General features: G+C 42.9%; 3 protein-coding genes across 4 annotated transcripts in view; 2 read left to right on the plus strand and 1 right to left on the minus strand.

The window, feature by feature from the left end:
- The window catches only part of LOC144508878 (sodium-dependent phosphate transport protein 2B-like), a 14190-nt gene extending 12432 nt beyond the window's left edge, over window positions 1-1758 (plus strand). The window contains exon 12 of the mRNA XM_078237127.1: window positions 1189-1758. Coding sequence (XP_078093253.1) covers window positions 1189-1758 — 570 coding nt within the window. The remainder of the gene's footprint in view (window positions 1-1188) is intronic.
- A 25646-nt stretch (window positions 1759-27404) lies between these two features.
- On the minus strand, window positions 27405-111119 carry LOC144495534 (protein sel-1 homolog 3-like). Of its 2 annotated transcripts, XM_078215607.1 has the most exons (25): window positions 111024-111119; window positions 110760-110891; window positions 99235-99799; window positions 93830-93956; window positions 91173-91294; window positions 88268-88383; window positions 87993-88051; window positions 86243-86375; window positions 85276-85411; window positions 82263-82421; window positions 77321-77541; window positions 68986-69165; window positions 66740-66859; window positions 62777-62917; window positions 62074-62136; window positions 58951-59127; window positions 56392-56519; window positions 56211-56294; window positions 54706-54796; window positions 54547-54625; window positions 54344-54453; window positions 54114-54241; window positions 50269-50371; window positions 49563-49635; window positions 27405-30161 (listed from the first exon to the last, which is right to left on the minus strand). In XM_078215607.1, the coding sequence occupies exons 2-25, from the start codon at window positions 110856-110858 to the stop codon at window positions 30007-30009; spliced, it is 3369 nt and encodes a 1122-aa protein (XP_078071733.1). In that variant the 5' UTR covers window positions 110859-110891; window positions 111024-111119; the 3' UTR covers window positions 27405-30006. The 2 variants fall into 2 exon arrangements, with proteins under 2 accessions (XP_078071733.1, XP_078071744.1); XM_078215618.1 differs by lacking the exon at window positions 111024-111119 and having other exon boundaries at window positions 27405-30158; window positions 110760-110992.
- An 8340-nt stretch (window positions 111120-119459) lies between these two features.
- On the plus strand, window positions 119460-129179 carry smim20 (small integral membrane protein 20). Its single transcript, XM_078215628.1, has 3 exons — window positions 119460-119619; window positions 124382-124438; window positions 127860-129179. The coding sequence occupies exons 1-3, from the start codon at window positions 119511-119513 to the stop codon at window positions 127895-127897; spliced, it is 204 nt and encodes a 67-aa protein (XP_078071754.1). The 5' UTR covers window positions 119460-119510; the 3' UTR covers window positions 127898-129179.
- Window positions 129180-144179: the final 15000 nt, after the last annotated feature.

Raw genomic sequence — 144179 nt, forward strand, 5'->3', positions numbered from 1 at the left:
GCAATTTTAGGCCCTACCCCTCTCTGCACCAGTTTTCTCACCCAAAATTACACTTAATAATTTTGTGGGAAAATCCATCCCATGGTATCAGCAAAGTTGACTGAATGAAGCTATCCAAACTCTGTAAGAAAGAAAACATGCTTTCATCACCTGGACTGACCTCGAGATGTGATTCGAGTGAGATACTCTTAACTGCTTTGTGAAGTGGAAGCTACGGAGCTGTTCAAGAGGGCAATCCAGCACCATAGTCTCAGAGCAACAAGGAGTCTCAGAGCAACAATGGCCTGAGAATAAATGCTAGTCTACCTTCTGAGAATGAATTTAAAAGGTCATCAGTCAAATCAAGCCTCTACTCGTTTTTCACATTTTGCTATTTTTTAAAAATATTTTTTCATCTCCAATTTTCTCCCTTATACTTCCTTTTCCAAATCTGCTAACTAATAGTGAGGAACAGCTGTGGTGTTTCATTCAAGTGTTCACTCTTTCATTTGACAATTTTGTCACAGGGACAATCAGGGCTCTTCCCATCCTCCAGGATTACTGACGTCACCTGTAGCAGCCTCAGTTGTCATTCCTCTGAGACCAGCTAACTAGGTTCAAAAGCAATGAAGGGTCTAGATAGAGGGAATAAGAATTAACTGTCTATACACACGGGTCAGCCCGAGATGGTGGTCGAAGCTGATTCAGTAATAACTTCCAAAAGAGAATTGGTTAAATCCATGAAAATGAGAAATGCGTAGGGCTATGTTCGAAGAGCAGGGAAGTGGGCCTAATTAGATAGCTCTTTCAAATAGTCAATACAGGGAGGTTAAGCAAAATGGCTTCCCTCTGTGCCATATAATTCTATGATTCTATATAAGCAAGTAATAAAACCAAGCATCTTTCAATTCCACAAACACTGTAACACACTGACCATCCCAATAAATAGTTTAAAAACCCAAGAAAAGGTTTGCAGCTACAAAAACAAATTTCAAATATACTTGATATAAATATTACAAGCCACTTTTAAATCAAAGGAAATGAGGAATAAAATAATTTCACTTTGGTTTTGAATGCATTTGTAGCTGTATCTTTTTTATGGATTATCAATCCAAAAGCACAGAATCACTCACGTATACAAGTATATTTTAAATGTTTTACATTTAAGGTTCAGAATAGTACATTAACTTTTTTTTTGTATCTTTGCAGATTGCTTTGTGCCATTTCTTTTTCAATATTTCTGGAATCATCATTTGGTACCCCATACCATTCATGCGGATTCCGATTCGTCTGGCTAAAGCACTGGGAACTCACACTTCCAAGTATAGGTGGTTTGCAGTCGCCTACCTGATTTTGTGCTTTGTCATGCTCCCTCTAATTATATTTGGGCTATCAGTTGCTGGTTGGCAGGTTCTGGTTGGAGTAGGTGTACCTATCTTGATTGTTATAGTCATCGTAATTGTTGTCAACCTTATGCAAATAAAGTGTCCAAGGTTCTTGCCAAAGGTACTACGAACCTGGAATTTCCTTCCCTTTTGGATGCATTCCCTGACCCCCTGGGACAGAATGGTACGGAATGTTACACGATGTTGTTCCACTCAATGCTTTGGAAAGTGTAAGTGTTGCAAGACTGATGATGAAAATAGTGACAGAGTGGGAAAACAAACCAAGTCCCTTGAGGTTTATGAAAATCCAATAATCCTAGAGAATGAAAAACAAGATGTTAGGATATTTCCCATTGTAGAAAACGAATCCAAATTTAATTCAACCATTATGTAGAAGCAGGACTATTGGGAGAACACATAAAATAGGCCTTTTCAAAGTAGTGCAGTATTTTTTTAAGAGTTAACCTGCATCAGTTTCTATCATTTCTGGTATTCTGAATGGTTAGTGTTGTTAATAAAATATCTGCCAGAAGTGATCCCTTCACCAGTTTATATTGTGTGGCATTCATGAAATTTGTATTCAATCGTTGTCCCCAAGTGCAAGCCTGTGTGATAATATGAGCAAAAGTGTAAATTGGCATTAGCACTATTTTAAAATGCGGCACATTTTTACAAATTTAAAATGCAGCATGTTTTTTAAATTAGCACAATAATGTCTATCTTTATCCTGTGCACTCTTAAAAGTGGTCTTAACAGACAATGATGTCAAAAGTCAATCTCTCTGGTGCTTCTTTGTTTATTGTACTTAGTAGGGACTCATTTCATTGTGTGAAATGTTGACAGTATCATGAAAATGAATAGTTCATTGCAGGGAATTGCATCTTAATGGGAGAAAACAACCGAACCATATTAAGAATGGACCTGCAATAAATAGAAACACTAAACTGTGAAGTGGGGGTGGTGAGCAGGTGAACAGAAGATCTTCAATACTTTGTGGACTAATTGGAAGGAAGAATGTCCTGAGTGGAGACCTTGTGGATAGTTCTTTCAAATGTGAAAGATGATTTGTTAAGCAATGTCACCCATCTAGTCTCCAGTTTGTACATGATACTGGATAAAAAATGCTGAGCTGTTCAGTAACAAGTTCAGGGTTTGATATGTGAATTATCTCAGGTCAAGATCCAACAATGTTTATGAGTGCATCAGCTCTGTTGGATGGTGCTAAAGTAATAACCCTGACTTGCAGGCTTCACAATGTGTTGTTTTATTCACTTGCAAGTGTTTCAGAACCTGGGTTGCTGCAGTGATGAACCTTCCTGAAACTGTTCCACCACTGCTCCAGCCAGTGCTTAAGCCTTTGGAAATGATCAATAAAGAGTTGAACATTTATTTGTCATGTGCCATTTTCAGTTGATATTTGTAAAAATACGATGAAGAAAGCTAGAGTGTGAAGTTTTGAGGCAAAGTTATACAAGACCTTGTAGCTTTAATGCCAGAACAGTGGATACTTGAACTTAAAAGAGTTTCAAGTTTGTCCTCCCAGCATTGACCTGACTCGGAACACTCTTGTTGCCACTGTGTGAGTTACAGCAGTTCTTAACTGAATTACCCTCTGGGGCAGAGACATAACCAGCAGGACCAGTCCTGTCCGGCAGAAGGTCAGGCCATAAAGAATAGCCATACATAAACAACCTTGCCAGCCTTGGAGAGATTGGTGGTTCAGATTAACTTTTTATCCCTGAAAACATGAAGTTGGAACAATAGACCCAGGAAAGGCAGCAAGTGTACAAACAAGTACAATGAAAATAAAACTGTAAATTTGTTAGGAAATTAAAGAGACTGTAAAAAAATCCAGTCCTTGTATATTAAATATACATATTTTTTTACAGATATATAATTTATGGATTGAATGAATAGTTGCCTAAATATGTACTGTCATGTGAATTTGAATAATGGACTTTTGTCTATATTTTGTGTTACTTATTTTTCTATTGTTTTGTAAATATTTTAACTGCATTTAACGTGTGATTTAAAAATATACCTTAAGGACATTACAAAACATATTTTGTGGTTTATTTTACTAGCTTTGTGAAATTATACATACTATATACTTTGGTACATAGAAAATAGGAGCAAGAGTAGTCCATTCGGCCCATTGAGTCTGCTCTGTCATTCAGTGTGATCATGGCTGGTTCTCCATCTCACCTCCATACTCCTGCTCTCTCCCCATACCCCATAATATTTTTAGTGCTTAGAAATCTATATTTCTTTTTTAAATGCATTCACTGGCTTGACTTCCACAACCTTATGTGATAAACAATTCCACAGGTTCAACCCCATTTGAGTGAAATAATTTCTCCTCATTTCAGTCCTTACTGGCTTACCATGTATCCTGAGACTGCGACCTCTTGTTCTAAATGCCTCCAGCTTGGGGAAACATCATCCCTGCATCCAGTCCATCCAGCCCTGTCAGAACATTGTATCTTTCAAAGATATCTCCTCTCATTCTTTATAACGCCAGTGAATACGGGCCTAGGCGACCCAATCTCTCCTCATACAAAATCCTGCCATCCCAGCAATCAGTCTGGTGAACATTCACTGCACTCTCTCCATGGCAAGTACATATTTTTTTAGGGAAGGAGACCAAAACTGCACATAGTACTCCAGTGTAGCCCTATAAAGCTGCAATAAGACATTGTTGCTCCTGTACTCAAATCTTCTTGCAATGAAGGCCGACTTACCATTTGCCTTCCTAACTGCTTGCCACACCTACATGCTTGATCTCAATGACTGGTGTACAAGGGCACCCAGGTCCTTTTATACATCAACATTTCCCACCCTATCACCATTTAAACGATATACTGCTATTCGGTTTTTCCTACCAAATTGGATAACTTTACATTTATTCACATACCATGTATTTGCCCACTCACTCAACTTGTCTGAATCATCTTGAAGACTCTTTACTTCTTCCTCAACACTCACAATTCCACCTAGTTTTGTGTTGTCAGCAATCTTGGAAATATTACATTTGATTCCCTCATCCAAATCATTGATATATATTGTGAATAGCTGGGGCTCAAGTATTGATCCCCGCGGTACCCCTCTAGTCAACACCTTCCACTCTGAAAAAGATCCATTTATTCTTACTCTGTTTCCTGTCTGCTAACCAATTCTCAATCCATGTCAGTATATTACCCACAATCCCATGCACTTAAATTTGCATACTAACCTCTTCTGTGGGACTTTATCAAAGTTTTTCTGAAAATCTAAAAATACTACATCCACTGGTGCTCCCTTATCTATTCTACTAGTAATGTCCTCAAAAAACTCCCTTTCATAAATCCATGTTGACTGTTGTGGGAAAATTGCCATTTCGGAGTCAGATTTGAAAGTTTCAACAATACAGTTTTATTTAACGAAGCTTCATGGAGAAAAGGCACTGACACTCCGCAGTACTTTAAGCAGCTACCTTCTCTCAATGATACAATAGGAGTGGTTCATTTTTATACTTTTCAGACAATGGATAGTCCGGACATTAGCCATTTAACACATTGTTACGAAGAACAAAGAACAAAGAACAATACAGCACAGGAACAGGCCCTTCGGCCCTCCAAGCCCGTGCCGCTCCCTGGTCCAAACTAGACCATTCTTTTGTATCCCTCCATTCCCACTCCGTTCATATGGCTATCTAGATAAGTCTTAAACGTTCCCAGTGTGTCCGCCTCCACCACCTTGCCTGGCAACGCATTCCAGGCCCCCACCACCCTCTGTGTAAAATATGTCCTTCTGATATCTGCGTTAAACCTCCCCCCCTTCACCTTGAACCTATGACCCCTCGTGAACGTCACCACCGACCTGGGGGAAAGCTTCCCACCGTTCACCCTATCTATGCCTTTCATAATTTTATACACCTCTATTAAGTCTCCCCTCATCCTCCGTCTTTCCAGGGAGAACAACCCCAGTTTACCCAATCTCTCCTCATAACTAAGCCCCTCCATACCAGGCAACATCCTGGTAAACCTCCTCTGTACTCTCTCCAAAGCCTCCACGTCCTTCTGGTAGTGTGGCGACCAGAACTGGACGCAGTATTCCAAATGCGGCCGAACCAACGTTCTATACATCTGCAACATCAGACCCCAACTTTTATACTCTATGCCCCGTCCTATAAAGGCAAGCATGCCATATGCCTTCTTCACCACCTTCTCCACCTTTGACGTCATCTTCAAGGATCTGTGGACTTGCACACCCAGGTCCCTCTGCGTATCTACGCCCTTTATGGTTCTGCCATTTATCGTATAGCTCCTCCCTACATTATTTCTACCAAAATGCATCACTTCGCATTTATCAGGATTGAACTCCATCTGCCATTTCTTTGCCCAAATTTCCAGTCTATCTATATCCTTCTGTAGCTTCTGACAATGCTCCTCACTATCTGCAAGTCCTGCCAATTTTGTGTCGTCCGCAAACTTACTGATCACCCCAGTTACACCTTCTTCCAGATCGTTTATATAAATCACAAACAGCAGAGGTCCCAATACAGAGCCCTGCGGAACACCACTAGTCACAGGCCTCCAGTTACAGTTGAGTCGGATCGATAGTTAACACATCGGGCCTGATTTTACCATTTTGAGTCGAAGTGCCGAACCCGGGCGTCAAATAGATCCGTGCCTGGAATCCTCTTTCCAGCGCTCCCTTACGCGTTTGGCTGGCTCCAGTCCGATCTGCGCTGTGGGCGGGGCTTAGCGCTGGCGGACCGATCGGAGCTCTGAACTGTGCATGCACAGTTCAAAGAAAATCTGACAGAGCATGCCCGGGCGCGAAAGAAAGAAGCAGAAAGCGGAGAGAGCGGCTCTCTGACGATCATCCTCTGGTCGGGGGGCGGGGAGGTGGGACCCAGATCATCCTCTGGTCGGGGGGCAGGGAGGTGGGACCCAGATCATCCTCTGGTCGGGGGAGGTGTCCGCTGCCAGTCTGCGGCCGATCGGTGGGGAGGGAGGGGGCAGGGGGGTCCGCCGCCACTCTGCGGGCAGATCCCTCCTCCCCACCGGAAGAACGAATCCCTCCTGCCGGAGTGGACGTGCGGCCATGTCATCCCATAAAACCTTCAGGATGAAGCGATTCCTCGTGAAGAAGATGAAGCAGAACCGGCCGATTCCACAGTGGATCCGCATGAAAACAGGCTACAAGATCAGTACAAGTCCAAGAGGAGACACTGGAGAAGGACCAAGCTGGGCCTGTAAAGGAATACACCATCACTGGTACACTGCCAGCCACAGATTACTCTTCCCTGCAGGGGCAAGAGACCGGAAGAGATGGCTTTTACATTTACCCATCTTTTTGTTTTTCTCCACTTCACTCCCCACTTTTGGTCCGGATTATGACTTTAATAATCCCCAGACCAACAGTTATACATTCACATATATAAGTCAATCTTCTTCTTTCCTCCTTCATTTCTTCTGATGTCTTCGGGGATCTTCATCATGGGTTCTTCCTCGATGGATACACTGGCTCCTGGCACAATTCTTGTTACCATAACCTTGCAGCAGACTTTGTGCCCGGGGCTTCCCAATCAGTGCAGAATTCTTTGCTGATAGCCCGAGTTACTATTCTCCTCTGAAAATGCCCCGTCTGAGGGCATGGAACAGTCAGTGGTCCTATTGTCCCTACTGCAAAATGGTTTGGGAGGTTTGGTGTTACTGTCTTGTAAGTACCATTGAAGAGGAACACATATCCCTTCTTAGCCCGGTAACATTTAGTGTCAGGCACTACCTTGTCCTCTTGTCGGTCAGCACAAGCAACAGTTACTTATCACTATCAGCAGTTAGTACTTATCACTATATCATATACAACAATACTTATTACTACAAATACCCCTTAAGTTTAACCTCTTTCAAACTGTATTCTTGACCTTGTCTGACTCCCACAGATTCAGTGATCTCTACCCCGGCTTTCCGATCGTGGCCAATCAATCGGAGCTTACCAGCTTACCAGTAATAGGATCCTAGCCGACTACGCCAATTGACTCCTAAGCAAGCCAATTCACTCCTAAGCAGGATTGACTACGGAGTCAATCCTGCTTAGGAGTGAAAGTAATAGGGCAATTGTTATGGGGGATTTTAACTTGACTAATATTGACTGGAATTGTTATAGCTCTAGCTCGTTAGAGGGGTCAGTTTTTGTTCAAAGCGTGCAGGAAGGTTTTTTGACTCAGTATGTAGACAGGCCAACTAGAGGTGAGGCTATATTGGATCTGGTGCTGGGAAATGAGCCAGACCAGGTGCTAGACTTGGAAGTTGGTGTGCATTTTGGTGATAGTGACCACAATTCGGTTACGTTCACCTTAGTGATGGAAAGGGATAGGCATGAACCTCGGGCCAGTGGTTTTAGCTGGGGGAAGGGTAATTATGAGGCTATTAGGAGAGAATTAGGAAACATAGGTTGGACTAGGAGATTACAGGGACTGGGAACGTCCGACATGTGGAGTTTTTTCAAGGAGCAGCTACTGCGAGTCTGTGATAGGTATGTCCCTGTCAGGCAAGGAGGAATTGGTAGGGCTAGGGAACCGTGGTGCACCAAAAAAGTTTCTTTGTTGGTTAAAAAGAAAAAGGAGGCTTATGTTCGGATGAGACGCGAGCACTCGGGTAGTGCACTAGAAAGCTTTAGATTGGCTAAGAGGGAGTTGAAGAGCGAGCTTAGAAGGGCTAAAAGGGGACATGAGAAGACTTTGGCGGATAGGGTTAAAGAGAATCCTAAGGCGTTCTATAGGTATGTCAAGAACAGAAGGTTGGTTAGGGCAAGTTTAGGGCCAGTTATAGATGGCAGAGGGAAGTTATGTGTGGAACCGGAGGAGATTGGTGAAGCATTGAACCAATATTTCTCTTCGGTGTTCACGCAAGGGGACATGAATATAGCTGAGGAGGACACTGGGTTGCAAGGGAGTAGAATAGACAGTATTACAGTTGATAAGGAGGATGTGCAGGATATTCTGGAGGGTCTGAAAATAGATAAATCCCCTGGTCCGGATGGGATTTATCCAAGGATTCTCTGGGAGGCAAGAGAAGTGATTGCAGAGCCTCTGGCTCTGATCTTCAGGTCGTCGTTGGCCTCTGGTATAGTACCAGAAGATTGGAGGTTAGCGAATGTTGTCCCATTGTTTAAGAAGGGGAACAGAGACTTCCCCGGGAATTATAGACCGGTGAGTCTCACTTCTGTTGTCGGCAAGATGTTGGAAAAAATTATAAGGGATAGGATTTATAGTTATTTGGAGAGTAATGAATTGATAGGTGATAGTCAGCATGGTTTTGTGGCAGGTAGGTCGTGCCTTACTAACCTTATTGAGTTTTTTGAGAAAGTGACCAAGGAGGTGGATGGGGGCAAGGCAGTGGACGTGGTATATATGGATTTTAGTAAGGCGTTTGATAAGGTTCACCATGGTAGGCTTCTGCAGAAAATGCAGATGTATGGGATTGGGGGTGATCTAGGAAATTGGATCAGGAATTGGCTAGCGGATAGGAAACAGAGGGTGGTGGTTGATAGTAAATATTCATCATGGAGTGCGGTTACAAGTGGTGTACCTCAGGGATCTGTTTTGGGGCCACTGCTGTTTGTAATATTTATTAATGATCTGGATGAGGGTATAGTTGGGTGGATTAGCAAATTTGCTGATGACACCAAAGTCGGTGGTGTGGTAGACAGTGAGGAAGGGTGTCGTAGTTTGCAGGAAGACTTAGACAGGTTGCAAAGTTGGGCCGAGAGGTGGCGGATGGAGTTTAATGCGGAGAAGTGTGAGGTAATTCACTTTGGTAGGAATAACAGATGTGTTGAGTATAGGGCTAACGGGAGGACTTTGAATAGTGTGGAGGAGCAGAGGGATCTAGGTGTATGTGTGCATAGATCCCTGAAAGTTGGGAATCAAGTAGATAAGGTTGTTAAGAAGGCATATGGTGTCTTGGCGTTTATTGGTAGGGGGATTGAATTTAGGAGTCGTAGCGTTATGTTGCAACTGTACACAACTCTGGTGCGGCCGCACTTGGAGTACTGTGTGCAGTTCTGGTCCCCACATTACAGGAAGGATGTGGAGGCTTTGGAGAGGGTGCAGAGGAGGTTTACCAGGATGTTGCCTGGTATGGAGGGGAGATCCTATGAGGAGAGGCTGAGGGATTTGGGATTGTTTTCGCTGGAAAGGCGGCGGCTAAGAGGGGATCTTATTGAAACATATAAGATGATTAGAGGTTTAGATAGGGTGGATAGTGATAGCCTTTTTCCTCTGATGGAGAAATCCAGCACGAGGGGGCATGGCTTTAAATTGAGGGGGGGTAGTTATAGAACCGATGTCAGGGGTAGGTTCTTTACCCAGAGGGTGGTGAGGGATTGGAATGCCCTGCCAGCATCAGTAGTAAATGCGCCTAGTTTGGGGGCGTTTAAGAGATCCGTAGATAGGTTCATGGACGAAAAGAAATTGGTTTAGGTTGGAGGGTCACAGTTTTTTTTTAACTGGTCGGTGCAACATCGTGGGCCGAAGGGCCTGTTCTGCGCTGTAATGTTCTATGTTCTATGTTCTATGTTCTAATTGTTGTGGGAAAATTGCCACTTCGGAGTCAGACTTGTAGGTTTCAACAATACAGTTTTATTTAACGAAGCTTTGTGGAGAAAAGGCACTGGCACTCCGCAGTACTTTAAGCAGCTACCTTCCCTCAATGATACAATAGGAGTGGTTCATTTTTATACTTTTCAGACAATGGATAGTCCGGACATTAGCCATTTAACATATCGTTAAGTAGGATCGATAGTTAACACATCATTACAGCCAGACATATACAGACATTAGCTCTTGACATCGCATTGTTTCATAGAATAGGTACATTTTCCCTATCAATGACTTAGTTTCGGTCTATACATACAGTAATTGGTTTTCCTGCATTTATGTATTCCCGTTCCCGTTTGTGGCTAACCTCTTTATCAGTCCTTATGGTCCTAGATCTGTCCTTATCTTAAAAGTGCCTCAAGCCCTGGCTGTTTCCTGTAGTATTTGTTCCCTGCATGTTTAACTTTAAATAACTGTCTGTCCTGTATGTTTCAATTTCAAATAGCTGTCTGCACTAAAAGTCAGTGCCTGCTTAATGTCTCTCTCCCAGGTAACCTTTTTATGTGCCAGGCAGCCATTTTATGTGTTATGTCCCATCTTTGTGTTTTTCCCCACTTCATTGATATTGTCTAATCCCGTTGATATTTTCTAAGTGTCCTGTTATCATATCCTTTATAATAAACCGTAACATTTTCCTTACTACCGATGTTAGGCTCACCAGTCTGTAATCCACTGTTTTTTCCTTCCTCCTTTTTTAAATAGTGGGGTTACATTTATCACGTGCCAATCTGCTGGGACTGTTCCAGAACTTTGGAACAAGACAACCATTTCCATGGCCACCTGCTTTAGTACCCTGGATGTAGATGATCAGGCCCTGGGTGTTTAATTTCTCTGACACTTTTCTTATTAATACTAACGTCCTTCACTTCCTCCTTCTCACTAGACCCTTGCTTCCCTAGCATTTCTGGGAAGTTATTAGTGTTGTTTTCTGTGAAGATAGAACCAAAGTATTTGTTTAATTGCTCCACTATTTCCTTATTCTCCATTATTAATTCTCCCCTTTCCGACTGTATATTTTTCATCACTAGTTTTTTTTTCTTTTTACTCACATAGAAGCTTTTACTATCCACTTTTATGTTCCTTGCAAGTTTACTCTCATTCTGGGTGGGATTCTCCAATCTACTTTGCTCCCCATCACTGCCAGCAAGAATGGAATATTGGGCACTCAGGGACACTGGAAAATCCCGGCTGCGGACGAGGCCGGAGGTTTCGGATGACTCTATTTTTCCTATTTAATCAATCCCTTGGTCTTCCTTTGCCAAATTCTAAACTTTTCCCAATCCTCAGGCTTACAAATTTTTCAAGTAACTTTATATGACTCCTATTTGTATGTAATAATAGCCTTAATTTCTTTTGTTAGCCATGGTTGGGCCACTTTGTTGTGTTTTTGTGCCAGAAAGGAATGTTTAACTATTGCAATGCATGCACTTATCCCATAAGTATTAGCCATTGCCTATCCACTGTCATGCTTTTTAATAAAGTTGCCCAATCCATCGCAGCCAACTCACCCTTCATACCATTGTAGTTTTCTTTGTTTAGATTTGGGACCTTGGTTTTGGATTGGACTACTTCACTCTTTACCCCAAGGAAGAATTCCATCATGTTATGGTCACGCTTCCCTAAAGGACCCTGCACAACAAGATTATTAATTAACCACCTCTCATTGCTCAATACTAAATCTAGGATAGCCTGCTCTGAAGTTGGTTCCTTAACATACTGGTCCAAAAAAACCTTCCTGTACAGACTCCAGGAATTCATCTGCGACACTGTTATTGTTGATTTGATTAGCCCAATCTATATGTAGTTTAAAGTTACCCATGGTTATTGTAACACCCTTGTTATATGCATGTCTAATTTCCTATTTAACACCATCCCCTACCTTACTACAGCTTGGAGGCCTATAGATAACTCCTACTAATGTTTTCCACCCCTTGTTGCTTCTTAGCTCCACCCAGACTGATTCTACATCTAGATATTCTGAGTCAATATTCTGTCTCAATATTGCACTGATTTCATTTTTTTTATCAATAATGCCATCCCACCTTCTTTTCCTATTTTCCTGTCCTTTCTAAATATTGACTATCCTTGGATATTTAGTCCCCAGCCTTCGTCACCCTACAGTCATGTTTCCATTATCACTATTGTATCATACCTGTTTACTACCTGCACTTTTAATTCATTAACTTATTGCAAATGCTCCATGCATTCAGGTACACTACATTTAGATTTGTCTTTTTAACCTTTTAATAGATCTTATCTTATACTATGGTCCTGTTTGCTACTCACCCTTGTTTCCTCTGCCTTCCACTTTTTACTTTCTACTTTTCTACTTTCTACTTACGCTTCTACTTTCTCAGAAGACTAAGAAAATTTGGCATGTCAGCTACGACTCTCACCAACTTTTACAGATGCACCATAGAAAGCATTCCTATTGGTTGTATCACACTTGATATGGCTCCTGCTCTGCCCAAGATCACAAGAAACTACAAAAGGTCATGAATGTAGCCCAATCCATCACGCAAACCAGCCTCCCATCCATTGACTTTGTCTACACTTCCCGCTGCCTCGGCAAAGCAGCCAGCATAATTAAGGACCCCACACACCCCGGACATTCATGAATGTAGCCCAGTCCATCACTCAAACCAGCCTCCCATCCATTGACTCTGTCGACATTTCCCGCTGCCTCAGCATTGCAGCCAGCATAATTAAGGATCCCACACACCCTGGACATTCTCTCTTCCACCTTCTTCTATCGGGAAAAAGATATAAAAGTCTGAGATCAGTACCAACCAACTCAAGAACAGCTTCTTCCCTGCTGCTGTCAGACTTTTGAATGGACCTACCTTGCATTAAGTTGATCTTTCTCGACACCCTAGCTATGACTGTAACATTACATTCTGCACTCTCGCGTTTCTTTCTCTAGAACGGTATGCTTTGTCTGCATAGCATGCAAGAAATAATACTTTTCACTGTATGTTAATACATGTGACAATAATAAACCAAATCAAACTTTTCTATCTTTCATTTTGTAATGACTCAGGAGGCTTGGAAAGGAATGGTATTTATTGTTAAACACAAAACAAAGCCACTACTCCATGGCACACATACATAAGTCCCAACTGGGACAATACTTCCGCAGACCCTCCCTGGTGTCTATCTTATAAAGGGCTCAGATAATGAGTTCCACCCGGGCAGGCCATTGCTTGTTATCAAGAGAACTCATATTCAACGAGCCCCACAGGGAGATCCATTAGAGATTCCTTATGGAACTCATGGGGGTTATCAGATCCCTCACCACCAACGCCCCCACCTACCCACCACTGCCCTAGTTCCAGGGTTCCCCTCACTCCTGTAGTGATGGGGCCATTTTTGTCATTTGGCTTGTGGCCTTGTTTCTGTTGTTTGTACAGTCTGGTCTGGGGGTGAATATTGAGTGGGTAAATGTCACTTCCTTGTGGAACGTTGAAGGGCCACTGCAGGGGGCTCGTCCTCGTCCAGGTGACGATTTCTGACTGCGACCTCACTGCCGTTTCTCCATTTCTGAGGCTGAATCCTCTTAGACGTCTCTTGGACTGTGAGTGGAATTTCCCATCTGCAGGGCAGCGTGTAAGGTGCCAATGGTGGTGTGTCTGGTGCAGCAGTTACCCCTGTGGAGGGTTCCCGATGGTGGAGGTGATCGACTTTTTTTTTGTAGTCTTATCCCCAGTCTTTACCATGTAAGACACTGGTCCTGTTTTTGAGGGGACTTCATAGAATCCCTACAGCGCAGAAGGAGGCCATTCAGCTCATCAAGCCTGTACCGACCACAATCTCATCCAGGTCCTATTCCCATAACCCCACATATTTACCCTGCTAATCCCCTGACAGTAGGGTCAATTTGCCATGACCAATCAACCTAACCCACACACCTTTAGACTGTGGGAGGAAACTGGAGCACCCAGAGGAAACACACTCTGACACGAGGTGAATGTGCAACCCCACACAGACAGTGACCCGAGCTGGGAATCGAACCCGGGTCCCTGGTGCTGTGAGGCAGCAATGCCACTCTGTCATCTGTGCTGCCCCAACAACTCCTGGGATCCACAGGGAGCTATCTCAGAAGTTCCATATGTGGACAGTGTCTCCCGGTTTGAAGGTCCTGTTAGGCTAATATCCATCTTGTTTTTCTTTGATTTTGCCCGCCCAGATTCAGGAAAGTGAGGCTAAGCCTGGTCGGAAGGTGTCAGCCCATCAACAACTCCGCCTGGGCAACTCCCATTGTCATGTGCAGTGTTGTCCTATCATTGAAAAGGAAACGTGCAAGCTTCGTTTCCAAAGAGCAGATCGTTTGTTTTTTCAGATTGTTTTTGAATGCTGCTTGCTCGGCAAGGCTGTTTGAAGATGGGTGATAGGGTGCCGTTCAGATGTGCCTCACTCCATTTATTTTCATGAAAGTTTGAAACTTACTGCTGGGAAATGGTGTCCTGTTGTTCGTAACATAGAACATAGAACATTACAGCGCAGTACAGGCCCTTCGGCCCTCGATGTTGCGCCGACCAGTGAAACCAATCTAAAGCCCATCCAACCTACACTATTCCAATATCATCCATATGTTTATCCAATGACCATTTAAATGCCCTTAATGTTGGCGAGTCCACTATTGCTGCAGGCAGGGCATTCCACGCCCTTACTACTCTCTGAGTGAAGAACCTACCCCTAACATCTGTCCTATATCTATCACCCCTCAATTTAAAGCTATGTCCCCTCGTGCTAGCTATCACCATCCGAGGAAAAAGGCTCTCACTATCCACCCTATCCAATCCTCTGATCATCTTGTATGCCTCTATTAAGTCACCTCTTAACCTTCTTCTAACGAAAACAACCTCAAGTCCCTCAGCCTTTCCTCATAAGACCTTTCCACCATACCAGGCAGCATCCTAGTAAATCTCCTCTGCACCCTTTCCAATGCTTCCACATCCTTCCTATAATGCGGTGACCAGAACTTTACACAATACTCCAAGTGCGGCCGCACCAGAGTTTTGTACAGCTGCAACATGACCTCATGACTCCGAAACTCAATCCCCCTACCAATAAAAGCTAACACTCCGTACGCCTTCTTAACCTGGGTGCCAACTTTCAGGGATCTATGCACATGGACACCGAGATCTCTCTGTTCATCCACACTACCAAATATCTTACCATTAGCCCAGTACTCTGTAACTCCTTCCAAAGTGAATCACCTCACACTTTTCCACATTGAACTCCATTTGCCACCTCTCAGCCCAGCACTGCAGCTTATCTATGTCCCTCTGTAACCTGCAACAACCTTCCACACTGTCCACAACTCCACCGACCTTAGTGTCATCCGCAAATTTACTAACCCATCCTTCTGCACCCTCATCCAGGTCATTTATAAAAATGACAAACAGCAGTGGCCCCAAAACAGATCCTTGCTGTACACCACTAGTAACTGAACTCCAGGGTGAACATTTCCCATCAACCACCACCCTCTGTCTTCTTACAGCTAGCCAATTCCTGATCCAATCCGCTATATCACACTCAATCCCATGCCTCTGTATCTTCTGCAACGGCTTACCATGGGGAACCTTATCAAACACTTTAGTGAAATCCATATACACCACATCAACTGCTTTACCCTCATCCACCTCTTTGGTCACCTTCCCAAATAACTCAATAAGGTTTGTGAGGCACAACCTACCCTTCACAAAACCATGTTGACTATCCCTAATCAAATTATTCCTTTCTAGATGATTATAAATCCTATCTCTTATAATCCTTTCCAAAACTTTGCCTACAACAGAAGTAAGGCTCACTGGTCTATAATTACCAGGGTTGTCTCTACTCCCCTTCGAGGACCTCAGGTTTACTATGTGTGCAGAAAGATTGCTGGAATGTTTCTATGGTGTTGTAAGATGTAGTAGAGGCCATCTGATGCACATTGATCCATTTTGAATGGGCAGTAATCAGAATTAAGAACATAGGGCCCATAAATGGCCTCTGTGAAGCCTGCACATACTCGCACCCAGGGTCTCCCTGGCCATTTCTGGTGGTGCAACCAGGCTCCTGGTGGGACCTTCTGGTTTGCCTGGCAAGCTTTGTACCACTTGACCAGGCTTTCAATGTCCTTGTCTATACCAGGCCACCAGACTTAGCTTCTTGCAAACATCTTCATTTTAGAAATCCTTAGATGGCCATTACGCAATTCGTGGAGCACTGGTCGCTGACCTGGATGCAGGACAATCTCCTGGTCTCCCCACAAGATGATACCATCCTCAATGCTCAGCTCTTGATATTTGGAAGTATAAGGTTTTAGATCCTCTGTAGGATGCCCTTGGGTCCAAGCCTGAATTTGCTTGGCGGATACTGGCGGAGTGTCCACGAAGTTCAATGTCATGATGACTTTATCCATCTTTAGAGGTGAGGGTAAGCTGGTTGGTAGCGGCTCAAGGCATTTGGATTAGCGATCTGTCTCCCTAGATGATGTTCTAGGTTGTATTCACCAAGCGTCTAACAGCAGTGCCCAGCATTGAATCCGAGCTGATTCTATGGGAGGAATCGCCTTGCTGTCTGCAAGGAGGTTTGTGGTCCGTCACCATGGTGAAATGTTGACCATAGACGAATTGGTAGAATTTATTCACCACGGATTATTGAAATGATATGAAAAGTGCTCATAAAGATAAAGAGCAAACACAGCTTGGCATAAATCCAACAAGTGAACCAGTATTATTTTATAGCAAGACATGATCATTTAACTCACCCATCCATGGCATATTATAGGAGTTAGAAAAAGATGAGAATTTTAGGTGATTATCAATATGTGGAGAGAGGATTAGGTTGACAGAATCATTATTGTAAAGTGTTCAATGAGGCAAAAACTGGAAGTGGAAAGCTATTCTGGCCCAATTTAGTCACTCTTGTACAGCCCAAGATCAGAGTGATCTAGGAGTTGCACTGATTAAAATAAATAGACAAATTCACAAAGTATTTTGGATGTTCTGTGGACAATCCTTTCAGGAGGAAAGTGCTATACCAGTACCCATCATCAGCAACCACCTCTTCCAAAAGGCAGACTCTTTCTCAGGATGGGCAGGCATCCCACCTCCTCAAATGACCCTCCACTTTCCTTTAACAAGTAGCAGACATCCACACTGTCTAAGGTGCAAAATGTTACAGAAGGATTTTGAAATTTAAATCATGAGAAATGAAAGGACGGTCAAAGTAGATTTTAAGTCTGGTGAAACTCTTGTCCTAGGGTTTCTGAAGTACTATTGTGTTTCCTCAGTGAACTGTAACATCCGAATCCTTCAGCATTTGGGAGGAACCATTCCCCTGCCTTTTCTCCGTACCCTTGCACATTATTTGAATAGAAACAATCATCTAATGCCCGTCTGAATGCCTTGTTTGAATCTGCCTCCACCACATTTACAGGCAGTGCATTCCAGATTCAAAGCACTCGTTGTGTGAAAAACTTTTTTCTCACATTACATTTGTTTTTTATGCCAATCACTTTAAATTTGTGCCCTCTTGTTCTTGATCCTTTTACAAGCAGGAACAGTTTCTCCCTATATATTCTGTCCAGCCCCCTCATGACTTTGAACACCTCTATCAAATCTCCCCACAGCCGACTCTCCAAGGAGAACAGTCGCAACTGCTCCACTAAGTTTCTCATCTCTGGAACCATTTTTGTAAACCTCTTTTGCACCGTCTCCAATGCATGCACATCATTCCTATAATGTGGCTCCCAGAACTGTACAGGTCTAACTAGTGTCTTCGTCAAGTTCAGCATAACCTCCTTGCTCTTGTACTCAAAGCCCCTATTTGTAAAGCCCAGGATACTATATACTTTATTAACTGCTCTCCCCAACTGTCCTGCCACCTTCAATGATCTATGCCCAAATACCCTCTGCGTCTGCACCCCTTTAAGAATTGTACCTTTCTTTATATTGTCTCTTCATGTTCTTCCAACCAAAATGTATCACCTAACACTTCCCACATTGAACTTCACCTGTCACCTAGTTTAGTTTATTTATTGGTGTCACAAGTAGGCTTACACTGCAATGAAGTTACTTGAAAATCCCCTAGTCGCCACACTCCGGTGCCTGTTCGGGTACACTGAGGGAGAATTTAGATTGGCCGATGCACCGAACCAGCACATCTTTTGGACTGTGGGAAGAAACCAGAGCACTCAGAGGAAAGCCATGCAGGCAGAGGGAGAACGTTCACACACTCCACACAGACAGTGACCCAAGCCGGGAATCGAACCCAGGTCCTTGGCGCTGTGTGGCAGCAGTGCTAACCACTGTGCCACCATGTGATCTGCCACTCCACCAACCTACCTATGTCCTTTTGAAGTTCCAGAATCCTTACAGTGCATTTGGCCCAAGTGTGCACCAACTCTCTGACAGAATATCTTTTCCAGGCCCTCTCCTCTGCCCTATCCCCACAACTCCACACATTTACCATGGCTAATACATCTAACCTACATATCCTGGGACACTAAGGGGCAATTTTACTATGGTCAATTCACCTAACCTGCACATTTTTGGACTGTGGGAGGAACCCAGAGCACCCAGGGAAAACCCACACAGACACGGGGAGAATGTGCAAATGAAGACAGTCAACCAAGGGCTCTCCTCTTCACAGTTCATGATGCTTCTGAGTTTTGTGTCATCCGCAAACTTTGAAATTGTTCCCTGCACACCAAGATCTAGATCATTAATATACATCAGGGAAAGCAAGGGTCCCAATACAGACCCCTGGGGAACACCACTACTAACGTTCCACCAGCCCAAAAAATATCCATTGACCATTACTCTCTGCTTTGTATTTTTCAGCCAATTTTGTATCCACGTTGCTTTTTTAAAATTTGTTCGTGGGATGCATTTGTTGCCCATCCCTAATTGTCCAGAACTGAGTGACTCACGAGGCTATTTCAGAGGGCATTTAAGAATTAACCACATTGCTGTGACTCTGGAGACACATGTAAGCCAGACCAGGTAAGGACAACAGATTTCCTTTCGTAAAGACATTCATGAACAAGATGGGTTTTTATGACAATGGCTTCATGGTCATCCTTAGACTTTTAATTCCAGATTTGTATTGAATTCAAGTTTCAACATTTGCCATGGTGGATCCAAACCTGGGTCCCCAGAGCATTATCCTGAGTCTCTGGATTATTAGTCCAGTGATAATATCACTGTTTTCATTGCTTTCCCTACTGTCTCTTTGATTTCATGATCAATAACTTTTCTCAGGAGTCTGTGTGTGGCATCCTATCGAATGCCTTCTGAAGGTCCATGTACATCAGCAGCATTATCCTCACCGACCCTTTCTGTTCTCTCCTCAAAAAATTCCAGCAAGTTCGTTAAGCATGATTTCCCCTTCAGAAATCTATGCTGCCTCTTCCTAATCACCCCATATCTTTACATGCGACTACTAGTTCTATCCTGAATAATTGTTTCTAAAGGTGTGCCCACCACTGATGTTAAATTGACTGTATTGTAATTGCTGGGACTATCTTTACAACCTTTTTTAAACAAGGATGCAATATTTGCAATTCTTCTGTCCTCTGCACCTTTTCTGAGTCTAGAGAAGACTGGAAGATTACGGCCAGTGTCTTTGCAATTTCCACTCTCATTTCCTTTAATATTCTTGGATGTATCTCTTTATGTACCTTGTTAACCTTCAGTACCAACTATCTATTCAACACTTCCTCCTTTCCTTGTCTGTCACCGTGTCCTGGGTAACATCCATCTTCTTGGTAAAGATGGATGCAAAGTACTCATTTAATATTTCAGCTATGTCCCCAGCCTTCATGTGTAAATTGCCTTTTAGATCCCTAATTGGCCCTACTCCTCCTTTTGCCACCCTTTTATTATGTATATGCCTATAGAATACTTGGAATTATCCTTTATGTTGGTTGCTAGTCTTTTCTCATCATCCCTCATCACTGTTCTAAGGTGTTTTTTCATCTTCCCTGTGAACCTTCTGTATTCCTTTTGGATCTCAACTGTATTTGCTATTTGACATCCAGGGAGCTCTGGATTTGTTTCCATTTTAAGGGAATATACCTTGATTGTGTCCGGACCATTTTTGTTTTGAAGATAGTCCATTGTTCAGACACTGTTACCCTGCCAGGCTTCTGTTCCAGTCTAGCCGGCCCAGCTCCATTCTTGCCTATTGAAGTCAGTTCTACACCAGTTATTTAGTCTTTCTCTGGATTACTTATTTACCTTTTCCATCATCATACTAAACCTTCCAATACAATGATCACTGCCTGTTAAATGTTTCCCCACTAACACGATCTACTTGGCCAATCTCATTTCCAAGAACCAGGTCCAACGGTTCATCCTTTCTTATTGGACTGGACATATACTGATGTGAAAAATTCTCCTGAGCACAATCTAGGAACGTTTGTCCCTCTCCATCCTTTTCACTACCACTGTTCCAGTCTACATTCAGGTAGTTAGTCCCCCATTAAAACTACTCTCTAATGTTTACATCTCATTGTAATTTCCCTGCAGATTTGATCTTCTACATCCAACTCACTAATTGGTCGAATACAGACTATACTGAGTAATTTAATTGCATCCTTTTTGTTTCTTAGCTCTAGCTAAATTGATTCTGTTTTTGAACCCTCTGGGCCTTTCCTTCTTTAGCACTGCAACAATCTCCTTAACCAATGCCATCATCCATCCTTCTTTTTTATCTTTTCAGAATATTTTATACCCAGGAATATTTAACATCTAGCACTGCGCTTCCTTGAGCTAGTTCATTGTTATCACCACAACGTCTTATTTCCACATGGCAATCTGCACTTGTAACTCCCCAATCTTATTTATTATACTTCAAGTATTCACATACATGCACGGTAACCCTGACTTAGACATCGTCATTTTCTCCCCTACTCCAACTTCACTTATTAACTTATTATTCTTCACACCAGTGCTTTCTGTCCCTCCCGGTATTTTGTGTATCCTGGTATTCCTAATATTTCCTCTTGGTTCCCACACCCCTGCCGAGTTAGTTTAAAGCACTCCAGACAGCACGAGCAAAATGCCGTGAAGGAACTCTGTCCTAGCTTTGTTCAGGTACAACCCGTCCAGCTTGTACAGGTGCCACCACCGCCAGAACCAGTCCCAGTGTCCCTGGAATCTAAAGCCCTCCCTCCTGCATCATCTTTCCAGCCACACATTCACCTACCTTATCCTCCTATTTCTGTACCCACTTTCACGTGGCACTGGGAATAATCTGGAGAGATTTTCTTTGAGGTCCTGTTTGCTAGTTTTCTACCTAGTTCCCTAAATTCTGATTGCAGGATCCCATCCCCCTTCCTACCAAAGTCATTGGTACCACCATGGACCACAACCTCAGGCTGTTCATCCTCCCCCAAAAGGTCTTGCAACCACTCTGTGACATCCTTGACCCTGGCATGAGGGAGGCAACATATCATCCTGGAGTCATATTTACAGCCACAGAAATGCCTGTCTGTTTCCCTAACTAATGAATCCCCGATCACCATTGCCCTCCCGTTCTTCTTGGTCTCCTGTACAGCTGAGCTGCTCATGATGTCACAAACTTGGCTCTGACTGCACCCCTCAGAGGAACCAGCGCCCTCACCAGCTTCCAGAAATACAAAACGATTTCTGAGCGGTACCCCAGGGGACTCCTGCACTATCTGCCATGTTCTCTTTGACTGCCTGGTGATCACCCATTTCCTGTCTGCCTCCAGGCCCTCAAGCTGCCATGTGACTACCTCTTTGAATGTGCTGCCTATGTAGCTTTCAGCCTCCCAGATGCGCCACAGTGACTCCAGCTGTTTCTCAAGCTCTGAAACTCAGTGCTCAAGTTTCTGTATCAGGCAGAACTTCCTGGTCTTCTAGGACACTGGTAGTGTTCATGACTTTGCACATGTTACAGGACACACATTCCATTCAGCTGAGCTGCCCTGCCGTAACTTCTTGTGTTAACTCTATTCTATTTTGGATTGCTTGTATTACCTTACTATATAGGCCCTAACTTTCCCTCATTTCAGTTTCTAGTTTTTCACACACCGCTCCTGACACTAAGCACTTACGGCCAATCAACTTACCAGTTTCCTGCAACGTGATGGTTATCTTCTTTTCCCACTGCTGCCTCACAGCAGCTGAAATACTCACCAAAGAACAAGGCCACTCTCTGAAAGCTAGAAAACAAAAAAGCAAAAGCTGCACCTCTTTCCCTATTCACCACAATAGTGAACCAGATGTTTTGTTTTTACTGCAATTGATGATAGTTTCATGGTCACCACTAGATTTACATTTCAGATTTATTAATTGAACACAAATTTCACCAGTTGATGTGGTGGGATTTGAACCCAGTCCCTATGGACATGAGCCTGGACCTCTGGATTATTAAGCCAGTAAGAGTTTTAACAACACCAGGTTAAAGTCCAACAGGTTTATTTGGTAGCAAATGCCATTAGCCTTCATAGCCCTGCTCCTTCGTCAGATGGAGTGGACATTTGCTCCCAAACAAGGCACACAGAGACACAAAATCAATTTACAGAATACTGATTAGAATGCGAATCTTTACAGCTAATCAAGTCTTAAAGATACAGACAATGTGAGTGGAGGGAGCATTAGGCACAGGTTAAAGAAATGTGTATTGTCTCCAGACAGGACAGCCAGTGAGATTCTGCAAGTCCAGGAGGCAAGCTGTGGAGGTTATCGATAACGTGACATGAACCCAAGATCCCGGTTTAGGCCCTCCTCATGTGTGCGGAACTTGGCTATCAGTTTCTGCTCAGCGACTCTGCGCTGTCGTGTGTTGTGAAGGCCGCCTTGGAGAACGCTTACCCGAAGATCAGAGACTGAATGCCCGTGACCGCTGAAGTGCTCCCCCACAGGAAGAGAACAGTCTTGCCTGGTGATTGTCGAGCGGTGTTCATTCATCCGTTGTCATAGCGTCTGCATGGTTTCCCCAATGTTCCATGCCTCAGGACATCCTTTTCTGCAGCGTATCAGGTGGACAACGTTGGCCGAGTTGCAAGAATAGGTACCGTGTATCTGGTAGATGGTGTTCTCACGTGAGATGATGGCATCCGTGTCGATGATCCGGCATGTCTTGCAGAGGTTGCTGTGGCAGGGTTGTGTGGTGCCGTGGTCACTGTTCTCCTGAAGGCTGGGTAGTTTGCTGCGGACAATGGTCTGTTTGAGGTTGTGTGGTTGTTTGAAGGCAAGAAGTTGGGGTGTGGGGATGGCCTTGGCGAGATGTTCGTCTTCACCAATGTCATGTTGAAGGCTCCGGAGGAGATGCCGTAGCTTCTCCGTTCCGGGGAAGTACTGGACGGCGAAGGGTACTCTGTCCACCGTGTACGGTGGACAGAGTACCCGTCGTCGTCCAGTATGTGTACGGTGGACAGAGTACCCTTCGTCGTCCAGTACGTCCCCGGAGCGGAGAAGCTATGGCATCTCCTCCGGAGCCTTCAACATGTCATTGATGAAGACGAACACCTCGCCAAGGCCATCCCCACACCCCAACTTCTTGCCTTCAAACAACCACACAACCTCAAACAGACCATTGTCCGCAGCAAACTACCCAGCCTTCAGGAGAACAGTGACCACGGCACCACACAACTCCGCCACAGCAACCTCTGCAAGACGTGCCGGATCATCGACACGGATGCCATCATCTCACGTGAGAACACCATCTACCAGGTACACGGTACCTACTCTTGCAACTCGGCCAACGTTGTCTACCTGATACGCTGCAGGAAAGGATGTCCCGAGGCATGGTACATTGGGGAAACCATGCAGACGCTACGACAACGGATGAATGAACACCGCTCGACAATCACCAGGCAAGACTGTTCTCTTCCTGTGGGGGAGCACTTCAGCGATCACGGGCATTCAGTCTCTGATCTTCGGGTAAGCGTTCTCCAAGGCGGCCTTCACAACACACAACAGTGCAGAGTCACTGAACAGAAACTGATAGCCAAGTTCCGCACACATGAGGACAGCCTAAACCGGGATCGTGGGTTCATGTCACACTATCGGTAACCCCTACAGCTTGCCTCCTGGACTTGCAGAATCTCACTGGCTGTCCTGTCTGGAGACAATACACATTTCTTTAACCTGTGCCTAATGCTCCCTCCACACGCATTGTCTGTATCTTTAAGACTTGATTAGCTGTAAAGATTCGCATTCTAATCAGTATTCTGTAAATTGATTTTGTGTGTGTGTGTGCCTTGTTTGGGAGGGAGCAGGGCTCCGAAAGCTAATGGCATTTGCTACCAAATAAACCTGTTGGACTTTAACCTGGTGTTGTTAAAACTCTTACTGTGTTTACTCCAGTCCAACGCCAGCATCTCCACATCATTACTAAGCCAGTGACATTACCACTATGCCACCATTGAAAGAAGGGCTCAAAATTTAACACCACGTGAATGTTGACCGAGTGAGGAGGTTTCGCCTTTTCAACATAGATGCAGTGCAGCGCTAAGTCCCAAATGCAGTTACAGTGCTTGTAAGCAATAAAATAATAAGATGAAGTGTATTAGGAGATTGTTCATTGAAGTCCTTAAAATATACATTCATCAGGTTACAGTCATACCATCACTAATGGGTTAAGTTATGGGGTTCAGAAAGAGGAGAAAATCTAGTTTTCTCTGCAAGAGAGCAATCACTTAGTTTAATGCACCATTTTCAGTTAAATGCATTACACAATTAATGTCAACACAATCACTAGATTCTTTGGTCAGTTTCTCTCAACTTACTTGGGTGTAATATTATTTATTTTAAAGTTTCTCACATTTTTAATAAGGAATTATGTAACATATTAGCAATGATAAATCAAAACATTACATAAAATTAGATCTTACATACCCTTCTGAAATACAGTTCCTTTAAAGAAAAATGCTTTAATTCCAGTGGAATGTAGGCAAATTATACATTCACATTCTGCCGGTGAGCGCATGGATTCAGTTCTTAAATTCACTGATGCAAAATCAACTATCAGTATTTAAAAACAATCTTTTTCAAATGGAAGGTCTTTGACTGATAGGATTGTTCGCTTCCCTTTATATACAAGTAGACAGCTCTGATGGTTTATAAGTAAATGCAACAATTGTTACGTTACTGACTTATACAGAGTAGAAATATCCTAAGGTTGACTCCAGGGATTTTCCAGCCGTTCATGCTGGTGGGAATTTTTGGTCCCACTGCAGTGGACGGAGATTGGGCTGAGCGCCAAATTCCCCATCCTTGCTTGCAGCGTCAGTGGGGTGTGAACTGCCGGTAAGATCATGTGCTGATTATCTGACCTCCATCAGGATACTGGAATTTCCCTGAATATCTTGGACCAGGAGAAAATAAACTTTTTAAAATTCATTCATGGGACATGGACGTCACTGGCTGGCCAGCATTTATTGCCCATCCATAGTTGCCCAAGGGCAGTTGAGAATCAACCACATTGCTGTGGCTCTGGAGTCACACGGAGGCCAGGCCAGGTAGAGACAGCAGATTTCCTTCTCTAAAGGACTTTAGTGAACCAGACGGGTTTTTCCGACAATCGACAATGGCTTCATGGTCATTAGTAGATACATAATTCCACATTTTTTAAATCGAATTCAAATTGCACCATGGCAGGATTTGAACCTGGGTCCCCAGAACATTAGCTGAATGTCTGGATTAATACTCTAACGATAATACCACTAGGCCAACACCTCCCCATAAACTAAACTAACATCCTTTCTCATGATCACAATTCAGTTACCAGGCTACTGCAAAGTAAAGGACTGTTATTAATGCCGCCACCCCTCCCACCTCCCCATCAGTCCGCTGACTGGTTGAGAGGGGGTCAGGTTGGGAGGTTTAAATTGTTAAATCTAGTGAACACGTCCCCCCAAAATGTGGATTTAGCGGATATAGGAATCCAAGTGACCCTCTATAGTGATGCATGACACTTCATGAACATAACTAAATGAGGTTGCCTTAGTGTAATTGGGAGCTCAATTTAAATTTGACAATTGCTGCACCCCACCCCCCGCCCAACAGCACCAATTGGGGTCTCTCCACCCCTTCCTAACTGTGGCCTCTTTCTCCATCCCTCTCAATCTCACCAGACTTCTCCATTCCCGTTGCGATTGCTGTCCTATCTTTTCCTTCTCAATTGGGGCTTCTCTCCTCCTATCCTGATCACACCAGCCTTTGGCCCTCCTGCTTCTCTCCTTCCTCCCAATTGACAGGGACTGTCCCAAGAGCCCCCGACTACAGCCTCCTACTACAGGTGATTTGACCGGGTGCCTGGTAGGAAGCGGGGCTACATGTGAATGGCTGCATGGTACATGGGGGATACACTGGATTGTAGTTGGCACTGTGTCCCTGCTTGAGTCATCTCAAAAGAGAAGGGGAGAAAATGAAGAACAGAACAAATTAATTTGTCATAAATGTATACTTTTTGGAATGACAGTGATAGGACAATGATCTTGTGTTACATCTGGAAAATATTGTAAAGAATTTACCACTGATTAAGTTTCTACATGAGTCACATACTAGAAAAAAATAATTAAAAGCAATTACTGCAATTTCTTATGAAAACAGTATTTGGTAGAAACTTTATTTCTGAAATTTGAGGAACTTGAGGAAATGTTTTAAATTAATAATGCCAGAAAAAACAAAATATCTCAGCCTGCAGAATAATCAGCAACAAACAGAATAAAATTACAAATGTAACATTTTCATAAATAGGTTTTGATTGGATCATTTGATGAACTACCCTTTAATTTGTTGTGTACAAAATAAATACAAAAAATTTATAATATTCAACTACCTTGATTTCAAAGTCATTAGATTCTTGATTCTGAATTTCAAAATTCAGGGCTGGGTTTTCGCCGAGTTGCCACGACTTGGAAGTCCCTTAAAATGTCGGGTAGGTCCCGATTTCGATATTCCCGACCACATTACCAGGGTTTCCAACTTTCAGGAGTGCTTTTTAAGGTGTGGGATGGTACAGGTTGTGAGCCTGCACCTTGTATTGCTGATCTGGCAGGCTCCATTGCGGGGATAGACATGTCCTGGTTCATGGAGTTGGGCCAGCATTTTAAAGAGTTGTGATTCATGGCACATCAGAGGTGTCATGAACTATATTCTGCACAGTACCGAGATGGGCCTTTTAAACAAATCACCTCCACACCCAGCAGCTCCAGTGACTGGCTCTGAACCTTTCCCTGGTCAGCTGCCATAGCTATAGCCTGCACTCTCCCCCCTACAACAGAAGATGCCCTTCATGCAAAGACATGACACTTTCATGCCAATACAACCATGATACGCTAAATAGAAGTAATTAACCCTATAGTGACCTATTGTAGGATATGCACAAAAACATGAAAAAAGTGATTCATTGATAATTTTCTTAAATAAACTTTTTATTACAGCCCAAATAAAGTGTCAAATCATCCAGACCCTTTAGAGTATCAATAGTTGAAATTGTAAGCACTTGAAGCCTCTTTATCTTGTGAAAATAAACATTGTGAAATTGATAGATCAAAGAGCCAGAAGTATTAATCAAGCATTGTTTTCCTGGCCCAGCTCCTTCAAAAGGCCAATGGATTTCTAGGCTCTCTGCCAAGCCTCATTATGTACTCTTAGCCGAGAGCCCAAAATACCTTGGAAATGAGTGGGGGCATGAGGTGGCATGGATAGAACATGGGTACATGTGGGGTGAGGATATGTGAGGGGCTTTCTGTTTTTACTGTAACTGGGACAAAGTCCCACAGCACTGAGGCAGCCCTTTCAAACATCCCACCTCTGCAACTGGCAGTCCCGTGACTGTGGCTGAACTTTTTCTCGAGTCAGCTAACTTGACTGCAGCCTGCACCCCCCCATCTCCTCACCACCCCTACTCTTCCTTTCTCCTAAGGTGGGTGGTCCATGCCAGAAATTTTCCCGACTCCCATTATTTGCCTCCAGGATGAAAATTCAGCCCTAGTGCTCTGGAACTAATTTTCGGGAGTTTAAGGCCAGAGTCAAAGAATCAAGAGAACAGTGTGCCGAAATGTGCATCACATCCGAAATAAAGCAATAGCCTTATAGAAATGATCGTCTCACTACTTACTAAACAGTTGAGTGACATCTGATGACAAAACAGGGATCCTGCACCAACATTTTTAATACGCATAAATTAATGATCTTAAAATCCAGAGATATCACTGTGTTATATCCCTATTTCCACGTAGCTCTCTGTATGAGAAAAGGTGAATTCCACATGCAGAAATGCACGCATATGCAGATATTTCCTCAGAAACCTCGAAAAACTCATTGAAGTTTTAATATCATGAAAAAGCTAACAAAACAGTTGGTTTTTTTGCCCTATTAACAAGGTTAAAAAGTGCAAGAAGTGTGCTTCACACTGCCTTCTGATGAGAGCCTTGAAATGGGATCTCAAAAAATCCAGAATTTAACTCCAGTGACTTTACTTGAAATATATTATACAGAATAACTTGTGTCAATGTGAGGCCTAGATCACCCCATAGCAAAATATAATGTGCAGTCTATAACAGAATGCACTCTATCAAGTCATTTATTGAAAATGTTATTTAATTTCTCTTGTGCCCAAATGTTTAACCAAGCCAATCTCACACCATCTACATTATTGTGCAAAATCTCACAGTAACAGGAAATTCTCAAAAATAGATTTAGGTTCAAATCCTGCACACGAGAGAATCAGGATGATAAAAAGAAAATTGAAGCAGAAGTAGGCCATTCGGCCCTTTGAGCTTGCTCCACCACTTACTTTGATCATGGCTGATCATTGAATTCAATATTCTGATCCCGCTTTCCCCCCATATTCCTTGAACCCTTTAGCCCCAACAGCTATTTCTAATTTTTTTCTTGAAATCAGACAGCATTTTGGCCTGAACTACTTTATCTGGTAGTGAATTCAATACCATTTCAGCCACCTGTGGAGAATTGTTTAAGTTTGTGACAGCAGTATAATCAATATAATTTTTAATGAATGAAACTATCATGGAAAAATTAGTATAGAATCATTTTTTTCTTTAATGGGCAACATTGGATTTCTTAAAATGATTCAAGAGGAATTAATTACGACTGATCTTTGATTTAGATTACAGCTACCATGTGCCCCACTCAGGCTCAAACTATTTTGATTTCTTTTGCATTTACATGCGTAAACTCCAGCTACAGATGTTTGCAGGATAAGTATCTATAATATTAAAAAGTTATATCCATAAACAATCTCTTTTCATATAAGAATCTAAACGGAACAAAAAGAATCCAGAAGCACAAATTCACAATCATCTAAAGTAGCTTTGGAGGTTAAATAACTCCATTTAAAAAAGCAGAAAACTACTTGGATAAGCATCTGCAGGAATAGAATTGAAAGGCCAAGAAGTTCTGTTAAACTTGTACAGAAACTTGGCTGGACCACACTTGGAATACTGTGCATAATTCTGGTCTCCACATTAAAAAAAGGATACCGCTATATTGCACATCATTTTTCCATCTGCTGCTACAGATGACACCAGAATTGAGAGGTTGTAACTTTCAGGAAACTGGGGCTCTTAAGGCTAAGGAGTGACCTGATAGAGGTATTTAAAGTAATGAAGGGGCAGATGTAGAGAATGTTTCCTTCAGCAGAGGAGTTCAAAACTTAGAATCATAAATATAAGATCGTCACCAATGCTTTCAAGAAGGAATTTGAATGAAACTTCTTTCCCCAGAGAGTTGTTTGAATGTGGAAGATGGGATAATTGAGGCTAATTGCAGAGATGTTTTTAAGAGGAAACTGGGTAAGCAACTGAGGGAAAAATTAAGTTGGATGAAGAGGGATGGGGAATGTGAAGCATAAACATTTGCATAGACCTGCTAGGCTGAATGGCCTGTGTCTGTGCTGTAGATCTATGTGATTCTACAAAATAGATAGAAATATTCCTAATAAGGAACAATGTAAGTGATTACACTTCAACATGGTCAGATCAATCTGGTTACAACGCTGTCACTCCACAGCCCTCGTCTCACTCGACTCCAGATATTCTGGTGCAGCTGAAGATAGTGGTGTTTCTTCTGTTATTGTCTCATCCGACTGAATGTTTTCACTAGAAGAATTCACAGTTGCATTATGTTCATTCGTTCTTGTGGTGGAAACAACTGCTAAAATTACAGGAAACAGCATAGTTAATTCATATCTTGTCACCCATTCACCTATCCAACAACCCACCTTACTCATTTACCTACTCACTACCCAGCTCACCCTCCTATTCACCTACTTACTCATCCACCTATTCATCTACTAACCCATTCATTAACATATGAATTAGGAGTAGAAGTAAGCCACTTGGCCTATTAATCCTGCTCTGTCATTAAATAAGATCATGGCTGATCTAATTGTAACCTCCCTCCTACCACTGATAACCTTTCACCTTCTTGTTAATCACGAATCTATCCACCACTGCCTAAAATTATTCAAAGACTCTGCTCCCACTGCCTTTTGAGGAAGGGAGTTCAAAAGATTCATGGCGCTCAGAGAAAAGGTTTCTCCCCATCACTGTCTCAAAGTGTGACCACCTTATTTTTAAACAGTGACCCGCAAGTTTGAAATCCCTCACTAGAGGAAACATCATTTCCACATCGACCCTGTCAAGACCCCTCAGGATCTTAAATGTTTCAATCAAGTTGCCTCTTACTCTTCTAAACTCCAGCGGATACAAGCCTAACCAATCTAACCTTTCCTCACAAGACAACTCACTCAATCTTGGGATTAGTATAGCAAACCTTCTCTAAAATGCTTACAACACATTTACATCCTTCTTTAAATAAGGAGGTCAATACTGCACAGTGCTCCAAATGTGGTCTCAACAGTGTCCTGTACAACTGAAGTATAAGCTCCCTACTTGTTCAATTCACTCGCAATAAGCAGTAACATTCTGTTAGCTTTCCTGATTACTTGCTGTACTTATATACTAGTCTTTTGTGATTCTGTATCTCTCACCATTTAGATAATGTGCCTCTTTTTTATCCTTCCTGCCAGGATGGACAATTTCACATTTCCTAGCTTCCTTATTGATGCACTATCAATCGAGCCGAGACTAGTTGAGAGCAAGACAAACAGGCTTTTATTGGCAAGAACTTGGAGCCATCCCTGTCGGTGATCTGATCTGAACTGAGAGCAAGGGAGGTGGAGCCACCGCCTTTATACCCAGACCAGGGGGAGGAGACTTGGGCGGAACCGACAGGGATGTGCCACATATACAGGTACTGAGAAATACTAACTACAGTGGTTAACCACCACAGATAACAGTGGTTTACCACACTTATGTCCTCTTCACAACTTACTTTTCTAACTATCTTTATGCAATCCACACTATATTATGAAAAGACTGGACCTTTAAATACAAATCAGAATATGGCAATTAGTACTGTAAAAGTGGGTGTGTCCTCTTGTTCCACCAACTCTATTTCGTCCAGTGGTTTGGTGGATTTGCCACGTTAAATGCACAGGGATAGGGCGGAGGGGTGGGCTTGGGTAAGATGCTCTTTCGGTGCTGACCTGATAGGCCGAATGGCCTCTTTCTGCACTGTACAAATTATATTAGCTGTCTCTGGTCAAGAGATACAGCCCGTGGCAATTTAAAAATTCTGAAAATGTTTGTCCTGGCGAGGTCAGGAAAAGAAATCACGGAGTGGGCCTTATTGCTGAAAATCAGTTTGGGAATTCAGGAATTCACAGGAGGCTAAGTGAGAGGAGTGTCAATAGTCATGGGACATTACAACTCTGCAAAATCGGGAGAAGTGAACCCATTTGTAGCTGGGTTGATGGTGGACTGTTTCTTATGAAGACTAATCTGGTGGAGAGTGTGATGAAGAGTATGGGGTTAGCAGCCATGTTAAGACATTAATAACTACATTGCTGTAGTTTAGAGAATTTGTTGCCCTTTAAGTAATGTTTAGTTGATGTTACTTGAAGTTTGTTTGTTACAATAAAAGTCTTAAAACTTGAAATATTGTTGTACAATTTCTTTAAGCTGGTCACTGGGGAGTTCAAATATCTTTTTAAAAGACATCGGTTTTGATGGCGTTCGTAACAACACCATCAATGAAGTCAATATTCAGGTTATACAAGTGCCAGGCAATAAGTATCTCCAACAAGAGAAATATTGCCCTTGAAATGCAATGGTATTACCATCACTGAATTTCCCATCATTGACATTCTGGGAGTAATTATTGACCAAAATCTAACACATAAATACAATGGTTATAGGATCAGAGAAACGAACATAACGAACCTGGACATACTAACCCCTCTCCTTGAATAACCCCTTAGGAACACCACATAGACCCGAAACAACTCTTCAAACCCACAGAAAAGGTCTCCCACCCAAAAGAAAAATCCCTCAAACCCTCTAGCCACCCATCAACACCCCTGTCAGGAACCCCCAGGTACTCTCCCCCTCACCTAGCCTTCTCCCCAACAATCTACCTACTACTTCCCAGCAAAAGCCCCCACAATCCAGAAACTTTCTCGACAACATGCACACAAAACCCCCCACCAGCTCGAAAAAAACAAAAAAAAAGGAACCCCTTTCCACAGAACCACTCTCCAACAAACAGATCATCCTGACATCCATCCCAACCTCCAGGAACACAACAAAAGTCCCCAACCTGACAGTCCCCTCCTCCTAACACACACCACCTCAGCAAACACCCCTCAACGACCTAAAACTCAGCAGAACCCACGCACCCACTACCCTCTTCTCTCAGGGACACCCAACACCCCCCTTCCCCCCCCTTTCCCCTCAAGCCACCATCTCTCCCACATGTACAACAACCCTCCCCCCACCCCCGCACATACCTGGTGTAGCCCTAGTCCATCACCCTCTACTCCCTGCAACTAAACCAAGTCATAATCCACCGGACCAAATGTCCAGACACTTAGGTAACATGCGCCCCCTGAAAAAAAAAATCACACAGAGGAAACGGGAACAGGAGCTGGGCGGAAACCCACAGGGAAGTAGCCAACCACAACACCTCCATCTAACCACCTGGAGTCATAGATTGGAGGCAAGGCTATTTGGCCCACTGAACTTTCCCCAACAACAACTACCACTAAAGATTTTCCTTCACAGTTTCCAGAACAGGGAATATTAAGAGATCTCAAAGGTCCACCCAAATATAACCTGGTAAGACTTTAGGCCTCATTTACCTCCCCAAGCAATGCATCCCACATAGCCACCACCCTCTGAATAAAATAGGCCTTTTCTCAAATCTCTTCTGAATCTACTGACCTTTATCCTAAAACTATGGCCTCCTGAGACAGAGCCCCCAATGAAGGGAAACAACTGCTCCCTACTCACCCTATCCGGGACCCCCACAGTCTTACACACCTGAATCATATCCCAGAGGGAAACCTAAAAGAGACGTACTCACTCATCATCTCATATACCCGGCACTCTCTCACACACGGACAACCCCCCAAAGGGACTGAGTTAACCACTACCATTCTAGGCATTTACAGAATATTTTGGGCTTCAACCAATGCAGTACACAAGCCCCCCCTCCCTGAGGCTCCCCCTTTACCTCCTCAGGTTTCACCTCCCCCCCCCCCATGTACTCCACCGTACCCCATGAACAAAAGAACCCCCCTTTTCCTTTTTTCCCCACCACACAAGTACACCCTTGTCCACCATTCCGCATAAAAATAGACAACATGAATAAAAAATACAAACCGGGGACAAGACGACAACAAGCCAGAATGTAAGGACAAGGCATCACAAGGGGCTACAAGGGTTGGACATGAGCCCAATGAAAAGTGGGAGCAAAAAGAAAAGGAGACATGTCCTCTCTCCATCCGACCCCAAAAACATAAATACAATGCTTATAGGAGCAGTCAGAGGTTGGGAATTCTGCAGAGAGTAACTCACCTCCTAACTCCCCAAAGGCATTCCACAAGGCTCAAGCTTCTATTGTAGTGGAATATAGCCCATTTTCCAGGATGATTGCAGCTTCAACACTTGACACCACCCAGGGCAAGAGCTGCTCACTTGATTGACACCCCATCTAGTACCCAAAACATTCATTCCTCCGCCACCAGTGCACAGTGGCTGCAGTGTGTAACATCTACAAGATCAAAGCAGCAACTCATCAAGGATCTTTCTGCACAGGAACACCATGACCTTCAAGTTTCCTTTCATGTTACATGCCATTTTGACTTGGAAATATATTGCCATTCCTTCATTATTGCTGGGTCAAAATCCTGGAACATTATAACAAACATCACCAGGATGTACCTGCACCACATGAGCTGCAGCTCAATGCCTGCTTCAAGGGCAATTAGAGATGGGCAATAGAATCATAGACTCATAGAATCCTACAGTGCAGAAGGAACCATTTGGTCCATCGAGTCTGCACCGACCACAATCCCCAGGTTCTAGCCCCATGTATTTACCCTAGCTAGTCCCCTGACACTAAAGGGCAATTTAGCATGGCCAATCCACCTAACCCGCACATCGTTGGACTGCAAAAGACACCCAGATTCCATAAACAAATAATGAAAAATCTTCTTCGACACGAATGCTGAGAGAGTAATTATTTAACAAATCTGCAGTTCAAAGAAGTCTGGGAATCCTTATTTTCATTTCCAATATTATTCACATATGTTTGAACAGGGCCTACATTAATCGAGTGCTCTTTTCCTTCTAATTCAAAGAGAAGAACCTTTGTGTTAATCTTGATATCCCATGAAGATTTCTTTTTTGTAGCTCTATCAATTTTCATAATTCTCCCTTGCAATTTTTGTATGCTCTTTCCTTTAATTTTATATTATCTCACTTATTTCACTGACATGGCTGTTTTGCTAAGTAGAACTCTGTAGGGATTCTATGATTTTTGCCTCTTAATGGTATATACCACTCAAGTTTGAAGTTCATTTCTTTTTGAACACTTTGTACTCTTCACCGTAGTTTAACTCATCATTAGTTTTGGGAAATAGCAAACGTGACTCCTCTAATCAGGAAAAGAGGGAGACAGAAAGCAGGGAATTACAGGCCAGTTAGCCTAACTTCTGTCATGAGCAAGTTGCTGGAATCTATTATTAAGGAGATTATAGCAGGGGGGCTTAGAAAATCTCAATCTAATCAGGCAGAGCGAACATGGTTTAGTGAAAGGGAAGTCATGTTTGACTAATTTATTTGAGTTCTTTGAGGAAATAACAAACAACATGGATGAAAGGGAACCAGAGAATGTGCTGTACTTAATTTCCAGAAGATATTTGACAAGGTGTCACATCAAATGTTACTATGCAAAATAAGAGCTCTTGGCGTAGTGGGTAACAAATTAGCACAGATAGAGGGTTGGTTAGCAAACAGGAGACAGAGAGAAGGCATAAATAGATCATTTTTGTGTTGGCAAGATGTAACGATTGGGTTGCCACAGGGAACATTGCTTGGGTCTCAACTGTTTACAACGTATATCAATGACTTGGATGAAGGGACCAACTGTATGGCTGCAAATTTGCCAATGACATAAAAACAAGTAGGAAAGTAACTTGTGAAGAGGACATCTTGGTGCAAATTTTACTGTCCCACCCACCACGGGAATCGGAGCGGGTGAGGAGTGAACCACGGAAAGGTCCATTAACCTCGGGCGGGATTTTCTGGTAACAGGGGCCGGAAATCCCACCCCAAGAATCTGCAAGGGACACAGGTAGGTTAACTGAATGGATCAAAATTTGACAGATGGGGCGGAATTTTATTGCCGCTTTACGCCCATTTTGCCCAGAAATGGGTGAGAGGTTGATTAATTTATTGCAATTTATTCTAATGTTTATTTCCATCGGTTTAGTGAGCCCAGCGCTCAATTGTCTGGGCTCAGTTGCCTTTTTGGCCTCGCCGGGAGAGGTTCTCTCCGGCGAGGAAAACACCGCTCCCCATGAACGAGGAACAGTCGTGTTGGCTTCGCCAGTAGAACTGGAGGCCATTGAGACCCCCTGGGGAGGCCGAGTGTAAGACGGGGGTGCCCCATCGGCAGTGCCAGCCTGGCATCTGGGCAAGGCCCACTTGGCACACTATGCAGTGCCAGGGGCGGGGCCTGCGGGGGGGAGGGGGTCCGTTGCCACTCTGCTTGTGATTGGTGGGGGAGAGAGTCCACGATCGGTGGGGCTCCACAATCAATCTGGGCGGTGGGGGGTGGTGGGGCCTGCATCTTGGGCTATGGGCCCCCATGATTGCAGTGGGGTGGAGCTAGTTGAGGCTGCCTGCGGAAGCAGAGGCTTGACAGCTCTCTCTCTGTCTGTCTGGGCCTTGCTACTGTTAATGCACATGTGCAGCATCAGAGGTCTGCACAAACCCCATACCGCCCTCTACAGGCTGTCGAGTTAAGCCCCATCCACAGCCTCTCTGGCCAGAAACAGACTAGTCCAAAATTTCAGAGACAGAGGGGGGGATTTTATGACCTTGTTCGGGGCGAGGCTCGTAAAATGACGCTCGAGGCCAACGGAGGATTCCGTTCTACGAGCCTCGCCCGCCCTGATTCTGAGGTGGGCGAGACGGTAAAATTGCTGCCAGAGGTGCATAAGATTGGGCGTAAAAACTCGGCCAAAAAACGGATTTGGAACTCTCTCACTTTCAGACTAGTTGGACATTTAGAAAAAATGTCTCGTAAAATTCCGCCCATGGAATATAATGTGGGAAAATGTGAACTTGTTCACTTTGGTCGAAAGAATGGGGTTGGATCAGGTCAGTGGGTGAGAATCGGGCTTGCCAGGCAGGAGTACTGTGCGTGTGTGGGGGAATCCCATGGGGGAGGTGGCGGAGGGGGGGGGGGGGGTTAATTCTTCTAACTGTATCTGGCTCCCTGTAACCCAGTCAGAACCATCCAAAGTTGGTGAGTTAAGTAGTATTTTCGAATGGTTCACAGTGTAGAGCAGGGCTGCCCTCTCTGCTCTGTCCTGCTTGTGTTTTGTATAGAACCTTTTGCCAAGTCCATCAGGAAGGATCCTGGCATTAATGGAGTGATGATCCCAGGCAGCGGGGGCACGCAGGACATAGTCTCCCTGTACATGGATGACATTGCTCGCCTCTGCTCAGATCCGATGCCAGTGTGCAGGCGCCTGAACATTTGTGACCAGTTTGTACTGGCCTTGGGAGCCCAGGTAAACCGTGGCGAGAGCTCAACCATGTTCTTTGGGAACTGGGCTGACTGATCCTTTGTCCCCTTCACTGTCAGGACAGATTACCTGAAGATGCTGGGGATATGGTTCGGAGCGGCTGGGGCATGTGCCAAAAACTGGGACGAGCAGTTAAAGCAGAAACTGGGCATATGGGAGCAACAATCTGCCTCCATTGAGGGCAAAAACCTGCTCATCAGGTGCGAGCTACTCTCAGGGTTGGTGTATGTGGTACAGGTCTGGCCCATACATAAGAATATAAGAACATAAGAAATAGGAGCAGGAGTAGGCCATCTAGCCCCTCGAGCCTGCCCCGCCATTCAATAAGATCATGGCTGATCTGACGTGGATCAGTATCACTTACCCGCCTGATCCCCATAACCCTTAATTCCCTTACCGATCAGGAATCCATCCATCCGCGCTTTAAACATATTCAGCGAGGTAGCCTCCACCACCTCAGTGGGCAGAGAATTCCAGAGATTCACCACCCTCTGGGAGAAGAAGTTCCTCCTCAACTCTGTCTTAAACCGACCCCCCTTTATTTTGAGGCTGTGTCCTCTAGTTTTAACTTCCTTACTAAGTGGAAAGAATCTCTCCGCCTCCACCCTATCCAGCCCCCGCATTATCTTATAAGTCTCCATAAGATCCCCCCTCATCCTTCTAAACTCCAACGAGTACAAACCCAATCTCCTCAGCCTCTCCTCATAATCCAAACCCCTCATCTCCGGTATCAACCTGGTGAACCTTCTCTGCACTCCCTCCAATGCCAATATATCCTTCCTCATATAAGGGGACCAATACTGCACACAGTATTCCAGCTGCGGCCTCACCAATGCCCTGTACAGGTGCATCAAGACATCCCTGCTTTTATATTCTATCCCCTTCGCAATATAGGCCAACATCCCATTTGCCTTCTTGATCACCTGTTGTACCTGCAGACTGGGCTTTTGCGTCTCATGCACAAGGACCCCCAGGTCCCTTTGCACGGTAGCATGTTTTAATTTGTTTCCATTGAGATAGTAATCCCATTTGTTATTATTTCCTCCAAAGTGTATAACCTCGCATTTCTCAACGTTATACTCCATTTGCCATATCCTCGCCCACTCACTCAGCCTGTCCAAATCTCTCTGCAGATCTTCTCCGTCCTCCACACGATTCACTTTTCCACTTATCTTTGTGTCGTCTGCAAACTTCGTTACCCTACACTCCGTCCCCTCCTCCAGATCATCTATATAAATGGTAAACAGTTGCGGCCCGAGTACCGATCCCTGCGGCACGCCACTAGTTACCTTCCTCCAACCGGAAAAACACCCATTTATTCCGACTCTTTGCTTCCTGTCGGATAGCCAGTCCCCAATCCACTTTAACACACTACCCCCAACTCCGTGTGCCCTAATCTTCTTCAGCAGCCTTTTATGGGGCACCTTATCAAACGCCTTTTGGAAATCCAAAAACACCGCATCCACCGGTTCTCCTCCATCAACCGCCCTAGTCACATCTTCATAAAAATCCAACATGTTCGTCAAGCACGACTTTCCCCTCATGAATCCATGCTGCGTCTGATTGATCGAACCATTTCTATCCAGATGCCCTGCTATCTCCTCTTTAATAATGGATTCCAGCATTTTCCCTACTACAGACGTTAAGCTGACCGGCCTATAGTTACCCGCCTTTTGTCTCCTTCCTTTTTTAAACAGCGGCGTAACATTAGCCGTTTTCCAATCAACCGGCACTACCCCAGAATGCAACGAGTTTTGATAAATAATCACTAACGCATCCACTATTACCTCTGACATTTCTTTCAATACCCTGGGATGCATTCCATCCGGACCCGGGGACTTGTCCACCTTCAGTCCCATTAGTCTACCCAGCACTGCCTCTCTGGTAACATTAATTGTATTAAGTATTTCTCCTGCTGCCAACCTTCTATCGTTAATATTTGGCAAACTATTTGTGTCCTCCACCGTGAAGACCGACACAAAAAACTTATTTAAAGACTCAGCCATATCCTCATTTCCCACTATTAACTCCCCCCTCTCGTCCTCCAAGGGTCCAACATTCACTCTAGCCACTCTATTCCTTTTTACATATTTATAAAAACTTTTACTATCATTTTTTATATTAATTGCTAGCCTAGCTTCATAGTCTATCCTTCCTTTCTTTATCGCTTTCTTAGTCTCTCTTTGTTGTTTCTTAAATTTTTCCCAATCACTTGTTTCTCCACTATTTTTGGCCACTCTGTACGCAGCTGTTTTTATTTTAATACTCTCCTTTATTTCCTTCGTTATCCACGGCTGGTTCTCCCTTTTCTTACAATCCTTGTTTTTTGCTGGAATATATTTTTGCTGAGAACTGAAAAGGATCTCCTTAAAAATCCTCCACTGTTCCTCAGCTATCCTACCTGCCAGCCTGCTCTCCCAGTCTACCTTAGCCAATTCATCCCTCATCCTATCATATTTCTCTCTGTTCAAACAGAGGACACTGATTTGGGACCAAACTTTCTCCTCTTCCATCTGAATCAGAAATTCGACCATATTATGGTCACTAGACCCAAGAGGGTCCTTCACAATAAGATCCTTAATTCTACCTACCTCGTTACACAATACCAGATCCAAAATAGCTCGTTCCCTCGTCGGTTCCGTAACATGCTGTTCAAGGAAACTATCCCGACAGCATTCTAAGAACTCTTCCTCCATTCCACCCTTACCGACTTGAGTCTGCCAGTCAATGTGCATGTTGAAGTCCCCCATGATTATTGCCGTTCCGTTTTTACACGCATCCCTTATCTGCTTGTTTATAGCCCTCCCTACCTCAACATTATTATTTGGGGGCCTATATACCACACCTACTAGTGTCTTTCTCCCTCTACTATTCCTCATCTCTACCCATAATGATTCCACGTTTTGTTCCTCAGAGCCTATGTCATCCCTCAGTACTACCCTGATATTATCTCTTATTAATAGCGCGACCCCACCACCTTTTCCTTCCTGTCTATTCTTCCTAAACGCCTGATACCCCTGGATATTCATCTCCCAGTCCTGATCACCTTTCAGCCACGTTTCTGTAATGGCCACTAGATCGTACCCACTTGTGCTGATTTGCACCATCAACTCATTTACCTTGTTCCGAATGCTTCGTGCATTCAGGCAAAGTGTCCTTATTCCAGCTTTTATCTGGACCCGCTTTGATGAGTCGCGAACACCCTCTCCCTCTACTCCCTTATCTAAATTACCGCCTTCATTCACCTGCACCCTCTCCTCTACCATTAATTTTGTAATTCCCCTTACCCCTGCATCCTCCCCCCCATCAATTAGTTCCTTGATCCTAGTCAACTCTTCTAGCTCCCCTCCCCCCAACCTATCTAGTTTAAATTCTCCCCAGTAGCCTTAGCCAACCTACCGGCCAGGATATTGGTCCCCGTGTGATTCAAGTTCCACCCGTTTTTTGTATACAGATCACCCCTGCCCCTAAAGAGGTCCCAATGGCCCAGGAACCTGAATCCCTGCCCCCTGCACCAGTCCCTCAGCCACACATTCATCCTCCACCTCACTCCATTCCTGCCCTCACCTTCCCGTGGCACAGGCAGTAATCCTGAGATTACTACCTTTGCTTTCCTCTTTCTCAGCTGTCTCCCTAATTCCCTGTACTCCCTTTTCATGACCCCTTCTCCCTTCCTACACACATCAGCGGTACCAATATGTACCGCTACCTCAGGCTCCTCTCCCTCCCACCTCAGGATTTCCTGATCTTGCACCGTAGCAGTCATCTTCAAGCTCATCTGGAGATCCAAGATGGTATGTCCAATGGGACACCATGCACAAATCACTGGATAAGGGAGGAAATATGTACCCAACGCCACTCTCATCCTGATAGCCACCTTTGTGTGCAGCTGCATCAAGCTAGATCCTTGGTACACAAACACCAGGTGTCACCAAGATTTTACCTGTTCCTGGTGTCGCGAAGGATGGGTTTGGCCACATTGCCGAGGAACGCTCCATGTAGTTGGATCGTGCCGTTTCACCTGTCCCTCATGGAAAAATTTGTTAAGAGAAACATTTTTGACCACAAGGCGATCAAGCAGTGGTCGGCATGTAATCTCCTCAAGGCCCTGTGGGAAAAGGAGATGGTGGATCCTGACAGACAGTTCCCTGAGCAGACTGTCAGAGTCATTGGGCAGAATGCCTCATCACCTTTCAAACAAGCACCAAAAGCTAGCTTGGCTGGTGGTGAGGACATTCCTCGACAGATCCTTTATGCATGCCCGAGGTATCTGTGCCACCGCACGCTGCCCTCAAAATAGCTGGGGGGGGGGAAGAGACGGTCACACACCTCCTTGTGGAATGTGCCTTTGCAAAGAAGTCTGGAGAGAGATGCAGTAGTATTTGTTGAGGTTCATCCCGTGCAGCTCTGTCGCAGGACTCTGTGCTCTACGGGCTGTTCCCAGGGACGCACACCAAGATAAATACCAACTGCTGCCCAGGGTCATCAACTCAGTAAAAGATATTCTTTGGTCTGCCCAAAATTTGGTTGATCGTCCAGGGAATAGAATTGACCTCGACCAAGCGTTGCAGATTGGCACATTCCGTGATTCACTACATGCAGTTGGATGCAGTCAAGCTTGGGGCAGCCATCTCCAAAGGCTATGGGGAAAGGCCATTGTGTAAGGCCTTTCAGCCAATGTACACCAAGCGGCTGATAACCAGTTAAACCCCGCAGACTATGGGTGGGACTATGGGCGAGATCGGAAATTCCTGTCTGAGGTCAACTGAGATTTCCATTGTCGGACCTTCTCTCGTGCCAATTCCGTGGCGGACGAGGTGGTAGAGTTCTGGCCTGTATGTCATTGAATTGAAGCACCGCAGAGTGCAACATGACCAACGTATATAGTTAGTAAAGAACTTTCCTCTCTATAATGAAAATATTGAAATGTTTGTAATGTTCTCATTACTAAACTGAAGCACCTCAGAGGGCATCTTGATCTCTAGAGAAAATGTGAATATCATTATTAATCGGAAATATTTTGTAAAGTGTTTTTCAGATTTTATATGAACAAAGTATATTTTTGCAAAAAAAAATTAAGAGCAAGTGAGTAGCAATGTGACCATTCACAGCGAGAGAGGAGCAGGGGGGCCATTCACAGTGAGAGAGGAGCAGGGGGGCCATTCACATTGAGAGAGGAGCAGGGGGGCCATTCACAGTGAGAGGAGCACAGGGGTCATTCACCGTGAGAGAGGAGCAGGGGGGCCATTTACAGTGAGAGAGGAGCAGGGGGGCCATTCATAGTGAGAGGAGCAGGGGGGGCCATTTACAGTGAGAGAGGAGCAGGGGGGCCATTCACAGTGAGAGAGGAGCAGGGGGGCCATTCACATTGAGAGAGGAGCAAGGGGGCCATTCACAGCGAGAGAGGAGCAGGGGGGCCATTCACATTGAGAGAGGAGCAGGGGGGCCATTCACAGTGAGAGAGGAGCAGGGGGGCCATTCACAGCGAGAGAGGAGCAGGGGGGCCATTCACATTGAGGAGCAGGGGGGCCATTCACAGTGAGAGAGGAGCAGGGGGGCCATTCACAGCGAGAGAGGAGCAGGGGGGCCATTCACAGCGAGAGAGGAGCAGGGGGGCCATTCACATTGAGGAGCAGGGGGGCCATTCAGTGAGAGAGGAGCAGGGGGGCCATTCACAGTGAGAGAGGAGCAGGGGGGCCATTCACATTGGCCAAAATTTGTTTTCCCCTTTTGGTGGTTCCCTCACCGCCTGCCACAGGCCCAGTCTGGCAGATAATTCACTAACTCAGCCAACTTGGTGCTACAAGCCACTCCAGAGTATATTTTGTGTCCTTATCATTCTCTGTGTTCCTCCCTCTGATGTTCCATATGGAGGATAACTGATTCATCAGCTGAGGGAGGAAAGTAGGTGGTAATCAGCAGGAGGTTTCCTTGCCCCTGTTTAGACTTGATGCTAGGAGACTTACTGGGGTCCGGATTCTACGTAAAAAAGATTGTTTTGCTTAGAGCAGAGAAGGCGGGATCCTTTTCAAGGTGTACAAAGTTATAGGGATATAGATAGTGTAGATAGGAGAACCTTTCCCCCTTAGTAGAGCAGTCAATAACCAGAGGGCAAGGATTTAAGGTAAGGAGCAGGAGATTCAGGGGAAAAACATTTTCACCCAGAGGGTGTTGGGAATCTGGACTCATTTGTTGAAAAGGTCAGAGCAGAGAAACAGGCCCTTCGGCCCACCATGTCTATGCTGACCATCAAATACCAAACTATACTAATCCCATTACCTGCAATTGGTCTATAGTCTACTATTCCTTGGTGATTTAAGTGCTCATCCAGATGCTTCAGAAATGTTGAGAGTATCTGCCTCCACCACCCCCTCAGGTAGCATGTTCCATATTTCCACCAACCTCTGGGTGAAAGAATTTTTCCTCCGATCCCCTCTAAACCACTTACTGCTCAGCTTAAACCTATGCCTTCTGGTTTTAGACATAGGGAAAATATTCTTATGATCTACCCTATCCATGCCTTTCATATTTTTTATACCTCAATCAGATACTCCCTCAGCCTCCTCTGCTCCGGGGAAAGCAAAACCAGTCTATCCAGTCTCTCCACATAACTGAAACTTTCTATCCCAGGCAATATCCTAGTGAATCTCCTCTGCACCCTCTCAGTACAATCACGTCCTTCCAATAGTGCAGTGACCAGAACTGCACAGAATATTCCATCTGTGGCCTAACAATATTTTATGAAGTTGTACCAAAACCTCCCTGCTCCTATATTCACTGCCCCAAAAAATGAAGGCAAGCATTCCGTATGACTTCTTCACCATCTATTTACCTGTGCTGCCACCCTCAGGGATCTATGTACTTGTACACCAAGGTCCTTTGTTCCACAATACTCCCTAGGGACCTATCGTTCATTGTGCATATCCTAGCCTTATTTAATCTCCAGAAATGTATCACCTCACACTTATCAGGATTGAATTCCATCTGCCATGGCTCTGTCCAATTTACCAGCTGATCAATATCAGTCTGTAGCCTCAGGCTATCCTCTTCACCAATGTTCCTGTTATCTGCAAACTCATTAAGTAAGTGGTTTATTAATTATTCCTTCTACATTCACATCCAAGTCATTAATGTATATAACAAACAGCAAGGGTCCCAGCACCTATCCCCATGGTACACCACTGGCCACAGGCTTCCAATCACAAAAGCAACCATCCACCATCACCATCAAATACTACTGCCTCATGTTAATGAGCCCATTTTGGATCCAATTTGCCAACTTGCCTTGGATCCTATGGACTCTAACCTTTTGGACCAGCCTGCCATGTGGGACCTTGCCAAAGGCTTTACTGAAGTCCATGTAAACCACATCAACTGTGCTACCCTCATAATATACTGAGCTACCTTTTCAAAAAACTCAACTACATTAGTTAGACAGGATCTCCCACCAACAAATTCATGCTGACTATTCCTGATCCCTTTCCAAGTGTTGATTAATCTTATCCCTCAGAACGTTTTCCAACATGCAGTGGCAATTTCAGTGGCCTGGGACTCTAGCCATTCAGACTAACACCCTGGGGACATGAGTTTAAATCCTACCATGGCAGCTGGTGGAATTTAAATTTGGCGGCACGTTGGCACAGTGGTTAGCACCGCTGCCTCACAGCACCAGCAACCCAGGTTCAATTCCAGCTTTGGTGACTGTCATGTGGAGTTTGCACATTCTCTCGGTGTCTGCGTGGGTTTCCTCTGGATATTGAACCCATTCCAGTACAGGTACAACCCGTCCAGCTTGTACAGGTCCCACCTACATCAGAAACTGTTCCAATGATCCATAAATCTAAAGCCCTCCCTTCTACACCATCCCTTTAGTCAAGCATTCATCCGACCTAAATTACTTTTGCTTTATTCACGTGGCACTGAAGCAATCCAGAGACCACAACCCTAGAATTCTTGCTCTTTACTACCTAGCTCCCCTAAATTCCTGTTGCAGGACCTCATTCCTTTTCTTACCCATGTCGTTAGTCCGACATGAATCACAACCACTGGCTGTTCACCCTTCTTCTTCAGATAGCCCTGCAGCCTCTAACATCCCTGACACTGGCACCAGTGAGGCAACATACCATTCAAGAGTCTCGCTCACGGCCATAGAAATGCCTGTCGGCTCCCTATTATTAAAACTCTCCCCTCCTTTTTCCTCCCCATCTATGCAGCAGAGTCAACTGTGATGCCACAAACTTGTCTGTTGTTGCTGTCCCCCGAGTGGCCAACCCCCACAACAGTATCTAACATGATGTATCTGTTTGAGAGGGGGATGACCACAGAAGAGTCCTGTACTACCTGCCATTCGCCTACTAATCTTCCTCATGGTCACCCAACACTTTTTCGCCTACGGGTGGTAGAGGTGGGAACTCTCACAACATTTGTGATGCATTCAGAGGAGCACTTTAAATGCTACAGCATACAAGGCTACAGACCAAGTGCTGGCATATAGGATGAGAATAGATAGGTGTTTGACGGCCGGCGCAGGCACAATAGTCCTCTTTATGTGCTGTAAAACTTTGCGACTTCAGATCAGTTTTACTTCACACCCCAAAGTCCCCCATTTCCTTCTATGCCTCAAGAATTCAGATGGCATGGTGGCACAGTGTTAGCACTGCTGCCTCACAGCGCCAGGGACCTGGGTTTGATTCCCAGCTTGGGTCACTGTCTGTGCAGAGTCTGCACATTCTCCCCGTGCTCTGGTTTCCTCCCACAGTGCGAAAGATGGTTAGGTACATTGGCCATGCTAAATTCTCCCTCCGTGTACCCGAAAAGGGGCTGGAATGTGGCGACTAGGGGATTTTCACAGTAAATTAATTGCAGTGTTATGTAAGCCGACTTGTGACAATAATAAATAAACTTAAAAATAACTTTTCTTCATATCGATAGGAGTTGAATTCAAGCCATATGTTGGCTAGGGAAATAATAAAATGCCAGCTAGAGCTCACACTGACGTCACTGCTGCTGAGAATTGCTAACATATAGGTAGGTTAGAACAGGATCGCTCCAGACTGTGTGTCGCCCATCTGCAAACAAGAGTCATGAATAACTCTCAGCTGTGGACATGTGGTATTGACTTGGAGGGACAGGGTAAATAAGGGGAGAGGCCTGTTACCCAGTAACCTTATCATAGCATGAGCCAGCTGCTTCAGGAGAAGGTGAGATAAGTTGTTAGCATTGTATTCAACCTACCGCAACAATATTTTAGCATAAGTCATTGGAATGTCAACATTAATATGTACAATAACTGTGATAATCACAATCCTACTGGGCTAATGTGTTCAATGGCCTTTAACGTAGCTGCACAGGGGAAGAATTTCACAGATTATTAAATTTCAGCTAAATACCGAGGGGCGTGCAAAAGAGCAAGAGTGCCTTCTAGTGTTTAGTTATTTAAATTATGTAAAGTACGCTGGACTAGAATTGCTTTTCTGAAACACAGTTGGTGCTGGTACAATATGCTAATGTTGTTCAAAGTGCAGATTTGAAAAAAAATTGTACACCTACACAACACTGCCTACAAAAGACGGCATGCTTAACACAATTCAGCACAATTTAATAGTGTTCCTCATTGAAAAGTGCCAAAGTGTCTTTGCTAAACAAATTCTCCAAAGATACACCACAGTGATATAGCTCACATAGAAACATTTGCATGTCACCATGAGAAAAGTAACACTTAGTCTGATTTTCCTTCCTCAAACGAGTAAAATAGCTGCTAGTTTCTAGATTGGTTTGCAAGCAGTTCAGTCATACTGACCAGACAGGTTCTACATCTGCTGCATTGTCAATACTTCTGGCTTCCTGCAGCAACCCCACCCCTCCCCCATGCTGGATCACTTGATTGGGCACAATCTAAAAATCTAAATTCTAAATATGGACCTAAAGGGATTGGCAAGATAGTCATTTCTCCATCTTGGTTGTATAAACTAACAAGAGCTGCATTTCTAATTCCATGACACCCTTAGATCAGCCGGCAATTTATTGCACATTCATACTTTCAGCATGCAGGACATGGCAGGTATCTTTTTAAAAACATCAAGTTCAGTAAAGATGTATCTAATTCCTAAAGAAATTAAGCTTCTAAATTTCAAATAGAAATATTTTTTTTATACAGGCACTTAACCCCACTTTTATCAACCTTAGAGCTTTTCTTTATACATGAATAAAATATTATAAGAACATAAGAACTAGGATTAGGTGTAGGCCATCTGGCCACTCGAGCCTGCTCCGCCATTCAATAAGATCATGGCTGATCTTTTTGTGGACTCAGCTCCACTTACCCGCCCGTTCACCACAACCCTTAATTCCTTTACTGTTCAAAAATTTATCTATCCTTGCCTTAAAAACATTCAATGAGGTAGCCTCAACTGCTTCACTGAGCAGGGAATTCCACAGATTCACAACCCTTTGTGTGAAGAAGTTCCTCCTCAACTCAGTCCTAAATCTGCTTCCCCTTATTTTGAGGCTATGGCCCCTAGTTCTAGTTTCACCCACCAGTGGAAACAACTTCCCTGCTTCTATCTTACCTATTCCCTTCATAATCTTATATGTTTCTACAAGACCTCCCCTCATTCTTCTGAATTCCAATGAGTATAGCCCCAGTCTACTCAGTCTCTCCTCATAAGCCAACCCTCTCAACTCCGGAATCAACCTAGTGAATCTCCTCTGCACCCCCTCCAGTGCCAGTATATCCTTTCTCAAGTAAGGAGACCAAAACTGTACACAGTACTCCAGGTGTGGCCTCAGCAGCACCTTATACAGCTGCAACATAACCTCGCTGTTTTTAAACTCCATCCCTCTAGCAATGAAGGACGAAATTCCATTTGCCTTCTTAATTACCTTGAGCACCTGCAAACCAACTCCTTGAGATTCCTGCACAAGGACACCCAGGTCCCTCTGCACAACAGCATACTGCAATTTTTTACCATTTAAATAATAGTCCATTTTGCTGTTATTCCTACCAAAATGGATGACCTCACATTTACCAACATTGTACTCCATCTGCCAGACCCTTGCCCACTCACTTAGGTTATCTATATGCCTTTGCAGACTTGCAGCGTCCTCTGCACACTTTGCTCTGCCATCCATCTTAGTATCATCTGCGAATTTTGACACACTACACTTGGTCCCCAACTCCAAATCATCGATGTAAATCGTAAACAATTGCGGTCCCAACACTGATCCCTGAGGCACACCACTAGTCACTGATCGCCAAACAGAAAAACACCCATTTACCCCCACTCTTTGCTTTCTGTTAGTTAACCAATCCTCTATCCATGCTAATACATTACCCGTAACACTGTGCACCTTTATCTTATGTAGCAGTCTTTGGTGCGGCACCTTGTCAAATGCCTTCTGTAAATCCAGATACACCACATCCACAGGTTTCCCATTGTCCATTGCACATGTAATGTTCTCAAAGAATTCCACCAAATTAGTCAAACATGACCTGCCCTTCATGAACCCATGCTGTGTCTTACCAATGGGACAATTTATATCCAGATGTTTCGCTGTTTCTTCCTTGATGATAGATTCAAGCATTTTCCCTACTACAGTAGTTAAGCTAACCGGCCTATAGTTACCTGCCTTTTGTCTACCTTCTTTTTTAAACAGTGGCGTCACATTTGCTGTTTTCCAATCTGCGGGAACCACCCTAGAGTCCAGCGAATTTTGGTAAATTACCACTAGTGCATTAGTGTATTATGTTGAATCAGTTTGCAGGAATGATAGCATATATAAAGATATAGGCAAGATGGCAATTGTTTATGTATATTTATTACTGAAAGTAGACATGTTGAAAGTGAGAAACACTCAATTTGATGAATGTGTCTTAAAATCATAGAATGCAATCATAGAATTCCTACAGTGCAGAAGAGGACATTTGGCCCATCTAGTCTGCACTGACTCTTTGACAGAGCATCTTACCCAGGCCCTTCTCCTCTGCCCTATCCCTGTAACACCAAACATTTCCCATGACTAATCCATCTAACCTACAGATCTCTAGACATTAAGAGGCAATTCAGCATGGCCGATCGACCTAACCTGCACACCTTTGGAGTGTGGGAGGAAACCAGAGCATCCGGAGAGAACCTATGCAGACATGGGGAAAATGTGCAAACTCCACACAGACAGTCACCCAGGGCTGGAGTTAAACCCGGTCCCTGGCGCTGAGGTTTCAATTGTACGATTGTTTACATAAATCAGCTTTTCATTGTATAATCTTGGCTGTGTTTTGAACTATTACCTTGTAAAAACATTATAATCATGTAAATTGTATTTTCCCATTTCTCTAGAAAATATACAATAATTAAGAGGCTGCAGAATTTCTTCAAGCTATCACTGTAACCTACCTGTGGAGTCCCAGTAGTGCTTAACAGCAAAAGCAATCAAAGTTGACAGGAGCACACAGCCTGCAGTATATAACTGCAAACAAACACAAAAATGTTTTAATGGCTAATTTCAACAGTTTCAGAAGACATGAACTGATGAGTGTATATTATAGATGGAAAGAGTATGTATGTATTCTAGGCTCTTTTATAGATATAAATATGTTTTATATGGAAACTTTACATCTTGGGCTACATAAACCTGTAGCTCAACATATTGGCCGATATTGACCAGATTAGGTCTTGATCAGTGACCATTCTTGGATTCCAGCTCTCAGAAGCTGAGCGCTTTATCATTTTTCAGTACACAAAGCATGGAAGCTTTCATTTTCTGAACTCCCCTGAGATTCCAGGGATGTGACAGACACGTTGCATGTGAAAACCTATTTGGCAAGCACTTTTGTTTGATCACATATGATGTTACTTTCTTATACATGAGACTGATGTGCATCATCATGATGATAACGTCACATAGCAAAACAAAAAGTTTCCCAAATACTTTCAGGAATATGGCAGCCATTAAAATTCAAAATCATTGGTGAAACATAATTGGGAGAACATTTCAAAGTGACATTTTAAGTGTTGAACAACCTGCTCATGAAATGTGTAATGATAGCAACATAAAAAGTGCAATCACAAGCAATAAAATATTGTCTGATGGAATACTTACCAAAGCAGCAGAGCAGTTATTAATCCATATTGTTTTCAGGTGAACATGAAGCATAGCTATAGAACATGGGACTAACCCCTCTTGTACATCAACCATTATACACCTAGAAAAATGGAGAAAATGAAGTGCTATGTTAATACACTACCAAAACTGGAAACCCGGATTTGAACAACTGCGTTGTCCCTGTGCAACTATTCACATTTTTGAAATATAGGACAAGCCTGGATTCCAGTCATTCATCCCAGAGGGATTTACAGATATCAACTAATAACCTCTGTTGGGCTACAGCCACACATATTTGTTTCAAATGCCACTATTGACAATGTGTATAAAATAGGACATCTAAAGCAGAAGTCTAACTTGCTTCAACAAAGTACACGTAATGACTTTTTTCAATAAATGCAGAAAATGTTGTGCGTGCCACTTTTTATTAATGGTGGGCCACGAAAAGAGGAATGAGCTAGCGAAGGAAAGCAAGGGTTCATCAACATTAAAAGCTCTGGAAAGATGTGCATCCTTCATTCTGGACGACGACTGACCACTTTAGATCACATGATTGACCAGCCCAGACCTGACAATAAACCAGCCTGAAACCAACGACCAAGCACTTGGACCCAACAACTGATCAATCCAAACTCAAAGGCCAACCATCCCAGACCGAACATTCACGGGAGAAAGCTCCATGTTCTAAGCTGCGTCTTCAATGGAAGTGTTAGCATCGGCAGTTCAGGGTGACCTCCATACCATACCATTCATCCTGGGACAGAGGGGCTCAGCCAGAACATTGATGGTTTGGGTAATCCCTGACATTAATGGAATCCTGATGAGATGCTCAGGGTCTGTACTAGGCCTAACCACAAAGCTGTGCTGCAGAGGCACCTCGGTGTTCAGCATTTCTCTTCTCCTCTGCCTCCTCATCCATTTCCTGCTCCTCTTCTTTTGCCAGGTAGGTGCAACTGGATGATTTGATGTCCTGGGGGAATTCAGTGATAGGGGCAAAACCCCCTGCCCTTTGTACCTCCAAAATGATGCTTGTCTGCAAGTCAATGTATGGCGCAGCTCTGGCAAAGGGGGCAGTAATCTCCGAGGTGCAGTGGTTTGCAGCCATTTGAGATGCCAGCAAAGCCCTCAGCCGATTCTTGGAAGAAGAAAAAGCAAAAAGGTTCAAGGCTACATTGACTTTGCTGCTGTGACATAGACACAAACATCTGTGACCATCTACCCGGAGAGTCACAGTCTCCAGTGGCACTAGCTCTTGGTCATCATTGGTAGATCGGAAGATCAGAAACAGATCCTGTTAACATGATTTCAAGAAAATTATGAGGGGCACGAATAGACAGGAAAAACCTTTCCCCTTGTTGGAGCGATCAATAACCAGGGAGCATAGATTTAAAGGGTATGTGAGGAAAACTTTTTCCCCCAGAAGGTGGTGAGAGTCTGGAACTTACTGCCTGAAAGTGTGAAGGAGGCAGAGACCCTCATAAATTTTATGAAGTATTTAGATGTGTGTTTGCAATGCCAAGGCATACAAGGTTATGTACCATGTGCTGGAAAATGGGATTGGAATAGATAGGTGGTTGTTTTTGACTGGCGCAGTTGCGATGGGCTGAATGGCCTTTTCTGTGCTGTAGACCTCTATGACATAGAACACAGAACATAGAACATTACAGCACAGTACAGGCCCTTCGGCCCTCGATGTTGCGCCGACCAGTGAAACCAATCTAAAGCCCATCTAATCTACACTATTCCAATATCATCCATATGGTTATCCAATAACCATTTAAATGCCCTTAATGTTGGCGAGTCCACTACTGTTGCAGGCAGGGCATTCTATGCCCTTACTACTCTGAGTAAAGAACCTACGTCTGACATCTGTCCTATATCTATCACCCCTCAATTTAAAGCTATATCCCCTCGTGCTTGCCAACACCATCCGAGGAAAAAGGCTCTCACTGTCCACCCCATCTAATCCTCTGATCATCTTATATGTCTCTATCAAGTAACCTCTTAACCTTCTTCTCTCTACCGAAAACAGCCTCAAGTCCCTCAGCCTTTCCTCATAAGACCTTCCCACCATACCAGGCAACATCCTGGTAAATCTCCTCTGCACCCTTTCCAATGCTTCCACATCCCTCCTATAATGCGGCAACCAGAACTGTACACAATGCTCCAAGTGCGGCCGCACCAGAGTTTTGTACAGCTGCAACATGACCTCATGGCTCCGAAACTCAATCCCTCTACCAATAAAAGCTAACACACTGTATGCCTTCTTAACAACCCTATCCACCTGGGTGCCAACTTTCAAGGATCTATGCACATGGACACCGAGATCTCTCTGCTCATCCACAGTACCAAGTACCTTACCATTAGCCCAGTACTCTGTATTCCTGTTACTCCTTCCAAAGTGAATCACCTCACACTTCTCCGCATTAAACTCCATTTGCCACCTCTCTGCCCAGCTCTGCAGCTTATCTATGTCTTTCTGTAACCTTCAACACGCTTCCGCACTGTCCACAACTCCACCGACTTTAGTGTCATCCGCAAATTTGCTAACCCATCCTTCTACGCCCTCATCCAGGTGATTTATAAAAATGACAAACAGCCCCAAAACAGATCCTTGCGGTACACCACTAGTAACTGAACTCCAGGATGAACATTTCCCATCAACCACCACCCTCTGTCTTCTTACAGCTAGCCAATTCCTGATCCAAACTGCTAAATCACCCTCAATCCCATGCCTCCGTATCTTCTGCAATAGCTTACCGTGGGGAACCTTATCAAACTTTGACTCTAAGTAAAGTTGAGAGAATGGGGCAAAGAAATAGGCTCTGAATTAAAGACAGAGCTGCAAGGAGACTTGAAGCAAAGCAGGTTTGAGGGAAGCCCTGAAGATCCAACGATGCAGCCAAAAGTTGGTGATTCAGTGCTGTGAGCCATAGGGACAATGGTACACTTTTGGAGGCGTGGTGTCCTACTTGGCTCAGCTGAAGATCTAAAATTGTGCCTGGAAGGTGAAGTTTGAAGTACGCGGACATCCAGGGAAAAGGAAACTGGGAAAGTGAAATAGAAACCCTGGAGGTGGATCCTTGTTGAAGGCATCCAATGGGAACGAAGTTTGGAGAGAATTCCATAGTATCTGCTTTACTCGCATCTGACATTTATGTTGGAGTGTGCTGTGTCTGTCCACAGATCACCAGGTGATTCACATGTACATTACATCTACCCTGAATATTAGAGTATAAGATAGATATGGTTAATCATTTTATGTTTCTTATTTTGTAAGTGTCTGTAAAGATAAAGTTGGGGAAATGGAATAGTAAATATTTGAATGATATTCTTGTGTTTGTGGTGAGATCTTTCTAACCTTTTCACCTGGTGTAATATTGTTCTTTTTTTCTTGTTTAATTAATGTTTTATTCTTTATGTTAAAAGTTCATCAGCAGACTTCTGTGAATTTCTTCGGGCACTTCCCTCCATGGTATCAAAAGAAATAAGTTAGGATATTGCAAGCTGCATTTCATTCTGGGATCCAACTTGTCCAGTTGGGACCATAATGCAATAAATGCTGGCTTGCCCATATCCCATGAATGAATAAAACATAGATGCTGAATGTTTTCAGAGATTTGTTAAGCTCACAGCAGTTCTTTCTATCTCAACATTTTCCTGGATTGGGTTGATAATGTTGCAATTACCCGCAGTTATTGATCCACATGAAGATGAAGATGAACATGAAATTGAAACCACCGCACAGAGTTTCAGATTACTATTTACATTACTAAATGTAGCATAGCACTAAACAGTTTGATTAATAACAGAAATCAGAATGGATTGGATTTTTGCTTTACCTTTCGTAAAGCTCCAGCAGGACTGAGAAGTTGTTGAACTGATTTGCTGTGCCCAGGTTTAGGAAGTGTAAAATTCTTTCTGGTATGTGGAAGCCCTCCTCCATCAGTGAGGCCAAGTTATAAAATGCCTGGTGAAAGGCAAATGAGAAACATAAAGGATAAGTAACACATTAGAGCCATATAGAATTTGCTGGCTTCTGATAAACTGGTCCAACATTACAAATACTCACTTGAGAACAATTCAGTAAAGCAGCAGAGGCATACATCTCAATTGATTGCATGATATCTCTTTCATGACTCTTGTGACCATAATAGTAGTAATCGCCCATTTTTATTAAAACTGAAAGTTGCACATAATTTTTAAAAATGGGTTAGTGCATGGCTACTTACCAAAAGCGTGATTTCAGGTAAATTCTGCATTGTATGTACATACCAAAAGGATGCGTAGTCAGCTGAAAAGCTGATAAATTATAATATCTCCAGGTATAGTCAACACTGTTGCTTGTGAGCTCCTAATCAAAATAAATGTGAGGGGAAGTTTTAATGACTGCTCATATTTTCAATAGAAGTTGTAAAAGTACCAGTTACTCACTGGGTGCTCTTCGCAGAGATAGGCGACATTTGTCTGTGATGTTTCAATTCCTGTTTCTGCAGTGACAAGGAAATACAGCAGGGCTTCATTCCTAGGCAAATGAGATCATAGTTTTGAAAAAAAAACTTTGCATCAAGAGCAACTGTCTGATCTACTTGAAATTAGACACTAAATATAAAAATTTAAAAAGTACTTTAAATGCAAACATTATGCCGTTATGCAAATTCAACAACTGCTGTTCTCCATTTGCAACAATCAACCTTGGGTAGTACGTATTATGGTTTTCGGAAAATATTGGCACAGATCTTTCTGGCTCCTGATTCAGCAGCAGAGTTAATGCCGCTTACAACTTCAATGATAAAATAAAGAGTGGGTGTGAAAATGTGACACAAAAGAAAAAATTGAAAGTTCATTCAGTATAGGCTGCAATTCTCGAGCCGTTCACGCCGCGCTGCTGCTGCCAGTGAGGATGAAGAATTTGACGCTCAGCCAAATCTCCGTTCAATGCAGCAGGACTGGAGAATCCTGGCTGCGAGTGACATCGGAGAATCTGGCCCATAGTGCGACTACTTTGATATTATTACAAATTTGGGTTTGTACTCGTTGGAATTTAGAAGGCTGAGGGGGGATCTTATAGAGACCTATAAGATAATGAAGTGGCTTAATAAGGTAGAGGTGGAGAGATTCTTTCCACTTAGAAAGGAAGCTAGAACTAGAGGGCACAGCCTCAAAATAAAGGGGGGTCAGTTTAGGACAGAGTTGAGGAGGAACTTCTTCTCCCAGAGGGTGGTGAATCTCTGGAATTCTCTACCCACTGAAGTGGTGGAGGCTACCTCGTTGAAAATGTTTAAATCACGGATAGATGGATTCCTGATCGGTAAGGGAATTAGAGGTTATGGGGATCAGGCGGGTAAGTGGAACTGATCCACTTCAGATCAGCCATGATCTTATTGAATGGCGGGGCTAGATGGCCTACTCCTGCTCCTATTTCTTATGTTCTTATGTTCTTATTACAATATATTGAAAGGTGATTGGGCAAATTTACCACATTTTACAATTTTATAGTAGAAATACACAGTAGTAAAAAATATGCAGATAACATGGGTCATCAAAGGAAGGAACTGAAATATTTAATTCTTGGTATATGCCTTAGTTTCTGTACAGTCAGAAAATATTATGAGTGGAATACAATATTGTTTCAATTCTGAAGTTTATGTCGGCACTCTATTTCTAATTTATAAATACATGTATATAATGTATCTAAATAGTCTTGAACATGCCCTTTAAGTGTCACTTTCTTCATGTCACACTGTTGACAGTAAACAACATATTTTCTGACTTATTATGTCAGAATAATACACAATTATTATGGCAGTTCTGCTAGCAGTGAGTAAATTTACTTCCCACATTAGACAAGAAACAAAAGGAACACCGTTGAATTGCACTCTTGGAACAGTGCAATATTTGCAATCACTGGGATCTAAGGACACAACTCTCAATCTTACCAGGAGTTCTGAAGATAGGCTTGCATTGCTTTTCTCATGATATAACCCAAAAACCCATTGTGTTCAGCAACAAATCTGGCCCAACTGTCAAGGGGAAAAACACAAAAACGCTGTGATTTTTAGAGATGTTAGTATTTACAATTAAAGGTTGCTAAGAAGAAATATGAAATAAACATCTTACAGGACAGCCTTTTTGGGGTTGTGTGGAATAGATTCAAAGTTTCCCGTACTCCAATAAAAGGAGCAGCGAATTATGCTTTCAAAGTGTCCACCAGATCCAGCTTTATAGTAATATTGAAATGCTTCGGTCTAATAAGAAAATAACATAAAATAAATGTAACGTTAATAAACATAATCCACATAGAGCAATTTGATTAAAGGTGGCAGGGGTTTTCCCTGGAGCCCTGTAATATTGCCAGGATAACAGAAAGCCATTAGATGTGCAAGAACAGGACTCTAACTACAATTCCAGATAAGTTACAGCAGCAGAGAGAGAGAAACTCTGAGGAAATTCCTGATCAAGGTCTGGACTGTGACATGATGTTCCCACATAGTTATCTGTATAGTTAAAACAAGGGCATAAAAATATCAGAATCCAAATGATTATATTGTAGCACACTAAAATACTAGATAATAGTATATTGTAATAGACATAAAATTTGCATTTATACAATGCCTTTCAAGACATCCCAGGAGTTTTTGCAAACAAAATTTGACTCAACCACATAAAGAGATATTGGGACAGGTGCCCAAAAGTTTGATCACAAAGGTAGGTTTTAAAGAGTGGGTTGAGGGCAGGCAGAGGGGGAGTGAGAGAGAGAGAGGAAAGTGGAGAGAGGTGGAGAGATTTAAGGTTCTGGCAGCTGAAAGCACAAGCACCACAATGGAGCAATTAAAAATCAGGGTTTGCAAGAGGTCAGAATTAGAGGAGAGCAGAGATCTCAGAAGGTTGCAGGGGTGGGGAAGGTTGCAGAGATGGGGAAGGGGAAAAGTCACAGAATGATTTAAAAACAAAAAGGAGAACTTCAAAATGGAGGCATGATTGGGCCAGGGATCAATTTAAGTCAGTGAGCACAGGGCTGACGGGTAAATGGGACTTGGTATGAGTTTGGATATGGGCAGCAGAGGTTTGGATAAGTTCACATTTATGTAGGGCAGAATATGGGAATCAGGCAGGAGTGCACTGTCAGTAGGCAGTATTGGTGATCAAGCAGATAGATAGTCAAAAGCTGATCTTTGCTTCAAACATAACATAAAAAGTTGAGAATGGTCTGAGTTAGCCTCAGACAGTTGTCAGGGAGAGGAAAGGAGTCAATGTCTCAGGAACAGAGTTTGAGGAGGGACCATTAATGTGCAGCACTTTCATAACTATTGTATAGGCAGCATAGTGGCACAATGGTTAGCACTGCTGCCTCACAGCGCCAGGGACCTGGGTTTGATTCCCGGCTTGGGTCACTGTCTCTGCAGAGTCTGCACATTCTCCCCGTGTCTGCGTGGGTTTCCTCCTGGTGCGCCGGTTTCCTCCCTCAGTCCAAAGATGTGTGGGTCAGGTGGATTTGCCGTACTAAATCGCCCCTTAGTGTAAGGGGGATAGCTAGCATAAATACATGGGGCTATGGGGATAGGGCCTCGGTGGGATTGTGGTCGGTGGCAGACTCAATGGGCTGAATGGCCTCCTTCTGCACTGTAGGATTCTATACTGTTGCAGTTTAAATGGGAGGTCTGTGATTTACTAATCCACTTGTAAAAATGTCCTTGAAACCAAAAAAATTGAGAACCCTTTGATAAATGGAAAACCTGTGGCTGGTAGGCTATGACTAGCAGCTGTACAGATGGAGCTACTGATGCATGCTGAGAGTTTCCTGTTGTGTGCATTATCCATTGACAAAATGGGACAGATGGGAGAAAGTGATGGTCGGAGGAAGATTCAGGTTGGGTCGAGGGGGGGTGTGATTAGGGTGATCAGTTGTAGAGCTCAGTTCAGTGATACTATCTAATTTCTGAATTATACCAACTATTAGCCAGCATAAGTAAGAGTAAGTATCAAGAAGGGTCAGAAACACAGCAATGATATTGTATGACTTTACCACCGGTAGAAGTTCAGGCATAACTTTATTAAATGATGCGGCAGTGTCGAGGGGTGATATGACCTACTCCCGTTCCCATTTCTTATATTCTTATGCCAATTATGCCACTTATATAGCTGAAGCTGTTGTGAAGTTCTCCATGTCACCTTTAAGAAAATGTGACAAGAGCTTTGATTTTGCAACAATCGCTTTCTAACTGTGACATACGGGCTTGCAGGCACGAGCACTTTGCCTGGTTAGAATCTTATGTAGAGTCTACTTTGCTTCAAATGACCATTTGTTTTAAACTGGAGCATCCAACTAGGGTAGATATAGAGAGTTGATAACGGGTCACAGATTCAAGATAATTGTCAAAAGATTTAGGGGACAACTGAGGATTTAAAAAAAAATTGCAGCAAGTAATTGAGTATCTGCCCATTATGTCTGAGTGGTGTTTTTGAAGGACGTTCAAAACACCACACAGACGTAATGGGCGGATAGTTCTGTGATTCCATAAAGGAGATGGTCCTGTGGAGTACACAAACAGCGAATAAATACATTGTGACCTTTTTATAAAGAAATGCATTGGAATGCAAGATTTAAAACAACCTCAAATATACATTTGTTTTCTCTTGATGAACGAGACTCAGTATTCTGAACATGCTGACATTTACCTCATTCTTTACAGGTTTGCCTGGGTACAGTCCAGCTGCATGCATCACTCCAAGATTATGGAACGCGTCCAGATTTCCCATTTTCACTGCTTTTTCCCAATATTCTACAGCTTTCACATAGTCCTTCTCAAAGGTTTCATAATACCATCCCAAACCATTAAGTGCTTCATGTGATCCCTGTTTCAATAATAAAGTAATGTAAGACTTGTAATTATTTAATTATACTTTAATTAAACCCTCAGTAAGGATAGGCAACAACACTTCCTCCACGATCATCCTCAACACCGGTGCCCAACAAGGCTGCGTTCTCAGCCCCTTACTGTGCTCCTTATGACTGTGTGGCCAAATTCCACTCCAACTACATTTTCAAATTTGCTGATGTCACCACATAGTGGGTTGGATCTCAACCAATGACAGGATGGAGTACAGGAAAGAGATAGAGAACCTGATGAATTGGTGCAACGACAATAATCTCTTCCTCAATATCAGTGCAATAAAGGAGATAGTCATCGACTTCAGGAAGCACAGCGGAGGACATGCCCCTGTCTACATCAACAGTGATGAAGTGGAAATGGTCGAGAGCTTCAAGTATCTAGGTGTCCAGATCACCAACAACCTGTCCTGGTATCTCTTTGCCAACATTAAAGTTAAGAAAGCCCACCAACACCTCTACTTTCTCAGGAGGCTAAGGAAATTCACTATGGCTCATCAACTTTTACAAATGCAACATAGAAAGCATCCTTTCTGGTTGTATCACTGCTTGGTAAGGCTCCTGCTCTGTCCAAGACCGCAAGAAACTACAACGGGTCATGAACGAAGTCTAGCCCATCATGCAAGCCTCCCATCCATTGACTCTGTCTACACTTCCCACTGCCTCAGAGAAGCAGCCAGCATAATCAAGAACCCCACACACTCCTGACATACTCTTTTCCATCGGGAAAAAGATATAAAAGTCTGAGGTCTGAGGGCGGCATAGTGGCGCAGTGGTTAGCACTGCTGCCTCACAGCGCTAGGGACCCGGGTTCGATTTTAGCCTTGGGTATCTGTCTGTGTGGAATTTGCACGTTCTCCATGTGTTTGCGTGGGTTTCCTCCAGGTGCTCCGGTTTCTTCCCACAGTCCCACACTCCAAAGGCCAATCTTTTCTATGTCCAGGAAGGATCTAAAATTGAAATAATCCAGCCAATCCTAGAATATACCAATAGTAGTAACAGTCCAAAAGATCTTCAGCTGCTTCATCACTAATCTTTCCTCCACCATAAGGTCAGGAGTGGGGATGTTCACTCATGACTGCACAATGTTCAGCACTATTTGCCACTCCTCAGATACTGAAGCTGTCTGTGTCTACATGCAGCAATACCTGGACAACACTGATACCTGGGCTGCTCAGTGGCAAGTAACATTAGCACCAGGCTAGTGCCAGGCAAAGACCATCACCAACCAAGTGAGAATCTAACCCTTGCCCCTTGATATTCAATGGCATTATCATCATTGAATCCTCGCTATCAACATCCTGGAGGTTACCATTGACCAGAAACTGAACTGAACCAGCCAAATAAATACTGTGGCTACAAGAGCAGGAGAGAGGCTGGGAATTCTGCAGAAAGTAACTCACCTCTTAACTTCCTAAAGCCTGTCTACAATCTACAAGGCACAAGTCAGGAGTTGCCTGGATGAGTGCAGCTCCAACAACATTCAAGAAACTAGGTACTATCCAGGACAAAGTAGTCTGTTTGATTAGCACACCACCACCTTAAACATTCACTCCCTCCATCGCCAATGCACAGTGGCAACAGTATGTACCATCTATAAAGTGCACTGCAACAATTCACCCAGGTTCTTTTTTGACAGCACCTTCCAAAACCAAAATCTCTACCACCTAGAAGGAGCAGGGGAGCAGACACTTGGGAACACCACCACCTGTAAGCTCTCCAAGTCACACACCATCCTGACTTGGAACAATATCATCGTTCCTTCCCAGCTGCTGGGTCAAAATCCTGGAACTCCCTAATTAACAGCATTGTGGGTGTACATACACCACATGGACTGCAGTTTTTCAAGAAGGTGGCCCATCACTACCTTCTCACGGGCAGTTAAAGATGGGCAATAAATGCTGGCCTAGCCTGCAATGTTTTCACCCTGTGAACAAATACAACAAAAAGCTCAGCACCAATTTGGAACACTCACTCAGACAGATCATAAGGGGAGACAGTAAGAAATATGAACAATGATACAGCTCTGGGGAGAAAATGGAACTCGTATGAAGTGGTTGAAGCAAATGGCACTAATCCATGAAGAATAAATGAGGGAAAAGGGAGAAGAGGAATATGGAGGCAGGATGGGAATGGATTATTAGAGTTGAGAAATACTTCTATGATGTATAGATAAAGGGAAAACTAGTTGAAGTAAATCGCCTGTTTCTGTTATTGATTTTATGTAATTCAATGCAATACAGAACATTTTTCAACATTTCAGACTATTGCTGAAAAGAGACATGTCGAAGCTTTTCACCTTGTATTCACCAGGACATTTCTCAAGGATGCCAGTTTAAATGAGTTCGTACTGACCTACTTTTTAAAAAATCATTCACAGTATGAGAGCATCACTGGTTAAGTCAGAATTATCGCCCAACCTTAATTGCGCCGTTTTCAGCTAAACAACCATTCAATGATTCATTCTCCAGGACAATTATTTGGCTGATCAGGGTCAAGTTGTCTTGTTTAAATTTCAAACAATGCTTGGTAGTTATCTGTCAGTCACTGCCAACTGATGCATTCTCCATGGCAACACTACTACCAATCACAGTCCACTTGCCAACCAATCAGCGGTCTCCTCTCATACAGTATAAATTGCTGTTTTCCCCTTATACTGATATTCTTGAGAAGTTTCCTGATGTGTACAAGACGAAAAGCTTCGACATGTCTCTTATTTCAGCAATACTCAAGTTCAGAATTCCCGGACGACTATTTGGGATTATATTGCACTTTTCCAGTGGAGCACTGGGGCTGCACGATGAAAGCTAGGGTTGCTTATTTCTGCAGGATTCTCAAGTCTCAATGTAAAATTCAAATAGGTAAATAAATAAGGTAAAACAACACATGTTTGCATTGTGCGAAGATCTTACCCTGGAAGCTGCTTCATTGATTAGTTTTAAACCTAATTTTGTATTTTTTTTCACTCCACGGCCCTAAAAGTAGTTTGAAACACAACAGAGTTAATGCTTTATTTAAGGATGAACTCAGTGTTATAAAAACAGCAAATACTGGAAGTACTCAGGTCAGGCAACACCTGTGGAGGGAACAGAGTTAACAATGTTTCAGATCCGTGACCTCTCGTCAGTTTGCAGTGTGGCTGAATTCCAAAAGAAGTTGAGACCTTTCATCGTATCAATGGAATCCAAAGTACCCGAGAAGATCTGAGCCTGAACCTGTGCTCTCCATCCACGGAAATGGCAGCGGGGGCTCAAGATCCGGCGAAAGCGCCGGCTCTGATCGCGGCGGGAGGGGCAGAGCCTCTGAGACCCCCATGAAAGGGGGGGGGGGGGTGAAGAGGAGGTTATTTTTCCCTCTGACCGAGGCACCCTTTAAACATGGCGCCCCGGTCACAGTGCAGCTGGAATTTGCCGGCGTGTTTTGGCCTCGCCCTTCGCCCTGACGGTGTGAAGCACACTCCCCATTTTTTTTTGACACAGTGTCATGAGATCTGGAGACAACACCGGCCTGTTTCCCTGGAGAGAAACATGTCGGTTTTCAGTCAGACCCGGACACACTGCCGTTTTTTGGTAAGATTCCACCTGATGCACTGTTGTCTCAATTTATAACACCTACCTTGAAAAGGAAAAGTCCGTACTCATACAGCGATAGTGGGTCTCCTGATTCTTCTGCACTCCTAGAATACCATTCCATAGCAGCTTTCACATCTCGTGTGACACCCTGCTGTCCCCAGTACAGCATTCTTGCAAGTTTTTGCTGCAAGTATTAGTAAGCTTTTAGGTTTGGCTAGAATAAAATAACTGAACCACATTAAATCTTCAATTCATTCAAATGTTAGGAAAATATATTTGCATTTTTTTTTCCAACAGTTAAAATACAATGGCCCAATTCTTTCAGTCAGAGTCAGAACCATTGCATCCGATACTGATCATAGTGAAAACTACCCACTTTGCATCATAGAATTCCTACAATGCAGAAAGAGGCCATTCGGCCCATCGAGTCTGCACCGACTCTCCGAAAGAGCATCCCACCCATGCCCCCATCCTGTAACCCTGTGCATTTACCATAGCCAATCCACCTAACCTGCATATCTTTGGAGTGTGGGAGGAAACCGGAGCACCTGGAGGAAACCCACGCAGACACGAGGAGAATGTGCGGAGTCTGCACAGTCACCCAAGGTGGGAATTGAAGTCAGGTCCCTGGCATTGTGAGGTAGCAGTGCTAACCACTGTGCCACCATGCTTAACTGGATATATTTTTTAAAAGCCAGTCCCATAATCCACGATGCAAAAGAACCCCCTCAGCACAGGAATCCTCATAGGAACTGCGAAGCAAATTAGCGCAGAAGACCCCCCCACCCCCTTTTTACAGCAGAAGCTGCCATAGGGTAAATCTGGGGGACAGTGGGGGCAAAGGAAAGCAGCCAGGTGACTAGCGGGGGGTGTGGAGTAGTCGGGGGGGGGGGTTGAGGGGGTGAGTCAGGCAGGATCAGTCAGAGTGACTAGGGGAATCAGTCGTATAGTTGTTGATGATTTAGGATTTTTCCATTTAACATTTCCTGGGTAGCTATCCAGGCGATGTGTGAAGTCTCCAATTCTCGCTCAGAGTTAGAAACCTTTTCAAAGGGTCCCCGGAGCAGAGAAATTGCCCATCAGAAATGGAAACGTTTGAGAAATTCTCGTGCAGTGAGCACGTCAGGACCTCAGTGAGGTTCGACTTGCAACTAGGGTCATACCTCCAGTCTTCAGCGACCCAGAAACCAACAAATCTGGACCAATATTTTTGTGTAGTTGAGCAACACTGAAACTCAGACATGTTTCCTGTACTCAATTTATTCACAATATATTAACTTTGGAAAGTATTTCATTGTTTGAACAAATATCGCTTTCCTTACATTCATCATCAAAATCTTGCATTCACAAAGCAAATTTAACATAAGAAAAATATCCAAAGGCACCTCAGAGAGGTGTAATCCCAAATTCATGGACATAAACAATGGGGGGGGGGGGGGGGGGGGGGGGGGGGTGGTGATAGCATCAGGAGCTCAATCAAAGAGGTAAATTTTGAGTAAGGTCTTAAATGGAGGAGATGAGGATTTGGTTTATGGAGGGGATCCTACAGTGTGGGTCCTAGGCGACTGAAAGCATGACTGCCAATAAAATCCAGCCCCGAGAGTCTCCATATCCGGCTTGTGAACTTGCTCCTTGGATTACGGATAAGTAGAATGCATGATCTGCAAGGATCTGCTTGTGCAAGCAGATGCTGATTCTCTCCCGTGTTTGCGGTTGATGAGCCTATCAAAAGCACAATTGGGACAGAATCAGCCTCTGACTGGATGAGCAGTGACTAACGTGAAGGCGATTGGATCCTCTTTGTTTTCAGAGCACTCACGCTCCCACTCTCTATACACAGGCACTGGTTCCTGAAGGAGCACAGAGCCAACATGGGGAGCATGTGGGGAGGCTACAAGGAAAAGTGGGGTGAAGGAAAGCAAGCAAGAGCTTGGGAAATGAGCAGTAAGCAAGGTGGCAAGCAGGAAGCAACAAGTATCCAGCAATCAGGGGGAGGTCGAGAATGTCCACTGAGTAGCTGGAGGCTGGGGAGGCCCGGGAACAACTGGAGGTTGGGGAGGCCCGGGAACAACTGGAGGTTGGGGAGGCCCGGGAACAACTGGAGGTTGGGGAGGCCTGGGAACGGTTGGAGGTCAGGTTGGGGAACTACTTGAGGTCAGGTATGCCCGCCAAATGAGAAGACCTGGCTACCAACTCCCTGGTTGATTCCTCCTGGAGTAGCTTCGAAATTTCGTGGGGAGCATGTGTGTGAGAGAGAGTCTGTGTGCGTTTGTGTATATGTGAGAGAGAGCAAATGTATGGGTTGCATGTGCAAGTCTGTGTGTGTGTGTGCGTGCGTCTGCGTATGTGTAAGAGAGCTTGGGTGTTTGCACATGTGTGTGATAAAGGTCTGTGTGTGTGTGTGAGAGAATGCGTGTGTGTGAGTCTGTGTGTGTGTGTGTGTGAGAGAGTCTGTCTGTGTGTGTGTATATGTGTGTGTGTGAGAGAGATAGAGAGAGTGCATATGTGAGAGTGAGAGAGAATGCGTACCTGTGCGAGAAGAGGAACACCTAGGCTGAAAGGCAACCCGCTTCCGACACCTGCTTTCATATGCATGCTGCTGAGGCCAGCCAGGAATCTGCTCCTCCAGAGACAAATGCAACGTCACTGGTTGTTAAAGCCAATTCTTTAGTTGAAGCCTGGTTCCCATCTTTCACCAGTGACCCTGGGGCCCAGTCTGTCTCTGGCTTTGCTTAGTGGAAAGGCAAAAAAAATAGGTTTATTGATGAACTGCTGCTTGGCCCATTTTAATGGGCATTTTTATTAATTACTCTTGTTTATCAATTTATTGATATTTTTGAAATTCATGAGTAACGTTGTATGAAACCTTATCTTACAGAAATTTGATCATTGTCCCATTGAGTGAGAAAAACGAAATGTGCCCCACCACCCCCTCCTTCTGAAAAAATTGGACAAGTCCGCTCTAGAATCTGAAGATGAGTGTGTTGAGTTTGGACCAGGTCTAGTTTGGTCTAGTTTGGACCAGGGAGCGGCGCGGGCTTGGAGGGCCGAAAGGCCTGTTCCTGTGCTGTTTTGTTCTTTGTGTTTGGGGGGGATATTGCAAGATAACAGAGAAGAGAAGCAAGGCCAGGCAGCAATCTAAACATGAAGAAAATCATTTTACCTTTATGATACTGACAGCGAGGACAGATTTCAGATGAATGGGATTTGGTACAGGATTGAATATTTGCAGCAGAGTTTACGATGGGCTGAATGGAATGATAGCTAGTAGGACAGTAGAATGCCTGAACGTTCCAAAAACAAGGTGAAGGTTTCCACGGTGGATGAGCTATAGTAGCGGGAGAGGTGGATGACATTGTAAACATGCAGCCACCCAGAGAAGGTGCAACATTCCTCTCCCTGCCCTTCCCCCTTCCAATCCCCATGGTGGCAAATTGCGAACCTCCTTTAGACCAAATGCCAGTCAGAATGGGTCATCCACAGACTTATCTGCAACTCCAAAATCACCAAAGAGTTTGATGCCCTTTGTGGAGAATAACAGAATATAACCCCAAGCACACATTCCCAAGCAAAACCAAGGGACAGAAATCTCCTTTGCACAGTCCTGCAGGGAAGAACAGCTCTGGCTGACATTGTTATTTTGTTGATGAAATGGCTTGATCTTTTATTACTCCCTTTCTCAACAATACATATCATTCTTCATCCAAAAGGGAAGGCCAAGAATTTGTTCCATGTCTCTGACAAAATACCTTGATTCTGCCCAGTAGTTCCTTTTAACAAATGATCAAGATAGACAGCTTACACACAGTAAGTGCAAACCCATTTCCCATCACTCCTTAACTATGCCAAGGTAGTGTAACATGAGGCCACTTGGAGGTCAGAGTGTTCCAGCCCTTCATGTTGCCAGGATCTTCTGGTACCACCGACGTGAATGGCATCTGGTGATTTACTAGGATGTGTGAATGAATAAACTAAAGCAAAACATTATGACATGTGAAATATATACCTGAGCAAATGCATCCCCATGATTTGCCTGGTACCTGAGCCACAAAAAGAGGTCATCGTTTTCTTTAGTTTGACTCTGTAAAGCGGAATCATCCATCAGCCTTACTGTTTCAACAAAGGCCTGTAAGAGTAGGAAATGATAGTTACAGGGCTGCTAAAGGCAGTCATGGCAAAAGAACAAGTTGGAAGGATTTTAAAACATGAGCAAAAGCTCAAATCTCAGCAAAGTAAAATTATAGAAAAGGAATGTTATGTAAAATCACAAAACAAAATTCATGCAATTGTAGAAACATTCACAATTTGTGAAAGATCAAATTAGTTTGTCCAGTAAGTAGCTGTATTATATAGACTAGGAGGATCCCAGAGGTACTCTTGGCATGGTGGCACAATGATTAGCACTGCTGCCTCGCAGCGCCAGGGACCGGGTTCGATTCCAACCTCGGGTGACTGTGTGTGTGGAGTTTGCATGTCCTCCCCGTGTCGGCGTGGGTTCGCTCCAGGTGCACCGGTTTCCTCCCACACTCTGAAGTTGTGCAGGTTATGTTTATTAGACGTGCTAAATTGACCCTTAGTGTCCCAAAATGTGTAGGTTAGGGGAATTAACAGTGTAAATATGTGGGGTTACAGGGATAAAGCCTGGGTAAGATGCTCTGTCAGACAGTCAGTGCAGACTCAATGGGCCAAATGCACTGTAGGGATTCTATGATCTAGAGTATAGCAGTAGGCTGGGGAGCCGTCAGAGCTGGGACTCTATACACCAAATATGGGGCGGCAGGGAGGAAAGGCTACAAAAATTCATCTGGAGGAGTTTCCTTTCCACTCTGAGGCACTGACGTTGGTCAGCCTTCGTTATTTTTGAGATGCTGTGCACTTATTAGCACACTTCAATTTTGGCACATTCATGCTTTCCTTTTTGCCTGAACAAAGCATTCACCTTTCCTGGTGGGCCTGTTGGCCATTCAAAGCTGCCAGCAGGCCCACCAGCATTCAATGGCTTGTTTCAACTGGTTTTGATTCTGCTAGCATGGTGACTGATCCTTTTACACTTGCTGGATTGCTAAAGCCTGTGAATCTAGCGATAAGAAAACCTATGAAAGTTGCAGAAAGGATCTAGGATTCAGCAAAGACCATGTGTGTTGGCAATCCTGTAAGTTCCGAGATGTTTTAAACTAAAGTATTGAAAGTAAAGATTTAGAATTAGAGTCATCATTGCAATGCTCTGAGATAATTCAGTCATCTAAGATATATAGTGCTGGGGCAAACATAGCAGCAGCCTCAATGACCTACCCGTGATAGTTAATGAGAATCATAGAATCCCTGCAGTGCAGATGGAGGTCATTTGGCCCATCGAGTCTGCACCAACCACAAACCCACCCAGACCCCAACCCCGTAACCCCACATATCTACCCTGTTAGTCCCCCTACACTAAGGGGCAATTTTTCATGGCCAATCAACCTAACCCGCATATCTTTGGAGTGTGGGAGCAAGCCAGAGCACCTGGAGGAAACCCACGCAGACACAGGGAGAATGCGCAAACTCCGCACAGACAGTGACCCAAGGCCGGAATCGAACCCTGGTGCTGTGAGGCAGCAGTGCTAACCACTGTGCTACCGTGCCGCCCCAGTTAGAGTCTGACATTTTTAACAAATTATGGGAAAATTCCACCCATTGTCTTAAATTCAGGAGGGCATTGATTCTCAACAATTTTTCAAAAATAATCCACAAATGGCTGACATTGGTCCACCTTCAATATAATTATATATATCCTTCCATAGAACAGAGATTCATAGGATCGGGACTTCCTTGTTTATAATACCTTGCACCCAATTATTTGAAATATAAATCAAAAATTCAATATCAGCCCTCTTCTAAAAATAAATCTCCAGAGTATAACAATTACTTTTGATTTTGTTTTTGAAAAATGTGTTATACACTGATCTCTGGTGTCACTGGGGAATCCAGTTTAGGGAGGTCATTAATCATGAACTATGTCAATGACAGAAGTACAACAGATATCAGACAGACCATGACTTAGCCAGATCTTAACAGACAGAGTTGATACATCAGTACCCTTAAAATGCAAAATAAAATAGAAATCTTCAAACAATTCATAATTCTTTACAACTGATTTTTAAAAAATTGATTCTGACAATAAGGCTTTTCCCTCAAATTAAATAGCATACTACAGTCATTTAATTTTCAACGATGTACTTTTTTGCAAGTCTTTTTCAAGTCCATAACACTTACCTGTTCTCCATCAAATACATGCCGATCACGGGCAGTTTGTTGTGCAATGTTTACGTAGTAACTGTATGACATATCGTAGTCCATGGGGTAACCATCAATACCTTGATCATGCTTATATCCAAGATGCATTAGGGCAAGTCTGTCATTTCCTTGTGCAGCAACAAGACTGTACAATAAGCCCTGATGAAATATCAATGAAATTCTATTTTTAAAAAAGGTACTGACAAAAGTTTACTCCAAAAAGTTGCATTTTAAGAACAGTAAAAACTAGGAGCAGGATAAGGCCATTTGGCCCCTCAAGCCTGCTCCGCCATTCAATATGATCATGGCTGATCTTTTTGTGGACTCGGCTCCACTTGCCCGCCCGCTCACCATAACCCTTAATTCCTTTACTGTTCAAAAATCTATCTATCTTTGCCTTAAAAACATTCAACGAGGTAGCCTCAACTGCTTCACTGGGCAGGGAATTCCACAGATTCACAATCCTTTGGATGAAGAAATTCCTCCTCAAATGAGTCCTAAATCTGCTCCCTCTTATTCTGAGGCTTTGTCCCCTAGTTCCAGTTTCACCCACCAGTGGAAACAACCTGCCTGCTTCTATCTTATCTATTCCCTTCATAATTTTATATCTTTCTATAAGATCTCCCCTCATTCTTCTAAATTCCAATGAGTATAGTCCCAGTCTACTCAGTCTTTCCTCAAAGCCAACCCTCTCAACTCCAGAATCAACCTAGTGAATCTCCTCTGCACCCCCTCCAGTGCCAATATATCCTTTCTCAAGTAAGGAGACCAAAACTGTACACAGTACTCCAGGTGTGGCCTCACCAGCACCTTATACAGCTGCAACATAACCTCCCTGTTTTTAAACTCCATCCCTCTAGCAATGAAGAACAAAATTCCATTTGCTTTCTTAATTACCTGCTGCACCTGCAAACCAACTTTTTGTGATTCATGCACAAGGTCACCCAGGTCCCTCTGCACAACAGCATGCTGCAATTTTTTACCATTTAAATAAATAGTCCATTTTGCTGTTATTCCTACCAAAATGGATGACCTCACATTTACCAACATTATACTCCATCTGCCAGACACTCGCCCACTCACTTAGACTATCTATATCCCTTTGCAGACTTTCAGCGTCCTCTGCACACTTTGCTCTACCACTCATCTTAGTGTCATCTGTGAATTTTGACACACTACACTTGGTCCCCAACTCCAAATCATCTCTGTAAATTGTAAACAATTGCAGTCCCAACACTGATCCCTGAGGCACACCACTAGTCAATGATCACCAACCAGAAAAACACCCATTTACCCCCACTCTTTGCTTTTTGTTGGTTAACCAGTCAGGAGAGGCTTGCCCTGGAAGTCCTTAACATCGACTCTGGACCCCAAGAAATCTCATGGCTTCAGGTTAAACATGGGCAAGGAAACTCTTACTGGTTACCACGTACCATCCTCCTTCGGCTGATGAATCAGTATTCCTCCATGTTGAACAACACTTGGAGGAAGCACTGAGGGTGGCAAGGGCGCAAAATGTACTCTGGATGGTGGATTTCAATGTCCACCACCAAGAGTGGCTCTGCAGCAGCACTACTGATCGAGCTGGTTGGGTCCTAAAGGATATAACTGCTAGACTGGGTCAGCAGCAGGTGGTGAAGGAACCAACAAGGGGAAATAACATACTTAACCTCTTCCTTACCAACCTGCCGGCTGAGATGCTTCTGTCCATGACAGCATTGGTAAGAGTGACCACCGCACAGTCCTTGTGGAGACGAAGTCCTGCTTTCACATTGAGTATAACCTCCATTGTGTTGTGTGGCACTATCATCGTGCTAAATGGGACAGACTTCAAACTGATCTAGCAACTCAAGACTGGGCATCCATGAGGTGCTGTGGCCATCAACAGCAGCGGAACTGTACTCCAGCACAAGCTGCAACCTCATGACCCGGCATATCCCACACTCAACCATTACCATCAAGCCAGGGAATCAACCCTGGTTCAATGGAGAGTGCAGGAGGGAATGCCACGAGCAGCACCAAGCATACCTAAAAATGAGGTATCAACCTGGTGAAGTTACCAAACAGGACTACTTGCATGCCAAATGGCAAAAACAGCAAGTGATAGACAGACCTAAGCGATCCCACAACCAATGGATCAGATCTAAGCTCTGCAGTCCTTCCACATCCAGTCAAGAATGGTGGTGGACAATTAAACAACTCACTAGAGGAGGAGGCTCCACAAATATCCCCATCCTCAATGATGGAGGAGCCCAGCACATCAGTGCAAAAGATAAGGCTGAAGTATTCACAGCAATCTTCAGCCAGAAGTGCCGAGTGGATGATCCATCTCGGCCTCCTCCAGTGCTCCCCAGCATCTCAGATGCCAGTCTCAAGCCAATTCGATTCACGCCAAGTGATATCAAGAAATGGCTGGAGGCACTGGATACTGCAAAGACAATGAGCTCTGATAACATTCCGGCAATAGTACTGAAGATTTGTGCTCCAGAACGTGCCGCTCCCCTAGCCAAGCTCTTGCAGTACAGTTACAACACTGGCATCTACCTAACAATGTGGAAAATTGCCCAGGTATGTCCTGTACACAAAAAGCAGGACAAATTCAACCTGGCCAATTACCACCCAATCAGTCTACTCGCTATCATCAGTAAAGTGATAGAAGGGGGTCATCAAAAGTGCTATCAAGCAGCACCCGCTCAGCAATAACCTGCTCAGTGACGCCCAGTTTGGGTTCCACCAGGGTCACTCAGCTCCTGACCTCATTACAGCCTTGGTTCAAATATGGACAAAAGAGCTGAATTCCAGAGTTGAGGTGGGAGTGACAGCCCTTGACATCAAGGCCGCATTTGACTGAGTGTGGCATCAAGGAGCCCTAGCAAAACTGGAATCAATGGGTATCAGGGGGCAAACTCTCCACTGGTTGGAGTCATACCTGGTACATAGGAAAGTGGTTGTGGAGGGTCAGTCATCTCAGCGCCAGGACATCTTTGCAGGAGTCCCTCAGGGTAGTGTCCTAGGCCCAACAATCTTCAGCTGCTTCATCAATGACTTCCCTCTGTCATAAGGTCAGAAGTGGGGATGTTCGCCGATGATTGCACAATGTTCAGCACCATTTGCAACTCCTCAAATACTGAAACAGTCCATGTTCAAATGCAACAAGATCTGGACAATATCCAGGCTTGGGCTGACAAGTGGCAAATAACATTCACGCCACACAAATACCAGGCAATGACCATCACCAATAAGAGACACTCTAACCACCGCCCCATAACATTCAATGGTGTAACCATCACTGAATCCCCCCACTGTCAAGATCCTTGGGGTTACCATTGACCAGAAACTCAACTGGACTCACCACATAAACACAGTGTCTACAAGAGCAGCTCAGAGGCTAGGAATATTGCAGCGAGTAACTCCCCTCCTGACTCCCCAAAGCCTATCCACCATCTACAAGGCACAAGTCAGGAGTATGATGGAATACTCCCCACTTGCCTGGATGGGTGCAGCTCCAACAGCAATCAAGAAGCTTGTCACCATCCAGGACAAAGCAGCCCACTTGATTGGCACCACATCTACAAACATTAAATTTCTCCATCACTGACGCTCAGTAGCAGCAGTGTGTACTATCTACAAGATTCACTACAGCAATTCATCAAAGATCCTTAGACTGCACCTTCCAAACACACGAGTACTCCCATCTAGAAGGACAAGGGCAGCAGATAATTGGGAACACCACCACCTGCAAGTTCCCCTCCAAGCCACTCACCATCCTGACTTGGAAATATATTGCCGTTCCTTCACAGTCGCTGGGTCAAAATCCTGGAATTCCCTCCCTAGCGGCATTGTGGGTCAACCCATAGAACATGGACGGCAGCGATTCAAGAAGGCAGCTCACCACCACCTTCTCAAGGGCAACTAGGGATGGGCTATAAATGCTGGCCAGCCAGCAAAACCCATGTTCCTCGAATGAATTTTTAAAATCCTCTATCCATGCTGATACATTACCCGTAACGCCGTGCACCTTTATCTTGTGCAGCAGCTTTTTGCGCGGCACTTTGTTGAATGCCTTCTGGAAATCCAGATACACCACATCCACTGGTTTCCCGTTATCCACTGCGCTCGTATGTCCTCAAAGAATTCCACTAAATTAGTTAAAATGACCTGCCTTTCATGAACACATGCTGCGTCTTCCCAATGAGACAATTTCTATCCAGATGCCCCCGAGTCCAGCAAATTTTGGTAAATTACCACAAGCACATTTGCTATCTCCCCCGCCATCTCTTTTAGTATCCTGGGATGCATCCCATCAGGGCCAAGGGACTTGTCTACCTTCCCCCCCCGTTAGCTTGCCCAACACCACCTCTTTAGTAATAATGGTCGTTTCTAGGTCCTCACCTGCCATAGCCTCCTTGTCATCAAGGTTGTCACCTTTTCAGTCATAAGTTTAAGCAAAGAAAGTATTAAATTAGGGAATTGATCCCTTGGTTTTGTCAGTGAGGTTTTAGTGACTGACAAAACATTTGACTCAGTTGGATAAACACAGAAGTGTGCATGCAGCTTAATAAAGACTATGTACATAAACTGAACTCTTGCCAAATGACGATGTGTAAGGTAAGGCAAGGAGCACAAACTAAAATCGGCAAATTTCTTTGTTTCATAGCAATGTGAACAAACAGAACACAGTAAGAAGTCTCACAACACCAGGTTAAAGTCCAACAGATTTAGACACCTGGTGTTGTGAGACTTCTTACTGTGTTCACCCCAGTCCAACGCCGGCATCTCCACATCATAACAAACAGAACAACAGCTGTGACTGGACTCTCTCAAGTCACTCAATACAATCCATCTTCACTCAACAAGAGAAAGAAAAGAATGCACTACATTTTCCATTTGAGTGATGGATTTACTTAAATAAGTAAAAGGATTCCTGACTCTTCTCTCCTACACGAACTTTCTCATCACCTTTTGCTGCCTGACTGGTTGCCAGCATGCGGGTGTCAGAAATCTCTGCCTGTCCATCCAGGCTTAATTGTTAAACCCAAAAGAGGTGGGTCTGGAGGTGGGCAGGCACAGAATGTCCTCACATGCTGATTTCCCAGTGCCATCCCAGCTCCTTGCCGTTTTCCCAAATAGCCGGAGGAAAGTGAGGGCAGCGGGGCTACCTGCTAATTCAATTCGTTATAGGTCGATTCAAGCCTATAGTCAAAATTTTCCAGTCAGTCTCCAAGTCCCCAGAGGCACCGGTGAACACTACAGCTGCCCAGAGGCAGCCTTACAGTGGCAGGTTAAGGTGCAATAACTCCCGGCAGAGTTACAGGCCCTCAACACTAGCCTAGTTTCAGCTGCCACGACGGGTCACCCTGTGGATGGGGGCCTGGCTGGTGTGGAATTTATTTTAAATGCAAAAGCGGCCTGCTGTTTCAATGTGTTGGAGAACTTCCTAACAGCCCTCCAGTTTCGAGAGCCAACCTGGTGTCATTAATTGGAGGGTGAGCCTGCTCTCTGACCATTGTTCTGTTATTTCTTTCTGAATCTTTCAATCTTCAGGCAAGAATGCATAAAGAGGCTAAGTGGAGAGCCCAGAGATTCATTAGTCCATTGACACACTTGAGCCCCAGGGAATACATTGCTTGGTTTACAGCTCTGGATCTCCAATCTGTTCTGTCAATTGCATTATTACAAAAGAGAAAGAGATTTCAAGTGCTTGTAGTTTCAGCTATTGATACTTCAAATGGTCTGAATGATCAATACTTTTATTGGCCTGTAGTTAAAAAGATTTTTCAGAAAGTAGGGAATTATCAACGAATGTCTTTTTGAGAGCTTTGATTCTACATATTATTCTCACTGTAGGATTTATTGGTTCTATACAGTTTACAGTAGGTGAATGAGCATGGAGGGCCATGGGGGGTGGTTGACAGTAAAAAGTGATATCAATGCGACATAGGGAGCAAGTTGGGGGTGGGGAGAGAGTGAAAGTGAAGATGATGCAAGAGGTGAGGGATGGAGGGCCTTACTATCTTCATTATAACTGGGACGAAGTCCCACAACACAGAGGTGGGCCTTTTCAACAGCCCACCTCTGCACCCAGTCGGCCCTGTGACTGCCTCCAAATTCTTCCCTGGGTCAGCAGGCCCAACTTCAGCCTGCATCCTTGCTCCCACAATGAAAATCCCATCTTTTGCAGATACTTTCTCCTGAGGTGAGCAGGCTGAGCTGGGAAATTTCCCAACTTTCGCTAATCTGCCTTGAGGCTGAAAATCCAGCTCATTAAAGCATCAGTGCTGGCTGCAATTTTAAACATCCAAAAGGTGGGTATGAAGCAAAATACATTTTTAAATCTCAAACAAGCCTCCAATCGAGGGGCTGACAACAAACCCAATCTCAGGAGTGAGTTTGTCCTTGAAATCCTTTAAAGAAGCCGCATGCCTCCATTTTGAAAAGGAGTATTTTCATTTTTAACTTATACAGGCTGGGATTCCCTGGCCTCAGGAATCCCCGTAAGAAGTCTCACAACACCAGGTTAAAGTCCAACAGGTTTATTTGGTAGCAAATACCATAAGCTTTCGGAGCGCTGCCCCTTCGTCAGATGGAGTGAAAATCTGTTCTCCAACAGTGCACAGAGACACAGAAATCAAGTTACAGAATACTAATTAGAATGCAAATCTCTACAACCAGCCAGGTCTTAAAGGTACAGATAATGTGGGTGGAGGGAACATTAAACACAAGTTAAAGAGATGTGTATTGTCTCCAGACAGAACAGCTAGTAAGATTCTGCAAGATCAGGGGGAAAGCTGTGGGGGTTACTGATAATGTGACATAAATCCAACATCCCGGTTTAGGCCGTCCTCATGTGTGCGGAACTTGGCTATCAGTTTCTGCTCAGCGACTCTGCGCTGTCATGTGTCATGAAGGCCGCCTTGGAGAACGCTTACCTGAAGATCCAAGGCTGAATGCCCGTGACTGCTGAAGTGCGCCCCCACAGGAAGAGAACAGTCTTGCCTGGTGATTGTCGAGCGGTGTTCATTCATCCGTTGTCGTAGCGTCCAAGGCGGCCTTCACGACACATGACAGCGCAGAGTCGCTGAGCAGAAACTGATAGCCAAGTTCCGCACACATGAGGACGGCCTAAACCGGGATGTTGGATTTATGTCACATTATCAGTAACCCCCACAGCTTTCCCCCTGATCTTGCAGAATCTTACTAGCTGTTCTGTCTGGAGACAATACACATCTCTTTAACCTGTGTTTAATGTTCCCTCCACCCACATTATCTGTACCTTTAAGACCTGGCTGGCTGTAGAGATTTGCATTCTAATTAGTATTCTGTAACTTGATTTCTGTGTCTCTGTGCACTGTTGAAGAACAGATTTTCACTCCATCTGACGAAGGGGCAGCGCTCCGAAAGCTTATGGTATTTGCTACCAAATAAACCTGTTGGACTTTAACCTGGTGTTGTGAGACTTCTTACTGTGCTTACCCCAGTCCAACGCCGGCATCTCCACCTCAGGAATCCCAGCAGGTAAAAGGAGGTGAAAAGCGAAGGATCCATGAGGTGCGTATCTTTACTGCCCTGCTGGTGGGATAGGTGCAGCAGAAGTGTATAATCAAGGTTCAGCAAGCTCATCTCTCCCATTGAACCCTCCACAATGAGCTGACACCTCCAATATGATCAGCTGACCTTTACCTGTGATGTACGACTCACAAATCTCTCCCCCACCAAACCCCGCAATATCAGTGGTCAACACTTTCAACTTCCAAGAACAATGTATTAAATTTGATAGATTTCTTGCAGAAAATATTATGAGATATAATATATAATCAATTTGAGACGCGTGGTTAATGTATCATGCCTGGGAGAAACAGGTGACTTTAAAACATCAAGATCTTCATCACAACATATCTGCGTCCGTTTTAATAGAAATTTATTGCGATAATTAGTCAACAATTCCAGCACTGTGACGTTATGACTACCAGGATGGTAGAAGGCAAATTGGATGAACCTTGGGTTTTTTCTTGTCCAGCAATTCCTATTTGATTTTACTGGAGCAGAGATCTTGGCAAACAGGTGGAATCCACCTTAATGTTACAGCAAATCAGGATAAATTTTAATCTGTCTGCCACATTAAAAAAACATTTAATAATAGGATTTAGGTCCTGCTGTTGAATAGTTTCAAAACCAGTTCACTGCAGCATTGTTCAAACTGCTCAACTGTCTGCTCTGACAATGCAAAATATGGAAAACGCAACAGCAACATTTTAAAAATGAAACACAAGGCAACAAAGTTGAAAGAGACGTTTAATCCCTTTGATTGCATTACCTGTAAGGGTTGTATTTCCACACCTAGACCAGTCTCAAAAATAACAGCCAGGAAGTAGGCTGCTTTGTAGTAGCCACAGCAGCTAGCTTCCATTAATGAAATGGTCAAGTGGTCAATCTGATGGTTACTGTTTGGACGAACAAGTATCTCCACTGCCTTCTGGAAAAGTTTCTCACCAACTTTAACAAGTGTAAATCGTAGGTTTGGTGAATGAGTGAATTCTAAGCACAAGATCACAACAAAAGATTTGTAAAAAAGCTGAAAGCTATATAAAAAAAAGAAAATGTACGTTTTACAAATTAGTTACTAAATGACATTTACCTCTGTTCCGTTTCCCCTGTAAACTCCTGAACAAGTCCAATATTTTTTGACAGATTATTTTATAGATCAATGGACAGTGGGATACAAAAGTAAAATACTTACATGATCATCTGAAATTATTTTCGCAATGATTTTAGAAGAGACACGGGGCCCGATTTTACTATCGCATTGCGTCCGTTTTCAGGCACGAAAACTTGGTAAGGTCGGGCGTGAGGCGAGTAAAGTCATAGAGGTTTACAGCATGGAAACAGGCTCTTCAGCCCAACTTGTCCATGCTGCCCTTTTTTTTTAAAACCCCTAAGCTAGTCTCAATTGCCCACGTTTGGCCCATATCCCTCTATACCCATTGTACCCATGCAACTGTCTAAATGCTTTCTAAAGGACAAAATTGTACCCACCTCTACTACTACCTCTGGCAGCTTGTTCCAGACACTCACCACCCTGTGTGAAAGAATTGCCCCTCTGGACCTTTTAGTATCTCTCTCCTCTCACCTTAAACCTATGCCCTCTAGTTTTAGACTTCCCTGCCTTTGGGAAAAGATATTGACTATCTACCTGATCTATGCCCCTCATTATTTTATAGACCTCCATAAGATCACCCCTCAGCCTTCTACACTCCAGAGAAAAAAGTCCCAGTCTATCCTTATAACTCAAACCATCAAGTCCCGGTAGCATCCTAGTAAATATTTTCTGCACTCTTTCTAGTTTAATAACATCCTTTCTATAATAGGGTGACCAGAACTGTACACAGTATTCCAAGCGTGGCCTTATCAATGTCTTGTACAATTTCAACAAGACGTCCCAACTCCTGTATTCATTGTTCTGACCAATGAAACCAAACATGCCGAATGCCTTCTTCACTACTCTGTCCACCTGTGACTCCACTTTCAAGGAGCTATGAACATGTACCCCGAATAGCGCGATCTGCGCCCGCTTCCACACTGGTTCCCCCTTTATCAAGGCCCGAAAATGGCTGCGATCGGGACCATGCTCAAAACGGGTGCGACGGCCATTTAAATGCATTTGCATGAATTTAAATTGACTTAATGGGCCGTAAGCTCAACTTTACTGGCTCTTTCCCCTTTACCACCGCGTTCGCCCATCCAGAATCTGTGCGAAACAGACATGTTCCACATAAGTCCAATTCGCGCGCTCAAGATAGTGAGGAGATAAGTCCAAGCATCCGACGGTTGTCTGCTTGAGATCAGTGTATGGGAGGATGGAGAATGGTGGGTCCCCTGCCACTCTGTCTGAGATCAGTGGGAGGGGAAGGGGGGTCCGTTGCCACTCTGCCTGAGATCAGTGGGAGGGGAAGGGGGGTCCGCTGCCACTCTGCCTGAGATCAGTGGGAGGGGAAGGGGGGGTCCACTGCCACTCTGCCTGAGATCAGTGGGAGGGGAAGGGGGGTCCGCTGCCACTCTGCTGAGATCAGTGGGGGAGAAAGGGGGGGTCCGCTGACACTCTGCCTGAGATCGATGGGGGAAGGGGCCCCACGATCAGTCTGGGTGGCAGAGAGGATAAGGGAGTCAGTAATGTTGTGGGGGTGAGGCAATGTCTGTGGGGGCCACGGGAGGCATTACCCAGCCCAGAAGGGATGTGGCAGGGGAGCAGCATTCTATCATTTTTTTTTCTGCGCATGTGTAGTTGGAGGCACCGATTGAAGCTGCAGGATTTGGGTGTGTTATGCCCCGCCCACAGGCTTGTGCAGCGTGGTTTGGAATCACTGATATTTTTGCAGGCACAGTGCGTATGGGAGCGCCTGAGAACGGGTCTAAAAGTCGGATCTGAAACACTCCCAGTTTCAAGTCCGCCCAGCACTTAGAATCAAAATGGTAAAATAGGGCCCACTAACTCGATAAAACAATAACTGAGTGATCTTTCCATATTTGTATCCAATACAGGAATTTCAGGGGTAACGTAGAAAATGCACAGCTTCCTAGGACTATTTGAAATCTTTCCTGATATAAATCAGAATATTGTAACATATAAATGCGGCGTGGGGTTTTCGAACACATTAAAACACTAAGAAGAGGTGTCTTTCCTGTAGTTAATCTGAATGTAGTTACATTTCTGTAATTTGGTTACTTGCTGAGTAATATCTAAATTATTGTTTTTGATTTTAATTTTGAAGGGGATATCGACGGAAGGATGCCAAGGATTTATGTAATTTAGTGACTAGATTATCTTAAATTATCTCTTATTGATGTCACTTTGTCAATGAATATAGATTATGAGGTAAGTAGACTTAACATTCCTCATTAGAAAAAGCTGGAAAATGGCAGACTCTCTCGATAATTTGCAAGTCACAAAATAAAATTATATAGCTTTGTATCATATACTTCAATTCGCATGTTAAATGCAGTGGCCGGAGTTTTACCATTTTTGACAGCGGGGAGGTAAAGTGGCATTGAAGGCTTCGGCACCAATGGTGACTTTCTCCACCATATTGTCAGGAAAATAGTGCAAAAAGTTTAAAGGGGTGGCTTCCATTACAGCACACTGGCAGGGCGAGCTCAGCAAATTCGTTTTTACAAGATTGGGTGCCATTTCTAAAGGCCACCCAAGCGCACAAAAGTTAAGATGGAACTGCACCCCACTTGGCACTACCCCCTGTCGCTGTAGTGCCAGGGACAGTGCCCAGTCATGACTCACCCCCCTGACCGATGCACTCACCTGAGCTCCTCTGGCAGGTTCTGCCTGTGGAAATGCCGGCGTTGGACTGGGGTAAACACAGTAAGAAGTTTAACAACACCAGGTTAAAGTCCAACAGATTTATTTGGTAGCAAAAGCCACACAAGCTTTCGGAGCTCCAAGCCCCTCCTGAAGAAGGGGCTTGGAGCTCCGAAAGCTTGTGTGGCTTTTGCTACCAAATAAACAGGTTCTGCCTGCCAGGTGCACGCCATGGGAAACCATGTCAGCATGGGCTACCTAACAGGGGTGGGGCTGGTGTAGAGGCCTGATAATGACATTCAAATTTATTATCACGGTGTTCCTGTGATGTCACTGGTGGGGGATGGAGACAATCGCGGCGTGAACTCCCGCTGGCTTAAAACGCCACTTGGGCCTCTCACAAGACTTTCCACTCCCATCACTAAACCCACCTGAGAAGAATGGATGTGGAAAATGCTGACCAGTGAAAAACAAGCACCCTTCATTTTTATCGAGGAGAAATTAAGCTCTATTTTCAGAAAGAGTATAATCCAGGATGTAGAAGGATATGGACCTGCTGCCATGATCCCAACATGGGGAGTTCCAGATCTGTGCCATCAAGGTGAGAAACTGCTAGGAAGCCATAGGGAAGACAGAAGCTAAAAGGTTTATCTTCTTAATTCATAAATTTCATTCCATAATGGTTAGCTACAGAGCAACTAGGACAGAAATGAGATGAGGTATAAGCCTGCCTTGTCACTATTTAAGAATAAGGGGTCACTCATTTAAGACAGAGATTAGGAGAATTCTTTTCTCACAGCAGGTTGGGGGTCTCTGGAACACTCTTCCTCAAAAGGCAGCGGAAGTAGAATCATTGAATATTTTAAAGGAAAAGCTAGATAGATTCTTGATTAACAAGTAGGTGAAAGGTTATCAGAGGTAGGCAAGAATGTGGGGTTGAAGTTACAATCAGATTAGCCATGATGTTATTAAAGGCGGAACAGGCTCGAGGGGCTAAGTGGCCTACTCATGCTTCTGATTCATATGTTCATAATATAGATGAAAGTGACAAAAGAGGAAGTATTGAGCGTATAAACAAAAAAGTTAATGAACAGCAACAATGGGAGTCAAAGTAATGGACATTTTTTATGTTTATGTAAACTGTTAAGAATACAAATTTTATAAGATGATTATAAATCTTTTAATTTCAAGTAAAAAAGGAGCATATGTCCTGCTAGTTTTGATGGCAATATGCCAAGGTGACCTGATTACCATGGTACAGGAGGGCAGGTAAAGTTCTGTTGAAACTCAAGTGTCTATTTCACACCTGAACACAAAGATAGAAGCAGCTAGCCTGAATTTGGGCAAGCTTACTGTCTCAGGGGCATTGGGAAGGGAGAGAGCAAGTCCCGGATATAGAGACAGGGATAGCAGCTGCTGTGGTCAGCAAAGGGAAGAAGGATTTCTCTGTTAGCTACCAGACAGAATGCGGGTGGAAGATGTCCTCTGGTCAAAGAGATGGCACTGGTGGAATTTGAAGGATGATGGAAGATTTGTCCTACCATGGCTGAGGGAAGGAATCACCAGAGTGAGCGGCTGGAGGCCAGTTTGGCATTTCCACCATCACTATACATTATGACTCAGTGAAACAGGGAGGGGCGAGTTTGTTGGCAGCTGAAATAATATTGAATGGCTTCCTGTAAAGGCTGCAATTCGTAGAGGGTATATGGTAACATATAAATGTCAAGTGGAGGCTTTCAAGTCCACTAAAACATTAATAACGGATTGTTTCTTAGTTTAGTTCATTAGTTGCCTACAAAGCAATGTTTAACCAATGTTGATTTTAGTTTTTTACAATCTTAAAATTTTAAATTTTGTCATCCAATTCCTTTAAGTTGGTCGTAAGAATTCAAATCTCTTTGTAAAAGTTATCAGTCCTTACAGAGGTCATAACAAAATGCTTTACAATTACCTGAAATTGGTTGCAAAGCCATCGTCCGAAGTAGGTCAAATAAAGCCTTGTATTTCTTCTCTGTTCTCTTCCCCCAGGGTCGTGCTGCACATTTTTCTTCACCATAGTCTATTGGTCCATATTGACTGACCAACTCTGAATAATAATTATTGCTTCTACCTGTAAATAAATCAGATTATAATCATGTTTAATCATTGCTGAATTGTGAAGAATTTTCCGTGATTTACAATATAAAAGTCTCCTGAGGAAAAATGTAAAGTGGATCTCTTTCGCTTACTGTGCACCGCTGTCTTTTGATTTGTAAGTTAATCCCTTCTTTATAGGAATCATCCCATGGGAAAACACTAGGAAATTTGAATCACAATAACAATATCAGGAGTGACAGCAGGGAAATGGAAGGGGACTATACGAGTTACGTGTGATTCATTCAAACACAAATTCCACATCTTTAGAACGTGAAGAGTTTATGTCATAAATAATCCTCATATTTACTGATATGAATACTTTAGTATACATTGTTCTATGCTGCAGGGTGAAGAACTTCCATAAACACTCAACATGAATAGATTGGAAATCTATTAAGAGAAAGACTTCAAACAAGATAAGTCAGTTCCTTCACCAAGATGGGATTGTAACCTTCCAGGATGGTGACAAATTCCACATGTTGCATCCAACTCAAACATTTTGCTACCTATAAATTAGATTTGAACCACAAGAATCAACATTTATATAATCCAAAATGGATCCCTGCACTATCTTCAAACAAGACACAGACATGTCTCCATCCTATGTACCATGCCAACATGCAAGATTTCCAAATAATTCTGCCACTGATATCTACACTGCCAATTCACAGAATAATGGAGACATATCCTACAACTTTCTAAGTAGCAGAGCTCCAGAAAATAAACTCAAGCTTATTTTTTTGAATTTATTTTTACGGGATGTAGGTATCACTGGTTCGGCCGCATTTAATGTCTATCCCTAACTGCCCTCCATATCAGAGAGCATTTGAGAGTCAACCACATTGCTGTGTGTCTGGAGTCACATGTAGGCCAAACCAGGTACGGTTGGCAGATTTTCTTCTCTAAAGAACATTATTTTATGATAATCGACAATGGCTTCACGGTCATCATTAGACTTTTAATTCCAGATGTTTACTGAATTCAAGATTCACCATCTGCCATGGTAGGATTCAAACACTGGTCTCCAGATCTTGCCCCTGGGTCTCTTGATTATTAGTCCAGTGACAATACCAGAATGCCACTGTCTCCCCCTGATATATTAATAAATACTTGAATGCCACAAAGACCGACAAATCCCTATGATTATACACGTTAAAAACAATGGATGCAAATAAACCAAGAAAGTATCTGAATTACAAAGGGAACTTAACACAGAATTTCTGACCGGTTATAAATTTACTTGCTCATCTTTTTGCTTAATAATTTAACTTGATAAAAATCCAAACCCAGTTCTGATGTTGTGACGCAATGCTGCTTTTTCACAATGGAAAACAGTCCCTTGGGAGGCACTAAATCCAGTGGCTAAAATAACAAAGATTTTTCATTTGTCGTCCTAACAGCACTTGCAGCGTTCGATCTATTTTTGGACGATACATTAGCTTTCCAGGTCAAGAGCTCTGAATAACTTTCAAAAACTTGCTCACATATCAGGATCAGTGATGGTACTCTCAAAACCAGAGACCGATGATACACTCAAGACCACAACCTAAAACAGAAGCTCAAGTACTTACAGTAGGAAAGTCAGAGAAGATCCAAAAGTGCAAAAGTTTCAGCACCTTCAGACAAACCCATGTGTGTGAATTACTGTAAATCCTCTGCTAGCTTCATCCAGGATGTGGAGATGCCAGCATTGGACTAGTGTAAGTACAGTCCACAACACCAGGTCAAAGTCCAACAGGTTTATTTGATAGCACAAGCCACAAGCTTTCGGAGTGCTGCCTTCACGACACACAACAGCGCAGAATCGCTGAGCAGAAACTGATAGCCAAGTTCCGCACACATGAGGATGGCCTCAACCGGGATCTTGGGTTCATGTCACACTATCTGTAACCCACATGACTTGCCTGGGCTTGCAAAATCTCACTAACTGTCCTGGCTGGAGACAATACACATCTCTTTAACCTGTGCTTAACCCTCTCTCCACTCACATTGTCTGTACCTTTAAGACTTGATTACCTGTAAAGACTCGCATTCCAACCATTATTTTGTAAATTGAGTTTGTGTCTTTATATGCCCTGTTTGTGAACAGAACTCCCACTCACCTGATGAAGGGGCAACGCTTCGAAAGCTTGCGGCTTGTGCTACCAAATAAACCTGTTGGACTTTAACCTGGTGTTGTGAGACTTCTTACTGAGCTTCATCCAGACCAGAAAGTTTGAATTGTTTTTGGTTTGTATAGTTTTCCTAATATAGGCAATGCTTAAGTACTGTATTCTCCAAAACAAATTCATTAAACATTTCATTTCTAGTTTAAGTTTATTTATTGTTGTCACAAGGAGCCTTACAGTAACACTACAATGAAGTTACTGTGAAAATCCCCTAGTTGCCATACTCCAGCACCTGTTTGGGTGCACTGAAGGGAAGTTTAGCATGGTCAGTGCACCTTACCAGCACGTCTTTCACACTGTGGGAGGAAACTGGAGCACCCGGAGGAAACCTACACAGGCACAGGGAGAATGTGCAGATTCCACCCAGAGAGTGACCCAAACCGGGAATCGAACCTGGGTCCCTGGCACTGTGAGGCAACAGAGCTAACTACTGCGCCACCAATACCCGTATCTTCCATGTCCTGAGTTCCCTGTGATGATTTGCGCTTTATTAGAATTTATAATATGCAAATAAGTAAATCATGAGCTTCTCATCACAAACTTTAATTAGCCCATGATTTCCTCTACATTGATTATTTATAACAATTGATATTGTTTTTTGCACACACACACAAGTCAGTATATTTTAATTCTCTGATAAGTTCCATCAACGTTACTTACTCATTTGTTGCAACTTCTTGTGTAATCCAAGCGTTTGAAAATACTTCATGATAAGTGTTGTGACATATTTGCATTTTTTATTGTACTGTTCAACATGTTTATGGAATTTATGATCCGTTACAAGAGGATTTGAAATCTGCAAACATAAGAAAGAAATGATGTGAAATACGGCTTGAACTTGTGTTAAACACAACATAAATGGTTCTTGATGGTGCAGTGATCGCTTGCCCACTCGCCATTCTGCACATTTATTGAAAAGATCATTTGGTATTTCTATTAGTAATGAAGGCAATGGGGGAGGAAAGAAAAGAAAAACATTTACTGGAGGAAATTTTCAGGATTGATACATTTTGTAAACTTATCAGATATTTTTTAAAAAATGACTCCCAATGAATTCCATCACGTTCTCAACTAATCAAAGTGCATTCTGTACAAATATAACGGACCCGATTTACTGAATAAATGTACAGTCCTCAGGCTATTTGGTCCATCACTCTAGATTTCCCTGTGGCAGTCTCCGAGTTTCTCCCGGGTTGGCTGGCCCAACTCTCAAGTCCGCACCCTCCCGCGGTAATGAAGATTCCTCCTCTGTGGGCACTTTCTCCTGAGGAAGGTGGGCTGAGCAGAAATTTACCAGACTCTCGCCACCTCCTCAAGAATGAAAATTCAGGCCATTAGCTCTCTTTTTCTCTCCAAAAATGATGTCTGAGTGTTTCCAACATTTCCTGTTTTATTTCTTTCAGATTTCCAACATCTGCAATATTTTGCTATTGTATTTATATTTTTCACTTTCACAATATTCTTGAAGCAGTTTTGTAACATAGTGAGGTTAGTCACCTCTCAAACCTCCAAATGTTCAAAATTGAGGTGAACGACAGTAAACAAACAGGTCCAAACATCCTGGAGGAGACAGCAAACAATGAACATTTTTGTGCATCCATTCACATAATTGGAATCCGAACGTTACCTCTTGACCCCTTAGGGCGAGGAGTCGATATAACTTCACAGGACCAATGAATCCCTCAAAACCACGCACATGGTTGCTGCCTCCAAGTACGAAGTACCCAGCTGAATCATTGTGATGCACATCCTCAGGATAACTGGAAAGTAACACAATTTAGAGATTACAGTGATGTTTGCATCGTTCTACATAAAAAGGGGCGTAACTTATCCTGTAATCCATATTGTGTTGGTTGGATGCACGATAAAGATGCCCCTTACACAGAATTACAGAATACAACATCTCCAGCAAATTACTGTTTATGTTTATCTCAAATGAAGAAATAAAGATGATCTATGCCTAATGGTTATCTCCCTGAGTTATCACAGGAACACAGAAATCTCTCTCTCTCTTCAGGTACTCGGCAACCACGGACCTTTGTGATTGGGCCATGGTTATACTTGACAAGGTACTGCAGTAGTTTTCCTTGTCTTCTGCAGTTGACCAACTAGGAATCTCTCCCACTCTTACCACTTGCCATATATGGAAGGATTTACAAGTGGATAATCAACCTGTTTGGCCACGTCATGAATGGCCCTTCTTTGACCATCGAGTCCTGGAGTGGGACTTGAAACAAGCGCTTGCGGCTCAGAGGCTAAGGATGCTATCCATTGTGCCACAAGACTTCTCACAGCAATCTATAGACAATAAAAAAATGAGATCCATCTACTTGGCTTTCTATCATCCCGGTGGTTGCGTGATACAATGATAATTGAGTTGTTAATTAATCATAGCAATCAATTAATCTGCAAGAGACCCAGGCCTGTGAACAACCTCAATACTGCAGAGCTTTGGAAATCACTGGTTTAAAGTTAGGTTTTTTATCCCAAGCATCTTACACTTACCACTTTGTGTTTAAAGTTACTCATATATTGGACCCCAAATCAATTAGGGATTTTTCATAGTTGGAAATGATGAGTTCAGGATGTGTGAGTTCTGTGCTTTGCCTCATCTGGATATGGACCAACCTTCAGGGATTTCCACGTCTTTCATTCCTTTCAGGTAAGTTTTCTCCTCCTTTTACAACATTTTATTCGCTCTTACTAGTTTAGAGGTGGACGCCATCCTTAGAATCTGACAGGTGATCTACATCTCTCGGAATCCAGCCAAGAAGTCTTTTCCTTTAGATCTTTGGACTCAACAATGCTTCTGGAACACAATGGGTGGGATTTTCCAGCCACACTGCCCCAAAAACTGGAAAATCCCACCCGAGGTCAACGGACTTTGCATTGTCCACAGCAACCCCCGCCCACTACAATTCCCATGGCGAGCGTGATAGGAAAATTACCCCCAATTCCCCACATATATTGGACTGGTTGGGTGACTGTTGTCACAGAAAATTCAATGTTTACAAGGTTCATGGCATTATTGTTAAAATAATGATTTTATATACACATGTATAATACACTATTTGTACTGTTAACGACATGTGGTGATTGCAAAGAATTTCCAAATGAAAGTTCTTTTTTAAAGTGAAACATTTTCACTAAAACTGAGAGGTTGGGGAAATATGCCACCACTTAAAAAAGGGAAAATCAAAAACACAAAACACCTTTCTGTTTACAGATGGGTCATGAGAGGAAATCAGAGCTGTTTGAATTAAACCCCTTCCTGCCTGAAACAATAGAAATTTTCACCATAACAAATTGTTTCAGAAACTAAAGATGTTTGGCAAATTAAATCTCAAAATAGTTTCTAACAATATATTTTAACTTACACATAAAATGCATCTTCTCTGTTTTGCAGTTCTTCTCCATAGCTGACTGACAAAGTCATCTATTAAAAAGATGAATAATCAAAATAATGTCTTGGAAAATTATTATTCACAAACATTTTCACTCAGAATGAATTGTCATTAAGTAATCGAGTAGAAAAGCTTTATCAGTTGCTTTGTTAAGTAGAAATGTTATTGCAAACCAGATATTCACTCAGAAGACAGAAGTGATCTTATTAGAGTGAATGCATTTAATATTAAAAAAGGCACATTAATACCCTTCTATCTTGCAAGGTTAAATCCATTCGACACCATTGCCTCAATGCGAGTTTGAAATGTGACCTTCCAGCAATGTATTTTCCAGAGATCAGCAGCATCTGAAAGTGAATGTTACCTGAAGGAAAATCACAACATCATAGAGTTGCCAACATCATGGAGCTCAAACATCATGTGGGTGATTAAATGCCCTATAGATTCTTTTTAAATGCTGCCTTACCAACTTACAGATCTATTGAAGAAGAAAACCCCACATTCAAAGGACTTCTCTATTTTCTATCCACACCCATGTACACTCTGTTTATTGCTTCATTATATGGGGGGGTGCAATTCTCAGGGCCCGTTCTCTGCAGGCGTAAATCCCGCTATGGCTACTAACTCTCACAAGAGGGCTGTGAAATCAATGAGTTTCACACTGCTTTTCTCGCCTGATCCAGCACTCTGTGCAATTTGGGAAAATTACAGCCAGGATTTCTCTGCTCGAAGGTGATAACAGTGCCATTTCTGATTGTCTCTCCATCGCTCTCGCTATCCACATTCCCTTTGGAACATTCAATCCACTCTTGCTCTGTCCAAAATTGTTTGTGAACCCTTGCAGTGTACAAAATTGCCACCGTGTTTGACCAGCTAACGATAGTGTCAACACATCTAAAGTAATTCAGTGCCTCTGGAGTGCTATGGAACATATGAAAGGTGTTATATAACTGCAAGATCTTACCCTCGTCCTCACCTCTGAATCAGAAAGTTGTGTGTTTAAATCTTACTCAAAGATCTGAGTATAAATTTGAACCCTTAAACAGAGCACTAAGGGACTGCTATCTAATTTAATTTCAACATTTCACCTGACGAAGGAGCAGTGCTCCAAAAGCTTGTGATTTTAAATAAACCTATAGCCTGGTGGCGTGACCTTTCACCTAATTTAAAGACTGCATCCCCAGTGGAACATCAAACTGTGGCTACTTTTACCTGTTCAGGTGGTAGGTTCAGTTTTTCATTTGGTTTCAGAGGCGGGGCAGGATGCGGGTGAGCCAGCAATTACCCACTACCAGCCAGCGTGCCAGCTTGCTAACATGTTCCCACCTCTGGGCCATTTTGGATGGAACAGCACTGGGTGTCAGCTGACAGCTACCTGCCCACCATTTGTCGGTTGCCAATCAAGTCAATTAAAGAACCTATGAAGATCTTTTTGCACATGCTGACTGGAATTTTCCATTTGGCATACAGGTCTCCTGCTGTAGCCAAAACATAGCCAAGGGGGCCACAACCAGGAGGCCACCACCTGGCAGTAGACCAGGGGTGGTAGGTCTAGCATTCCATCTTGCGAGGAGCCTCCAATCCCACATCGATCACAGACATCGAGCATGGCTGCAGCTGCTGCTCATCCATTGGAGGGGTTACCCCTCTATGATGTCTTGCCTGGCAGCTCTGGATGCTTTGTATTTAGTAATGTAAAGGTGGTCTTCAAAGGGCCACTCCAGCCCGAGATGCTATAGAATCCCTACAGTGCAGAAAGAGGCCATTCAGCCCGTTGAGTTTGCAGTGACTCTCTGACTGAGAATCTTACCCAGGCCCTCTCCCCTGTCCAATCCCCTACACATCTTTGGACTCTAAAGGGCAATTTATCATGCCCAATTCACCTAACCTGCAAATCTTTGGACTGTGGGAGAACGTGCAAACTCCACACAGTCATCAGAGGCCAGAATTGAATCCGGGTTCCTAGTGCTGTGAGTTAGCAATGTTAACCACTGTGCCGCCCATGCCTTTTCTCTCTCTCTTTCTTCTACCCACATCTGTGGCAATCTCAGGATTGCTCCCAGTGCCACATGCTAGTGAGTAGGTTTAATCATGGTCTACAAAAGGAAATCAGACTGCTATCTGAAAAGAAAGAATGTGCAAGGTTACGGGGATAAGGCAGGAACTGGGACTGGATGGAATGTTCTTTCAGCGAGCCAGTGCAGACTCGATGGGCCGAATGGTCTCCATCTGCACTGTAAAGTTTCTGTGATTTAAAGAAGCAACTCAAAATGTACAACAAAATACATTCCACTGAAAAGCAAAAAACTGAGCCAGGAAGATCCATCGGTGGCTAAAGATCCATCAGTGGCTAACGCAAGAAGTTATGGGTGGTAGTAGATTAAAAGAAGAGGCTTAAAATGTTGCAAACAAGAGCAGCAAGTCCAAAGATTGGGAGTGTTAGAAACTAACAAGCAGCCATTAAAAGTTGATAAAAAAGGGAACAAAATGAGAGTAAACTCGCTAGAAATATAAAAACAGATTGTAAGAGCATTTATAAGTATACAAAAAGAATTAGATTAATTAAAGTAAACACTGGTCCCTTAGAAGCAGGGACAGGAGAAATTATCATGGGGAATAAGGAAATCATGGAGGCATTGAACAAACATTTTGTGTCTGTCTTCACATTAGAAGACACAAGTTGAATACCAGAAATAGAGGCTGACCTCAGGGCTAAAAAGAGTGAGGAAATTAAGGTAATTAATATCAGCAGTGAAAACGTATTGGAAAAACTTAAGGTACTAAAATCCAACAAATCCCCGGGACCTGATGACCTGCGCCCGAGGGTTCTAAAGGTGATGGCTGCAGAGATAGTTATGATTATGATTTTCCAAAATTCCTTAGATTGGAGAATGGACAAGAACTATGGTGTGCTACTCCTCTTCTTTCGTTTATGACACCGTTAACTACTGTATTCCTTCCTCCAACCCCTCTGCGCTCATCTGCTGCAACGTTTGCTTATTCCATTCCTACCCGTCTCCAAAAAGGCAATCATCACTTCCAACAACTTCTCCCACATGCACACAGTCACCTCCTTACCAAAGGGAAACTGAAAGCAGCAATTCAGTACTACAAATGCTATGATTATCTGGCAATTTCAGAAACATGGCTTACCATCTTGCGTTAGAAACAGCAATGGGGTGGCATAGCTCTGCTTCTCATTGACGTGATGAAAAACTCCACAGAGGGGCCTTTTACATTCATGTAGTACATAAATCCACATTGACACAGTAAACCTATCAGACAATTTTGATGAAATAGTCTGATTATATTACAGGCCAAGAAGATTCCACAAATAACTCTGAGCAATACGTTGTCTAAACTATGAAAACCGATTTCAGAAGCAACTTAACACGTGTGTTTGCTTTGTCCAATGTGTGGCCTGTGGGCCGGATGGGGCCTGCAAAGCCCCCCAGTGTGGCCCCCGGAGATAGTTCTCAAAATGCTGGTAAGTAGGAGAGAAAGATTCTGGAAAAACTGCGGGAGAGAGGGAGGGAAAGGGTGCAAGTGAGAGAGAGTGGGAGAGTGACAGAGTGTGTGGAAGAGAGAGTGAGTGAGTGGCCCTGTCCCGCCAGAGTGACGGTGTAAACCACGTCCCCAGTTTTATTTGCCTAGAGTGCACTAACATCTGGACAGAAAACACGGCTGTACAAGCAGACCATAAGACATAGGAGCAGAATTAGGCCACTCGGCCCATTGAGTCTGCTCCGCCATTCAATCATGGCTGATATTTTTCTCATCCCCATTCTCCTGCCTTTTCCCCCATAACCCCTGATCCCTCATTAATCAAGAACCTATCTATCTCTGTCTTAAAGACACTCAATGATCTGGCCTCCACAGCCTTCTGCATCAAAGAGTTCCACAGATTCACCACCCTCTGGATGAAGAAATTCCTCCTCATTTCTGTTTTAAAGGATCGTCCCTTTAGCCTGAGATTATGCCCTCTGGTTCTAGTTTTTCCTACTAGTGGAAACATCCTCTCCACATCCACTCTATCCAAGCCTCGCAGTATCCAGTAAGTTTCAATAAGATCCCCTCTCATCCTTGTAAACTCCAACGAGTACAGACCCAGAGTCCTCAACCGTTCCTCATACGACAAGCTCTTCATTCCAGGGATCATTCTTGTGAACCTCTTCTGGACGCTTTCCAAGGTCAGCACATCCTTCCTTAGATATGGGGCCCAAAACTGCTCAGAAGTATAACCCTGCTCTTGTATTCTAGCCCTCTCAACATGAATGCTAACATTGCATTTGCCTTCCTAGCTGCTGTCTGAACCTGCACGTTAACCTTAAGAAAATCTTGAACAATGACTCCCAAGTCCCTTTGTGTTTCTGATTTCCGAAGCATTTTCCCATTTAGAAAATAGTCTATGCCTTCATTCCTCCTTCCAAAGTGCATAACCTCACACTTTTCCACATTGTATTCCATCTGCCACTTATCTGCCTACTCTCCTAACCTGTCCAAGTCCTTCTGCAGCCTCCCTGCTTCCTCAATACCACCTGTCCCTCCAAATATCTTTGTATCCTCTGCAAACTTAACAGTGCCTTCAGTTCCTTCCTCCAAATAATTAATGTATATTGTGAAAAGTTGTGGTCCCAGCACTGACCCCTGAACTACACCTCTAGTCACCGGCTGCCATCCTGAAAAAGACCCCTTTATCCCCACTCTCTGCCTTCTGCCAGTCAGGCAATCCTCTATCCATGCCAGGATCTTACCCTTAACACTATGGGCACTGAACTTATTTAACAGTCTCCTATGCGGCACCTTGTCAAAGGCCTTCTGGAAATCTAAATAAATCACGTCCACTGGTTCTCCTTTATATAACTTCCTTGTTACCTCCTCAAAGAACTCTAACAGATTTGTCAGACATGATGTCCCCTTGACAAAGCCGTGTTGACTCAGTCCTACTTTATCATGCACTTCCAAGTACACTGCGATCTCATCGTTAATAACGGACTCTAAAATCTTGCCAATGACTGAAGTCAGGCTAACCGGCCTATAATTTCCCATCTGCTGCCTCCCTCCTTTCTTAAACAGCAGTGTTACATTAGCTCCTTTCCAGTCCTCTGGCACCCTCCCTACCTCCAGTGATTCCTGAAAGATCACCACCAATGCCTCCACAATTTCCTCAGCTATCTCTTTTAGAACACTGGGGTGTAGTCCATCTGGTCCAGGTGATTTATCCACCTTCAGACCTTTCAGTTTCCCCAGAACTTTCTCCTTAGTGATGGCCACTACACTCACCTGTGCCCCCTGACTCTCCTGGAGCTCTGGCATCCCACTGGTGTCTTCCACCAGTTACACACCAGTTTTCTCGTCTCAGGCAGCACTCTGTGCACTGAGGGGAAGATTCCACCGCTCAACTTTATTTGAAGTTCATGTTTAATGTTAGCTTTCTGAAATTTACTCATCAACCCCTTGAGTGAGAAAAGGTGAAAGTGTGCACCCACTCGCAAGTGAAAAGATTGAACAAGTCTTCTTTAGAACAATTTAAATAGCAACATTTTGTTATAAGACATTCCAAGGTGCATTTAAAGCAGAATTAGACGTTGAACCACATAAGGTAATATTAATATAGACAGCAAAAAACTTGGTCAAAGTGGTCGGTTTTAAGGAGTATCTTGCTATGTGTATCTGCTGAGCCTTGTTTCAATTCAAAACACAATTCAAGACATTGTATTATTTTCTAATGTAGGTCAGCAGGATATTAGAACTATAAATTACAAATATGAATGTCAACAAGGGTACCATTTGGAATATTCTGGCCATACCTCGGATTATTAACAAGTCGGTTGCTTGCCACTTCCACTTCCGGGTTATTAAATTTTTTTAGTTTCCTTGTTATTCCAAAATTCAAACCAGACGATGCAAATGGGAAACTAAGTAGCTCCACAACATCTAGAAGAAAAGAAAGTTAATAATCATACGTAAACGTATTCAAGATGAAATAATCTGTTGATAAGGGAAGGCTCCATTAAAATTAAATCTATTTGCCAGAGAAAAATCTGACCTGAACAAAAAAGTCAAACCTAGCTAAAAAAGACTCGTGGTAGAATCATAGAAAGTTTACAGCACAGAAAGAGGCCACTTGGCCCATCATGTCTGGGCTGGCTGAAAAATGAGCCATCCAGCCCAATCTCACTTTCCAGCATTTGGTTCATAGCTCTGCGGGTTACAGCACTTGAGGTCCAGATCCAGACACCTTTTAAATGAGTTGAGGGTTTCTGCTTCTCCTCCCCATTCAGATTGCGAGTTCCAGACCCAAACAACCTTCTAGGTGAAAAAACGTATGATGATTAGCAGCACCTAACAATGATTAAACAATAAATAATAGCAGGCAGAGATCATTTTGAAATTCAGGCCCCTTTTAGTGATCAGAATATCGCATCTATGCTATTCACTTCACTTTTTCCATGTTGTGGAATATAGTATTTGTAAATAAAATGGGGGGAACAATTCAAAAATAAAATGGCCACGCAATGATTTGTTGTATTTTTTAAATCAAGATGAATAAATTTTGTACAATTTGTGTTTGTAATTTACCAAACAGCTGTAGACAACAATTCAGCTCAACAGTGATTTCAAAGATTCTTGGGGCAGAATTCAGTGTCACCCAGCATTGAGTTTGGAGGCAAGAGGTGGCATTTAATCAAGGGGTAGAGTGTTGGGCGGGTGTTGCGGGATGTTGGATACCGTTTGGTAGGTCTGAATGAAGTCTTTGTCCTCTCATGTAGGTGAACTGTATATGCTTATTAATTACATGAACTGTGTACAAATATATATGGTCAAGGGTTCAAACTAGGGACTGTGTTCATTACTTGCTTGTAGACACGGCTATGTCCAACACTAGACTGACTCCTAGGTCCAGATCTTCTGTTCTCTAACATCACTGTGTGGATGGTACTGTGCTCAGGCCCAATTAACTCAATGGGGGCGATTTTACCACTCTATGCTTCATAGAGTCCACAGGAGGATTCATGCCGGTAGTGGAGGCGGGGGGGGGGGGGGGGGGGCAATCCCACCCGAGGCGCCTACTGGGAGATTGGCGCATGTGCAGTGGCTCCCCCATTGCCAGCCTCCGATGACTTCCCCAATACCCACCCTCCCCCTGCCACCCAATTGCGTCAAGTTGCTACTCCTTTAATTTTCCAGCTTTTGAATTTCTGCTCCAGTTTCTGAGGTTCTGGCGTTTTCCAAGAGCTGCCACCAGGTGTAGGGTGTTGGATATCTTTCACCAAGTCTTGATGAAGTCTTCACAGTCTTAAGTAGGTTAACTGTATGTATTTAACTATAGGAATTATGTACATATATACAATAAAGAGTTCAAGCTAGGAGCTGTCCCCAAGCTTGCTTACGCACTTGGCTCTGTCCAACGCTAGACTGACCCCTAGGTGCAGGTTATGTGTTCTCTTACCTCACTGTACTCAATGCCACGTTAACCCTATTGTGCCAGACCCTTATACTGCAGTGGGGACCCTGCTACCTTCCTGCCTCCACACAATTAAGTCCAGGGCGAGGAGGTTAATGGGTTGCCTTCTCATCCAGACATGAATTGAGGACATTCAAATGGTCAATTAATGCCTTCTTAATGGGCTCATCCACTGTTGCTAATATTCAAGCAGCAGTGGGCGAGGGTCCATCTGTCTACCAAATATGGCACCAGAGCGAGGCGTCTTCTTGCAAGCTGTGCCCAGCATACCTTCTAATTCTACCTTACTCTCGTTCTACGCTTCTAAAACTTTATTCTAACTCTCTTAAACTCTCTAACAATTCCACCCTAGCTACGACTGTAACACTACATTCTACGCTCTCTCCTTTCCTTCTCCGTGTATGGTACGCTTTGTCTGCATAGCATACAAGAAACAGTATTTTTCACTGTATACTAATACATGTGACAATAATAAGTCAAATCAAATCAAAAACCTCATGGCATGTCTGAACAGCAAAATCGATGGGATCTTGCAGGGGTGGGAAGATGGCATTCCTTGTTCAAGGGCACTCGATGCCTGATTGAGGAACCCAACATTGGGAAGTGGGCAGGGGGTAGGGTGATGAAAGCCACCCTTCTACCCTTGCATCCGACCTCCTGTTAATAATAGATCAGATACTTCATTGATTAAGTAATAGCGATTTCAGTATGAATCACAATGGTCTTCCATGAGGTTTTGGTCTATCCATCGTGAATGAGTAGAAATGAGTGTACTGAATGAATTTTCACAGACCAGAATGTTCATTCTTATAGAAGGAGTTGAAACAGTTTCTGCTTGTATACAAATACATTTGTATTGATTGTATGTTTTCTCATTTAGGGATTAATTATTGTTAAATTCACTCAAAACTCAACTTCAAACCAATGGAGTGATTAAATATAGGCACCTAAATGTATTAGACTTTTTGTAGCATCTGATGGAAAAATCACATTCTTTGAATGCCTTTCTTCAGGAAGGCATTAAATTGATAATACAATATTCCTCTAGCCAAGACTTTGTTTCTCTAAACCCAGCTTTCTGTTTATATCAAAGATATTTCTTAAGAAAGATAACTCAATATGAGTTAATGGCCCAAGCCCATTATCGTGCAAGCTTGATGTCAAAATAGGACGCATTAAAGCATCCAGCGGGATAATGGCAACCATAATCATTACTTACCATGCATTGCACAAACTCACGAATGGACTTAAGACCACTACTTTCTGTCCTGAAAAGTGTCTAGTCCACCTCAGATTACTTTTGAAGGATAAAATGTCTCAAAAACTTTAAGCAACAGGTGAAGCTGGCTGTTTCAGACTGCTACCATGCAGTAGCAACACAAGTGGTATTCTCCACTAACAAGATGATACCTTCAAGTCAAAAAGGAGTTCTGCCTACTGCATAAATTATTAATGTAGCCTGTAAATTCTGGCCTGTGTGTGCTAGGTACGTAGGCTGTACATTCAAATGACCGGTGGATCATATCAAACAGCACATCCCTTTGGCTGTTCACAACAGGCAAGGTATAGACCATACTCAACCAAAACTCAGAATATGATGTTCAACTTTAAATGTGATTCCATGATTGGATAATCCTGATTGTGCTCAGAATTACACCAACAACAAATCTATTATCTGTTGGATTCAGAGTGTGACTCACCTCCGCGTTCTAGAAGCTACATTTATTTACACGCAGAGCCTTGATCTTTGCAAACAGAAAGAACATGTTCACACTTGGGGGACAGCCATGGTCCAGTTCATTCCCCAAGTAAAGGCTTCTACTAGAGTAACTTGCCTAGTTTGAATTTAAACAAAAGCTTAGCAATTAACTGTTCCCTGGTGCATCCTCCATGGCAACACCTCTGCAAATCAAAATCCATTCGCCAAACAATCAGCATCCTTTTCTCATACAGTAAAAATTGTTGTTTCTGAGATTTGGTATTCTTGTGAAACTGTCCTGATGAGTGCAAGATGAAAAGCTTCGCCAGCATGTCTCTTTTTCCAGTAATATTCAAATTTTGTACCACCAAGTGACAATAGGTTTTTCTTTAAATGGTATTTGTATTTCATATTGTTTCTCTTCAGGTTGGCTGGACTTTTGTTCTTGTAAACAATTCTATTGAATTGTAAACAATATTTTAGTTGTTTTAGCCTGTAAATTCTGATCTGAATTTAACACTGATCCATGCACAATGAGAGCAAGGGAGAGAATACCACCACATTTAATTTTGAAGAATGCCCATGAGCAAGGGTAATTAACAACCACCAATTGATGCAAATCTCAGGATGAACAAAGAAGTTTCTATATTATATGAGACCAGATTTTCTTTCGGTGCTACTGAGAGTACATTGAGAATAAAGACAAGCTAACATTGATAGAGCATCATGCCATCAAAAGACCTCAGTATTTCGCAGTCAATTATGTTTGGACTCCAGTAGGCAAATCCAGGAAGAAATATTTCTACACAAGCACAAACTCGTAACACCAACATGATAGAATCTGATATTGTATTTTCTCAATCTTTCATTCACTAATCCAGAAAATGCTAACTGTGCATAATGTCCATGACAGTTAGCAATCTGCTGCATTGAACAAGTTTTTAAAACAGCAGAAGTAAGTTTGAAACTTTCTGCATTATGTCACAGAATCCCTACAGTGCAGAAGGAGGCCATTCGGTCCATCGAGTCTGCATCAACCACAATCCCACCCAGGCTCTATCCCCATAACCCTACTTATTTACCTTACTAACCCCCTGACACTAAGGGGCAATTTACCATGGCCCAATCAACCTAACTCGCACATCTTTGGACTATGGGAGGAAACCAGAGCACCCAGAGGAAACCCACGTAGACACAGGGAGAATGTGCAAACTCCACACAGACAGTGACCCAAGCTGGAATTGAACCTGGGTCCCTGGCGTTGTGAGACAACAGTGCGAACCATTGTGCCATCGTACTGCCCCAGTGCCACCATACACTAACTTGGAGTCTCCCTTTGTTTTTCAGACTCAGTTTGAAATATTTTGAATGGAATAATGCCTATGCATTTTTTGACTGATACAAAATTGTAACCAAAGTAAAAAGGATTAATCTCATAATAATTACAAAGACAGAAAATGCCTTAAGTGCAGGGTAGATCTGTATATTTGTCAAATGGGTAATATTTTGTTGGAATGATAATCAGGCAGCTTCTAAAACAGGCAGATGATCTGTTCCATTACATTACCCTCTTGAAAGCAAAGTCAAAAATCTCTCCGCGATGTATGTTTCATGTACATCTTCATTTTCAGTGCTTATTTCATACATGATGTTCTTTTCAGGATAACGAAAAACAGAGGGCTAAAACAGACTCATGAACGAACACAAGTCTGAACTCAGTAATATGTTAGTATATCTGAGGTATTCCTATTGCATTAATGATGTTGTAATTTTAAAATAATCTTTGATTCAATTGGACTATCTGGGAATAATCAATTTCTACAATTGTTCATATAGTAGGTATTACCTGGGAAACTATTGAGGCTGAGCGTACCTCTACATCTGAGAGAATTTAATAAAGCCCTTGAGGAAAATAAATAAACAGGTGTGGAGGAAAAGTAACCCAAAGAAATTAGACTAGAGCAGCCATTTTTTTCTGTACAGCCAACTGCAGCACATGGTCTCCTATGTTGAACTTTGGTTAAGTAAATGAAATAAAAGGCATGTACCATTTTCAAGCAAACATTGTGGTATTTGCTTTTCTTTTATTGCCTGTATCTTCTCTTTGTCCCACTGAAGGCATTCTTTATGATCTTTGTAAGGCCGTTCATAAGGGCTTAATGTCTTCAGTAATTTGTAGGTTCTAGTCATAGCTTGTTCATATACAGCCGCATTAAGATTCTTGTAAGCTTCAAAATCAGTATTTATAATCCAAGCTCTTAAAATGACATTATTTATGACAAAGGAACGTCGAATCAAATAATCGGGTCTGTATAACATGATGCTTGGAAATCTCACCCACAGAGTCCGAATTCTCAAGGTATGAAGATGTTTCTCACATTTCCATCTTTTCCTGTAAATAGTGATTCCAGTTTTAACATCGGTTGAAACTATCACCTCAACACCAACAGTACTGGGTTCAGAACATAAATATTCAATGGGAAGTTTGTAGTCAGCCTCGATCATATCAGCTGCATTAATAAATCGGATGAAACCTTTATGCAGTCTGTCTGTTGAAGTTTGCAGAACAGAGGTGGTTTGTGTGGTATTTTTACTGAGTGAAGGTATTGGCATCTGGAAAAGAATTCATAAAATACAAATTTCTATTAAATTCACCATCTGAACAACATGAATGGCATTTATTTTTTCAATTAAAAGTATCAGTATTTTAGACCTTTTAATTATCTCATATATATATCATCTGAAATGGCCTTTTAGTGTTTTCTGATCAGCAAACAAGATACATCAGTAAAATGAAACTCAGAAAAATACTAAGAAAAACTTAAAGCAGATGAGTGCTAATCCTATCATCATTGCTTTGCTAAACTTTAGAATTTGTTAGTTACAGAAATCAGTCTTTTTTGGAAAAGCTGGAACTTAATTACACATTTTACTTAATTTACAAATGTTTTTGTGACTTCACAGCGGCCAGTTATAGTACTCTGGTTTAAGATGACCCAGACATTGCCACAGTTTCAACTGATGCTGCTAAAGCCAACCATTTCCAATGCTTCCAGTGGTGGAAAAAATTCACCTGTTGTACTTAGTGGCATCAATACCATTATAGGTCTGTAAAGCTATTATAAATGATCTTTGTCACAAGGCTATGCCCCTTTATTTTTTGAAAATATAACTTTTCAACTTTCAACAGACTCAAAATTTAGTAATTTGAACTGAGATAGAGCAAACCTCTTAAAAATGCAAGGCTACATTCCAATGTGAAGCTGAGAAACAAATAAATCACTCTCAAGGGAGTGTGAAAAGAGAGACATTTCCTATAATACAGACACCTATCAAACCTTGTGACTGTCTAAGGAAGAGACAAACAAAATGCAAAATACTGGATGTTGAAACAACATCTGCCACAGACAGACACCCAAAACCTCCTGGAAATACACAATGAGTGAAGTATTTTAAGAGAAGACTGCCCAGCCACTAGAGAGATCGCAGATGATACAAATGGTGTCAAGAAAGTCTTAAGCAGAGGAAACAGGCTGAACACTACTCTCTCTCTCTCGTGGAATAAGTATGTTGCCAGGTTCAAGAAGCCAACTCAAAATCTATCAGCAAACAAAGATCTCAATAATTGCAATATCTTCTGCATCTGACCGCACCCAAGAAACTAGCCAACTCAAAGATCTACTTCTTTTGGAAAATCAAAGGACACTTAACTGTATATTCTTCTATCTATTTTATTTGGACTCCAACTCCCCATATTTCCGATACCTGTGTGCGTACTTGTGAGCGTGGGTGCAAGCGAGTGTGTGTGCACATGTGCACGGGCCTGAATGAGTGCCGAATGCTTAACATTGCATTGTATTCGTTTTCTCAAATTTAGTAGTTAATAACTTTGCTTTTTCTTTGATTCAAGCAAATCTTGTTTGATTTGCTCAGCATTGCTCATAGCTTAAATAGTTCAATGCACTCTGACTTGAAAAAAGAAACTTCAACCTTGTTGTGACCAATGGAGAAAGTTGAATAGTGGGGAGCCAGTTCATTCCTTCTCACCTGGTCATAACATCTTTTTAAAAAATGCTGTTTCCCTCTTGCACCAGTTTACACAACCTAGCTTATTGTTCTACAAACAATTGGATTACAGAATCAGACATTTACATTTCAAATTCATCTCCATCCCCCGAGGCTAGGGAATAATATGCATCCTGTGTTGCTGAGGACACAAAATAACAAAAATACATCATATTATTTTTCTTTTAAATTTCATTGCAATACATCTTCCCAAAAAACCATGGGAGTTTGGGCTTCTTCCCAAAACTCTTAAATTAAACGTATGTGATTTAGAACAGAAAGTAATAGAGACTTATTTGCACACAGAGGGATGGATTTTCATCCTCAAGGCAGGAAGTGCAAGTGTGGAAAATTCCTGGTTCATCCCACCAGGGGACAGGATTTTCATTCTGTGGGAATGGATGCAGGCTGAAGTTCAATCATCTCTCCTGGGAAATCTTTCAGAGATGGCCACAGGGGCTGTTTAGAAGGCCCACCGCAGTGCTGTGGGACTGAGGGTAATGGTATTGATGTGGTGTACATGGACTTTCAAAAGGTATTCAATACAGTGCCACACAACAGACTTGTGAGTAAAGTTATAGTTCATGGAATAAAAGGGACAGTATGAACGTGGATTAAAATTGACTTAATAATAGATAACAGCGAGTAATGGCCAATGGATACTTTTCAGCTGGAAGAAGGTTTTCAGTGGAGTTTCCACTGTGGGTCAGTATTGGGACCATTGCTTTTCCTGCAATATGTTAATGATCTAGATCTTGGTGAGCAGGGGACAATTTCAAATTTTGCAGATGGTCCAAAACTTGGAAGCATTGTAAACTGTGAAGAGGACAGTGTAGAACTTCAAAAGGACAGACAAGGTGGAATAGGCAGATAGGTGGAAGATGAAGTTCAATACAGAAAATTGTAAGATGGTTCATTTTGGTAAGAAGAACATGGAGAGATAATATAAAATAAGGGACACAACTCTAAATGGGTGTGCAGGAGCAGAGGGACCTGGGTGTATTCATGCAGAAGTCATTCAAGTTGGCATGACAGGTGAAGAGAGAGTAGTTAATAAAGGGAGACAGTATCCTAAGCTTTAATAATTGTGGCATAGAGTACAAGAACAAGGAGGTTATGCTGAACTTCTATAAGATACAACTTAGACCTCAGATGGAGTATTGTGTACAGCTCTGGGTGCCACACTTTGGGAAGGATGTGAATGCATGGGGGAGAGTGCAGCAGAGGTTTACATGGCCGTTTCCAGGGATGAGAAACCTCAGTTATGTAGAGAGATTGGAGAAGTTGGAATTATTCTCCTTGGAGGGGAGGGGACTAAGAAGGGATCTGATAAAGATTTTCAAAATCATGAGGTGGTTGGATAGAGTCGATGGAGAAACTGTTTCCACTTGTAAAAGGATCGAGAACAAGAGAGCACAGATTTAAAGTGATTTTGAAAAGGAGCAAATGTGATGAGAGAAAATATTTTTCACCCAGTGAGTTTGCGCTGGCTGATCTTTAATAGCTCATGTCTTTCTAATAATTTCACCTCATAATATAGCTTCTAGAATCTTAGCTGCTACTGACGTGAGGTTTATTCCTTTCTCTATTTTTGAATGGAGCAGTTACATTATCAGCTTGTCAGTTTTCTGGCATGACGAGTATATCTAAGTTTTTAAACACATGACAAGGCAGTGCAATACCAAGGGAATAATGAATTTTCAAAGGTGTTGCATCAGATAAAATGTTGAACACCCTGTTCAGGTGTACATTAAAAAGATCCACCGGCATTATTCAATTAAGGTGAGTTCAGTTCATATTTGTGTTAATTTCTAGTAGCCAAGACTCAGGAATGACATTCTGGGCAGGAAGGTAGTGCGGGGAAGAGCTGCAAACCTGATTTGCCCTTAAGAAATCCAGGCTGGCTCTTCCTAACCAACCCACGTGTTTCCATGTGATTATTCATTCTATTCCGAATAATTATTTCGAGAAGCTTCCCCACCACCTGAAGAATACTCAGTAAAGATACATTTCATAGATCATAGAAACCCTACAGTGCAGAAGGAGGCCATTCGGCCCATCGAGTCTGCACCGACCACAATCCCACCCAGGCCCTACCCCCATATCCCTACATATTAACCCGCTAATCCCTCTAACCTACACATCTCAAGACACTAAGGGGCAATTTTAGCATGGCCAATCAACCTAACCCGCACATCTTTGGACTGTGGGAGGAAACCGGAGCACCCGGAGGAAACCCACGCAGACACGAGGAGAATGTGCAAACTCCACACAGACAGTGACCCAAGCCGGGAATCGAACCCAGGTCCCTGGAGCTGTGAAGCAGCAGTGCTAACCACTGTGCTACCGTGCCGCTCATTTCAGTGAGAAAGGAAGATTCTAAGGAAAGGACACGTCATCTGTGGCTAACTAAAGAAGTTCAAGTTAGCATCAAATTGAAAGAAAAAACATATAATGCTACAAAGGTGAGCAAAGAATGACTAAAAAATTAATAAGGATTGAGAAATTAAAGAACAAGAGAAAGCTAGCTAGTAATACAAAAATAGATTGTAAGAGTTTCTACAGATATTTAAAAGGGAAAAGAATAAGTAAAGTGAGTATTGGTCCTCCAGAGATGGAAATGGGGAAAATAATAATGGAAAATAAGGAAATGGCGGATGAATTCAACAGATTTTTTGTGTATGGCCGGAATTATCCGTCTGTTCATACCCCACCACTGCTGCAAGCAAGAACAGAGAATTTGGTGCTCAGCCAAATCTCCGTTAACTGTAGCGGGACCAGAGAATCCATCCTCTGTCTTCACTGTAGAGGTTACAAATAACATCCCAGAAATAATTGTGAATCATGGGGTGAAAGGGAGGGAGCAACTTAAAACAGCTGCAATCACCAGGGAAAGAGTAATGAGAAAATTATTAGAACTAAAAGCTGACAATTCTCCAGGTCCTGATAGACTTCACCCTAGGGTCCCAAATGAAATGGCTGCTGAGATAGTACATGCATTTTTTTCAGTTAACAAAATTCCCTAGATTCTGGAAAGATCTCATTAGATTGGGAAATAGAAAATTGGATTCCTCTATTCAAGAGAGGAAGGAACAGAAGCAGGAAACTACAGGCCAGTTAGCTTAACATCCCGTCATAAGAAAATTCCTGGAATTGATTATTGAGGAGGTTGTAACGGGGTACTCAGAAAATCTCAGTCAACCAGAATCAACACGGTTTTCTGAAAGGGAGGTTGTGCTTGATTAATACAGGAAGAAACAAGAAACATGGATAAACCTGAGGATGTGCTGTACCTAGATTTCCAGAAGGCACACTTCCGGGGAGGTGATGGCCTAGATTTCAGCTTGTGATAATACCACTAGGGTTCGAATCCCACCACAACAGATAGTGGAATTTGAATTCAATTTTTAAAAATCTGGAATTAAGAATCGACTGATGACCATGAAACCATTGTCGATTGTTGGAAAAACCCATCCAGTTCACAAATGTCCTTTAGGGAAGGAAATCCTTACCTGGCCTAGCCTACATGTGACTCCAGACCCACAGCAATGTGGTTTACCCTCAAGAGCAACTAGGGATGGGCAGTAAATGCTGGTCAGCCAGTAACACCCATGTCCCATGAATGAATTTTTAAAAATTGACAGGGTGCCACATTTTGAAAGTTACTACACAAAATAAGAGCTCATGTGTAGGGGTAACATATTAGCATGGATAGAGGATTGGTTAGCAAACAGGAAGCAGAGCATAGGGATAAATTGATCTTTTTTAGGTTGGCAAGATGTGACAAGGAGAGTGTTACAAGGATCAGTGCTCAGCTCTCAACAATTTTCAATTCATATCAATGACTTGGATGAAGGGACTCAATGTATGGTTCCTAACTTTGCTGAAGGCACAATGATAGCTATCTAAGTTGTGAGGAGGATATAAGGAGTCTGCAAAGGGATATAGATAGGTTAAATGAATGGCCAGAAATTTGCCAGATGGAATATAATGTGGGAAAATGTGAACGTTTCCCCTCTGCCAGAAAGAACGTATTCGTGTGTATATTTGTAAATACAAGAACAATATTTTGAATAATGGATTTGGCAGATAGATGTCAGATGGATTTAATATGAAGTGATACATTTTGGGAGAAGAATGATGGCAGATTATGTATTCTAAATAGCAAATCTTTAAAAGGTTTACAATGGCAAAACTTTAAACAGTTTAAGGATTCAAAAATGCAAATCTTTAAACTGTAGAGGAAAAATTGATAACATATATAGGATATTTGGTTTCATAAACAAGTCTAGAGTATAAAAGCAAAGAGGTAATACGACACCTATCTCTATACTTGTAACAATTAGATCCACTGCAGTTATGATGGACCAGATTTTTCAGTTGTAATAACAGCAAAATTGTCAGTGTTGACCAAAGATGTGCGGGTTAGGTTGATTGGCCAGGTTAAAATTGCCCCTGAGATGCGTAAATTAGAGGGATTAGCGGGTAAATATGTGGGGGGTAGGGCCTGGGTGGGATTGTGGTCGGTGCAGACTCGATGGGCCGAATGGCCTCCTTCTGCACTGTAGGGTTTCTATGATTTCTATGATTTCTATGATTTCTATGATCATTTCCAGGGAAACTGGTAGCAACTTCTGGCATTTGCAGTTAAATGCAAAAATATAGAAGTTTCTTTCACTGATTTCCCACTCATGGAAATCATTAGAAAACACTGAATTAACATGAACTTCTATTTTTTTCTCCATAATCCTCACTCTAAAAACTCTTGCAAAAGTTACACCTGGTCAAATAAGATGCAATTAGATATTTTAACAATGTCCAAAGTCATACTTACTACCGAATGACCTCACTGGCCCCGAAATTCTAATTCTATATTTGTGAAATATTAAATTTCTCCATTCCATGATAAAAAATATTCTAGTGATTTTTAAAACAATAGAAATGTTTGCTTTAACGTATGTTTATTATGGCCGGGATTTTCTGACCTCCCCACCGTGGCAGCTTTTCCTGCTGTGGAGGCAGCTCACCATTGGCCACCTGCAGGATCTTCTATTTCTATGCAAGTCAATGGCTATTTGTGTTGTTTGCTGACCACATTGCCGGGGAAACCTCCACGGGGGTCGCCTTCGGTAGGAACGAAAGATCCTGCCAGAGGGAAGGGCTGGAAAATTGCAGCTGGTATTTCAGCTTCTACTGTAATCCCATGTGTATGTCCCAATCTTTAATTTGCTTTCTACAAAAATTTGAAAAAGTAAACACATAAGCATGCTTGTAACTTCCTGGTTTGCTGTCTGTGAGACTTCTTCAATGTCGTTGTTTGCTTAGCCTGCTTGGTGACTGTTACAGATGTCAGAGATCCTCTATAACTGGTGCCAGAATGAAAGCAATGTTTTGGACAGGTGAAATCCGCACCACAGAGATCACTAAATCTTTGTGGGCAGCCTTCTTCATGGTCACTGGCAAGCGTCGTCACTTCCCTGCTAACTACAAAATCGGAGTCAAGTTTTGCTCAAGAATAACTAGATGCTCACATTCTGTAGTAAGAATTAGATTTTGTCCCCCCCTTAATATTCATGTCATTTTATTTTTAAACCAGAAATGAACTGGAAATACAAACCGATAGTGGTGCAGCAATGTCAACAGGACATCCTAAACACTGGGTTCAATTGTCTACTTAACCACATAAAAAGTACATTAGCTATAGAAAGACAAATAAAGGAAGGTAAAGAAAGATTATATTGAAAGAGAAGGGAAAAATAAGGGTTTTTTTCCATTTTAAATTTTAAAAGCCTCCAGGAACAGTTTATTTCTTGCTGAGACTCCAATTTCAGCTGCTCCTTTTCTGAATCTTCGAGGTTGAGTTTCATATCAGGGCTGGATATTAAATCATTAACAGTATCTTTGTAACACAAAAAAAGTCCAAAGTGTCTACATTAAGAGTCATTCATATTTACACTTAATCCAGCAATTTCTTAACATTTATATGGAAGTTGGCTGCGAGCTCCCATTTTTGTGAGGGTTGCAGTGGAGCAGCATAAATTGGCCAGCAATTTATGGAATATTGCTGCTTTTTTATGCAATAATAATGTTGGACACTGTGAACTTGTCATTGTATTGCCAGTAATATCTGGGCCATGGGAACTATTTTTAAGGCATCTTTCTTTAGGAAGGAGGTTGAAGCCATGGAGAGGGTATATATGCATTCAATTGGCATCAGGGTTTAAATTTTGAGAGATAAAGAAATTGAGATTATTTTTACTGCAGAGAATGTTAAGGGTTTGAATAAGATAAATCAGTAAAAGTTATTTCTACTGGTTGTTGTGTTTCTAACTCAGGACTTATAAATGTGCTGCTCTAGTTATTCTTGTGCAAAACGTGACTGGTTTTGTAGTTAGCAGGGAAGTGGCAAGTAACATTCGTGCCTAAGTGTCAGACAATGACCATCTCAAACAGGAGAGAATCCAGCCATCTCCCCTTGACGTTAAATGCTATTATCATTGCTGAATTCTCCACTATCAACAGTCAGGGGTTACCATTGACTAGAAAATCTCACAATCTCTCCTGTTCTTTTGATTCTGGTCAATGGTAACTCCCGGATGTTGATAGTGGAGAATTCGGCAATGATAAAGGCATTTAATGTCAAGGGAAGATGGCTGGTTTCTTGCTTGTTTGAGGTGGTCATTGTCTGACACTTATGAGGCACGAACGTTACTTGCCACTTATCACCCAAGCCTGAATGTTGTCCAGGTCTTGCTGCATATGGACACAGCTTGGTTTACTATCTGAGGAATACCAAATATCAAGCAATCATCAGGATAATTGCCAGGTAACTGTGGCATTTAAAAAAAATAAAAATGTACTTACTTTTACTTCTCCCTCGCAGCCTCCAACTCCAGATTGCAACTCCTCAGCTAGTAGGGCTGCTGATCTGAGTGTTGGAACATCTCCCATTGACCCTCCAGCACTGGAAGCCTACCCGATTGGATTGCCTGCTCCCTAACCTTTAATTGGCTAAGGATTTGAAAATTCTCATGGACATGCCTAAATCACGCTGTGTGGGGTCAAGACCCAGAACTGGCCCCCTTTCCAGTTTCCAACCCCAGATCCATCCCCTACCAGGAGCTAAAGTGATAGAATTTAACAGGGCAGCAGGAGGCCATTCAATTGGCTGTCTTTCAAGGAAATAGTGAATTACTTTAATTCCTCTGTGCTTTTGCAAGGTTTAGTTTTTCAGATATTCACCCACTTTCTTCCTTTTTAAACGCGACTTAGGATTTTTACTCTGGTATGGCTCCTAATAGGAGATTTCATCTCCTAACAACCTTTGTGGGATAAAATCTCACAATCTCTCATGTTCTTTTGATTCTGGTCAATGGTAACTCCCGGATGTTGATAGTGGAGAATTCGGCAATGATAATAGCATTTAACGTCAAGGGGAGATGGCTGGATTCTCTCTTGTTTGAGATGATCATTGTCTGACACTTAGGCATGAATGTTACTTGCCACTTCCCTGCTAACTACAAAATCAGAGTCACGTTTTGCACAAGAATAACTAGAGCAGCACATTTATGAGCCCCGAGTTAGAAACACAACAACCAGTAGAAATAACTTTTACTGATTTATCTTATTCAAACCCTTAACATTCTCTGCAGTAAAAATAATCTCAATTTCTTTATCTCTCAAAATTTAAACCCTGATGCCAATTGAATGCATATATATCCTCTCCATGGCTTCAACCTCCTTCCTAAAGAAAGATGCCTGAAAGATAGTTCCCATGGCCCAGATATTACTGGCAAATCACTGGACTAGCCATATAAACACTGTGGCTACAAGAGGTGGTCAGACATTGGAAATTCTATGGTGAGTGACTCACCTCTTCAATCCCCCAAAGCCTGCCCAATATCTACACAGCATAGTAGATGTCAGGACTGCATTGGAATGCTCTCCACTTGCCTGGAAGAGTGCAGCTCCAACAAAACTTAAGCTCAACACCATCCAGGACAAAGCAGCACATTTGATCAGCCCGCCATCCACCATTTACTCCATCCATCACTAACACACAGTGGCACCAGTGTCTACTATATACAAGGTGCACTGAAGCAACTCACCAAGGTTTCCAGGCCCTTTACCTCCACCACCTAGAAAGACAAGGGCAGCAGATATATGGTAACACCATCAGGTGCAAGTTTCCCTCCAAGCCATTCACCATAGCCTTGGAAGCATATCGCCAAACCTTCACTGTCACTTAACCAAAATCCTGGAACTCTCTCCCCAACAGCACTGTAGGGGTACTTGCACTAAATTGACTGCAGTGATTCTAAAAAGCAACTCACCACCACCTTCTCAAAGGCAAGCAAATGCTGGCCTTGCCAGTGATGACCGCATCCCATGAGAGAATAAGTCTCCTGAAGGAGCAATCCCTCGACAGCACAGCTGGCAGTCATGGTTAAGGGCCAGAGGCTGTCATGGGTCCATTGGTATTTCTTTCGACACCAATCAAGTAAACGAACTCAAATTAACTTAGGGGCAAAGTAAAAGGGGCGGCTCCCCAAAAGGAAGGGGGGAACAGCCCGAACCAAAAACAAAGTCGAAAGGAAACTTAAAACGTCAAACCAAAAGGTGATTATCGGGGTCAATAATACACCCCAGCCCCTGCGGCGCCCAGCGGTCGTGGAAGGTGTCAACCGCGCCCGTGGACACCGCATGCTCCCTCTCCAGAGACACCTGGCCGCGAATGTAGCCGCGGTAGAAGGGCAGACAGTCGGGATGGACGGCCCCGTCGATCGCCCGCTGCCTGGACCTATTGATGGCGCGTCTCGCCAGGCCCAGGAGCAGGTTCACGAGGAGGTCGGCATCCCAACCCGCCCCTCTCCGCACCAGGTGCCCGTAGATCAGGAGCGTGGGACTGAAGTGCAAACAAAACATCAATAAGAGGTGTTTGAGGAAACCAAAAAGGGTGTGCAGCCTAAAACACAGAACGTAGACATGGTCCACGGACTCCACGAGGCCACAGAAAGGGCAGTCCATTGGTAGGGGTTCCCAAAATGTGTTGCCTGCGTTGCTGAAAAGGCATAACGTTTTCACATGTTTTACAGCCAGGCGAATAGTGTAAAAAGGGCAAGTTTTCATTAGCTGACTGGGAGGATTCCAACAGTGAATCCAATAGAGAAACAGCATCACCTGCAGCGTTTAACTGTGCATGTGCGGATACAAGTTGCTGTAAATTTCAGAGTATTGACAATGAATGATAACAGCTTCAGAGTCATGATTAACGCAAAAGTCCGAAAGACGTACTGGTTTAAGTGCATTGGCCATGCTAAATTCTCCCTCAGTGTTTCGCTGGAGTGTGGCGATTGGGGATTTTCACAGCAACGTCATTGCAGTGTTAGCGTAAGTCTACTTGTGACAGTAAATAAACTTTTTAAAAGCTCAGGGCAATTGTAACATGTCGAAACAGTAACATTTTTGCCATCAGCATGCCCCTCCATCCCTGTTCAATATCACTTACCAGGATGACTAACCAACCCAGGCATGGCAGCAAATGGGAATTCCTCATCCTCCTGCAGGTGGACTTCAAAAACAGTCTGGTCACCATCTCCACTTCCATCACTTTGTAGGTTCCATTTGTTGTTTTTATATCCTCGAATTAACCACTGTTTTGATCATGCCGAGTGAGGGCGAGTTATACAACCAGTAGTTCAAGACTTTTAAAATAAATACAAATGAATTTAGAGGTTTAAGAAAATAGTCCAGTGGCTAAATAGATCCTAACCTGGGCTTTCCAACCAGACGCCCACCCTCCTTGCCGTCCCACGCTGGGAGCAAACTTGAAGCAAACCACAATCTGGGAGTGCAGCGCCAGCAGGTGTTCCTGCTGCTTCTGGCGGACGTGGAGCCTCCACAGATACTTCCGGGAATCGCAGCACCAATGGGAGCTGCGGGGACGGCGCAACCCAGGAAGATCCAGCCGCATCCTGGTGGGAGCAACCCAGGAAGATCCAGCCGCATCTTGGTGGAATAATCCAGGAAGATCCAACCGCATCCTGGTGGGAGCAACCCAGGAAGATCCAGCCGCATCCTGGTGGAATAATCCAGGAAGATGCAGGAAGATCCAGCCGCATCCTGGTGGGAGCCCAGGAAGCTCCAGCCGCATCCTGGTGGGAGCAACCCAGGAAGATCCAGCCGCATCCTGGTAGGAGCCCAGGATGATCCAGCCGCATCCTGATGGAATAATCCAGGAAGATCCAGCCGCATCCCAGTGGAGAAGCCCAGGAAGATCCCGCCGCATCCTAGTGGAGTAAAAGCTCCCGGCGGTTAAAATGGACAAGTGGCATTGAAATGTCTAGATTTTTGCAGCTCTGTGCTTTTACAGTGTGTGTGTGTCTGTGTGTAATTTCATCGTGTGCTCCTTCTCGGAGTAGCGATGAGCTAAGGGCTTTCCCACTTACTTTCAAGAACAACATTTCTATTTTCTGTCTGTACATGGGTTAGGCAAGATTAGGGAATCGGTAAATTGTGCTGCCATTTCCTACAGGTAAGCTCTGCACCAGAAAACTTTTCATTCAAGTCCTGCCACGTAGCTATAAACACAATTCTCAAACAGGATTAATTAAGGGATGTTCTGTTTTACTCTTTGTCATCGCCCACTACTTTGGACAAATCACCGCAGCCGAATTCCTCAAGCCAAGCCTTCTCGAGTGAATTATCATATATTCAAAATAGCAAACTGACGAAAACATCCTTTGCTCCACAGTTGTATTTATCTAAGCAGGCTTTGTCCTCTGTTTCCCTTTTTTCAATAAACCAATCTAAACACCGCAGTTCTTAAAATACTTTTGCTTAAGTTAATTCTTCAAATGTATTGGAACAATAATTGAAAGAACAGAACGTTGTGATCCAATATCGATCTACAAGTCTTAGTTTAAGATTGTTACTTTAAAAAACTTGCTATTTAAAATAAAAATAAAATACCGCAGATCTGGAAATCTGAAATAAAAACAGAAAATGCTGGGAAACTCAACAGATCTGGCAGCACCAGGGGAGAGAAATAGAGCTAAAGTTTCGAGGCTGTGTGACTTCTTCAGAGCAAATTATTAAAAACAAATAATTTAGTGCAAAATCAACGGAATACAGTATCAGCAGAAACAATTCTGCTGCTTACCAAAAGTTCAAAACTAATGCCAGAGCCAAGTACAGATCCTGTGATCTAGTTTCGCATCCAGGAAGCCAACATTTCAGTTCGTATGCAAGTTTAACCAAAATAAACAATCCAGACATTAAGCTTTCAATTGGCAAATTTAAAAATAACTGCAGAGACTGGAAATCTGAAAAGAAAACCAGAAAATGTTGGAAATACTCTGCAGATCGGACAGCATCTCTGAAGATAAAAACCAAGATCCATGTTTCAAGCTGGTGGTCTTGACTCAGAACTGGAAAAAAAATAGAGATGTAACAGGTTTGAAGCAAGTACAGAGGCAGGGAAAGGGATAAGAATAAATGGGAATGTCTGTGATGGGATGTAAGGCAGGAGAGATAAAATGAAAAATAGGAAGATGCACAAGACAAAAGAAAATGGCAATAGATCAGATAAAGAAACAAAAAACACTGGTCTAATGAGAGTGCAAAAGGTGAAAAACGAGCTAATGGCATGGTGTGAAATTGTTGAACTCAATGCTGAGGCCATAAAGAGCCTATGGAAAGATAAAGTACTGTTCCTCGAGCTTACTTTGAGTGTCACTGGAACAATGTAGATGGCTGAAACAGAGGGGTCAGTATAGGAGTGGCACAGAGAATTAAAATAATAGACTACCAGAAGCTTAAAGTCATGCTTGTGATTTGAGTGGAAGTGATCCTCCACAACCTGTGTTTGATCTCTGTGTAGAGACTGTATCATGAGTGGTGAATACAATGTATTAAATTGAAGAAAGAACAAGTAAATGAGGGGCCCGAGCAATTGGAAGGGTGATGGTAAAGGGTCAAGCATCCAACCCCAATCCATCACAAAAACTGCCTGCTTCCACCTTCATAAGATCACCTGATTCCAGTTCTGCTTTACATCATGTGCTATGGAAAACCTCATCCATGATTTTGTCACCTCCAAATTTGATTATTCAAATACTCCCCGTGTAGCCTCATAGCCTCCATCATCTATAGACTTGAGCTCATTGAATACCTGCTGCCTGGGTCATCATAGAATCATACAGTGCAGAAGAGGCCCTTTGGCTCTTCAAGTCTGCACGACTCCCACCTAATCCCATTTACCAGCACGTGGCCCACAGCCTTGACATAGTATAATGTGCCAAGTGCTTATCTAGGTACTTTTTAAAGGATGTGAGGCAATTCACCTTTACCACCCTCCCAGGCAGCATATTCCAGACTATCACCACCCTCTGGGTAAAAAAGTTGTTCCTCATATCCCCCCTAAATCTATCCCACACCTTGAACCTATATCCTCTCGTAAATGGCTCTTCAACTAAGGGGAACAGCTGCTCCTCATCCACTCTGTCCATGTCTCTCATAATCTTGTATACCTCAATCAGATTGCCCCTCAGTCTTCTCTGCTCCAGCGAAAACAACCCAAGCCTATCCAACCTCTCTTCATAACTTAAATGTTCCAACCCTGATGAATTTCCTCTGTACCCCCCCAGGGCATCATTTCCTCTTCACCATGCACTATGTTCTCCTCACCCACCATCCCTGTGTTCACTGACTTTTCACTCATCGCTCAAAGGTAAAATTCCCACTTTCATGGTCAAATCACTTCATGACTTCACCCTTTCCTATCTCTGTAACTTACTCCAGTCCCACACCCTGCTGAGTACTATGTGTTCCTCCAACTCTGATATCTTGTGTGTCTCCCAATCCATTTGCCCTGTCATTAATTCTGCTCACGTTAAACCTTTCTACCCCCTTTTCTTCTTTTAAAATCCACCTCTTTGACCAAGCTTTTAATCAGTCTTAATATTTCCTTATTTAGAGATATTGGCAGTCTGATTGGGAGCTCCTGGAAAGCTAAAGCCATCAAGGTGTTAAGTCACACTTGGCTTTGACCCCACAAAACATGACAATGAAATTCAACCATATGCAGCAATCCTGTCCAAACATACCCCATTTTTGTACAGAATTTCTCATCAGTGATAGGTCCCAAAATCTCCCTCAGGCATTTGAGGTTTCTTTCAAAAATTCCCTCCATGTTATTTCACTCTGCATAGCAGGATTCCCTGTAGGGGTTTATTTGCATACTCTCCACCTCTTCTCCCCTGGTTTCCATCTGGACATATTCTTGCCATTCCATGGAGGTAAGGGACCTCAATTGAGGGACCTATATGGGAAAGATTCTTCTGTAACATTGGGAATATGAGGTGGGGAATGTTGCACTGAAGTTGCTTTAGGATTTTCAGGTGACCAGGTCTTGACAAGACCATTTTTCATTTGTTAGTCCAATGTGAGAGATTGAAGTCCATCTTCCTCTATTGAAGGGATTACTCGTGAACTTCTGGGCCCACTTCAGCTCCATATTTTTTAGTGCCCCCCCCCCGCCACCGGTCTCTGCAGAAACAGGCTACTTCATGAATTTACCTCTGGGCCTTACCTATGGGCAATCGGTAGGTGGGAATGTGAAAGCAGTCCGTGGGTGATTCTTCTGGCTACCTACCTTCTGCGGTCCAGATGACCATGAAGAAACATTAGGTGTATACAGGTATGCTTGAAGTTTTCCACAACCTGTGGGCACCACAGGAAATAGGGTAGTGATGTTTAACAGATGCTCATAACAATATTATTATGCAAGTTTCCTTTGTTTTTTATTAATTGTGCTCCTCTTTAAAAAATGAGACTTTTGCTTGGTCTACAGATGATGACACTTTTGATTTGATTTATTTTTGTCACGTATTAACAGTGAAAAGTATTGTTTCTTGCACACTATCCAGAGCATACCGTTCATAGAGAAGGAAACGAGAGAGTGCAGAATGTAGTGTTACAGTCATAGCTAGGATGTGTCATTGTTAGAGAGTCTAAAAGAGTTAGAATGAAGTTTTAGAAGCATAGAATGAGAGTAAAAAATGGAATTAGAAGGTATGCTGGGCACAGCTTGCAAGAAGTCACCTCGCTCCGGTGCCATCTTGGATTTCCAGTATCTGATGAATTATTTTTGGCAACTAGGTGCTGCCTGCTACGTGGAAAGTGTAGCTAGACATTCCCTGAATGCTGGCACTAGAGGATTTAAGATCTCTGCCTGTTTGCTGTGACTAGTAGTTCTCTTTTTTAGCTGGGCCTCTGCCTATCATTATAGAAGTGTAGATCAATTAAGAGAGTCCAATTAAGTAAGTCCAAAGAAGTACATATTGTATTGTTTACTCAGTGACTGAGAAGTCAGCACATATGAAGTATATCCTGCATGGAGTATTTTATTACATATAGCTCTCTCTCTCTCTTCAGGTACCATGCCCTAAGAGGGCATTGGCATCTATGGATCTCCATGTTAATCTTGCTCTGGAGACGTGGATCATTTTCATTGGTGCTACATTCATCCAGTTTGAGATTCTTTTTTAAAAAGATTCTTTACTATCAATCTATTCCTTCAGCATCAGACCTTGAAAACCATGATTTCTTATTACTTGCTCAATAAATCCCAATTGTCTCTTCCTGATCTTGGTCAGCAGAGTTCTTTTAGTCTCAGATTTTACGAGCAACACTTCAGTGATAGTGTGACATGTCCAAGATACCTTCATTATTTGCCTAAAAAACAGTTCTACAACCCCAATTCTTCTCTGCATCACTTCACTGATAATCTAACACTCCCTTCTGTATGTCAAAATTGATGTTATGCTGTTTATCATGGAATCATACAGTGCAGAAGGAGGCCATTCGGTCCAACGAGTCTGCACCAACCACAATCCCACCCAGACCCTGTCCCCATAACCCATTTACCCTAGCTAGTCCCCCTGACCCTAAGGGGCAATTTAGCATGGCCAATCAATCTAATCTACACATCTTTAACCGGAGCGCCTGGAGGAAACCCACACAGACACAGGGAGAATGTGCAAACTCCACACAGATAGTGACCCAAGCCGGGAATCGAACCTGGGTCCCTGGCGCTGTGAGGCAGCAGAGATAACCACTGTGCCACCATGCCACCCATGTGATGTAGTATTCCAGGATTCTCAGCTTTATTCTCATGGCTAATTTTGGATTGATCATAATCTTTTCAGTTTTAAAATGCACTTTTGGCCTTTTCAATCCTTTACTTCTTGATTGCAATTTCTGTCTGATGTTAACAGACTTCCTAGGTAACAAACTTTGCCTACCTGTATGACCTTTTCTGTTTTCACATTGATCTTATGTTCTAGTATGATTTTCTTTTGGGCATTTTTAGACATTTTGTTTTCTTAAAAGTTATGCTTAGCTCTTCTTTCTCAGTTTCACTCAATATTCTATCCAAAATCCTTTGCATATTCTCTTCAATGCAATAAGAAATGTAATTGTCATATCTTACTAATGGTGTAACCTCCAATTAATAACACAGGAATATCTCCAAACTCTCTAAGAATGTTTTCACTGTACAAATTGAATAAATCTGGTGAGAAAATATATCTGTGTCTGGCCAATGATCACCAAACATCCCTTATTTTATGAGATTGTCCCCTATCTGAGTCCACTGCCCCCTCATTACGAAGTGCTTCGAAAGGCTAGTCATGGCTCAAATCAATTCCAGCCTCCCAGACTGCCTGGATCCATTACAATTTGCCTACCGCCACAACAGGTCCATAGCAGATGCCATCTCCCTGGCCCTGCACTCAACCCTGGAACACCTAGATAACAAAGACAGCTATATCAGACTCCTATTTATTGATTATAGCTCGGCCTTCAACACCATTATTCCTACGAAACACCATGGCCTGGGCCTCGGCTCCTCCCTCTGCGACTGGATCATGAACTTCCTAACTCACAGACCACAATCAGTAAGGATAGGCAACAACACCTCCTCCACAATCATCCACAACACTGGTGCCCCACAAGGCTGTGTTCTCAGCCCCCTACTATACTTCTTATACACCTATGACTGTGTGGCCAAATTCCCCTCCAACTTGATATTCAAGTTTGCTGACGACACAACTGTAGTGGGTCAGATTTCAAACAATGACAAGACAGAGTACAGGAATGAGAGAGAGAATCTGGTGAACTGGTGTGGTGACAATAATCTCTCCCTCAATGTCAACAAAATGAAGGAGATTGTCATCAACTTCAGGAAGCGTAAAGGAGAACATACGCCTGTCTACATCAATGGGGGTGAAGTGGAAAGGGTCGAGAGCTTCAAGTTTTTAGGTGTCCAGATCACCAACAACCTGTCCTGGTCCCCCCATGCCGACACTATAGTTAAGAAAGCCCACCAACGTCTCTACTTTCTCAGAAGACTAAGGAAATTTGGCATGTTAGCTAGACTCTCACCAACTTTTACAGATGCACCATAGAAAGCATTCTTTCTGGCTGTATCACAGCTTGGTATGGCTCCTGCTCTGCCCAAAACCGCAAGAAACTACAAAAGGTCATGAATGTAGCCCAATCCATCACATAAACCAGCCTCCCAGCCATTGACTCTGTCTACACTTCCCACTGCCTCGGCAAAACAGCCAGCATAATTAAGGACCCACGCACCCTGGACATTCTCTCTTCCACCTTCTTCCATTGGGAAAAAGATACAAAAGTCTGAGGTCACATGCCAACTGACTCAAGAACAGTTTCTTCCCTGCTGCTGTCAGATTTTTGAATGGACCTACCTTGCATTAAGTTGATCTTTCTCTACACCCTAGCTATGACTGTAACACTACATTCTGCACTCTCTCATTTCCTTCTCTATGAATGGTATGCTTTGTCTGTATCGCGCGCAAGAAACAATACTTTTCACTGTATGCTAATATATGTGACAAAAATAAATCAAATCAAATCAAATCAAAAGAATACTGAGAGGCCCAGATAGAGTGGACATGGAGAGGATGTTTCCACGAGTGGGAGTAGAATTCGAGGACACAACCTCAGAGTGAAGGGATGCTCTTTTAAAACTGAGATGAGGAGGAGTATCTTCAGTCAGAGGGTGGTGAATCTGTGGAACTTATTGCCACGGAGGGCTGTGGAGGCCAGGTCATTGACTGTCTTTAAGACAGAGATAGATAGGCTTTTGATCAATAAGGAGATGAAGGGTTACGGGGAGAAGGCAGGAGGATGGGGATGAGAATCATATCAGCCATAATTGAATGGCGGAGCTGACTCAATGGGCCGAATGGCCTAATTGTGCTCCTTATCTTATGGTCTAAGGATGGTCCCGTAGGATCTTTATATTTTGTGCATGCGCAGTCCCCAATCTTCTCCTGTTTGCATGCTCACACAGCGCTAGAGATGCCTTCTCCCTGGTCTCACAGTCCTGACAGCACCCACTACAGCTCCCCCCACCACCTGCCCACAGACCCTTATGCTGGCTGTCCCTTAATTTTCTTCACGATAGTCAGTCGCCCTGGTCTGAGCCCTCTTTTAACCTTCTCAAAATCATTTAGATCATTCTCAAATGTACAGCAGCAGTTTGTTCCCAATAAAAATTTCTGATCACTCGAAAATCTTTGCCATCAAGGTCAAGAGACTCTTACATGTTCATCATCTCCTCATGTTTCAGCTTGTCAAATGCATTTTTGTAAGTTGCTACTTAGGCAAAATATGACTATTAGTTAAAATGGAGTTAGGTATGTATTTGAAAAAGAAAAGTATAGAATCCCTACAGGATGGCTATTCAGCCCATTGAGCCTGCACTGACAACAATCCCACCCTATTTCTGTAACCCCACATATTTATCCTGCTAATCCCCCCAAAACTAGAGTCAATTTAGCATGGCCAATCAACCTAATCTGCACATTCTTGATGTGTGGGAGGAAACTGGATCAGCTGGAGGAAACCCACACAGACACGGAGAGAATGTGCAAACTCCACACACAGTGACCCAAGCCGGGAATCGACCCAGGACCCTGGCACTACGAGATAGCAGTGCTAACCACTGTGCCACCGTAGTTACGCAACAGGTGAAAGGCTGACACCTAGACCACAACAAGTACTTGTGTAATAGACCAGATTCCATTTAGGCCAACAGGTGCCTGTCTCAAAGATGGCGTCGCGACTTCATAAAGTCACAAGCCATTACACGCACGCGTAACGCCACCGGTAGCGGAAGTGATTAACAGAGCAGCAAATTTGCCCGTTTCTGCTCAGTGGGCCCGCCATGTCCGGGAACTCGCGGGCGGTGTTGTTGTTCGGGGGTTTCGCCGCTGTCCTGGGAGCCGCCTTTTACCCCATCTATTTCCGGCCGCTGTTTTACACCGAGGAATACAGTGAGTGGGAGGGGAGGCAGTAAACCCGGGGGAGGGCGCGGAACCCCTGCCGACTGAAGAGCTGCTTTGATCTCTGCATTGGGCCCGCCCCTGCAGTCTGGTGTGGGCGGCCCCGATGTCTCGGGGTGAAGGGTCAAGGTGGTGACTGCGAGCACGTGACTATCTCCCGGTCAACCCACCGTTTAATTCAAAAAAATGACCGGTTTGGACGAACAGTAACTGACCCAAACTCTCCCTCACACACAACCTAACAGTGTATCCCCAAACCAACCCCACAAAGCTCATCCACCTGAAAGGTCAATTCTGTTTCCCTCTACACAGATACTTAGTATTTTTGCAGCACTTCTTTATTTTTGTTCTTTTTATTTCTGATTTCCAGCATCCTCAGTATTTTATTTTTTGCGTCAGACTTCTTGAGCCTGGATTAACCGCTGCTTCTTGTAACTTGATAGGTCCAATGTTTCCAGTCTCACAGACAATGGGAGACTGCAGTCCCCTGTTGGATGGCTCAGCTTAGCTTCAGACCCCATATCCTATCTTATCAGTGGAGTGGAGGATCACCAACCCTCCAGGATTGGCCCCTGTGCACCTGTGAAGAATATCATCAGGACATTTAACAAGATTTTTTCCCCCATTTTATTTACCAGATGTAAAGGTACTGAAAATGTGAGAGGGAGTTGGGGGAGGCTGTTTGGTTGACAGTCTGGAATTGGTTAATAAATCTTTCTGCTTTCCAATTGGAATATAAGGCAGTGGTGCATCACCAGAATTAATATGTTGACCAACAAATGGCTGGAGCATGGGAGAAAGTAATGTCATGAAACCCCCAGGAAAAGGCTGCATTTGCTGTGCCCAACCTTTGCTGCTGTAGGGAAAATGTCAGTCAGCATGGATTTATGAAAGCAAAACCATGTGACAAACCTACTGGAGATTTTTGAGGATATATGCTAGAATAGGTAAGGGTGAACCAGTGGATATGGTGTATTTGGATTTTCAGAAAGTTTTTGATAAAGTCCCACATAAGAGTTTAGTGTGCAAAATTAAAGTACATGGCATTGGGGATAATATATTTCCATGGATTGAGAATTGGTTAACAGACAGGACGAGGAGAGTCGGAATAAATGAGTCTTTTTCACAGTAGCAGGCAATGAATAATGGGGTCCAGCAGGTATCTGTACTTGGGCTCCAACTAGTCACAATATAAACCAATGATTTGGATGAGGGATCAATGGTAATATTTCCACGTTTGCCGATGACAGGAAACTTGGTGGGAAGATGAGTAATGAGGATGTTAAGAAGCTTCAAGATGATTTAGAAAAGTGAGTGGGCAAATACGTGGCTGATGCAGTATAACATGGATAAATGTGAATTCATCCACTTATGGATGGAGAAGCAGATTGGCAGAGTGTTATTTAAACGGTGATAGATTGGGAAATGTTGATGTACAAGGGACCTGGTGTCCTAGTGCACCAGCCACTCACTGAAAGCAAGCATGCAGAAATAGCAAGCAATTAAAGCAAATGGTATGTTGGCCTTCATTCGAAGCAGACTCAAAGACAGGAGCAGGGATGTGTTGCTGTAGCTGTACAGGACCGTTGGGAGACCACACCTGGAGTATTGTGTACAGTTTTGGTCTTATCTAAGAAAGGAAATACTTGCCATAAAGGGAATTCACCAGACTGATTCCTGGGATGGCAAGACTGTTGTAAGAGGAGAGATTGTGTCGGCTGGGCCTGTATTCATTGGAATTTACAAGAATTTAGGGGATCTAATTGAAACATAACGGGGTCCATTCTCCCCCCAAAAAATTCTAAGCATTGAATTTGTGTAAAAACTGATTTTTTTCAGCACTGTTTCAAAATGAATCTTCTACACTCTGTGCACTACAGAATGCTCTAGCGTAAATCAGTCCAAAAAGCTGGGGGCGGGACCTATTTCTGCTGGAGAGGCTGGCAGCATAGTGCTGAGTGGGCCACTGTACATGTGCCGATCCTTCATAGCAGAGATTGGCATGTGCACAGTGGCCCCACACTGCCAGCCTTCTGATCTCTGGCCAGCCCCACAATCCCCGCATTGCCGGCTGTGCGACCCCCCCCCCCCCCCCCCCCCCCCCAGGAAAATGCCTGGTCTAGCCTTGATGTTTCCCACAAGAGGGGAGCTATGCTAAACCCCATAAGAATGAACCCACTCCTGGCAGGGAGAAGGAGAGGCTAGCGGGCCCACTAATGAGATTTTAAAGAGATGGCGATGCACATCTACATAATTTATAGCTCTGTGCCAGAAATCAGCGCAGAGCTGACAACGCCGGGAATCCAGCTGCTGGAGGCCGTGGCGTCCAGTGGGGAGCCTGCGAAATGGCTTCCGCTTGAGTCTCCCGGCCTGCTGCGCTACAAAAGCAGCATAGCCGGATGGGATAATTGCCCCCAACATTCTAACACGGCTGAACAGACTGGATAGAGGAATGTTGTTTCCTCTGGCTAGGGGGTGTGGACGGAGTGTCTAGAACAAGGGGTCACAGTCTCTGGACATGGGGTAGGCCATTTAGGGCTGAGATGAGGAGAAATTTCTTAATTCAGAGCGTGGGATACATGTGGAATTCTCCATCACAGTAGGCTGTGGAGGCCAAGTCACTGAATATATTTAAGAAGGAGATAGCTTTCTAGACTCTAAAGGCGTCAAGGGTAGTATTAGCCATGATCATGTTGAATGGCAGAGCAGGCTTGAAAGGTCGACTGGCCTACCCCTGCTTCTAGTTTCTATGTTTTTGTGCTGATGACAGGCCTGGGTTAACAGCTGCCATGTTCATAGGGGGGCAATGTACCGCAGGACACTTGTGCAGTCATCACTGGTTTTGGAGTAGGAGCAGAAAATGTGGCGAATTTCTATTCCAGGCTGACACTGAAGGATTTTGGAAACTCCTTTTGCAGGTGATTGGAAGGGAAGGGTTTGCAGATGCCAAAAGTAAAATATTTTCCTTGTGGGATATTTCACTGCTGTTATGTTGGTCATTCTTTCTGAAATCAGTCTCACTTTTCCAGTAACGTAAGTGGATTGTCGTTGCTGAGAATATTCAACTACATTGTCTCTTCTTCCACTTTGGTGGACCAGTGCACAAGTGTGAACAGGTGTTAGTGGCTATCTTGTGTTGATCGGAGATAGTGTATAAATACTGTGGTTACAAGACTAGATCAGAGGCGAGGAACTCTCTGGTGAGTAACTCGCCTCCTGACTCCCCAAAACTTGTCCATCATCCATATGGTACAAGTCAGGAGTGTGATGGAATGCTCTCCACTTGCTTTGATGATTGAAGCTCGCTCAACACCATCCAGGATAAAGACTGCTTGATCAGCACCCCATTCACCAACTTAAACATTTGCCCCCTGCACTGCATGTGCACAGCGGCAAGTGTGTACCAGCTACAAGATGTACTGCAGCGACTTGCCATGTCTACTTCAACAGCACTTTACAGATCTGTGACCTGTGCCACCTAGAAGGGCAAGGCTTCTCAGCCGGCATCTCCACATCATGACCACCTAGAAGGGCAAGGGCAACCAATGCATGGGAACACCATCACCTGCAAGTTTCCTCCAAATCTCTCACCATCCTGCTTGCTGTTACTTCATATCACTGGGTCAAATTCCTGGAATTCCCTTCCTAACAGTAAATTAGATGTACCTATAAAACATGGATTGCAGTGGTTAAAGAAGATGGCTCACTGCCACGTTCAACTTTTGCTTAGGCAATACATGCTGGTCTTTCCAGTGATGCTCAGCTGCCCAAGCAAATTTTAGAAAAGCACTGTGCCAACTGCATCAACACTGGAAAAACTCAATCAAGTTAGTCAAATATGATTTGCCCTTAATAAATCCATGCTGGCTTTCTTTTTGGTTAAATAGCTGTTAATTTTATCTTAAATAATTTCTAATTGCTTCCCCACTACTCATGCTAAACTGACTGAAATCATAGAAACCCTACAGTACAGAAAGAGGCCATTCGGCCCATTGAGTCTGCATCGACCACAATCCCACCCAGGCCCTACCCCCACATCCCTACATATTTTACCCACTAATCCCTCTAACCTATGCATCTCAGGACACTAAGGGGCAATTTTTTTAGCATGGCCAATCAACCTAACCCGCACATCTTTGGACTGTGGGAGGAAACTGGAGCAAACCCACGCAGACACGAGGAGAATGTGCAAACTCCATACAGACAGTGACCAAAGCCGGGAATCGAACCCAGGTCCCTGGAGCTGTGAAGCAGCAGTGCTAACCACTGTGCTACCGTGCCTGCCCTGTGGATGCCAGATTTAACTTTCTGCGCCCCACCTCCCCCCCCCCCCCCCCCCCCCATCCCATTTTTTTTTGAACAAGTGTGAAGCATTTGCTAAATTCCAGTCCTCTGGCATCAACCCTGTATCTAAGAAGAATTTGAAGATTGTGGCCAATACTGCCAATAAATCTCTCATGAAAGCAGATCTGCAGATATGCTTCCCTCTTGTTGCTAAAGTGAACAAAAAATTATTGGTAGCTGTATAATGCAGGTGAAGTCATTATGTTGTTATCCTGACTGTTGTGCTAATCCTACCAGCCACATGATCTTACTCTGTTCAGATGATATTTGTTCATAATCTTGTAAAACTACTTGTTCCTGAATATTTCTACTTCACAGTAAGCCCTGCAGTTATACAGAAACAGGAGTGGATCATTATTGTTTTGGAATGAATACATCATGGTTACTTTACACAATTGCTTTTCAACAGGGCAGGAACAAAAGATGAACAGAACTGGAATAAAGCAAGAGGAAATTCAACCAGGAGGTTGGTGCTCAGTCAACTGTTATACTAATTCAGGAGTAAAACCGAATTTGGAATTTTTTTTTGCTTTAAAGTAATTTTGTCAAAACAGACGATTGTGTTTACTGAGTAAAATTTCATAAGTCTGCAAACAATTATGAGTAAATTATGTTTTTATTTGCATGCATCCAATCCTTTAAGTTACTAATTGTTTTGCTTTTCTTAAATTTGTATTTTTTTATCCTTCTGAAAAAAGAGCAAATGCCAGATAAAAATACTGTTTTCTTTGTTACTTTGACAGTATGCTGAAAACCATATCCAATTAGTCCATTATTCTCAAACGATTGTTAATGTTTTTTACTGACCAAGGAGCAGACACACTAGGTCTTCGTACATCAATATCTTCTGTAAACTGAAATCCATGTGGTCCTCTGTTTCTGGGCTGCAAATGCTTATATTTTCAAATAGTTTGTGGAACACAAAAAGACCCTGTTGTCCAGGTAATAAGTTGCAGCGCCCACAGCATTGAATACCATAGTATTCCTACCATGGCATTACCGACAGACATAACTGGTGCCAATACAAAAAAACTTTCACATGGAAGCCTTCAATGAACGGTACACTTTGGAGAATTCTATATATAAAAGATTTAGTTCAAGTGCTCTGTTATAGAATATGCTGGCATCTTTGTAATTGCATGCACCATATGAGAAGAAAGGTTTTTTTTACTTTCATTTAAACCAAATCATGTTACGCAGTCCTGATGTTGGACCAGAATACACTCCTAGACCATATGTTCTTCAGATCGTTATGGTGGTGCAGGTATACTGATAGTAGAAGGCTGGACCGCAGAAGGTAGGAGCGTAGAAGGCTGAGGGGTGATCTTATAGACGTCTTTAAATAATGATGGGCATAGATCAGCTGGAAAGTCAATATCTTTTCCCAAAGGCAGGGAGAGTCTAAAACTAGAGGACATAGGTTTAAGGTGAGAGGGGAGAGATACAAAAGTGTCCAGAGGGACAATTTTTTCACACAGGGTGGTGAGTGTATGGAACGAGCTGCCAGAGGTAGTAGTAGAGGCGGGTACAATTTTGTCTTTTAAAAAGCGTTTAGACAGTTACATGGGTAAGATAGGTATAGAGGGATATGGGCCAAATGCGGGCAATTGGGACTAGCTTTGGGGTTTTAAAAAAAAAGGGCGGCATGGACAAGTTGGGCCGAAGGGCCTGTTTCCATGCTGTAAACCTCTGACTCTAGTGCTGTTAAGGAGGGTGTGACAAGACTGCATAGTTTTGATCTGATTCATTGGTTGTGAAATCGCTTAGCTTTATTTATAGCATGTCTTTTTTTGCTACTTAAGGTTGCAGTTCTGTGTTGTAGCTTCGCCAGATTGCCATCTCGTATTAAGCTACACCTAGTGCTGTTCCTGAATGCACTTGTCCACTCCTCATTGAATCAAAATTGATTCTCTGCCTTGTTGGTAATGGTAGCATGAGGCATGTACTGGCCATGACACTAAAGATTGGAGGAATACAGTTCTACTGAAGGTCCACATCATGTCAGGGATGTTCTGTTTTGAGTTGTTATTTCAAATGCTATTCCATTTAGCACAGTGATAGTGCCACGTCGTGAAGGGTCAATTTGAAGATGCATCTACATCTTCCACCAATGCTTTCAGGGACAAATGTATCTGCATCAGATAGATGGGTGAAGTTCAGTAAGTTTCCCCTTGTGCTTTCCTTGTTCCCTCACTATCTGTCACAGGCCCAGTCTAACAGTTGTGTTCTTTGAAACTTGGCCAACTAAGTCAGTACAGGTGCTATTGAGCCACCCTCACTGATAGAATTAAAGTTCCCCATCCAGAGTACATTCTGTACCCTTGTTTCCCCATAATGTTTCCTTCAAGTGGTGTTTAATATGGAGGAATACTTGGCTGAGGGAGAACAATAGGTTCTGGCCAGCAAGAGGTTTCCTTTTGCACGTTTGACATGCAAACATCCAAAATAGGAGCAGGAGTGGACCATTCAGCTCCTCGAGTATGCTGCGCTATTCAATAAGATCGTGGCTGATCTGTTTGTGTTGGGTTCCACATTCGCATTTACACATGATAATCTTGGATTGGGAATCAATCTACCTCTGCCTTAAAAATATTCAGTGACCCCGCTTCCACCATCTTCTGAGGCAGATGTCCCAAAGTCAGGCAACTCCAAATTTTAAAATATCTCCAACTCTGGACTCACCACAAGAGGAAACATCCTTTCAACATCCACCTTGTAACTACCGTTCAGGATCTTGTATACATCAATCAAGTCATTCTTCTAAAGTCCAGTAGAAACTAGCCCAATCTTTCCAACCTATCCTCATAAGACACCTGCTCATTCCTCAATCTAGCAAACCCCTCTGAACCACTCCAATGCAGTTACATTCTTAAATGAGACCAAAACTGCACACAATATTCAAGATGCGGTCTCACTAATGCCCAGTATAGCCAAAGCATAACGTCCTTACTTTAATGTTCAATTCCCCTCATAATAAAGGATAGCATTCCATTAGGCTCCTTAATTACATGCTACGCCTGCATGCTAATGTTTTGTGAATCTTGCACGAGATCACCTGGATCCCTCTCCATGTTGGCATTCTGCAGTCATTCTCCATTTAAGTAATATTCTGTCTTTTTATTCTTCCTGCCAAAGTGAAAACTTCACATGATACTTCATCTGCCAATTTTTTTTCCCATTCACTGAATCCTCCATCTGCAAACTCTATATCTTCTTCACTACAAACTTTCCTACCTAGCTTTGTGGCAGGTCTCTTAGACAGACAATACCCAGAGATTGTGATGACTGAGTCCAAGCATTGGCTGAAATCTGTCACGAATCAAATTAGTGAGGAGATAGATGTGCATTTGTTGTGTGTGGCGCTTAGGTGATCCATCCAGTTTTAAAGTTTTTGATAGTCGGCTTGATGCAACAGAGCAGTTTGCTAGGCCATGCTGCAGGGCAGTTAGGAATCAAGCAGATTGCTGTGGTTCTAGAGTCACATATAGGCCAAACCAGGTAATGAACACAAATTTCCGTCCCTTAAGAGCATTAGTGAACCGAATAGAATTTTACAACAATCCAGCAGTTTCAAATCCAGTTTTTTTTTTAAATTTCCGACTTATTTAATTCAGTTTCAATTCTCCAGCTGCTGTGGTGGAATTTGAATTCATGTCTTTAAATCATTTGTTCAGACCTCTGCGTTACTAGTCCATTAACATTACCACAGTGCTACTGTATCCATGATTTGTTCTTGGCATGATATCACTTGACAACAAAAGTTTAATTCTTTTCACTAAATGTAGTTCATATTTTAAATATGTGTTTCCTCATGAATGTGAATACATTGAGAGTAAATCCTAATTTGTCACTATCCCCACTTGACAACTTTTTGCATTTTATTTAAGGAATGAAAGTCTGGTCTGACCCCTTCAATAGGAAATAATCTCTGATTGATCAGTTATTACGAAGAATCCCTTCAGCGACTATTTTACGCCAATTATGTTCGAGTGACGTGGAAAAGAAATTCCCATAGACTGCAATTCATTACTTTATCTGTTATAGATAAGAATTACGCTGTTTGAAATGTGTTTTTGCATTTAAATTCCTCACATTTTCAGTGTTGAATTGTTGTGACTTTCTCCTACATGACGTGGTCAGAGCTAAGCATAACTTGTTTTCTGAAACTATGTGAATGTAAAAGTATTGTTTGATTTTTTTTCTTTCATTGACCATGTTGTCTTGCATTTATATCTTGCATTAATTTCACCAAGTTCACAAATTTATCAAGATATTTATGTGATAATTACAGCATACCACAAATGTAAATGTACATAATAAATCTTAAGGTTGTCAGTCCTTGTCCTGATGAACAACAGAACTTTAATATGATGAGGCTTTAAGGATTAATAATAGGTTCCAATAGATATTCCAATGATAGTCATGAAAAACTTGCAAATATCTTGGAGAAGCAACAATCCTCAAGTTTCATGTTTATGCAGATTTCTTTTATAACCTTGCAGGTAATTAAAATAAGAATTTATGAAATAAATCATGTGAATATTGCAATTAGGCAAGAGAACATGTTAGAAGGTGAAGTTTATGCAATGCAGCAGAACACAGTTCTGTAAAATTACAAAGCTTCCCTACCTACAGGCTTTCCTTGTGTTTCACATGGGGGGGAAAGTGTCAAATAGAAGGAGAAAAGCTGCTGATTTAGCGAGGATGTGTGCTGTGTCTTTCTAATTGATCTCCTACTTGTACTTTCTATTTGTAATACACTACTTGAACGTGTGTTTTGCCCGAAGCATGTTTGCCGTGATGCTTTTTATTGAATGAAAACTATATTATGGTTACACTCCCTGACTATTCCTTTGCTACAGAGAGATACTCAACATGGTTTATATAATTACATTTTCATTTACAAATGTGCACAGTTGGTTTTCAAGGAACAATTTGGGTAAAAAAGTATTGTGTACAAGAAAACAAACTTGCAATTTAGAACACTAGGATGGCAGGTTCCAGGAACTGGCGGCTGTCAGTCACTTAGTACAGTAAAAAATGAATTCGTTATTTTAAAATTACTTCAATTTATTTAACCAAAATGAAAGTTCAGCAAGAGAGTGTATGTCAGATCCAAATCCAGTGGTCTAGTTTTGTAATTTAATGTGTGTGATATCGTCTTGTATCTGGTATGCATCAATAATAAAGTGCCTCTCATATCCATGTCACCTGAATGTTGTGCGTTTGTAATAGAACATGTTATTTGGCTGAAATCACAATCATTGCATGATTATATTACCCCATGTATATTAGTAAAAGGAAGGTTGTCATAGTCCCAGATTACCATAGGCTGCTCTTCCCTTTGAATGGGAGAGCTGACGGGTGGTAATTCAGGCGAGGGGCAAGGTTGAGAACGCGACCCTTCATGAATAACCTCAGCTGAAAGGGAACTGAACCCACGTTGCTGTTCCTCCGCATCATGAACCAGCTGCCCAGCCAACAGAGCTAACATTAGGTAGATGTAAGAAAGTATACCATACTAAAACACTAGGGGGAGCTGTTCTGAGACTGCAGTAAGTCCACTATTGGGGAAGTGTTGCTATGCTATTTGTGACTGAAATGCTTGATGCTGAAACTTGACAATTTGACCTGGACCGAGGGATTTCTAGCTGCTAAAGATAAATTCAGTCTCTGAAAGTGATACAGTATGGTCATTGTAATTATCAGTCATTGGTCTAGATTCTAGACTCTAGAATGCAGCATGACACCCATCAATCAGTGAAAAAAGTGAGCTGGCATTCTGTGTGCACGAGAGGAAAAGATTAAATCATCAAAGTTATAGTTTTCACTGGGTAAGTGAGTTGTGAAGATGGGAGCAGAAAATTGTAAAAGGACACTGATCTTGTGATCCCGCTTGCTGGCAGTGCTGCCAAAGTCAATGGACTTGCAGCTGGTGGTGGGCAAAACTGGTAGATGCTGTTCAAAGTTGGGAACTGCAAGGACCTAAGAAAGAGAGATCAGTATTTTCAAAATGGTGAGAAGCTAAAAATTAGATGAGCAGGGAGATTTGAGGGTCAGTGTACAGATACCACTAAACACTAGTGTATAGATAACAAACATAGTTATTTCAAGGGTGTTAGAAATTAGGTTACAGCTATTCAAAGCTCTGGTTAGACCTCCTCAGGACTACCGATTTCGGTTCTGGGAACATGAAACTTCAGGAAGGTCATATTGGCCAGCACACTTATGCCAGAATAATACTGTGGCTGAAAGGGTTAAATTATGAGCACAGGTTAGATCGTTTAGTTAAGGCTTGTATTCTCTTGAGTTTAGAAGATTAGGTGATGCAATTGGATTGATCAATATGAAGATTTGATACGGCGTTCGAGACAAATTATTTCCTCTTGTGGGAAAGTTGACCAGGGGGTATAAACTTAAAATTTTAAGTAGGACGTTGAGGAGTGAAGTCAAGAAGCATTCTTCAGATAAAAGGAAGTGGAAATTTGGAACTCATTCCTCCAAAAAACTGTTAAGGGCAGTTGAAAATTTCACAACTGAGATTAATAGATTTTTTAAAGTAAGGATATCACAAGCTAGAAGACCAATGCAGATAAGATGCAGATCAGCCATGATCTAATTGAATGGTGAAATAGACTTGAGAGGTGAAATGTCTATCTTGCATTTCTGTAGTGGTGCAATGAAAGCATAATGTTTTACAAATGACATGAGGTCTATCTATTGGGGGTAAAGAAGTAAAGCTAAAAGTTGCTTTCAGTATTTACTGTTTATTAAAAAGATTTTCAGTTATATAGTGAGTGGAATCTTACAGTCTGAAAATCAATGTGTTTCTCTCCAGAGAAACAGGCAGTCGTTCTTGCCAGCTCTTATCACACATTGTCAAAAAAGAAAAGGGGTGCATTTCACACAGTAATTTTGAGGGGTGAGGCCTAAACTCACCTGCATCAATGGTGCAACCCCCCACCCCCATCAATGGTGGCATCAGTCTCTCCCACCTACCCCATCTCCACTAAACTCGAGCATCCTCCTCTTCCCCATCAATCATCATCACCAGCATTTCCTCCCCCTTCATTAAATGATCTTTTCCTCCCCACTATACATACGTACTCCTCTGAGACTCCCACTAGGCTCTGCTCTGGGACTGTACCTGGCACTGCCTGGCCATGACCCTCTCCCATGGGAGCCATACTCACCTTTGTGCCCCTGGTAGGATCCCCACGACAGGTTCATGAATGGATAAATCTTTTGTAAGCCTTGTCAATATGATGTATCAGTGAGATGCAAAAGTTCAGTGAAGGGGGAAGATCTGGTGAGTTGTGGGGGGGGGGGGGGGGGGGGGGGTGTCTTTAGTTACATTCAAATGTATTTAAATTGATGCAAATCAGGTTCTTGCCCAATATTGGCGTGAACCTGATTAAGTTGGCAGCGAAGGAAGGCAAAAATCGGAAATCGCTATCTCGCCAGTGAGATTCACAATTTCTGGGCTGCACTGGATCTTGAGCCCCCGCCGCCGATCCCATGGACGGTGTGTGGGCTCAAGATCGGCCCCTGTGCCTTTCATGTCCCAAAGTGCTTCACAGCCAATGAAGTACTTTGGAAGAGTAGTTACTGCTGTGATGTAGGAATCATGGTAGCCAATTTATGCACAGCACTCACAAACAGCAAAGTGATAATGACCAAACAACCTGCTTGGTGCTATTGAGAAATAAATGTTGGCCAGGACACCAGGGGTAACTCCCCTGCTCTTCAAATAGTGTCATGGGATCTTTTAAAAGGGCTTTTAAAAGGCTCAGTTTAACATCACATCCAAAGGTAACACCTCTGACTGTGCAGCACTCATTCCATATTGCACTGAATGTTAGACTTGATTTTGAACTGAAATTCGACTTGAATCCTCAACATTTTGACTCTATGACCAACTGAACCACAGCTGACATAACCAGGATGCGCATTTTGAGAGAGGAGGGGGTGGGGGGGGGGAGGGATTAATGCTTGGGCTGCTTTTCTGCTGAGCTCAGACTCTGAATAAATCATCCAGGCTCAGACAGTGGTAAATGTCTGCCTAGTTATTACTCTGGTGGTTGGAGACTCTAGGTGGATGGTTCCTGACCCAGTCGCACTCCACTAATCATTTCAGCAAGAAGTTCAAATTCATCTGAGACATAAAGGGGAAACACAAAGTATATATTTTTGGGAGGGAGAACGGATGAGTAAAAAGATTTGCTTGTAAAATGAATACTACTATCGTAGGAGGGGGAGGAATGTTTGGAGCTTTTAAAGAGAAAAACAAAGTTACTTGCATTTACAGTAAATGTGGTTAAGTGTAAGATTATCAGTATCATAAATCTATCTACTAAACCTGTATCAGCAAAATGTTTTTTTTCTTTCACCTTCAGTTATGTTGGTGTGGTTTCAGTAAATTTGCTGCATTAGAAAGCTACGCAAATCACTGTAGTACTTGGGCTGTAAGTGTGAAGTGTCAAAATCTCATTTCAGATCCACAGGAGAGCTACCAATGGGTTTATGGGATTATTTTGGATGTGACATTTTATTCCAAAAATTGTGGATTATAGTGAGTAAACAACAACTTGTATTCCTAAAATGCCTTCAAAAATGTCCAAAGGTACTTCATAGGAAAGTTCTCAAATAAAATTCAATGCCAAGTTACATAAGGAGACATTAGGATACGTACCCAAAAGCTTGATCACCAAGGTAAATTTAAAGGAGCATCTTAAGTGAGGAAAGCGGGGTAGTGAATTTGATCTTGATCCTTTAATAGCTGTATAATAAAGTTGGGTTGGTGCAGATTTAGCATTTGACATTGTGATCTCTGAACCTGATTAATTAAGTGCCAGAATGTTGAAACAATCTATTTGTAAGTAGTCAGTATTGCTGCATTTTGTTCCACTCTTCCATGTCTTAAAATGATTTTGAGTGTAGATTGGAATTCAAAACATTTGAGTAACAAATGATGCCCTGAAATAAACCACAAAGAGGAGATCTGGTGATCGTGTTAGACAGTACACTGTCACTTTGCATTTCACTGTCATTCATGCTGAATTGATCTGATCACTAACTGAACTGTCACAATCTGCACTCTGCTGAGCCTGTTCCCCTCCCAATGTTAGCATGAATTCAACTCCGATCTCCCACAGCTCCTTCACTGGTGTCGTAGGAGCTGCTGAGGAACCAGACTGAGGAGATCTGGGAGGAGAGTGAGCTCCCCGAGGATACATTGTCACATGCCCCTCCACCAGCACAGACATACATAGTGGTGGGTCCTGGAGAGGAGATAGCTAGATTGTCACACAGTAAGGGGCATATTCACATGTGAGCACCAGGAGGTGCAAGAAGCAGGAACAGAAACAGACTTTCTGTCTGAGGCAGCATGATATTCCAAGCTTTGTTCAGCTGGACCCAGATACTGAACGTCGAGAATTGGTCAGGGCATGATGTCCCAGACATTCGCACTGATGTCCACCTCCATGATCAGCCGCATGGAGAATCAGAAACAGTCGCCCACTGAGTGTATGCTGGCACAGATCAATGCACTCTATCTGTGATTTACACAGGATGGAGGGAAACTTTACTGTTGCACTCAATGTAAAATATTCTCCAGCTCTCTGCTAGCAGCGTACTGAGAGTAGACCACAAGAGGGAGGGAGAAAGGGTAAATGGAAGCGGGGACTCTTCTCAAAGCGTTGCCACTTCTCATACCTTGCCCCCACCCACCATGTCCAAACCTAAGCTAGAGCCCCACATGCTGCTTCTTGCCCTGATGACTGCCTGCTCCTCCATGCCTGCAGATGGGGCTGTATTTGGCAGGGCTCTCATGGGCTCCAAAAGCAAGAAGATACACATCACAAATACCTCATTTGTCTGAGCAAGGGACAAACACCCTGTTCATAGCTCTGCTGAGGCCACAAGGATAACACTACATGGAAGTGACATGAAGTGGAAGAGAAATACTTCATAATTGTTCAAGGGATTCACTCATATCTTCATAACTCTATAAATGTTGCTTTACTTCTGAAATAGTAGAGGGGAGTTTTTAATATACTTTTCCCTTCCCATTGCTGCATTTCAATTCCTTGATGAACAAAAGGCTTACTCAGACTGGCCCAGAGTACTTGTGAACTGTGCACTTGTGATAGAACAATTTATGACAACGGCAATGATTTGTACAGAGCTAAGAGGGTCTTACAGTGTTTAGGAATACAGTTCCATGTAGCTTTAGGTATGTTCATTATCTAAACCGTTCCTCAATGAGGCCAACACAGAATCCTCTGGCAGCCAGGTGTGAAGCTGCAAACACCTGGGCAACTCTTTGTCCTCTTCATCCAGCTCCTCTTCCTTCTTCTTCTTCTCCGCGGAATTGACACGTGGTCTACAGCTTCCTCCTCCTGCACTGACATTCTTTGTGGTGCCATGTTGTCCAAGGTACAGGAGACAACCACCAGCATATTGGAGAGTCTTGCTTCTGTATATTTTCCTGTTCACTACCAAATGTGGCCCGTTTAATTTGGAAGAGTGTAGGGATATGTTGGGATCCCTATAAACCATCATTTCGTAGGGATTTAAACCCCTGCGCATACCTGAGCCCAACCCACTCGCGCTGAGTGTGGATTCAAACAGGGATGCTGAGTGGAGGCATTGCAATTAGTCTCTGTACTCATGTGCCAGAGTCCTCTATCTCTTCCATAAGACAAAATGTTGATATTTTGGTTACTCCCAGTTAACAAATCTGTATTTTTTAAAGAAAATGGTTAATTTAATTTCTAATAAATGAAAGGAAAATAAACTTTCCTTTATGGCTTCTTTCAATAAGTACTATTTTATAAATGTTACTTGTTCCATATCACCTTTAAGAACGAGCATCAATATAATGTGCAAATTCAAAGTACTTTTGATCCGTATAAATATGAACTTTAAACACCAGTTCGGACCCTGTTGGCTAAGTTTAGATTTCATGTTTTTGAGGCACATACTAAAATGACACTATAAATGTACTGTAATCATCTCTGTTTAAAATAGTGTCCCAGTTGTGTTATTAAAGTTCAGATATAGATTTTGCTGATGACTTGATTTCTTCCAGTAATATGTAAGAGGTTGGAATGCACTAGATATGCATACCTTACACAATAAAGGAACACTTTCTGAATTATTTTTGTGTAGAATCTTTTTGACAGTTTGGGGTGTCTGGAGAAAGGATGATGCATTGTGACTAAATTGAGAAATAATTCAAGTTTCAAATGATAACCGATAGTTTCTCTTGTATTAGTCAACAATGCCAAGTTTCCTTATGCTGTTAAATCTTTTGTGGTCTTTAGTGGAGTTTCCCCATTTCTGTAAATTCTTCATTGTTTATAGACTATTAGGAAGAACAAAAACACCTTTACATGAGGTTGAGAATTTTGGTACAGATTTCTTTCTTATTTCAGTGACACAAAATAAATGCCAGATGTGATTGCTTCATTCATTGAAAAACTAGTTGCAACTGCTCACTTTATTACATGCAGGTGATTTGTGTGGCCTGACATCCCATGGTAAAAGAACACATTTCTATATGCATTGTGTGCAATATCATTTACTGCCTAAGTACCTTAACCATGCATTAAAAACTCTCTGCAAAGAAAATTCTGTTATCAGAGTGACACTGACTACTTGCTCTACTATGCTATTTGTCCATAAAAGATTAAGGTCACATTCATTGTCATGGTTACGTTGATGTGGCATCTAAGGCGGCCATGTTCTATTGGGCCCAAAAAACACATTTTTACATATGCACAGTGTATAAGTTGACCCCCCTTTTTCAGATGTGAAATGCTCTATATAATGGGCAGCATGGTACCACAGTGGTTAGCACTGCTGCCTCACAGTATCAGGGACCAGAGTTCGATTCCGGCCTAGGGTAACTGTGTGGAGTTTACACATTCTCCATATGTTTACATGGATTTCCTCCGGGTGCTCTGGTTTCTTCCTACTGTCCAAAGATGTGCTGGTTAGGTGGATTGGCCATGCTAAATTGTCCCTTTGTGCCAAAGATGTGTAAATTAGGTGGATTAACTATGGTAGGTGCATGGGGTTATGGGGATAGGCGGGGGGTTGGGCCGGGTGTAAGATGCTCTTTTGGAGAGTCAGTGCAGACTCAAATGGCCTCTTTCTACACTATAGGGATTCTATAGTTCTATAACTCGCATTAGTATTCAGCTTTAATTTTCCAACACACAAATGGATGTTTTACTTACAGGTACCTTATAACTGGGTGCAAGGTATCAAGAAGACAATATGGGCTGTGTTGTTAAGATGTGTGGGAGTATAAGACACACCCACACGGAGCAGGTCCTATATGGTGAAGTACATAGATGGTGACCCCCAGACCTTAGCTGGGAGGTGGGATGTATGAAACATTGTTTCTGCTAATTTGTATGATGGTTTTGAATTGGCACAACCTAAGATGGTGTCGTAGCTATTGTTATTCTGTTCCACACTGTGCTAACTGATCAGCACAATAGAGATTCATCCTGGATTCTTCTGGTCACTAGAACCTAAAGAATCAATTGGATTTTTGCCAAACCTGGATTTGGTCCAAAATCTAAGTTGGACAAGAAGGCAACCCATATCAGATTTAGTGTTGAGTAATGAAACTGATTTAGTTAATCATCTAACAATCAGGAAGCATTTATCTAACAATGATCATAATATAATTACATACAATGTTCAGTTTAAAAAGGAGAAACTGAACACAGTTACTAAATTTCTAGAGTGGGTGATGGGATGGGGAGTGCTAAACTTTAAGAAGAGGAGGCAAAGACTGATGACCATAAATGGTCCAAAGACTTACTGGATAAATGACAGATGAACAGTGACAGGTGTTTAAAAAAGGATTTAGCTTGGTACAAGAACAAAATTTATTCCTAAGAGGCAAAAGTTTGTGTTAAAAATTAAATAGCCACGCTCAACACCAACTACTGGAAAGAGCATTCAAAAATGTAAAAATGGTGTAAATAAAAACCAAGGAAGAAAAAAGATAGTAAGAGCTAAAAAAAGGAATATAAAAGAAGAACTTGAGGAATATCAATATTAATTTAAGAAGTTTTACAATGATATTATTCCTTTAAATTGGGAAATTGTAAATGTAACTCTGTTATTTAAGAAAGGTGGGAGAGAGAAACCAAGTAATTACAGATCTTAGAGTCTGTCTTCTATTCTTATTGGAAGTTGTTGGAATCTATACTTGAGTGAATATGAAACTTGAGAATTTTGGGGTAATTGGAGTGAGACAACATAGATTTGTAAGGATAGGCCATGTCTAATGAACCCAATTGTTAATTGTTTAAGCAAGGATCTCAAATTGTGGACAGGAGAGTGTCTATGAAAGTAGATTATAATAATTTGAAGAAAGCGTTTGATAAGGTTTTTCATAAGAAACTGTTCGGCAAAATTAAGACTCACAGATTTGAAGACAAATTATTGATCTGGTTAGGAAATTGGCTATGCAGTAAAGGACAGAAACTGATTAATGGGTGTATAGTAGAGTTGGAAGGATCAAGGCTGGAGCCTCAGCCATATTTATTAGCAACATATGTAAGTTTACCAATGACAAAAGCATAGGTGGTATAGTAAGAAGCTAAGATGCGTGCATAAAATTATAAAGAGTCATTGATAAAGTAGATATGAGTGAGATAAACTCTGACAGCTGGATTTCAGTGCAGGTAAATGTGAGGTCATTCATTTTGGATCAAAAAAGGATACGTCTGAGTATTTGTTAAATGGTGAAAACCTAGGAAATACAAAGAAAGTTATGATTCCATGCACACTGATCATTAACGTGTGGTAGCCAGGTACAAAATATATGAAAAAGGCCAATGAAATGTTAGCTTTTGTAACCAAAGAACTGGGCTGTAAGAGGAGGCAAGCTAGGATGCAGACTTGAAAAAACATTTTTATTCAAAAAACTGTAATGTATTTTTTTCATAATAGTAGCCTGCCACTTCAGGGCCAAATGCATCTAATTGAATAATTACTTATGAATCAATAGTGCAGGTTTTAATGGGAGCAGGGGGATGGTGTCTCTCCTGATTTGTACTTGGAATATTAAGAAGAAATCTATGCACAGACCCAGTTTGACACTGGGTCACAGTACATTCTTTTGTGGAGTCTTTGGGTACATGAAGCAGAAAGGAAATTCAGAGATTGTGCTGGCCATAGGTAGGCCATTTAACCTCATTGAGATAATGACTGATCTGCAACCTAATTCCATTAATCCACCTTTGGTCCATATTCCTTAATGCCTTTGGTTAACAAAAATCTTTGAATCTCAAATTTGAAATTAACAATTGATCTAGTTTGCAGAAGAGAGTTCCAAATTTCTGCCACCTTTTGGTGTGTAGCATTTACAATGCGGTCTGGCTCTAATTTGTAGTCTATGCCTTCAGTCCTAGATTCTCCAATCAGTGGAAATAGTTTTTCTCTATCTATCCAATCTGTTCTCCTTAAAAAACTTGCAACTTGGATCAAATCACTCCTTAGCTTTCTAAATCTGAGGGAACTCAAGTTCTCTCCATGTAATTTTAAACTTGGAGTCAGATCTCATTCGAAGGTGTGGTGCCCAGAACTGGTCACAGTACTCCAGTTGCGGTTTAATCAGAACTTTGTATAGATGATGCATTAGATATCATAGAAATCATAGAAACCCTACAGTGCAGAAGGAGGCCATTCGGCCCATCGAGTCTGCACCGACCACAATCCCACCCAGGCCCTACCCCCACATATTTACCCACTAATCCCACTAACCTACGCATCACAGGACTCTAAGGGGCAATTTTTAACCTGGCCAATCAACCTAACCCGCACATCTTTGGACTGTGGGAGGAAACCGGAGCGCCCGGAGGAAACCCACGCAGACACGAGGAGAATGTGCAAACTCCACACAGACAGTGACCCGAGCCGGGAATCGAACCCGGGACCCTGGAGCGGTGAAGCAGCAGTGCTAACCACTGTGCTACCGTGCCGCCCTATATAAATAGATTTCTAGATATAAAGGACAGCAGGATCATTTTCTGTTCCTGTTCATTGCATTTTATGCAATCTGGATGCCCAAGTCTCTTTGGATCTCCACTCTTTCTTTCTTTCCACTATTTATAAAGTATACTGTTTTGTCCTTTTTGAGTGTAAAGTGGATAATCTCACAATTGTCTACATTGGAATTCATTTGTCAGTTTTACCCATGCACTTAATCATCTCTGTTATTTTTTATACATCCATCTACACTGCTTACATCACCACCTATCTTTATGCCTTCAGCAAACCTGGATTTGTGGCTTTCTTTCTCATCATCTAAGTCATCAATAAATATGGTAAATGATTGAGGTCCCAACACAGATCCTTGCAGGACACCATCAGTGAATGGTTAAATCCTGCCAATTAGAGTACCTGCCTAATGTCCCTAACATTTATTTTTTCTCTTCATTGTAAACTGTGTCTCAGGTGCTATATGGGAGGAGAGCAGAGGGAAATTTGTCTTCACTTTCCTAAAACAAGTAACAGTGACAAATGAGGACAAGAAGTACATTTTTAAAACTATCTGTGCATAAATTTAAATAAACTTATCAGGTGTAAACTGTGAAGTCAACTTGGATCCATTAATTTAGAAGATGGTAGTTACTATTTAATTTCTGGAACTCAAATAACTTTGTTGGTGTCCAGTGAGTGTTCAGAACCCATAGTTATTGTTTCCCCTGAATATCAAGAGTTTAAAAGGCCAGTGTAGCTATAACAAATATATGCAGACACAAGTAGAGTCAGCTTGCTGCCTGAAGACAACCCTCAGACAGCCACAAAGGGATGGGGGTTAAGGGGGGGGTGGTGTGGGAAAAGAGAAGGGAGGGGGTGCAGAGGAGAGAGGGTAGAAGGTCTCCTGATAGGATTTGTGGCCCTCCACACTTGCACAGTTGTGGTCACAGGCTCTCCTGTGAAGAGGTTCCCCTCCATAACAGCGGGCTAACTGCTGAAGGCATTTTTAAATTTAAAAATGCAAAGGATTGGAAAGAGGTTGCTTGAAATGGAAGTTGCCTCTCTGTGTCATACCTCAGCTGCAAACTGCTGCTCTTTCATTGCTGGAGGTGCTGCTATTGGCCTTCAAGCTTTGGGAGCTCACCCTCCATCCTTAATTGAATGCCCATCCTGCCCTTGGGCCACTAATTGGCCAATCACGCCTGGGTGATTATTCCCCATGGTGTAGAGTGTGGCCATCATTTAATCACAATGTAAAGGTTCAGTCCTGAAGGGCAAAATCCTGCCCCTGGCCTCCCAAGGGCCTGAAGTTCAAGGGAGGGAGAATGACTTACTTTTTATTAGAAAAGCCAAAATATGTGTTGATTTGATTACTTTATTCTTATAAAATACTTTCTCCAGGAATTTTCTTCTCCTTTAAGTGACTGAAGTTTTCCATTAAAATATAATTCTCCAGTTTCAGTATTCACAGCACTGTATTTTGTTTAATCATGTCTTCACACACACACAGCTTTTGGGGAATAGTGGGCAAGTGGTGGAAGAATTCCTGAGCTGATTATAAGCTAATTGAACTGTGTCATGAATGCTCCTTTGGTGGCCAATAACTCCTGGTGTTGGACTTGAATGCAGAGCTTCTAGTCGAGAGGTAGGGGCACTATCACTGTGCCACAAGACCTCTCACATTGGTAATTATTCTGGAAAAACTAATGCTAAGGTAGCAATGAGGAAGTGAGAATAATTTATTATAAAATGGAAACTCCTGAGTAAGCTATGGTGTAATTAAAAATGGGAAGTGAAAATGGCTTAGAATTCAAAGGAGAAGGAAATGGAGACATTGATGAAGAATTGTTACAGGATACTCATCTGGTAAAGAAAGTTTTTCTATGTAAAGGAAAGACTACTATTTCTTATTAATGATTCCGATCAATACTAGACAATAGAAAACTTTCCAGACATATGACTAACATAATCATATGTGACAGTTCTAAGTATCACTAATCATCAGTATAAAGCTAACATATGGGGCCACTTGGGGCTACCTCGAAGACAGCTGAGGGGATTAGGGGATTAAGTTATTTATTTACAGGTGCTGACAAAGCCATTTGCTGTGTCATTGTTGTTTTATTTAAAAATGTGGCATCTACTTTGCCATTTGTCACTTCACCATTTAATATGGGAGTGGTCATTTATCCCCAAACCTGTCCTTTTCTGTTAGGAAATGCTATTCCACACAATATGGACCTGGTGGATTTTCTACTTCTAGTTCAATTTGTTACAAAATATTGTCTGGCTGCTGTAGCCACAATGTTGATAATGGGTGATCCAGATTAACCTTTCCTCAATGCTGACATCAAGATTGGCAGTGGCGTCAAAGGTTAGACGGAGGGAGAAGGGGCTAGGAGGGGAAATAGTAGAATTCTTGGTATGTCTTTGAGGCCACCAAATAATGGAGACGAGATCTGAATGTATCTCAGAGAGATATAACAGAACAATAGGGCAATAATATTGGACTTGCATCTCATGAATGCTCATTGAAATAGCTGCCCAACATCATAGAATCACTAAAGTGCAGAAGGGGCCATTTGGCCCATCGAGTTCAATTCTGGTTGCCACACTACCAGAAAGATGTGGAAGCTTTGGAGAGGGTACAGAAAAGATTTATCGGGATGTTGCCTGGTATGGAGGCATTAGCTATGAGGAGAGGTTGGAGAAACTTGGTTTGTTCTCACTGGAATGACGGAGGTTGAGGGGCGACCTGATAGAAGTCTACAAGATTGTGAGGGGCATGGAAAGAGTGGACAGTCAGAAGCTTTTTCCCAGGATGGAAGAGTCAATTACTAGGGGGCATAGGTTTAAGGTGCGAGGGGCAAGGTTTAAAGGAGATGTACGAGGCAAAGTTTTTACACAGAGGGTGGTGGGTGCCTGGAACTCGCTGCTGGGGGAGATAGTGGAAGCAGATATGATAGCGATTTTTAATGGGCGTCTTGACGAACACATGAATAGAATGGGAATGAAGAGATATGGTTCCCGGAAGGGTAGGGGGTTTTAGTTCAGTCGAGCAGTTTAATCAGTGCAGGCTTGGAGAGCCGAAGGGCCTGTTCCTGTGCTGTAATTTTCTTTATTCTTTGTTGCTCATTGAGTCTGCACTGCATCTTTGACAGAGAATCTTACCCATGCCGTTTCCTCTGCTCTATCCTTGTAACCCCATACATTTACCATAGCTAATTCATCTAACCTACACATCTTGGGACACTAAAGGGCAATTTAGCATGGCCAATCCACCTAATTGTTGTGAACTCACTAATCATACATCCTAATAAAGAACTACACATATCTCCCTAACAACACACAAGGGTCCATGAGGTTGACATCACATGAACGTTAATGTTAAAAGGGAACATTGAGAGGGAGGAAGACTGAACCTCAGAATAAGAGAATTGCAAAGATTCAAATCAAAATTCCAAAAAGTGTAATTTATTCACAGTGATAGAGCACCCGTGACCCTCAGGAGGCAAAAAAACTTTTTAACTTTCCTAACCCTACCACTACACTTTGGTGCAGCCCCAACATCTGCAGCAGGGGTGGAGGCAGCCTACTGACTGCTCCACCCTGATGGCTATGATGACTTTGGTGGTCATCCTCTGGTGGCCCGAGCCTCAGAGGGGTCTCCTGCTCAAAGCAGGAGCACTCTCCATGGATTGAGCTGCTGGAACTGGTGCAAGCATGAGCAGAGGAAACCATGAGTAGCTGCACATAGTTGGACGTCCTGAATGGAAGCCCTGGGGTGTCTGGCTGATGTACATTCCCCCCCTGTGGGTGCCAGAGAACCCTGACATGACTCTTGCAGGAGATGGGGCACCTGGAGGGTGGTCAAGGTGCATGGTCCCATGTTGTCTACATCCTGATGGTGCCCATCAGAGTGTGTGGCCAAGCGCAAATCTGGCAAGACCCGGTGGAACAAGGTCTTCATGGTGTTTTCCAACCTTCCCATGGTGGCCTCAAGGCACTCTCATGTCAAAGCCACAACATCAGACAGAACGTGGATGGACTCCTCCATCATGCTGATACCTCCATCATACTCATCTGCTGAGTGACTGTCGAAGATTTGCCTGATGTTCCGCCACCTCTCTTTGCATCTCCACGAGTGAGCTGACAACCGCTTCCAGAGCTCATCATCTGACTGGGACTGAGAGTGTGGCTGGTCTCCAGCAGCTCTCCGAGTGCCAGAGAACTGGACTGTCCCTACCTTTGAATGCTGCGGGGACATATCAGTGAGGTGTTCTCCAGAAAGTGACCCTGAGTCTAACATTGAACTAGGCCCTGTCGCGGTGTGTGCTCTGTACTGGTGGAGGATGTGGATGGGAAGATGTGGGTGAGCGCTGTGACAGTCCTTCCTGAACTCCCTCATCCTCAGATGTGCTTCAGGGACTCAGGGAGCTGCTGGGCTGGTTAGCTGGCTGCGGTCTGCTGGTACCTGGAAAATACAAAAGAACAGTTTTAGTGGATGAGCTGAACCTATTTGAGTACCTGGCACTCAGTGTGAATTGCAGGATTGGCTGAAGTGATGGGGCTGAGATCCATACTAGGTTGTTGTGAGAGGCCAAGCTCTGCATTGCTACAGGGACGATCCCTGTGTCCACTGGCGAGCTCAGCAGCAGCCTCCCTGATCTCACTGAGGGAGAGTATCTCTGCGTACCTGGGCTCGCTCTTGCTTGTTATGTGCAAGTTTGGCCTACATAGAGACAAAAGAAAGACATGTGCGAAGAGGGGATGGAGCAGAGGTTGGGTGAAATGCATGTCCCCTGTGTGTGTTACACCCTATCCAGAAGGGACAGAGAATGGAGTGTGAGCAACAAGACAGATGGAACGGTGGTGTTGTGAAAGTCTTGTTGAGAAAGTAAGTGTTGATATGTGTCCCTCATGATGGAGTGTGTGTGAGATCTGTGCAGCCGTTTGATTACATGATGCCAAGCTGAGCATTTGATAGTAAAGAAAGCTGAGAGAGGACTTACCTTGATGAAGTGGTTGAGATCAAATTGCAGAAAGTTTCAGGTCTCTCGTTATTCATGTTCAGCAAAACAGATCACAACAAATATTGAAGCATCATTGCTGAAATCTTCTTTGTTTGATCTTTACGAGCAAGTTGCTATATTGTTCGTTCGTAAATTGTTCTTCCAAAAAGCCAACAGCTC

This window comes from Mustelus asterias, chromosome 1 (genome assembly GCF_964213995.1).
Source record: "Mustelus asterias chromosome 1, sMusAst1.hap1.1, whole genome shotgun sequence".
Classification (NCBI taxonomy): Eukaryota; Metazoa; Chordata; class Chondrichthyes; order Carcharhiniformes; family Triakidae; genus Mustelus; species Mustelus asterias.

Coding starts and splice junctions, on each gene's coding strand:
- LOC144495534 (XM_078215607.1), bottom strand. CDS start 110,858: ATGGAAGTGGAGATGGTGACCAGACTGTTTTTGAAGTCCACCTGCAGG. Junction 91,295..93,829: donor CGACTTGTTAATAATCCGAG/GTATGGCCAGAA, acceptor ATTGTCTGATAG/GTTTACTGTGTCAATGTGGA. Junction 62,918..66,739: donor ATGGGGATGCATTTGCTCAG/GTATATATTTCA, acceptor TAATACTTGCAG/CAAAAACTTGCAAGAATGCT.
- smim20 (XM_078215628.1), top strand. CDS start 119,511: ATGTCCGGGAACTCGCGGGCGGTGTTGTTGTTCGGGGGTTTCGCCGCT. Junction 119,620..124,381: donor GTTTTACACCGAGGAATACA/GTGAGTGGGAGG, acceptor GCTTTTCAACAG/GGCAGGAACAAAAGATGAAC. Junction 124,439..127,859: donor AGAGGAAATTCAACCAGGAG/GTTGGTGCTCAG, acceptor ATTTTATTTAAG/GAATGAAAGTCTGGTCTGAC.